The 141,883-nt window shown below is 39.0% G+C and overlaps 12 protein-coding genes, 2 long non-coding RNA genes and 1 other non-coding gene across 26 annotated transcripts in view; 10 read left to right on the forward strand and 5 right to left on the reverse strand.

Moving 5' to 3' along the window:
• Window positions 1–1,401: 1,401 nt before the first annotated feature.
• Window positions 1,402–17,305, reverse strand: LOC112563775 (sideroflexin-1-like). Of its 8 annotated transcripts, none has more exons than XM_025238096.1 (11): window positions 17,149–17,305; window positions 9,280–9,454; window positions 8,432–8,602; window positions 7,621–7,719; window positions 5,866–5,941; window positions 5,267–5,352; window positions 4,833–4,960; window positions 4,438–4,487; window positions 4,097–4,146; window positions 3,312–3,359; window positions 2,987–3,083 (listed from the first exon to the last, which is right to left on the reverse strand). In XM_025238096.1, the coding sequence occupies exons 2-11, from the start codon at window positions 9,444–9,446 to the stop codon at window positions 2,987–2,989; spliced, it is 972 nt and encodes a 323-aa protein (XP_025093881.1). In that variant the 5' UTR covers window positions 9,447–9,454; window positions 17,149–17,305. The 8 variants fall into 8 exon arrangements, with proteins under 8 accessions (XP_025093877.1, XP_025093881.1, XP_025093882.1 ...); XM_025238097.1 differs by lacking the exon at window positions 17,149–17,305 and adding an exon at window positions 11,279–11,652; XM_025238091.1 differs by lacking the exon at window positions 17,149–17,305 and adding an exon at window positions 10,095–10,224.
• Window positions 14,017–25,736, forward strand: LOC112563962. The gene is given in 8 exon segments (XM_025238442.1): window positions 14,017–15,022; window positions 19,230–19,891; window positions 20,467–20,615; window positions 22,339–22,398; window positions 23,280–23,524; window positions 23,783–24,159; window positions 24,162–24,443; window positions 24,975–25,736. Coding segments are annotated over 8 exon segments (2,208 nt in total). The 5' UTR covers window positions 14,017–14,772; the 3' UTR covers window positions 25,158–25,736.
• A 1,338-nt stretch (window positions 25,737–27,074) lies between these two features.
• LOC112564942 (protein SFI1 homolog) lies at window positions 27,075–32,096 on the forward strand. The gene is made up of 11 exons (XM_025240114.1): window positions 27,075–27,560; window positions 28,121–28,333; window positions 28,834–28,905; window positions 29,134–29,244; window positions 29,416–29,510; window positions 29,927–30,044; window positions 30,437–30,539; window positions 30,713–30,869; window positions 31,091–31,251; window positions 31,443–31,513; window positions 32,026–32,096. Exons 1-9 carry the CDS (start codon window positions 27,346–27,348, stop codon window positions 31,204–31,206), a joined length of 1,200 nt encoding a protein of 399 aa, XP_025095899.1. The 5' UTR covers window positions 27,075–27,345; the 3' UTR covers window positions 31,207–31,251; window positions 31,443–31,513; window positions 32,026–32,096.
• Window positions 32,097–34,355: 2,259 nt separating this feature from the next.
• LOC112564941 (protein SFI1 homolog) lies at window positions 34,356–43,381 on the forward strand. Its single transcript, XM_025240113.1, has 13 exons — window positions 34,356–34,441; window positions 34,947–35,021; window positions 35,360–35,532; window positions 36,121–36,223; window positions 36,527–36,623; window positions 37,390–37,550; window positions 37,755–37,904; window positions 38,212–38,388; window positions 38,630–38,952; window positions 39,399–39,506; window positions 39,897–40,697; window positions 41,746–41,842; window positions 42,118–43,381. Exons 2-13 carry the CDS (start codon window positions 35,004–35,006, stop codon window positions 42,229–42,231), a joined length of 2,322 nt encoding a protein of 773 aa, XP_025095898.1. The 5' UTR covers window positions 34,356–34,441; window positions 34,947–35,003; the 3' UTR covers window positions 42,232–43,381.
• A 1,641-nt stretch (window positions 43,382–45,022) lies between these two features.
• LOC112564472 lies at window positions 45,023–49,851 on the forward strand. The gene is made up of 4 exons (XR_003099220.1): window positions 45,023–45,590; window positions 45,938–46,049; window positions 49,000–49,124; window positions 49,775–49,851. It is a non-coding gene; the product is annotated as an uncharacterized LOC112564472 (long non-coding RNA).
• A 474-nt stretch (window positions 49,852–50,325) lies between these two features.
• LOC112564471 lies at window positions 50,326–55,641 on the forward strand. Its single transcript, XR_003099219.1, has 3 exons — window positions 50,326–50,414; window positions 51,157–51,284; window positions 52,204–55,641. It is a non-coding gene; the product is annotated as an uncharacterized LOC112564471 (long non-coding RNA).
• A 4,713-nt stretch (window positions 55,642–60,354) lies between these two features.
• Window positions 60,355–65,641, forward strand: LOC112564262 (calmodulin-A-like). Its single transcript, XM_025238961.1, has 3 exons — window positions 60,355–60,679; window positions 63,662–63,747; window positions 64,358–65,641. Exons 1-3 carry the CDS (start codon window positions 60,527–60,529, stop codon window positions 64,554–64,556), a joined length of 438 nt encoding a protein of 145 aa, XP_025094746.1. The 5' UTR covers window positions 60,355–60,526; the 3' UTR covers window positions 64,557–65,641.
• A 114-nt stretch (window positions 65,642–65,755) lies between these two features.
• On the reverse strand, window positions 65,756–81,371 carry LOC112564260 (neurogenic differentiation factor 1-like). The gene is made up of 2 exons (XM_025238960.1): window positions 80,577–81,371; window positions 65,756–69,873 (listed from the first exon to the last, which is right to left on the reverse strand). Exon 2 carries the CDS (start codon window positions 69,524–69,526, stop codon window positions 68,696–68,698), a length of 831 nt encoding a protein of 276 aa, XP_025094745.1. The 5' UTR covers window positions 69,527–69,873; window positions 80,577–81,371; the 3' UTR covers window positions 65,756–68,695.
• Window positions 81,372–93,918: 12,547 nt separating this feature from the next.
• Window positions 93,919–102,692, reverse strand: LOC112564329 (oxysterol-binding protein-related protein 1-like). The gene is made up of 8 exons (XM_025239057.1): window positions 102,561–102,692; window positions 101,561–101,639; window positions 101,300–101,353; window positions 99,412–99,482; window positions 98,846–98,904; window positions 98,085–98,196; window positions 96,568–96,615; window positions 93,919–96,347 (listed from the first exon to the last, which is right to left on the reverse strand). Exons 1-8 carry the CDS (start codon window positions 102,672–102,674, stop codon window positions 96,201–96,203), a joined length of 684 nt encoding a protein of 227 aa, XP_025094842.1. The 5' UTR covers window positions 102,675–102,692; the 3' UTR covers window positions 93,919–96,200.
• A 3,233-nt stretch (window positions 102,693–105,925) lies between these two features.
• LOC112564328 (phenazine biosynthesis-like domain-containing protein 1) lies at window positions 105,926–113,381 on the forward strand. The gene is made up of 9 exons (XM_025239056.1): window positions 105,926–107,387; window positions 109,314–109,413; window positions 109,765–109,863; window positions 110,231–110,340; window positions 110,636–110,665; window positions 110,957–111,045; window positions 111,385–111,572; window positions 111,991–112,053; window positions 112,341–113,381. Exons 1-9 carry the CDS (start codon window positions 107,280–107,282, stop codon window positions 112,448–112,450), a joined length of 897 nt encoding a protein of 298 aa, XP_025094841.1. The 5' UTR covers window positions 105,926–107,279; the 3' UTR covers window positions 112,451–113,381.
• On the reverse strand, window positions 113,148–119,421 carry LOC112564327 (nuclear hormone receptor HR96-like). 3 transcript variants are annotated; one of them, XM_025239052.1, is made up of 6 exons: window positions 119,338–119,421; window positions 118,933–119,081; window positions 116,562–116,906; window positions 116,285–116,399; window positions 115,035–115,357; window positions 113,148–114,877 (listed from the first exon to the last, which is right to left on the reverse strand). In XM_025239052.1, the coding sequence occupies exons 2-6, from the start codon at window positions 118,951–118,953 to the stop codon at window positions 114,233–114,235; spliced, it is 1,449 nt and encodes a 482-aa protein (XP_025094837.1). In that variant the 5' UTR covers window positions 118,954–119,081; window positions 119,338–119,421; the 3' UTR covers window positions 113,148–114,232. The 3 variants fall into 3 exon arrangements, with proteins under 3 accessions (XP_025094837.1, XP_025094839.1, XP_025094838.1); XM_025239054.1 differs by having other exon boundaries at window positions 118,481–119,081; XM_025239053.1 differs by having other exon boundaries at window positions 118,477–119,081.
• On the reverse strand, window positions 119,335–119,432 carry Trnar-ccu. Its single transcript has 2 exons — window positions 119,396–119,432; window positions 119,335–119,370 (listed from the first exon to the last, which is right to left on the reverse strand). It is a non-coding gene; the product is annotated as a tRNA-Arg (tRNA).
• A 72-nt stretch (window positions 119,433–119,504) lies between these two features.
• Window positions 119,505–127,877, forward strand: LOC112564657 (U4/U6.U5 small nuclear ribonucleoprotein 27 kDa protein-like). Its single transcript, XM_025239621.1, has 8 exons — window positions 119,505–119,594; window positions 120,254–120,292; window positions 123,140–123,236; window positions 123,710–123,742; window positions 125,114–125,178; window positions 126,141–126,220; window positions 126,648–126,709; window positions 127,030–127,877. Exons 1-8 carry the CDS (start codon window positions 119,552–119,554, stop codon window positions 127,082–127,084), a joined length of 474 nt encoding a protein of 157 aa, XP_025095406.1. The 5' UTR covers window positions 119,505–119,551; the 3' UTR covers window positions 127,085–127,877.
• A 729-nt stretch (window positions 127,878–128,606) lies between these two features.
• LOC112564653 overlaps window positions 128,607–141,883 on the forward strand; it is a 17,136-nt gene continuing 3,859 nt past the window's right edge. For 2 of the 3 annotated variants that reach the window (XM_025239610.1, XM_025239613.1), the window contains exons 1-6: window positions 128,607–129,633; window positions 130,362–130,435; window positions 132,762–132,844; window positions 135,348–135,406; window positions 136,103–136,344; window positions 141,450–141,523. In XM_025239610.1, the coding sequence (XP_025095395.1) occupies window positions 128,648–129,633; window positions 130,362–130,435; window positions 132,762–132,844; window positions 135,348–135,406; window positions 136,103–136,344; window positions 141,450–141,523 (1,518 nt within the window). In that variant the 5' untranslated portion in view covers window positions 128,607–128,647. The remainder of the gene's footprint in view (window positions 129,634–130,361; window positions 130,436–132,761; window positions 132,845–135,347; window positions 135,407–136,102; window positions 136,345–141,449; window positions 141,524–141,883) is intronic. The other variant, XM_025239612.1, reaches the window with a different exon arrangement.
• Window positions 131,423–132,747, forward strand: LOC112564655. The gene is made up of 2 exons (XM_025239620.1): window positions 131,423–131,947; window positions 132,346–132,747. Exons 1-2 carry the CDS (start codon window positions 131,456–131,458, stop codon window positions 132,490–132,492), a joined length of 639 nt encoding a protein of 212 aa, XP_025095405.1. The 5' UTR covers window positions 131,423–131,455; the 3' UTR covers window positions 132,493–132,747.

The following is a 141,883-nucleotide window of genomic DNA, read 5'->3' on the forward strand; positions in this document are numbered from 1 at the left end:
TATGTTCAGTTTTGTTTTTCATTTGTTCTCATCATAGGATGGCCATAGTTTGCCACTCAGCATAAAACACTGTACTCTCATAGTATCCACATGTCAAAAATGATACGATTAAAGTGGGTTTTCCCAATAGTAATCAAGGAATATTATTTGGAAGCTGCCTATTTTTCAATTGTGATCAAGTGTTGATCATCTAAGTGTAAACTTTAATGCCCGTTTTATTTAGAAATAGAAGACTTCAGACTCTCTTTTACTCTCACGTACATTTGTCTATCCAAGAAACAGGGAGGGGAATCCAGATATTCTTCAGTTACGTCGTTTCTACGACGCTCATTCTTGTCGAACTGTACGCGCGCCTCATTCGACGTGCGGCGGAAGTCATAAGGCAATCTGAGAAGGGGGAAACAGCAACAGAAATTGGCAGGTCATTAGGACTTAGTCGTTCGACTGTTATTATGGTACAGTACTGTATGAACGTAAGATCCGACTTAAGTCGAAATTCGGTTTACGACGCCGCGTAAGAACGGATCAACGTCGTAAGTCGAGGACTACCTGTACATGTAACTACATTTGCACACTGAGAACATCACTAACTTCTGGAGGTCTTCAGTTCCATTTTTCCAGAATCCCCACCAAATTTCAAGATCCCTAGTTGGTATAGTTAGCAATCCCTTCCAAATCCAGACTTTAACCAAAAACTTAAAATATTGTTACTTTTAAACAGTGGCGATGTGTGCATGCACCTGCATGTGCATGCATTCACAAAATAATAGGATATATGTCGGGGGTGGGGTAACTGGTAGCCTTTCAGTGATTGGTTTGGGCTTTTGATGCATTGCAAAGATTTTAGCCCCATGAGTGTTATGTAAGGGCAGAACTGAGGTGGGACAAAACTTGGTCTGTGACCCAGAGGGAAACATGCACAGCACTTTGTTGCCACTCACGAGGCAACACTTAAACTTGCTGTGGATGGAATGTAGCTGTCATTTGTTCAAGCCTATTCAGTATAGGCTAGTACATTTGATTTGTTGGATGTCTTTTTACCTTTGGTTGAGTGTGTGAAATTTGCACCCCTCAGCACTTGGTTACGTACTGGTTCCTAATGCCTTGCAATTTTCCTAGACACAAATGAATCAACAGGTAGAACTGAACTCATATTAGGGGAAGAAGTCGAAACAGGCATGTCATCTAAATTTATGAGCAATGTTAATTTTGGCTGAGGTAAGATGCAATAGTGTCAAATGCAACAAGGGAGACTACAACATTTAGACGACAGCATGTTTTAAAAAAGTGTTTAACTTCGGACATCTGACATTTAATAAAATGTCTCAGATATTAACAGACGAGCTAGTTCTAAACATTCCTGTAAATATCACGCAAAGTCATCAACTATATAAAGCCAACAAGATTTTTCATTTTTGTTTTCTTTGTTATATAATCATTTTTGAGAAGATCTTTAGCGAATTCCACACCATCTGTTGAAAATAGTCTTTGAGAATAAGAATTGCACAATAATACATTTTCCAGCATACATGACATATACATTAGGTTATTACTGAATAAGTATAATTTTTATAAACCTTGAAAAACTATACAGGTGCTACTGCTGAAGAATATTGAACAGGTCAACAAGATTGTAAAAGATTTGTGTTATATGTATACACATGTATTTGGCCATTAAAACCTGGTAAAGATTACACTTTATTGGTCACATGGATTTCTGAGTGACATACTGTACACTGGATCAAGACGGTGAAAGATCTTATTTGGAATTTCTAATGGTAAAGTTCAACCAGCAATACTTGCTTCAGCAAACTACTTTTTACAATTCAGTTATTGTCCTCCATTCTTGACAAACTGCTGGAAGCCAGGGAAAAATCTATTTGAGACTGCTACAAAGAAATTTAAAAGAATGCTACTCCTTTTTATTTCAACCCCCCCATCCCCACCCCCCAAAAAAACCTTTTCTATTTATTGCTACTTCTCTCTACTTGTCTTTGCTGAATCTCCACACTCTTTTTACCTGATTCCTGTTTGTGTTTTTCTATATTTGTCTTTTATTATAGTCATTAGTACTGTTGTTCACCTTTCCATTCATTCATGTTGTCCCTTGTCTCAAATGCTAAGAACGTGCTCCTTATGAGCATGAGTATGTGCTATACAAATCAAGCATTTATTATTTTAAAAATTTACTACCCATAAATCAACTGACTGGACAGTATGCTTAAGAGAAATTCTGCTGAGTATTTTTTTTTTTTGAATGATGGGGATGTGAATGGGAGAAACAATGAGCGCTAGGAGTAACCTTTCAAAGATGAAACTTTAATAAAATCATAATCCATAAATATATAAGAAATTATGATTTTTCTGACCATATTCAGCGTAAATGTATTAAGGTTTCTGTGGGAAAGTTCTTTCACCTTGTGAGTTTGTCGTAAATCTCGTTATCACATTGCCTGAAATACAGACGTTTTAATCCACAATGATTTTGCTTAAAACCTTATCTAGTTACATTTGTATTCATCAAAAATGTACCAAAAATTGTACTTCTGAAAGAGACATGCTTGTGAACCCAGTTCAACCTTAGAATCATTTGTAAACATGTGACCTACATGAGATGTTCACCCTCAAAAATTTTATAGCTAAGTACTAGAATACTTAAAAAAAAAAAAGACGTAAGAAAAACTTCATCAATAGAGATTATGGAGCACATGCTTGCAGTGTCTATAGGTTAAGTGATTATTAAGCTACTAATAATGACAATGATTCGCATTACACATCCAGAATTCTCTATAAATTTTTTTTACAAGGGATACTGATAATATAAAAGTTGACTTGTTAACCAGATAAAAGTAATATTCTGAATCTATCACTAAAAGGAATGAGTATGCGAATGTTGAGTAAATTTGCAGATGGTATGTATTACATTATGTTATTTACATTTACTTTGCCTGCACCAGGAATTTAACAAAAAAAAACACTGCAGTGATCACAAGCCTTTGTTAAAATAAACATTGTGAACAGGAGTGGGTAGTGCCAGCAGCTTTTCTTTCAGTTCAGGCTCAAGGTGGTTCACAGACATGGAGCTGAAAGAAAAAGTAAAATAAAGTCAGAAAAATTAAACAATTTCTTAATTTTTTTTAAATCAAGGACAACAATGAAACACTAAGCAAGAACAATTTTGAGTGCTTTGAAACAGTTTGATAAAGTTTTTATGAAACTGAAAACACTTAAATGGTTCAGCTATAAAAATTATGTGTTTTCAACATTAGCATATGAAAGGAAGATGAATTTTAAAACTGAAAACTGTTTACCTTCTTTGTGGGAAGAGTGCACAGCACAGAGGAGTGGCGAAAACAAGGCTGAGAACAGACAGACATACCAGGAGCTTAGAACAGATGCATCAACTACTCACTGCTCAGAATAGATATATTAACAGCTCAAAACATACAGTTGGTTTTCTAAGTACAGTGATACCTCGGTTCTCGAACATAATTCGTTCCGGAAGGACGGTCGAGAACCAAATTGTTCGAGAACCGAAGCAATGAAACCCAAAGGAAATAATGGAAACTGGATTAATTCGTTCCAAGCCCCAGAAAATGCCTATTTACTGGCCTAATTTGTATATAATATCTAGAAAAACATGAGTCTCAACAAGAAATAAGAAATAAACGTGTATTTATTAAAACAAAAAAAAAAAAAAACAAAAAAAAAAAAATGTACTGTACAGTACAGTACAGTAAATTGTGTTTCATTTACTGTACCTGTACCAAACTTTATGGCAGGAGGGAATGAATGTGGAGGGAGGAGGGAAGGGGGATGGTTATTGTCACTGATGACGCAAGCAAGGCGCGCTGGCTGAATGAACGCCATTCGGCTCAATTCGGCTCAACTCGGACGTTCGGATGTTCGAGTTCCAAATATTTGTTCGAATTCCAAGACAAAATTTTCTCAAATTTCCTGGTCGAATACCGATTTGGTCGAAAGTCAAGGCGTTCGAGAACCGAGGTATCACTGTATTTAAATAGACATTTCAAATTAAATGCTAAAGTATGCAAAAGTAATCACTAATACCATTACTAATGCCTTGTATACTTACAAAATGCCAATGATGCCTGTTTGAATGGGGGCATTTAGCCATGGCATTCGCTGAAAAAAAAATTTCAAATGTGAATATAATAACATCACAAAGTTAATCAGCTCACGTTTGTTGTGTTATTGGTTGGACGAACAAGTCTGGCTCCAAACACCATGATGCCAAACCAGTACTGTACAGTAATCCTTCATAATTTGATTCATTTCCTATATAACACTAGTGCGTAACATACAGCAAAAATGGTCAGTAGAAATATTAGAAACCCCACACTAATATTCAACGGTCTAATATTCGACTGCTCCATGACAAACTATAATTATAAACTGTTTAAAAATCCAGCTCACCTGTAGAAATGGCTTTCGGTCAAGGTAATTCATGATAAAAGGAACAATCACTGAAACACAGAATTAACAGAGAAGTCTGATAAAATAATAATAATTGAACAAGGGGATTCAAAAGAAGGTAATATAATCACAGATGAGATAGAAAAAGAATTAAGAAAATAATTCACAGGAAACTACTGAGAGAACATTACTAAGATAAAGGAAGAATGCAAATCAGGTTTGCAACAATCTTACACCAGTGATAACTACATCATGCAACGATATCACATCATACAATGTTTGCCTTTGTCAAACAATAATTCATTTTCAAATAGAAACTATTAGACAAAAGAAGTCAAAATAATATTATGCACAGAAAACTAAATTAATATGATGCAGTATGTGTATTTACTTACTCATTCCAGGCATTGCCATAACAATACGTGACACAACTACTTGTGTTATCGCACTGGCTGCAGCTCTTGATGATGTTCCCACCCGATTCCCATTCTCATCAAAAACGGGGATGCCATTGGTCAATTCTCTGCAATTATATATATACAACACACATTACCTTTACAAGTTATAGTTCGTAAACTTGTCTAGCTTATACTCAGCAAGCATAGGCTGGTTCTTCTAGTCATTTTGTGAAATAAAATCACCTACTGGACTGTATGCATACATGGACATTATGTATTTATACATAAATATAGTACACTCCCTACTACAGTAAAACAAGTTGGTTTGTGTAGCAGTGACCACTAGCATTTAGAATGGTTTTCATGAACCATTATATCAGAGCCACGAATGAATGAGGCAAATTGATCATTGAACACAAAAGAAACCTTACCGGCTTCTCATGCAAGGAATATTAATGCAGTTTGCAGCAGCAACGGCCACAAAAGGAACAAATCGTCCAATCAGTGGAGGGGATTTCTGAAACCAAAGAAGTAAAACTACAATAGTGATATATTCACTGGACATTGAGAACAGAATTTTCCTCCAAAATTGAACATCATGACTGTCTCCTCTATTATCATACACCAGGATTTTGCTTGCTTTCTAAGCTTTCAAACTAAGTATAAAACAGATCTTCCAATTCAGCTGCATATTAAAGAGATTTATATATATGAAAAATATGCACTCACTTATTTTAAAAATTAAATAAACCAAATACTACAAATTAAAAGCACAAAAAAACCACCAATGGGATTTTAATAAATCCCAATGTTTACCATAATAACTCTTATGAGAGGTAATTCCTATGGCAATAATGGTTAGTGCAAGTGTTTTTGAGTTTTTACCAGCAATTGCCATGGCTGAACGTTGAAATGTCTAAAGAATTATTCAATGGTTAAAAATTATTTTCTTCACATCATTTCAGTGTGTTTTAACTAACAATTTTTCAGGTAGGACTTTGCTGGAATAAATTTGAATATAACCCCTTACCTTGACCATGCTGTTTAGTGTCAATGCTGTTGTGATTGAGCCACCAGTCGCTAGTACATAAGACAGCCCCAGCTGCCTAGAATTTGTCAGAAATGACAATTACACAGCCAACAAAAACTGCAGGTAAAGTGTCTACGTGATGTATCATAAAGAAATATTCCACATTTTTAAATCACAAATATTAGAAAACAATAAGCTTTGTTTCTCTCCTTTGATGCTCTCTGATATGTATGCACACCAACTGCATTAGTTTCTTCTGATACCATTGTTAAAAGCACTGGTTCCCTACAAGGCTGTCATCTATCACCCCTGTTGTTTATCAAGTACACTGACAGCTGCAGAAGTACAGAGGAAAATAGCTACATCATTAAGTTGTCTGATGATACTGCATTGTTGACTCTTTTGCAGGAACATAAGATCATGGAATGCCTTAACATTTTTTTTTCAGTGGTGTTACAAGAACTTTCTGGAGTTAAATGTAGACAAAACAAATGAAATAAACACAGTAAACCTGTTGAAACTGTTAACTCTTTTTGATTGCCAGCTCAAATGGAATTTAAACGTGGCCAATAAAGAATGTACCTTCTGCCTACGCTAAATAGATTTTCAGTTAGTCAAGCAGTCTTAGGCCATTTCTACCAGTCTTTTGCTGAGTCTTTTTCATTTGTATGCAGATTTTGCAATCTCCCTGTTCATGATAGGAATAGTCTGAACAGTATTGTCCACATCTGTTCTGAGATAATTGGTATAAAACAAAGGGATTTAGCTTCTTTCTGTGACCAACAAATAGTAAGGAAAGCTTCACGCATTTTGTCAATACCTGAATATGTACTAACGAGAGAATTTGTATTATTAAGCACAGGTAAGCATTATTCCATGCCTATAGGCACCTGAAATCGTTTGTACCATCTGCAGTCCAGCTGCTCAACCTCAAATAAAGTGTCAGTGGTGTGTGTGATGTAGGTGCGCACAGGAATATGCTTGATGTCATGTTTTATATGTATATATAATTGTCACTTGCCCATTTTTTTTCATTGGCTATTTTTCACCATTGACATTTTATTTCTAACTTTTACTTTTGCAATTAGACCACTTTCCCATGTTCAAACTGTCCACTGGGACAAATAAAGTTGGTCATTGCCATTGTCCCATCTACCTTTTTATTTACATCCAGTCAAACCCAGCTTGGAGTTTCTTATCATGTTGTGACAAAGGTATAAAGACAAATCATTGATTTGGTTTTAGTTTAGCATCTTTTAATTCCTCATTTACTGTTTATGCACATTTTAAAAATATTATTCTTTAACAAATTACATATCTTTAGTTGTTTTCAAGGCTTTCACAGTCACAAAAGATAACCATAGTGCTCTATTAGCAGCCACTCTTTTAATCAACAATCAATCAACAGTGTAACTATCAATCAGTCAATAAAATGATGTTCTTTATTCCAGATATGCATGCATTTTATTTTGTGATGGCAAAAAATTGAGTAGACAAATATGAGAAGTTTGACAGTCATAATTATTTGCTAAGGACATTGTTCTAAAGGAAAAAATGTTGCGAAAAGAACAAGTCTTGGCTTTTAAACTTAATTATCCGTCCAAATCTAATTTGCTGTTTTTCTGTGCACTTAAATAAGTAAATGTAACAGAACTAAAAAAAAAAGCACTAACCCATTACTCTCCCCTGCACCACTAATATGCTGAAAGAAAGACATAGATCTGCTTACAGCTTTAGCTTTAGGCATATACTTACTTCAAAGGTATAGGCGAGTCTCCACTCCTGTTTGTGTAATTAACCACAGCATTGAATGACTGGTTAAACCACTGCCAAAATACTACAGCTGGAGTTGTTCTGAAATAAACAATATTTTTTTTTTTGTGTGGTCAAAGTAGGTGAATGGTTGAACAACACTATTTTTCACCAGCATAAAATCCGAACAACATGCATAATAGATCATCAAATCAAATATCACATTTACATTCAGATGAATATTTCACCAATTCACTAGTACATAGTAACATTATATGATTACCCTCATAAAAGCTTAAATCCTGAGGGAAAATATTCTATATTATTTGTTCTCAGTATAAGAGAACTTCTTAAATAAGAGAATGACAACCCAATCCAAAAAAAAAATGGAAATGGCTAGGGCATGTGTGCAGAATGGAACCAGAGGCACCACCCAAAATAGCCCTTGACTGGACAGCTGATGGCAAGAGGAAACATGGTGAGGTAAAAGAAACATGGCAAAGGTCAGTAGAGAGAGAACTAAAGGACCAGACTAGTCCTGGAACAATGTAGCTAAACTTGATGCTGACAGACAAAAATGGTCTCTAGTGGATGCCTTATATAAGATCTAAGTACAAAGAGGACTAAGTAAGAGAAAAGGTTATACATTTCTGCTACCTTTACATGTTTTCACAAGCAGTGGAAATTCCTCCCCTCCACCCTGCTTTATCATATTCCCACTAATATGAATGAAGAATGATGCATGTGTATGCACACACACACATTCAGAATATTAATTCTGAACGTTCAAATTTACCAGTAAAGTTACACTCACTTGTAGAAAGTCATCATGCAGCCTGTGATAATCATGTTCATAGGCACCTGTGCTGACATGCGACCTAGGATAAACATCTTCTCCTTTGTGTCTGGATGGAAGGCTGAGTCATAAAGCTGCTTTGCTCGCCAAAGTTCATCCACGGTCAGGTTTGGAACATTCTCTCCAGCCCTTATAACAGCAAAATTTCAATCTCACCTTATTATTAAGTTAGAGCTAAGTACAACCAACACAATAAACAAACCAGATCTAAATTTAAAATTGTAAGAAATCATGATAAGAGTAATGTATGCCACAAGCAAAGGCTCAGGTTCACAGAAATAATAATTTCCCTATCTTCTCTCTTTGCTGTTGCCAGTTCAATTCCCACAAGGGGCTCAGATTTAAGTTTAGACTTAAACTCAAGATACATCTTTTCAGAACGACTTCACTGTGACCCTCTCCTGACCCTGATCAAGCATGCATAACATGTCTGTAATTTACTTTGTGTATGAGTTAGCGTATGCTTGTAGAAGTGAGCATGTCTGTTATATGCGAATGTGGGTGCATGGTTTTTGATGATTTAGTCTATGTATGATTTAAGTAAAATGCTATGAGCTTTAAATCTTTGGAAAGGTGTTATATAAATCCTCATTATTATTATTTATTATTATTATCTAATTATGACATGAGTGATGGCCCTGACAAAAATTATCAGGTTTATACTACAGTCATCTCTATCATGGTTTCTCACAATTCAAAAGATTACAGCCCACTTAGCATTGTTCAGTTAAAAAAAAGGTTGTTTTGTTTTGTTTTGTTTTGAGGTAGTAGCTATGATCTCAGAAAGTTCAAATTAAAAGTCTCACCTATAGCGTTCAACAATAGCTTTGGCATGTTCCAGCTGCTTACTACTGGCAAAAATGTTGAGAGGATTGGTTGTAATGAAAAAATGTTTAGCTCTTCCGCTATACGTGGTTTGGTCATAGCGCGGTTGCTCGATGTCCACTTTACCAGGCAATGCTAGCTCCGACATTCTGAGTGCTGCCAAGCGAGAAAATCATACCACAAAGCATCTCTGAATCCATGCTTGCAAACAATAGTAAATACGAAGCATATGTTCGAACAGAATGATATTTGTAGTTTTTGTGGAACTGTAACAGTCGACTTCTGACGCCAGTAAAATCAAAAGATCAGAAAATAATTTTGAATAGTTCCATGTTTTAGTTTTATTAAATTCAAAGCCAGTGACACGGGACACTAAAAGACAGCATTTAGTTATCGATTTACTCAAGGACGATAGGACAGCTGACGGGAAACATCAACACACCAAGCAAAAAGCTACAGACAGATAAACACTAGCAGCAAATCTTGGAAAATGTAATTCCTACATTATTATTAAAGTGAACGAAGCAATAATATCATCTAATTTTTAAAAACCTTAAAAGCTCTGAAAGAAAACAGCAAACCCTATAAACTTTAACGACACTGCCACGCTTACACAACGGATTACGAAGGTCTCGTCTCTCGACTTAGTTAATAAGTGCTTGACATGCAAAACTATCTCAAAAGAAGAAGACATAAGATTTTCAAAGTTTTAAAGCAAAAAGTTCTTCTAAAGTTTTGGAATAGTGCCTTTTTAGTGGGCTAGACCAGTAGTTACGTGGTATGATTTTTTGTTAACCTCTCGAAAAAAATTTTGCCAGCAAAATTCGAACAAGCACCGAGGTCAAGATGAACCTGAACCGGAAGTAGTTTTTTCTAGGTCGGTGTCAAGTGAACGCGGCGGAGGTGTGTCAGAATGTTTAATCAATGATTGGATAACGCTTGATTGAACGTAGCTTCCGTCACAGTGAACGCTGAGCTTTTGTTTCAACTGATGTTTCATCAAACTCCGAACGCTTCACCCTCTCTTTACATTTTTTGGGGAAAAATTTGTTCTCCCTTAGCCGGTGCACAAGTCACGAGTGATTATAACAATTATAAGGAGCGCAAGTGCTATTTATAAACTGCACTTTATATCGACGAGCTGCAAACGATTTCTACGTAACACCAGAGCATCGCGATCGAGGAGATGGTAGTCGATAAGGATTCTGAAGCAATAAACTCTTCACTCTAATCACGTTTTGGAATCAAATGTATCGGCATAAGCATCAAACCTCGAAGTGCCATGTAAGTCGGATCATAGTTTACTGGCAAATGCACTGGCGACGTAGAGGCAAACAAATTAAGTTTAGTTTTGACGTGTTGATGAAGTTCCCTGTCCCGAACGTTCACCCACCAACCCCAACCATTGGTTTCTCGTTAACTTCGCACACAACTTTGCCAAACGTTTTAAACAGAGGTCGACCACTTTAACCCCGTTGCGGGTCATCGCATTTCCTATATCTGATCTCCCGTAAGAACATTTGGCGTGAAGTCAAGATACAGACCCATCAGATAACATACTCATCAACTGCATCGTCCCACTCAGTTCTTTACGAGCATCACACGCACTATATAACAGCTCCGCATCTAAGGTATACTCTACAACCTCTTGGATCTTATTGGAGAGCTCTGCTGTTTGTCACGGGTGCACAGGTAATAAATATGCCGTTCTATCGATTATTTTATATAGCGTTCACATGGGCATGATATAAAACAATTATAAACTATATTGTTGTGTCCCCCAACCCCTTACCTCCATCCACTTAACTGCACACTGTGCGTGTCTTTGGGCAGAGTGAGTTTCGAAGACTGAAGTATATTTCAGCTCTAGGACAGCTACAAAGACGGTTACATACGCTACTGCATGGAAGTCGTCAAACTAAGTGGTTATAGTAAGTGTTGGTCGTTTAATTGTTATTCTGTCTGAGGCATCTGACTTACGTGTTCCACTGTACTAGCTTGTAATTTCCTGGCAAAGCAGCAGGCAATAGTGAGATAAGAACAGACACAATGACACTGAATTTGCACGCGTGTAGATAGAGATATATACATCATCGTCATCACTATCGTCATCGTCGGTGTCATCATCAGATTTGTGAAGCACGTTTCTCCATGTGGACATGAGCTCAATGCGCTGCACATAAACGACAATAAACGGCAGTCGACCATGCAGACACAAGCATCAGCAAACAGTCCGCAAACACCATGATTGAAGGACTGAGGAGTGGGCAAAACTATACTGCTCAAGATTATGTAAGATATATTTTTTAACGTTTTAAGACCAGATTTAAAGACTTCAAAAGTAGGCACAGCTCCGAAAAGAGGGAGGAAGAGAATTCCAAATGCCTGATGCCGCCTGAAAAGGAAAAGGAGCTTCTTCCGAAGTTCTTGTTGGTGGCACAGAGAGGAGGGCACTATAGGCAGACTGAAGAGATCAACTCTGCTGGTGTAAGGCACCAGGAGCTCTGACAGGTATGACAGGGCAAGAAACAACGGTAGCAATGTGGGGCCATCTTGTAACCAATTCGAGCCCGGACTAACGTTAGTGAATCTCACTAAGTAGGGGTGTAGCACTGTCAACTTTCACCCTACATGTATACGCACACCACCCAGCACAAATATAGAGCACACCTACAAGCACCCCAACCCCTCCACACACACACACACAGAGTGAAATCACACATGCACACTCCCTTGTGGTGCACACGGCGTTTGCGCACTCTCGTGTACCCGAGGGTTGCCAATGCTGTTTGTCATTCCCCTGTGATGTGGACTCAAAGCATCCCACACTGCAGTCTGCCTAAGCATTTAAACGACTCAACAAAAGTCAGCATGCGTTAGTATTGAAGGCAAACCCCAAAGCTGCCTGCATTTTATGAGCGGTAAAGCCTGACAATGTTAAAAAAAAAATCAACGGATGTTTGTATGGGCTGAAAGTTTTCATTTCTAAACTCTGTCCAAAAAGTATCACCGATAATGAAAAACAAAACTATATTTTTGCCCGTGTCGATAGTTATTGCAAGATTTATTACACTTTACATGTCGATTTTTGCTTACGACTTGACACGTGGTGCGGGTGGCTGTACTGATAGCTATCAACTTGCCCACAGGTGACGGGTGTTTGAACGGTAACTTATTAGCGGCACACCTGAGAGGGAGCTCACCTTCCACGTGGCAGTTCGCGCGATCTCCCAAAGAGACTGGTAGAGGAGGGAATAGAAGAAAAGTTTCGACATTTTGTGCCGGCAACCACAGCTCGATCAGCGACAACTCTGATGTAAGTCGTTATATATGGTTTTCAAGGTGGAGCTTTTATGGTGTCGGTCTGACATTCTTTCTCATTTCAAGTTTAGGCTTGCTTTCTCTTTAGGGTCGCGATCTATCCCACGTGGAAAGGCCGACAGACCTGCGTTAAACGGTTGCAGCATTCCTCCCCCTCTCTCTCTCTGACCTCCTACCTTCCAAGGAACTGTCTTGCGCAACGTTCTCCTCCTGCTCGTCCTCTTCTTTCTTCCTTCCTCTCCGTCACCTGCATACTGCATATATGCAAAGTTCTCTTCTTTCACTCAATTTTCTTAGGGCTGAAAAGCGATACAAGGGAAAGCATAATCGACATCTTTCCTTCTTCAAACACAAGCTGTGGATCGGTTCTCGAGACAGAATCTATTGACACCTGTCAACTCACACTGCGAGCTCGACCTCAGCAGTATAGCGGCTCATTTCTCCGGATCGCTGCGTCTGTCTTTCTCTCTCTCTCTCTCAGGCAAAAACTCACCGTGTGTCTTCACAAGTGAATCACATCATTTACTGGATACTCCCCTGGGCTAGACTGTACGAATCATTATTCATGCACAGCTTTGTTCGTAAAGTTCAGAAAGAGACCAGGCCATGTGGACAGATGTATGCATGAAAATACACAAACCTTCATGCAACGACCCAGACTTCCCTTCATCATCTAGAGAGCTGTCATCTCTCTGGTGACTGCCTACAACATCGCCCTTCACTCCGCGGCAGTTTTCAGAACACCTTTTTGAATTTTTGGAGAGCTAGTCTGCAGTAGCATTTTCAAACAGACTCTCAGCCATGTTCCATGTAGCTCGTCATCAGTTTTGTAACAATGTATATAGTCTGTAACATCATTTACAGATACGCTAAATCTAATACGCTAAAGAGGTTAGGGATACTCAAGGCTTGTGGTAAGGCTGTGGCGACGGTCAAACGTTTTAAAAATATATTTAGTTACAATGACAGAGCACGAGAGCAATACAGGAGAAATAAAGGATTCGTAATTACCATTTATTAACACTATTTCGGTTGCCGATGTTTATACAAATTTTAAAAAATCCAGTGAAATCGACCCTTGTGTCCTTCCGCCGAGTAAGCGCGATAGCTTCCAGAGATGATCAAGCAGACGAGTCTGTTGTGACGTCAGTCTCCTTGTGACGTCACACGCACAGGAAGTGTCTGTGGTCATTGCAAAGATTTGTCGTCGTCTGTTTATTCGTATGACGCACTCTGTGTGTAAGGCTCTGTCTTTCGGAAACTGATGAAAAGAAAATTTTGAATCTTTTTCCATCTTTTCGTGGCAATCGGGTGCAGCACATTCTCGAGGCATGGTTCTCACTATGGAAACAATCTCTACCACACGTCATAGGGTCACGTGACGGAGAACGAGACTTCGTGGAAGCAAAAAAAGAGTCCCGTGTCATTTCTCTTATTAAACACAACATTCTACTAAAAACTTCAACGTTCTCCACATGAACATACATATAAATAGACGAGATTCAAATTGCTCCTACTCTTTACGTGATTCTAAGCAGTTTTATTTTGCCTTTAGAATCCCTTTCAGCGGTTTCCCGGGGTGGAAGGATGGCGTAAAGTTGACAGTTTTCTATCTTTTCCAGCGCCACAGAGACCATCAATGTTCAGTCGCTGCCATTCGTAGATGCTTCGAGACTTCTGTCGGTGGTGTCAACCATAAATAGAATTTTGCTGATGTCTTATTTTTCTGCCGTTGTAAAATCATTGCGTTCTCCGTGAGTTGTAGGCTTTTACCGTTGTACACCCGACGAACAGTTATTGACGAAACACATTGTTACTATATACTGTATCTATACTCCCTCCATTAAAAAGCAGAACAAATAAATGAGAATTAAATGTTGTAGTTTAAGAATTTGTTTTCTCTGTCTCTTGCCAGTAAGAGACACACATGGAAGACAACCCGCCAGGGATGGTTGTGTGTACTGAGGGACTCTTCAGTTGTTGACTGATATTCAGTTGCACACATTTCCATGCAAGGACTGAAGTCGATTCACGAAGTGAAGGCTCCGAGCGCGGGACTGTGCTTCTCCGCATTCACACACTGACGACCGCTGATGTGTCACCTGCAACCACCATCTGCTGTTGTTGCATCGTAGTGCTGTTTAGACCCTGTCATGTCAGTCAACTGGTTTTCAAGGAGTAACCTGCAGTTCCTGCTGGGACTGTCCATAGGCCTGGCGGTGTCGTTTGTCATGACGTCATACCGAGAATTGACGCACGTACAGACACGTCATCACGACTCCACTTCGCGCATGAGCATTGAGACTTTCCTGCATCACGACCACGAGGGCATTGAGGACGACCTTGCAGAAGGACCTGCCAACGGGAAGGCAGTCAACTTCCAGGACACCCACTCTCACCATGGTAATTTTAATACTCTTTATGTCGCAAAGATTTCTGTTGAAGGTAATTGGACATAGCAAGATTTTTAAGAAGATAATTTAATATAGTACATTTTTCTTTAGCAGGTAATGGGATGTAGTAAGGATCAATGGTAACACAGCCTTGAGGTCGTATAGGGGCAGTGGAAGTAAGGGGTTTACTGTGTCTAAAAAAGACTCGGGACACCCATCCCCCTCTTACCGCCGCCATTACCAGACTGATAAATCAGGTACCCATTTCTGGTACCCATTCAGGCACCCTTTACGGGTGAGCAGGGAATTTTTCCTGCCCGAATAGGCCTTGAACCTGCAACCGTCTGCTTCTGAGTGTAGCGTACGTTCCGCCAAGCGACGGATCTTCGTAAAGTGATAACGTTACACCAACCTCCATGTAACTGCTTGCTATTCAGGTTTTTATATATATACAAGTTAGAACTTAAAAAGAAAAGAAAATCTGTGGATCGTATTCTAAAATAAATCCTTCGACAAGCAAAGGCGAACTGCAGTGTTTACATTCCATCAGAACCTTGATTTTCTGGTTTGAAATGAAGTGCATTGGACGATCCAGCGCCACTTCAGGAAGGGTACGGAACAAACTAAAGAGAATAAACTTAAAGACGTTGATAATGACTAAATTAATGATGTAAATTATTTATTCATTACCGGTATGATCAAAGATGTACACGTGAAACGACAATAACAACTTAGCCACAGCCGATTGTTTGAAAGAAAACGTTTACTCGCGCGCGTGGAGGTAAACACGCGTTGACGGGCGATAAATGTAAACATTTCTTGTCAGTCCACGTTTTGCTGGCATAAAACAGGACATGTGAGGTACAAGCATGTGCATCGAGAATTCAGACTCCAGATATTGTCAGGAAAAAGATGCACTGATGTCCCCTTGCACAATACTTTTGCCGAACAAATGTAAGTGCAAAAAATATCTAAACAAAGTAGGACACTGTCTATTCAAAAGATACTGCGGACCTTCAGATCAAAAGGTGCAATAACACACAAGTGAAAGTAAATAATTAAACAGATCTTACTTTATCACTATAATAACTATCATGGGAGAATAAAATTTTTCAAAAAGGCTATATAGCTACATCTACAGCAATACAGGAAAAGTTGTCCACAATATCATTGGTAGTGCCCTGAACATATTTCTCGGATTTATTAGACAGAACTGTCTCCATCATAGATTTAACTTCAAAATTATTTCCTTTACAACCTAGAGTATTCAAATATTTTATATTAATATCAAGGGGGGAGAGAGAGGGAGAATCGCTGACACTGAAATAATCCAAGCAGATCCTTTGACGGTGACCTAGTAACTCAGCAAATAATTGCCCTAGAACCACTATTAGAAACTTTTATGGGTAGCTTGCTGCCATTTCATAATGTTTAACTGCTCTAATAATATATAATTACTGCTGAAGTAAGGACCACGTTTTACGTGCCAAGCTATTTTGTGTTCCAGGTCATTGTCACGCTGTAGTCTGATAGACAGTTTGTCTGCTTTCCATATGTACAAAAGTCAGAGTTCCCTTCCTCAACAAGAATCCCATTTTCTGATAAACAATGCTATTGTGCTAAAATTTTGTAAACAAAAACAACCAAATAATAACAAAAATCCAAATGCTGTTATGTAATAAAGGACCGATTAAGACTTGCCAATCGCGAACAAAAATCAAATCGAAATTCTATTCTATAAGAAACAAACCATAAATTTAGAGAAAATGTATATGTTAATCGTTTGAATGAACACTTTATAAAAATACAGTTGTCAAGCTACATGAACGGTACAAAATCTTGAACACATTTATGCATCTCGTAGTATCAAAGATGTCTATTTACATTGATTCGTGATAGTATCTCACGTATCTTACAGATCGACCTGTGATAGTATCTCACGTATCTTACAGATCGACCCGTGATAGTATCTCACAGGCTGATCGCACGAGAACAGACAGATGAGTTAGTCGCTCTCTCACACACACACATGCGCTCGCGCGCTCGCTCATTCATTATTCTCAATTCCGCGCACCGTCCTGCATTTGTCTCCCGAGTGCCTGGTGGCAATCAATGCACTCAATAAATGTTACTTACCAAACTCCACACAAGGTAGAACAAGAAGTGACACGCTTGCTGTGGGTCAGTCCGTGCAGAGACCCAGACCAAATGAAGGTACAGCAAAGCGATGCGTCATGCACGAGGTTTAAAAACATATAATGGCCTCCATTATAGTCAGTGCAAAAACAGATAAGGAACATCAAATCTTGAGCCGGTGGCAACAAAACCCTGAAAAAAAATCGGCTATAGAACTCATTTAAAATGAATCGTTGCAAAAGACCGTTCTCTATCTAACACACACACACGCACCGCGCGCATAAATAATAGTAATTTATTGAGCGCATTTCCCTTGCAGATGGGAATTCAATACGCTGCATATGAAAAAATTAGGAAAATAGAGAATAAACAGAAACAGAAGAGACAAGGGGAATCTGAAAGAGAGAAAGATCTAAGTGGGGGAAGGGGGAAGAGAGACCATTAGCTTGATATGGAAGGAGAGGGAGGAAGACAGACAGACGGACGGACGGACTGACAGACATACACACACACTAGGAGACATGCTGGCAAAATGTGCATCTGGCTGCCTGTCAGACCAGTAAACTGTATATTGAGTTTGCACACCTGACACGCCGCCAGCGGACAATAGTATGAAAGTTAATTTTCCATCGGTAACACAGGTGGAGCAGGTGGCCCACGCTCCAGACAGTCAGTCGAATTGATTTTTTAAAAAGTTGTTTCTCAAAACCGCTGTTGACCGTATGTTGTTAAGTGTGCAACAATTTTCAGATATCTATATCGTCCTCGTTATAATATGCAGAAAATGCAATCTGTTTACACATCAAGGGTGTTGACACGAGCATGTTGTCAACAACGTCACCTGAGATGGGACGCTGTCCCTTGAACGCATATTCCCTCTTGAATCATTGTAGTCCGCTGTGTGTGTGGACGTGTGTGTGAATGCGGTTGCGTCTGTGTGCATGCGTATGTGCGTGTGCATGAGTGCTTGTGAGAGTGCACGCATGCATGTGTGCGTGTATATGAGTGTCGTCTCTTCCCATCAAACTGCAAACCGATGTATCTTCACCTGTGTCGCGAAACAACTACTGCTAAACTACTGCCCGTAGTCTTTACCCATTGCCATATCATCTCACTCATTACACAAAACTAATTTATTTATTGCTTAGTATTCATTGTACCTGAGGTCGCTTTGCTTAGTGGTTTTCATGGAACTGTCTACTTGTCAGTAGAGTCCCAGCTTGTCATTTCTCATTGTAGCAATGATTCGCCGCGCCCGACATTAAATCCCGGTTACCATCTTAGAATTACAGGTCAGCACTGATAAAGTACTGTAAGCCACCAGAGCTTATGTGTGACAGAGACCCTTAGCCTTTGAGCGTCCACAGTTTATTAGATGAAGGTAGATGAGATCACGTACGTGTGCTATGGATGTGCTCATTTACAGTCTGTATAATATACTATATTATAGTTTACAAAGCACGACTTAAAATTTTTGCACACAAAAAGAAAATCCAGTGATTAGTCATAATGGTGTATAAAATGCCTTTTACTAGTTTGTAAGCATGAACCTGTGGTTAAGAAAGCTTTTAAGGTTGTGGCTGTGGGTTTGTTTGTTTGGTGTGTGTGTGTTTTAGTTATACTTATAGAATATACAATAGTATGGTGATGTGGGGCTACATCTGGAGCTTATTTATTAACTATGGTCGAATTTTCGCTTCAAGTGCTATTTTTTTTAAACCTTAAAGGTTTATAAATCGAGATGTTTTAGCAATAATCCCCCTCTTCTCACTCTCTCTGTCTCCGTCTTTCTCGGCATACCTGTCTGCCTTCACAAAGTTGTTTTCAAGCTGTCTATCATGTGTCTTTATAAATGATTAGTCGAGTATATGTACTGCACACAGATTAATGAGACAGACATATGCCATCAATGTCTGTGCAGAAGCTTACTAAGATCTTATGTCTAACTTCATGCGAGTTAACACCATATACAGGGACACCGTATGACAGATTAATTATCTGGTGAATACTCAATCAAAGTTTTCACACACATCACGTGCCATATTTCTGTTTCTTTATTTCCTCACGGTGTGCTGTGACAGATGACGACCTCGTGGCCAAGGACCTGACGAAGAAGCATCCAGTGCTGTGCTGGGTTATGACATCACCTACGACGTTGGACAAAAAAGCCGTGCACGTGCGCAACACGTGGGCCAAGCGCTGCAACACGGCTTTGTTCATGAGCTCGCAGTGGAACGCCAGCTTCCCTACCATCGGCCTCAATGTCTCCGAGGGCAGGCAGCACCTGACGGCCAAGACCATGAAAGCCTTCTACTACATCTACGAGAACCACTTCAACGACGCTGATTGGTTCCTCAAGGCTGACGACGACACCTACGTCATCGTTGAGAACCTGCGTTATTTCTTGTCCTCCTACAATTGCCAGGAGCCCATCTACTTTGGGCAGGTGTTCAAGGTTCTGGTCAAGCCGCAGGGCTACACCAGTGGGGGCGCTGGCTATGTCTTGAGCAAAGAGGCCTTACGGAGGGTCGCCACGCTCGGCAAAAACGCGTCGGTGTGTCGCCAAGACGGCGGTGCCGAAGATATGGAGATGGGGAAATGTCTGCAGAATCTGGGTGTGAAGCTTATGCCATCAGTGGACAACTTGGGCAGGTCCCGCTTCCACTGCTTTGGACCAGAAGGTCACGTGCACGGAGGATTTCCCAACTGGTATCATCACTACGATGCCAACGGGGCTAGAACGGTAAGTGGTTGACTGCACGTCTACTTTTTGGGGGAAATCTCATTCCTTCTGCTTTTAACTATAACATGACTCACCATCTCTGTGCCCGTCTCTTACTGCCTGTGTAAGAGAGAGAGAGAAAGAAAGAGAGCGGGTGGGCCTTCATTGTATCCACCAAATACCCTCGCATAAACTAGAGATTTGAGAATTATGAAAAATTCATTTTGTCCACACTTCTCATTTCATCCACATCTTGAAATACCGTAGGTCACTGTCTGTAAGACCTGTGCGGGCAAAGTAGCTCACTTTAGACGTACCGAGGATACACATCCTATGCGATACACTCTACCCTGTGCTAAGCACCTTTACTTCTCCAACCAAAAATCCGTATATTGACTAAATTGACAGAAATGGACTCTGCTGTGAAAAGACAAAATTGGGTGCCTACAAAGGTGACAGAAACAATACGGTGTAAGCGTCTAGTAAGAACTAAACTTAACTGGACTGGGAACTGTGGATGGGCATGGGATAAAGTTGTTAATAAAACAACTCATTTAATTTTTAGATATAAATAACGATTTTCGTTTTTCTTTCAGGGCATTGAAAATGTGAGTGATTACGCCATTTCGTTTCATTACATGGGCCCAGCAAAGATGTACACCATGGAGTATTTTGTCTACCACCTGAGACCTTATGGCATTATTTCACGGACTCAGACCCTTAACCTAGACAAAGGGAGGCAATAGCATTTGTCCACTCTGACTTATGACTTGAAGAGTTGTTCAGCATGACTATTATACGATACCAAGATGTATTCTTGGCAGAAACTGAATCAGTTTTATTCACCCTGCAATGTACTTACTTGTAAATTACTTCATTGTTTCATTATTCAATAATTTTAATTTCTTTGTTCGATTACTTTGTCTAGTTGTGCATCATGTTTGCATATGTTGTTTGTATTCGTGATGTCGTGGAAATAAAATTTCACGCGTTAGCTCATGCTTCAAAATGTGGACATTATAACATATATATATATAAAGCAAGGGATTTATTTTTATTCTTATTTTTTAAAATCTGGTGGGACATCATCACATATGAAAAATTATTTCATTTTGTATCATGTTTCCATTTTTGCTGTAGGTGATCAGTCTTTCACCTCTATCGTCCAGCTCTGCCTGAGCATATAAAGCATGAACATGTATGACGACGTGGAATACATTAGGGTAATATTTATGTGTCGAACATATCTTCTGCTTTTACTCTTATTTCAAATGATGCCTGCCACTGAATCTGAATACTACTGTGGAAAAGGTCTTCCAGAATTTTATGCAAATGTGTTTACATGCCCTCGGCCTTCCTTGTTCCGTACATAACGGTTACCCAAGGAACTTTAAGAAATCCTCTTAATAGTGTTTTGGTGCATCACGTGACTAACTTTGAAAAAATGGCATCGTCTTTAACAAAGAGGTGAGTGCAAAGGATTGGTGTAATCAACTTGATTACTGCAGGTGGATACCACAACACACAATTAAGTATTCACGCAAGGGATTGGTTGCGACGTGTTTACAACGGGCAACAGTTTGAAGTCACAGCTGTGAGGCAGACGATTATTGCGTGGCATCAAACGATTGTTTGCTAGCTCAGGTGCAAGATAAAATGTATTTCAGAGAGACACCCTGTTCGTTCAAGGAAAACAATCCCTGAAATAAGGGACATTTTGTGACGATAATGGTCTGAGTACCCTTCTCGAATAACATATTTAATTGTGTACAGTCTGAATTGTGTACAGTCTGAAATGTGTGCAGTCTGCAAGTGTGCTCGCTTCAATAATGTGTTACGTGCGTGCGATCATTTGAAAGAAAATAAAACACACAAGGAAACGATTTCATGTTCTGACTTTCTAATTCTTTTAACTTAATTTTGAAAAATACAACAGCCAAAAAAAAAACTTTAAACATTTTAAGCTGTTGCAGTGTGGACCTCAGGCCATTGCTTTTCTTATCAGCTGGATTGCTATGAAAAGTACAAACGATGTTTACTTTATCAATCAATATTATTGATAGAGTTGACAAAGAAAGATAGAGCTAAACTCTTGATTGTGTATTCTGCAGTGTTGGGCTGATGTCACAAATTTATAATACAAAGAATTAAAACACCGAAGTAAAAATGTTTCCTTGCTTTTTTCCACTTGTTACGACATATTTACCACATTTACTCTCCTTTTCCAAACTTATTTCCTAGTGCATGTCAGCGGGGTGTGCGGTGTGTCAAAATACGACTTTCTCCTTTTCGTTTATGGAGGAGTAGGGTTAAAGGGGAAAACTGCAAATCGACGGCTTGGCTTGTAACTTTGAACAGCTGCAGCATTCACAGCATCAATACCAAGCAGGCACGTGACACTTAAAGGTCCACTATAGTGCTGAACTATTTCTTTGTTTGTTAATACTTACCAGATTACAACATTTCAGTTCTCTCAGGCTGGTTGCGCAGAGTTTACTGATGAAACGTAAGCTTTTGCGGTGGCGTCGGTGGGTTAGGGTGGTTAGGATGGTTAGGATGGGGAATGTCCCTGGGTAGCAAGCTAAATGCAGAAGTTATGCTCACCATCCACGACAGGTGGATGAATGCTTGCACTCGTGCTCGAAAACTGATCAAGAAAAAAAAATCCAACGAACACGGATGTAATATAATGCATCAACAGCATCAAACATATGTGTGTGTGAGCTCTATCTCAGGATGCGGGGAAGGAAGGAATGGAACAATAAAAGTCATAAATTTATGTTTTGCATTTTGATTTTTCGCATTTCGCACATAAATTACACACAGAAAAATGCTTCTTTGCTATCCACTATGTCTTTAAGTGAGTTTCTTTTTTAATGATACGATCGATGGTAACTACTGGAGTGTGTGTGCATTAGCACGAATCTGCTTTCACTGATACTTGTCTTCTGTTAACTTTTTTTTTTTTGGTAAGCAGAAGGCGCCTTTCCTAAATGACTTAAATGGCTAGGACAACAGAAATATTCGGTTTGGACTAAAACGTGTTAAGAGATTAATATTCGTGGAACGGACATGCCTGCTCCCTCCCATCGATATTTTCTTCTCGAATAAGTGTCACTGATCTCTCGTTCTTTTCTGAGGTGAACGTCAAAAGGTTACATATACAGTACTAAACATTTAAAATATTTTATAGCATATTGTCTCTTCGCGTTCAACTTGCAAATACGTTAGGTTTTCAGAAGCTGTAATAATCTAATCAAGCTGGTAATTGGTTCGTGAAGTAGCAGCAGTTTTTGATGAAAAATTAAAAATTCACACTGGTGAGACTGAACACGTGAAACAGGTCTGTTGATGATTTCTAGTTGAAGTGAGCATCTCACCCTCACACAGCTGCACGGTGACAGTGAAGGCGGCGGCTGTTAGCAGCGATGTTTCCCAGACAAGTAAGTCTTCGCTTTTTGCTGGGCCTGGTCCTGGGACTCTCAGTCTCCCTCTTCCTGAGATCGTACGAGGAGTTGGTTCGGCCGCGGACAGACCACGCGAGGAACGTGAGGCTGAGGATGGACAACTTTCATGACTTGCCAGAGAACGACAAGAACCTGAGTGGACCTGCTGACGTCAGAGAGACCAGTTTTGACGACGCATCTCACCACGGTAAACCATAGTCTGATAATGTGAGTGAGAAATAATAACAACAACAACAACTATTTTATTTACAAGGCTTACTTTTTTAAAATCTAGTCCTCTCCCTATCCAGGAAATAATATAACAAGTTGCTACATTAATATAATAAGATATGAGATCAGAGGAGTGTGGAGGGAATTATGGAGATGAGGAAGGGAGGCTGTTGATCCGTTTATTATGAAAATCATGACTGATAAAGATCGTGTGCATGGTGTCTTCTTGTGGCAGACGATGATTCCATTGCAAAGAATCTGGCCAAGAAAACTCCAGTACTCTGCTGGGTTATGACATCACCTCAAACTCTGTTCACGAAGGCCGTGCACGTGCGCAACACGTGGGCCAAGCGCTGCAACACGGCTTTGTTCATGAGCTCGCAGTGGAACGCCAGCTTCCCTACCATCGGCCTCAATGTCTCCGAGGGCAGGCAGCACCTGACGGCCAAGACCATGAAAGCCTTCTACTACATCTACGAGAACCACTTCAACGACGCTGACTGGTTTCTCAAGGCTGACGACGACACCTACGTCGTCATGGAGAACCTCCACTACATGTTGTCGTCTTACGATGCGAAGGAGCCGCTCTACTTCGGACAGGAGTTCAGGACGAGTTCCGTGCCCACGGCTATGCCAGCGGGGGTGCCGGCTATGTCTTGAGCAGAGAGGCCTTGAGGAGACTGGCCACCGGAGGCAGGAACGAGTCAGTGTGTCATCAAGATGGCGGGGCGGAGGATATGGAGATTGGGAAGTGCTTGCGGAACTTGGGGGTCAAGATCGTCCCAACCGTAGACAAGCTCGGCAGATCCCGCTTTCACTGCTTCGAAATTCACGCCCACCTGGCAGGTAACTACCCGGACTGGTACTATGAGTACGACGCTAATGGAGCAAAATCAGTAAGTCCATCTTGTGTATTCCTTGTTTTATTTGTGATTAGTTTAACCTCTTTCGGGGAACTGCTTCCCAGCCCGGATAGAAGGACTAAATTATACCCCTGCCACTGCAGATTGGTCTATTGTATTCATATTGTTTCTAAGAAGCCATACGATGCTTATATACAGTATATTTTCTATAAATATTATCATTCACTGACTAAAAATTATAAGCTTGAATAGATAAAAATTTAGACAAAAATATTTTCACTTCTCTCTCTCTCTCTCTCTTTGCTTCTCTTCATCAAAAGTACTTTGATGGTAATTCATGATAAAACAGCTAATTAACGACTATTATTAAGTGCAGCTTACGGAGCACTTTGTTATATTTGTGCGAGTGCTTTTGTATCTTTCCGAGTTTCTTCGAAACTATTTTCTAATAAATACACTTCCGATGAATTTAAACTTGAAAAAGTTGCAAATACCAAGTCAATCAGATAAAATTCAGACATATCATCTGGAGAATAATGATCATTATTTTGTTTTAAATTTCAGGGAATAGAAAACATTAGTGACTACGCCATAACGTTTCATTACGTGAAAGGACGAGGGATGTACGCCATGGAGTATTTAATTTATCATCTCAGGCCGTATGGCATCATTTCTGGAAGTCAGTCTCTCAACATCGGGAAAGGGCAGAAAGTTGAAAACAAAACCAACACAAGGCTGGGAAGCTGACTGAGACTGTGTGTGTGTGAAGTCTGCATCGCAGAACACTAATTACTCTTGCCACGTGTTTCTCTTGACACCAGAGGAAAGTAGGGGATAGAGCAACAGGTTAGAATGACTGGGTTAGAAGGAGAAAGAAGATTTATACAGATTGTGTTGGCTGGTTGGTTATTGTGTGACTGTGCCGATCGACATGCTGTGACACGTGCGGGCACAAACAGACGGGAAAAGCAGGATTGGGTGTCCGAGAGGTGAAAAGACAGAAAAAGACACGCAGAGATACAGACAGATATATAAATCTCGCCATTTAGGGAAAAAATTTATTCCTATAGACCACGCTAACTGATCGAGAACGCCTGCAGTACCTCCCGCGCAGAGGCGCATCATCTCTTTTGTTTCACCCCTAGCAGATATAAACATTTAAATTAAGTTCAATGTTGATTTGCTGTGGACACTGAAACATATTTGCTTTTTAAAAAAAAAAGTTTTTCGTTAAGCGAAACAATATATCCTACTGCAAGTATCAGAAAAAGTATAATTTTGTGTTAGAAATTTAGTGTTAGACTGCATGAAATGACAAATAAAGTACATACAAAAAACTCAACAAACATATCGTAGTTTGTACGCACTTTATGCATAGTCTCGAGGAGGGTGCAAATATTATTATCAGGTAAACTCATAGCAAGGCACGATTTCCCTACATTTAGGTGAATATTCCCCGACCTTCTCTTCTCAAGATACATACCGGCAACAATTAGAAAGGGATAGGTTAAAATCGCGAGATCAAATTTGTACAGAGATAAGTCTAATGAACATATGTGCACAGCTCTTCCAGTTGAGACCTCCATAACTCACACAAATCCATTACGTACTCTGATGGTGACTTTGACCTATTTGTGTACATGCATGTTGTCTCTGTACATGGTGTAGTAAAATAGTGAAACCGTTGTACTCGATCTTGATGTCCTTTCCCTAGACTGACATATGTTATAACAGCTCATGTTCAGCAACGGGAACAAAAAGTTTCGAGTGGGAGGTTTGGGGACTGAGCCATTCGTCACGCAACTCAATCGCTTTAATTGCTCTTCATCCGACCTCTCTGTAGGCGTGGGTGCATGTACTGACGTGTGTGTGTGCGCGCGACGTATATACGTGTTTGCGTGTTCTGTATCTTTTAAAAATACGACGTTGTCTACAGCTGTTGTGCATGATAGACATAAATGTCAAAGTGTCTTCAGTGTAGCTGTCTGCAGCTGTTGTGCATGATAGACAGAAATGTCAAAGTTTCTTCAGTGTAGTTGTCTGCAGCTGTTGTGCATGATAGACATAAGTGTCGTATAGTTTCTTCAGTGTAGTAATATTTCATCTGAAGTCACCGTGCATAACAAACGGAGAAAATAAAAATATACATAAAAATATACTACTGCCACTTTGATGGGAATCCTACAAACGATCGATTTGACTAGTTTTCAACAATTAAAGCGCGCCTGCACACACTCTCATGTACAAACGAACGAATGAACATTTCTCCTCATTCTGATTTGCGTGTAAGATATGTTCGTAGATATAATTATCTTGTCTGAGACCTTTCTTTTTAAATCTCAACGGAGGGATCGCTTCAACAATTTTGCTATGGTGCAGCTTGCTAAAACTGTACATGGCACTATATATATATATGCCTAATATGTAGGTTCGGTCTTCGTTAAAGCTTTTTTTTTTTTAATTATTTTGGTGGGTTGTTTTTTTCTTCGTCCGTGTCGTGATGATAGAAGCACAAACTAGTATCTACGTCCAAGGAAAACCACGGTGACTAAACCGGAAGCGTTGTAGCAAGTAGCCTCGTTTTAATAGTAGACTGAAAAAAATTCGTCTCGCGAGTTTCTCTATGTACCCAAAGTGTTCAATCCTAGAACTGTTCAACTTATCTCCATTCTAGAATGGTCTGTGAAAACGGCGGACTGTTTAAGCAACTTGTCTGATCACGAATAAGGGATTACTGTTTACTACATTTTGCTTGTATTGGGATACGAAATATAGTGCATTTACATTGAAAGTGAGACATTTTCATTATCACGATGAAGATGAATATTGTGATCTGCCTACTATTTAAAAAAATCTCGAGTGCTTGTTTGTGTCGTGCTACAGTCGAGTGCAACACTTGTACACACTGATACAGTGTAATCCCAGCAGAGGCAAAATGAAAGACGAGAGATCGGAAGATGAACCTGCAGTGGGTGAAACAAGTCAAGATAAATCAAAGAAAAATGAAGGCGTTTTGGCAGAACTCTCATCTATTTTAGCTGTCAAGGCCGAACGAATACGTCTGAAACGGCGACAGGATGCCCAAATGACGCCCCAGCTACCCAGTGACGGTTCTGTCACCCACAGTAAATCACAGCCATTAAATACCTTGTGCGTCTCCAGATTTGGTCTTTTTGAAATTTTTTACCTGAATTTGGTTCGCGTAGGTTGTTATGGACACCATGACAAAACCAGAAAATCCTAATCCCTAAACCAGCCGCTACCCCTCTCACCCTAAATCTTGACCCCTTTCCTGATTTGTAAAAAGTGTTATGGCATCATGACCCCATCTAAAGTAATGTTCTGCCCTGATTTTTTTAAATAAATGATATATAAAGTTGAATATGAAGCAGCTATGCTATATTATGCTACACCTATATAATCTACGTTGTGCATATGCCGATAACACTGCTTTCCATATAATGAAAATGGTTGACATTCACCATTTGCTTGAGACACAACTGTGTAGTCATTGTCACTATTTCCAAAGAAGGGAAATAACATTTTCTTATGTTTAATACTAATAGAATATATAAGTATTTCAGAGTTCTTGTGATCAGTATTCTCATTAAAATATTGTGAAGAAACAAGCTTCAAACACAGTTATGAAAGACTGTGAGTATTAGATGGTGAGCATAAAAATTATATTTGTTACATGAACTGACATACAGCCAACTAGAAGAAAGCAGTCTACTATGGTCAAGAGCACTACCAATTCCAGCATCACAGATTCCAGTGTCAAGAGCTCGTCTTCGAAGGCACCAGCAACAAACCTCCAACAAGCCTTCAGATAGACCAGTTCAGAGACAGCATATTGACATTTATAAATACAGGCCAGACTATACATGGAATCGAGGAGGACGTGTGAAAGAACTAAGGATTAGGTTTGTTATCTTTATGAAATATTGCATTGCAAAAATCTGTTGTAACAGGTATGAAATGACAATAAACTTGTAAAGAAACTAGTAACTGGTGCATATATTATTGATGTAAAGTATATTCTTTTGAAAGTACTGTAAATATAAGCAAAAACTTCATTTGAAATTCATGTAAGTGAGTGTATAATTGACATTGTTTCTGAAGCAACAAAAGTAAGAACATGCCACTTCTTATAATAATCAGATGCTTGTATAGCATGGAATCCCAGCAAATAGCCAGGTTCTTTATGCTTCTTTTTTATTTTTGCGAGGCATGTAAATGATAGTTGTACAGTAGTTAAAGTAATAATGTGCTAACTTTGTCATGTAGACAGCAGAAGCAGTTTATCAGTAACAATAGTAAAAGTTTTTTTCGGCTTGAGAGCCTAATATTTTCACTTCATTTACTTTAGAAACAGTCCATGTTTCTTTGGGTGTACATGTCTTTTATATCTTGTTGCTTGTAGGAGGATCGCACGAAAGTATCTGCAGCTGTGGCTTTACAATGTCTTTGGCAGAGTGAGACCTTCAGCTGCACGGTAAGTTTTTTAAAAATACATTTTGTTTATGAAAAAATTGGGGACAAGCTCATGACCTCAATGCAAAAGAAAAGTGTAAGTGTAATCTTTTATTTGAATATAAAATGAATGAAACAGAAATGCTTAGACTGAGTGTCATGAAGGAATGTCTCACTTGTGCACATTTAATAAATTTGCTGGAATAATTTTTTTTTTTAAATTTTTCCCAATTTAACTGTCCAAATTCAGGAGGCATTATAACTTGGGACTGGTACGCAAATCATTTGCTGTTTGGCATCTATTTTGGTGGGAGATCCGACAAGAGTGGCGTCTGATGGTGAGAGCTGAGTGTCATTATAGGTAAGTCCATGTGGGAGACATCAATTTATGAGTGTGCAGCTAACCATGATTTTTTTCCCCCAAAGATGAGTCTTCGCCATCATGCGTTATAGATTTAAGAAATCAAAGGTGAGGATGGTTACAATTGTTCAAAAAATTTTGTCTTGCATTGCTCATTTTTGTCCCACCCAGATATGTGATGTGGCAAAAGGTGTTCAGTGCTTGGAAGGATTTCATCATACTACAGACAGTGAGGAAAGCTAAATCTGACCAGGCAGATAAGCATTGTAAGTCTGATTGCATCTATATTGCAGTCAGTATTATGTTTTTACTTGATAGTATAACTTACTGTCTGATGAGTGACTGATATTTGTTGTCTGATGAGTGGATGAGTAACTCAATAGTTATCATTTGTTGCCTTGAGGAGTGGATGGGTGATTGTAATATTTCTGTAGCTTTTATTATTGATGAGGTCTAGTGGTGTAAAATTTCTATGTGAAGATCAGTAAAATATTGTTATTGTGCAACTGTTACTCCATAATCTCTAAGATGTGTTATCAGTTTTGTTGCTGGTAAACACTGTTTTCTATACTTACATTGACAATAAATGCTTTGAATTTCATGGCCTGTACATTATTGGTCTTACTTTCAAGAATGGTTAACTATATATTTACTGAAAACATGTTTATGGTATATCCTTTAGATGAATCTCGCTTGTGCCACACAACCTTGCAGTCTTGGCTCAAATACTGGAAAGAGAGAAAGAGGAAATGTATACTTAAACAAAAGGCCAATGCTGTGTTTACTCACCACACTTTGAGGTGAGTTTGTTGTGACACATCTTTGGTAATTTTTTTAATTAAATGTTGCTAAATATATGTTGTTTATTCTTTCAATTCACATAACTTTAACCAGATTAAATTGTATAGTGCATATGCATACATGCTTTGTGTGAAGTGATGATAAATATAAAATAAATAGATGGTGTCTCTGAGAATAGGTAATTTTTTAACAGATCAGAAAAATAGGCATGAGTAAGCAGACACTAATGCATCAAGAATTTTTGTCTTTAATTGACTGAGTCAAAAGCTCAGTTAATTAATGAATATTAAGCCCCAGTATTTTTAGTATAGGATTGTCTGATACTTATTCTTTGTTTAAACCCTAGTAGAGTTAAACCGTAGCATTAATAAAATAAATTTGCTGCTAACAGATGGGTATGGCAACAGTGGAGTAATGAGAAGCAGAGACTGGAAGTCCATACAGAAATGGGTGTGGCTGCCTTGCAGTTTTGGGCATGCAGGCTACAAGCACAAGTAGGGCATTTTTGTACTTCTATGAGTATATCTCAGTGTGATACAACCTCTATATAATACTCCTCTGCAGTTTATGTCATTATGCATGAAGCTATTTTGATCTTTTTCTAGTTAAGATTATGAGTTTAGTTTTTATAATATTCTTTTCCCCTTCTTTTTTAATCCAAAAAAAGCACTGGCATATATGGAAGGTACATCTGGACTTGAGAAAGAAAGAGAAACAAAAGATGGTCAATGCTGCCCAATATTATAATACTGTCATCATTGGTCAGTGCCTACATGCATGGATGCAGTACTGGCAGTGTCAACAAGCCAAGAAACAACAGAAAAGTAAAAACTGATTTTGACATTCAAAGAATTTCCACCATTCATTATTTTTAACTGATGACTTGAAGTGTACCCTGTTTCAACAATGTTTATCACTCCATTTCACTTATATAGAAATATTTTAAAGAAATGTAACTCATGTCTTTATACCACATTCTAAGTTTTTCCTTGAAATAATATTCTACTGCTTTCAGTTCAGTCTTATTCTGTAATTCTGTTTCCAGACTATGCTGTGCGCGTTCATGAAGCTACCCTAAAACTACAAATGTTCAGACACTGGTTTCATCGATGGCATCTGTGTTCAGCAGTTGCTGAACATGAGGGTCGCATGAAAAATTAGCAGTTCATTTCCAGATCCGACACTATTTTCGCCGATGGCAGCTTTGTATCCTTTTTGTGGGAAAAAACTAATGTACTATCTTCCTTTTTATTCATAGCACCAGATTATTTAGCCTTCAAAAATGTTCTGTACCCTATCCAGTTATTGTTTTTGAACTATTGTCAGAAAATCATTTTCAAGGGGAAAAGAAAAACATAAAATGTATTAAGGTTTTATGATCTTAACTTAGACACCAGTTATTGATGATATCTATCAACAGAAAGCATTGACTTCCCTAGCTGAACATCATAACAGAAAGCACCTTTTGGTAAGTCTGTTGCCAAAAGACAAAACCAGATGTCTGGTTCATTATTGGACATACAACCAATGACTTAAATGTGTTGGTAAATAAATGACATTAACAAACTTGTAATAAATTTTGGGGTGAGAGGTTTGCTTATTTAAGATGCAGATTGTTTGGGAAAGAATGTTAACAAATATGGACTAAATCCTCTTTCTAGTTCTACCTGTGCAAAACAGTTCCCTGGAAGGGTTAGGGTTAGGGAAACCCTTTATGGAAAAACTAAAATATGTTGATTGTTTTGGAAGATATTCATCATTTGGAAGAAAGACACTCTGGTTTCATGTAGACTTAATTACAATTTATATTTTTAATGGACTGTATCTTGTTTTGTCTATTCTAGTGTTCCTTCATTTCTGTTTTTAGTAACTGTCAGAAACAATGTCTGATTAATGCAGTGCTTTTATTGATCTGGATTGGTGTTCTAGAAGAGTGAGAAATTTAATTGCTTCTAAGCTTCATTTTTTTCTGTGTGTCAGAGGCTAGGTCTCAGTGCATTTCGTCTGTCAGTGGTTCAACACCGTATCAAATTGATGAGACAAGCTTTGGCTGACCAGCTGAAACAAAGAAAGGTGATTTGTTTTCAACATGCAGACATTTACCTCACTAATATCTCCACCTATGAAAAATTTAAGTGTGTGATTAGCATAGACTGTTTTAACTAAATAATTTATGACAGTATTATTGTATATATGTTGCAGTTGATTTTGTTGTCAACCATCTGTCTTATACAACATGAGCATTAGCTGAATTAATGCAGGTGATTTGATTGAAAAATAAAGACATCTTTTTGTCAGATTGCTTTCATGTTAGTAACCAAGAATGATAAAAAACAGGAGGGCTGTCATAGTTGTCTGAAATATGATCAGAGACCAACTTAGCCTGTCAATATTGCCGTCCTCTGATGAAATGCAGGTGTGAGCACTAGTTTCAGTATCTGAGCAAATGTTTTTACCTACAGACACAGCAAAGAGCCTTCAAAGTGTGGCTGGAACGTTTTGATGGGCAGGAGGAGAAACACCTTCAACATCATTCACAAAAAGCTGCTAAACACTACAGGTTGGATCTGCTACTGTGCTGGAGCAATAACTTTATCACTTCTTAATTCTTGAAAAATACACATGCATTTACAAATTCACCTTGTTCCTTTAGCTGGTATTTTTATATTACACATAAGAAATGTCTCACAGTGTCTGCTGGGTTCTTTTTATTTATTTATTATTCTTTTTACTTGACAATTTCAGACTTTTGTTACTTCGCAAATCTTTTCACCAGCTATTGATGTACAAGAAATGGCGCCTGCATCGAAAGGTAGGTGTAACAAAATTGCAAACATTTCCGATATTGTTTCAAGTAAATTAAAAAAAAGTAAGGAGAAAGCTGATATTGGTGTGTATTGTACTTGAAAGTCATTATGTAAGCACTTGCAACAATTCATTCTCAGCAATCTGATTATGATGCTGAGAGTTTTTGTCAAGTATAGTTTTAACTGACTTGTGTGACATTATTTCATCTTTTTTTCTTTCTTAACAACAAATGTTTCTAGTAGAAGAGATAGCTTTTTTTAAAAAACTGACTTGAAAAAGGTTTGTTTGCAGGCACAGTACATTAGAGCAGACACATATTACTACCTTCACACTGCCCCTCACTACCTTTTCTGTATGCGAGTGTTTGCACAGATGATGAAGAAGCAACATAAAAATAAAGAAGAATGTGAGACATTTCGCAGGTAATATAATCATTGGAGTATCTTGTGAAGTAATGTTACGGTCTTTTACCCAAAAGTTAGGCATCAAAGGGTCTTCTTTGGGGGTTTTGTGGGCATCCAAAGGGGATAAAGAAAACTAGATTATGAATATCTTATTAAAGGATATTGCAAGATAAAAAGTAAATCCATGTATTTTGTGTGTGTGTGAAGAGAGAGCCTGTTACGTAGTATGTTCAGCACATGGAAACAGGCCTACTCCGACAGCATGGATTTCCGACTCCTCGAGCGCATGGTTAGTGAAATTTCACATTTTCCTTAAATCTTTAATTTCAGTTTTGACAGCATGCCAGTTCTAATCCTGTTTGCTGTTAACCTGAGCCAGATAATCATTAGTTATGTTTTTAAACATTTGATTTGAACAGGCCATTCTCCACCGAGAAGAAGTTCTGGTGCATTCATATTTTCAACACTGGAAAACAACTTTCACCTTTGTCACACAAATAAAGACCAAAGAGGTGAGTCCTGCTTGCATGTCACAAAGGATGTTTATGTTGTTTATATTGTCATCCACTCAGTGAAGGATAGATATGGTGTCCTCATCTTATTGACATAATCAAGAGCATACAAATATTTCCAAGCTTGCGATTTGCTGGCACATTGCAAAAGCAGCCTAATGTAGTTTTTTTGTTTAAATTGCTGCTTGGCTCACATAAGCTCAAATTCAGTTATAATCAATGCATCTGTTGAAGATTTATTGCTACGTAGATGTTTCTCTGTAGTTAATAGAGAATCCAATTTACCCTATGACTGTTCAAAGCTAAAGTTTTACATAAGTTCCTTAAGGTCTGATAGATTCATTGGCAAACGTAAGCCCTGACTATCAAACTGCTCTTAATTGTAAATATTTGTATTTTCTGTAAATGTATCATTTAGTTATAATAGAATTCAACAAATAAAATTAGGCAAGATAAAAACAATACTATGGCATCAGAAGTTGCAGCCTGGGATAATCATAAAAGTGTAACCTATTTTAAAAAAGAAGGGAGTTTCAGAGTTTGTGTGCACAATAACAATAAATATAATATTTGTGCATCTTTTCAGGCTGATGCAGAAAACTACTATAAAAGAAACTTGTGTCTCTCCCATCTACTGGCTTGGCATCACCATGTCCAACAGATCAGGAAAGGGTTAGTCACATTTATTGTTTTTATTTTGAAGTCTGCATGTAGCTGTTCAGATTTCAAAGGTATGTGTACTTTCTCAAACATAAACAATGCATGGTTTTTACATGCATTTATATATTTATTCAAATGCCTAAACATGCTTTTGCACATTCATATTCAATCTAGTTCAGGTGTTTTGTGGTTTTGAACATAAATACATGACACATTTTACTGCTTTATGCTTATAAGACATTAAGTGCGTGCATAATTTTAAACAGATATACATCATCTAATTAGGAATTTTCACACTAATTAAACCTCTGATAATTGTAACTTTTTGAAATAACTCATTGTGGTGTGCATGTTAACAAAAACCAATCCAGCTATGCAGATATTTGTTATATTTTTAAAAATAAATGACATTCCATTTCAGAAAAGGGTAAGTAGAATAAATGTGATAAACATAATCGTGCTGTGTTTTGTCTTTTAAAATGTTTTTTCCAAATGGTAATGCTAAATGTTTAATTAGGGAAAAAGATGAAGTGAAGGCAGTGAGACATCACTACTTGAAAGTTTTGAAGAAAGAATGGCTGCATTGAAGCAGGTATTAAATGATTTTGTAATTTTCTTCTGTGAGGAAATGCACTATACAAATCCTGTTATTATTATTTATTTGTATATGTTGGCATATGTACATGGGTGCGTGTGTGTGAGAAAGAGACAGAATGTGTGTGTTATGCGGTCCTATCAAAACTTTCTAAAAAATGTAACTAGACAATGGACTTGTTCTTATAACATTTTATTGTGGTAGAATCTTATGAATTATATGTAAAAAATTATTTTTAATGTTTTAAATAGATTCTCGTGATATGCATTTATAATATTTTTTATTTTGATGTCATGGACTTGAGGGACATATTTTATGTATTATTTCCAACCCAGTTTGTGAAACTACAAAAGGAAAAACGTGTGCTACACATTCGAGCTGAGAAACATTTCAATAAAAAACTTCACCGAATGGCATGGACAGGATGGAGAAAATACATGGAACAAGTTAAAAAGATCAAAGATTCTGCAGAAACAAAGTATAGAGCCAAATGTGCTCAAACTTTGAGGTCAGATGTGATTTTTGTCATGAAGTGTGGAGTGCTAATTTAGTTTTATTAAGTGAATTTTTAGTTTTAGTCAAGTAGTTTTGAATGCTAATTTTGGATTTATTTCTTTGGCACTAAATAGTTTACATTTTTTTAACATTTGGGGAAGACAATCAAGTTTTGTTTCATAAAAGCAGTATAGCTGTTGACTGTGACAAGCACAAAAAGGCAGGATGTTCCTATTCAAATGTTTTACAAATGTTTAATGACTAGATAGCTACAGAGACATATGCACCATTTTTAGTGAAGATATATTGTACACCTTTTTAAAAGCAACTGAAATGCACAAAGATTTGTAAGATTCTACTGGGGCAACTGAATATTACCTGCTTGCACTGTAAGAAGAAAAAGAGACTTTGACAGAAAGACATGTAAAAGGGGATATGAACAAATTAAGAGGACCTAATTTGTTTCTAAACACTGAAAAGTAGTTTGTCCCCTTCCTAAATGCATACACTTCCATACATGCATGCCCATACATGTATGCATTCACACATCACATTTATGCCCATGTATTTCATCACTTGGGAATGTTTTTGTATACTTTAGGTGGTGTTTTTTTATTTGGCGTGAGAACAGCAAAACTCTTTCAAGCGACAGACGACATAAACAAGAAGCAGTTGTCTATTTCAGCCGTCAGCTTCTTACAAAAGTAAGCCAGCAGGAAATAACCTTTATAGTCAGCTTTCACCTAGAACACTGTAAGACACTGTAACTGCTTGTTTTTTCACAAAACTACAGTTTGGCAGCTGCAAGGCTTTTAAATTACTGGAAGTGTATTAATATGTAAACATATGGTTTATTGCAAATCTTATAGTCTACATGTCAAGGGAAGTTTTTCTAAGAAATGATAATAGTATATAAAGGAGGTGTGTAAAAATCAATGTGTAAATTACTTAGGAAATAATTTAGGAAGAAATGACATGGCCACCAGCATAAATAATATTCATTTCAGATTATGCAGACATGGCACAGATATGCAGCTATACATGCCTACAAAAAGTCACAGACTCGAGAGATGGTTTCAGAAGCCAAGAAGAGTCTAAGAACATGTAAGAATAGTGTGTATGGCATTCAAATTTAAAATAAATTATAAACTTGTGATGAAGAATTTTTATAATGATATAATTGTATAATACACTAGTTAGGGAATACATTTGCTAGGGAGTATATACACTGCAGATCATCACATTTTACTAGTACAGGTGGTCCTCGACTTACGACATTCCGTTCCTACATCATGTCGTAAACTGATTTATCGCTGTAAGTCGGAACATACGTGCATACTGTACGCAAATCTTATCCTAACACCTATCCGAACACAGTAATTATCAAAAAACACATATAAATTACGTTTAATAATGAAATGAAACAGGAATAATAAACAGCAATAAAATAAACACGAAGTTTGCGTTACGACTTTTACGATGCAAAAACACTTAAGTGGAAACAAGGCTTTATACAGTAAATGGGAGATGTGTCGTAACCACGAAACATTAACTCGAGGCTGACTTAACCCGAGGACCGCCTGTAATTGTACTTCAGAGCACACTGCAGTTTTTACAAACTACATCAGTTTATGAACATATTTTTGCCTAAACCTATTAACTAAATGTGTGGACTATCCGGTTTCCATTCAGTGGAAGAGAAAAATAGAAGCATAGACATGCACAGTCTTTTTTTTTTTTTTTTTTTTTTTTTTTTTATTAAGTTAGAAACTATATGCTGAATGAAATAATATGTAACATTTGTGAAGAAGTTAGGATGTTGTTATTACTCCACTAGGTGACAATTATTGTTGCATCTGTTCCACTGCAGGCACCTTACGCATCTATCTAAAATGTTGGCTGCAAGCACGAGACAGAGCTATAACTGAAGGTGTTAAGACAAAACATGCCATTGTACACTACAACAGTAAACTGATGTTGGCAACATTTTGTCAGTGGCGAATCTGGCATTCTCAAAATATAAGAAAACATGTAAGTACTGATAGTTCTCTGTCCAGTGTCTTTCACTGTAAAAACTTTGTAGGATTTTATTGTAGAGATGTAATACAACTAGTTTAAGTCACGTTTTCCACTTGCCATTATTTAAGATTATGAGCCTTAAGCATACTGCTGTTAAGATTTTAGTGTTTATGATTTGAAATATCAGTTTACATGTCTTAATCTTTATGTTTTCAGCTACTTTGTCAACAAAGCATTAAATTTTTCTCTGTGAGAATAACAGCCAAGTATTTTTTTCTGTGGAGACGCCAACTGAACTCTGCAGAAAAAGAAAAACATAAGAATAATCTGGCTCTGTGGCACTGGAGCCTAGTCCTGCAGAAAAAGGTTGGCTATTTTATTAAATTTGTGTGATCACATTTGGACATGTAGATCTTTTTCTGACATCCTTTCCTTTCATTAACTTCTTATGCTGATGCAGTTTCAGTGCTTTCAGTGATGTATGAACTGTCAGATGAGCTTAATTTCAAGCCAGTTTTCTAGCTGCTGTGCCCAATAATTACAAGAACATGCAAACTTAAATCTTTATTTTGATTTATTCCCCATCAGATTTTTTTCCTTTAGTTTTTGGTTTCTCTTGTGTGACCCATTTCTTCCCCATGAAATGTTTGTGGAAATTTTTTTTATTCTGCAGGTGCTTATTGCCTGGTACAGCTACAAAAAGAAATGTTGTCATAAGCAACAGCGTTTTGTGATGGCCATGGAAAAGCGGAGGTTGCGTTTGTTACAAAATGGTGCATCTCAGTGGTTGAGAGTGGCTGGAGCAATGGCTGATATGAGAGCTCGCTTTGCATCACAGCAGCAAGTCCAAGTAATATTTGCATAGGTTTATTATTTATATCTGTAATTAGTGATATAATAATGCATAGAGACTTTATCTCCTAAAGATCTTCTCCTAGGTATTCAGTATCTTGCTTTTTCTCCCATCATTTGATAATATTTTTTCTTTTTTGCATTTCAGCTAGAATGTATCTTTATTCTGATTTAAGACTTATATTTCTGTGTTCCCAGATAAAATATTTTGTGTCTGTGTGTTCTTTTCTTTACACTAGAGTGCATCCAATCTTTTCCAAAGAGTGCATCACTTTGCCATACGCTGGAAGCTGTGGGCAGCAAAACAGGCCTCTCTGCGTAGGCAGCTACAGCAGAAGCACGAGTCTAGAAAAGCTCATTTTTCCTCTGCTGTTCCGCTTTCTGTTTTCACTGCCTCACCACGAGGTGTAAGCTATCAATCCTCAAAGCCGAGAATGGACTGCACCACTGCAGCAGATAGGAGCTTGTTTGAAGATTTATCACACCCAAAATCAATGGCGATATCACCAAGTCAGCTGATAAAGGTTCCAGGAACTTGTGACATATCAGCACCAGTTAGAGTGTTAGTATAATTATTACATCATGATAATGATGATGACTGATAATGTACCAAGCCATGTAAAAAATGTACACATTCATTGCTGCATTTAGCATCATATGTTTGCAATCTTACATCAGTGTGTGCCCATGCAGTTTAATGTTTTTATGACTGTTCTTTTCCTGTCTACAAAGCCACATGCATGCAGGAGATTGCTGCTTGCAGGTGTCGTTTACATATTGTGGTAACTTCTTATGTGGCATTCACTGAGAACTTCTTAGAGATGTTTATGAGACGGAAAGAGCATTCTACATTTCACATTTCTCTGTGAAAGCCAGCAGATGCTGCACTCACTCTGTCTCAAGCTTGATTCGCTTGCCAATGTTCTAATTCTAATAATTTATCACTAGCATACAATTGCTTTAAGGAATATCTTTGCCAGTTTGACCATGGAAGCATTTTTATGATAGCTACAAGACAGAAGCCATACCTGTGCGAGTAAGGCCTAAACCTCGTCGGCCTACTTTCCTGGTGGAGTCATTGAAGAAAGCAGGGCTATTGACCAGCATTAGGGAATTGTAAGTTTCTGGCAAGAGAAAGAGGCATTCTTTTCATTTTGTTGTGTTTGACCAAATGTTTGGTTACCTGGATTGCTGTCTACAATTTCAGTGATGAAATAATGGCATGGGCACCATAGAAGAGTTGCTGGTGCATGTCTTAGCCTATAAATAATAGTTAACATAATTCATTATTAGCCACATTTCTTTCATATTGTATATATCTTGTTGCAATTAAACCACTAAAGTTAGATAATGCCTTTACATATAGCTTGTGTATAGCTTGTTTCAATATTGGCTTCAGGCGAGTTATAAAAAATTTTCTTTGTATTTGTTCATGCTTAACATTGGTCAAAAGTTATTTCTCTAATATGCTTCTTTGTCATTGTATTTTTTCCTAAACACCCAAAGGACAAGTTTAGACGATGGTGAGCCCCAGTTTCATACCAACATTACAGAAAAGGATGTGGAGTACAAGATAAATCAACATCCCAAGAACAGTTTAGAGGACAGTGCTTCACAGCAGCCAGCTGACACCATTTCCACCAACACTCCACAATCACAGCCATGCAGAGATTCTCGTAGTCAGTCATCCTTTTTACATGCAGAGGACTCAAACAGGCAGTTAGCTGAAGACATCAGCATCAGTGCCAGAACAGCCTTTGGTTGGATGTCTTCAGACGAAGACATATTGTGTGGGAATCTTCTGCATAGAACAGACGACACTTCTCCTGCAAAGGTTAATGCTAGTTCATTGCTAACATCACCTGACGCAGCAGGTTTCTCCAGAGAGGTCCTTATGAAACCTGAAGATTTCTTAAAAAAGAAAGATGGCACATCCTTTCCTTTGGAGTTTCTAAAAACACCTGAAGCAGATCAGGTGACAAAGGGAGTAGAACCGGTTGCAAGCAACTCTTCTTTAGCACTAATTTTCCCATCTAGCTCTTCCAGCTGTGCGGAGCACAGGGATTGGGACAACAGGAATTGTATTAAGGATGCTCAAGTAAATGGACCTTTTGAGAAAGAACCACAAAAACTGCCAGGCATTTTTACGGCAAGAGGTAGGGATGGTGACACAGAAGATTCTCCATCACACACAGCAAGTGGAAAAAGTGCTGTCACTTTTGCCAGTTGCACACTAAATATTACTGATGAGCTTTGTCAGATTCGGGATCACCTTCGAAAGTTCAAACAGCAGAAAAAGAAACTTCGGTGAGTGCAGGAAATAAGTAACCAAGGGAGAGGCTGCTGTATGAGCCTATCTATTTACTTAAAACAGGGTTCCCAGGTCCTTGCAAGGTCCTTTTAAGTCCTTTTATATTGAATTTTTGCCGAAAGGCCTTTTAAGTCCTTTTATTTGCCATGCGGTCCTTTCAAATTCTCACACAGGTCCTTACATTTTCTCTATGACCCTTTTAAGTCCTTTTATCGATAAAATATTACCACAAATTTATTTCCGGAGTCGACTTTGGCGCAAAATACCGACGATTTTTTGCCGCATGTTTGGTCTACACATCTGTACAACACTAGTTGCCCTTCTGTATTCGCAAAAAACACTCTTTTTTCAAAGGTCTTTAGAACTTACTCTTTCTTGAACTTTGATCTTCTAGTACTACTGTGCATAGCTCTATTTCTCTCTCTCTCCGTTAGAGTGTGTGTGCGAGAGAGAGACACGTGAACTGACTTTTGTATTACACCAAAGAATGCTTTCGAACATTAACGGTGTATGTTATCAGCGCGCTAAGGACACTTTTTAAGTTATCTAATCTAAATATGGCAGACAGGCATAAATTAACTCTTTGATTATTTATTACTAGCATGTATTTGAGAACATAGAGAAGAGATTCATAAATAATACATCTTTCCGACCACACAAGAGAAAAACTTAAGCATTGATGACTGTCACTTAGGTCCTTACAAATGCATGAAAGGTCCTTTTAAGGTCCTTTTTTGGCACCATCCCTGATCCCTGGGAACCCTGTTAAAAAAATATTAATGCTTATAAGAGTATTACATTTAGGCAGGGTACCAAAAGAATGTAGCAAACTTTATTAAGGCCTCTGCAACACTCATTTCTAGATATAATTAAGCTTTGATGATTTTTAGTATTTAGCCAGTAGTAGTACTGAATGTGATCCTGGTCCTGTGACCAAGGCTTTTGAATGAAAGGGGTTTTAATGATGATCACTGAAGTGTAAATTTCTTGCTTCATTTCCCTGCCATTTCTGCTGTGACTAGAAGTGTATTTCATCTACTACAGGGAGCTTGAGCGACATCAGGAGCACTTAGCATCATGGCTAAATGGCAAGGATCTGTCAGATGCTGATAGGAAAGAAGTGTTTATGGAACTTGCCTCAGTGAGTTCACTCCTTTTTTTAAAAAAAAAGTCTAAAAATGTTTTGCATCAGGGTGAGTTGGCATGTCACTGGCAACTTTAGTATGTTATATGAAATGATTCTTGAGGGATTTTCTCCAGCTCTGATGTTTTCTTATTCTAGTTGTAGTAATTGTTGCAAGTCTTGTCTTACAGCAGATTTTGTACCCACATGACTTAATATATTATTTGTAGTAGATGTAAAAGTGTGTAATTTATATATTTTTACTATAAATACATGTTTCTTGTTACCAATAGATCCAAAAGGAAGTAGCAGACTTTCGTGTGGTTGTGTCCAGCCAGCGCACAGCATGTGAACAAATGGTGGCTCGAGCTAAGATCCTTGCTTATGAGCTGGGTTCAGATTTTTAGACATATATCCAGTAATCATTGGCAAGGATAAGTGTGAAGTTTAGTTGTATAAACTTTTAAGCTTTTTTTTTTGGGGGGGGGGGTGGTTTAGAAATAGAATTATTATTGAAGAAAATATTTGCAATAAACACCTTTTAGGGCTCAATTTATCAAGATGCAATGTACAGCATAGCTTATTCAGTTTTAATTTAGTTTCTTTTGATCATATAATTGAAGCAAACTAAACCAAAAATTAGACCCTGTGAGTTACACCGTACATATTAATATCAGTCTGACACACACAAGATGGTCATTGTTTTTAATGATGATGGTTATATGTAAATTACTTGCTGGTCCTTCTGAAGTAGGTAATTAGGAATGTAGCACTTTTATTAAATAAGTAATCTACCTTTTTTTCTGATCCACTTTTTAAAAGAAATTCCTTGTCACTGTTATATAATAAGGGTTCTTCCTAACAATCTCTCTACTGTCCTTGCATACTCCATACTTCTTAGTATGTCAACATGTGTATGAGATGAAAAGTGCCTTCAGATTTACATGGTCCCCAAAATTTATTTAAAACAATTCCCAGTCCCATGTTCTAACCTTTTTCCACCTCACCTTGACTGTGAGACCTTGCACCTATACCTTTATGCTATGTCATTGTCTCTGTGGCTGTTTATTTGGTAGTATGTTTTGGTCTAAGCATACCTTCTTTTTGAGTTTATATTTATATTTTATTTAAATTTTGTGTGGGGAAGTGAATTATAAAATTTCACTTATTTTTGTTATCATATGGATAGACTTGCACACATTTTTTTCATATCATTAGTTGTAAGGACTTTTTTTTAAAAACATGAGTGTACTATAATTGTTTTGAAGTTAACAAAATGATGTTTTAAAATAATCATGCCAATCTTTGTGAAAGTATTATTATGATTCATCCTTGACTTTGCCATCAGTATGGTATTGAAGCTATTGAAAACTTTTTATTCTGATTTTGCCTGTTTTCTTTCTGTGTGTGTCTCCCACTCTCTGTATATATATATACACTTTAAAATAAATTATTGTTGCAAGTACAGTTTTGCATGATGAAAATCTTACCAAATTTGTTGTAATTTGAAATTGTAATTCTAAAAATGTGTAGTTGCTAAAGAACTACTACTTGACATTGGTTGTGTTGAGTGCTCTTTGTTTTTGTAGAAGTTGAAAGCAAGCTTTGTGGGCATGTTTGTATAAGAGAACCTAGAGGTGAATGACTTTTGGAGTCAAATTTATGAAGTGGGACTATGCAATCAGTATTATGTCACAGATGAAAGATAGTAAAACATAAAGTACTAGTTACATTATGTTTCCCGTTGTCAATGTCAGAGAACGGAGAAAATGTGATGAGCCCACTTCATACCATACAGTTTCTAGTCAGCAACATTGTAAATTTGACCCCTGGATGAATCAGCATACCAGTACAGTGAGGATTGGATCCTGGGTTGAGATCTCATCTCAGGCACACTGTTCTTCCTCTGCATGTGGCATCTGTTTACATTGCCGGCTGCTTTGTTGTCATATAGCCTTAGGTGCTGGCTTAGAGTGAAACACCAATTCCCTCCCATACCCCAGAACGTAAATCTTTCTCTTCAAAAAGTACAACTTGGGAAAGACAAACAAACTACATATGAACTACAAAAGAAGAAACAGCAGTACTGATGATGAGAAAAAAACAAAAATACAGAAAATGCAAATAACAAGGACAGATTGAGCAGGGCAGCAGCAGTAAGAGGAAAAGTGTGAAAAAGGACGTGTTATAGGAGTAATGTTTAAGGAAGAGGTACGTTTTTATTGCATATTTGAAGGATTCAATAGCGGGTAGGTGGAAGATAAAGGGAGAGAGTTCCATTGTTTCGCTGCACAGTAACTAAAAATCCTGTGGCCATATGCTGTTCTGGTGACAGGAAGAGTAAGGAGACGGTCGTCAGATGAGTCGAGTTATCTAGTTGGGAAGTAAGGGAAGAGACGATCAGGGCAGGAGCCAGCAAAAAAATAAGACCACTGTTTGTACTAGATGCGAGAACGGATGGGTAGCACGTGCAGAAAACGGTGTGGCGTGGCCAGAAGTGCAGCAGATCAGTTTGTAAGCACTTTTTGGAGCAACAGGGAGCCGAAAAAGAGACTTGTACACGTTCAAAAGACCTATGTGGGAACAATAAAACAGTAATAACAAACGGGTATACTTGGCAATTAATGATTTGTAGATGCCGCCCCAAGTGTAGGACTATAGGGAACGACTTTAGACAGTAACTGTAGTTAGATCGACACACTCTCTCGTCACCTTGCTGTGTAAGCCACGTCTCAATGATGATGAAAATATTGAGGTAACTTTCTGTTACAAACTCTACAATTTCAACACTTTTCATTGTTGTGCTGACGATACAGACTGAGCGTTAAAAAAGCCAAACATATGGAAGTGAGTGTTGTCGTGTGGAGAAAACTAGACAGTCTCGTGTTCTCGTACAACCATGTTGATTTGGCCGGTCGTGTTTCCAGCTGGTGCATGTTACGCACAGGTGATGAGGTTATAACAAGTAACTCTCGTTTGCGTCAACAGTACATATAAAATCACTGGCGTGTATAGGTGGACTGCTGTCTGTCTGCCGAGACCAACGCTTCGCTTTTTGCAAATTTCTCCCCTCGCAAACCAGAAGCTCTTTACACACCTGCCTCGTTTCAAAAAATCGTCTGCAAGCAATCCAATAATACAAGTTTGTGGTAACAGCCAATCAGAGTTTAGCATCACCAAACATTGTTTTTCCTGGTAGAAGAGCGCAAGCAAGAGAAACACAGGATGAAGGAACGTTTGTCTTATTACTAATACCGTGGTACTTACAGTAATTATGACTGTTATGCCAACAATGGCAGAGGTCTGTCTGAGATTTGATACCTGTAAATGTAAAGCAGGATCTTTTACGGTGGATTTAACTCAACTTTTGGATGGCACAAATCCGAGGCATGCAGATTTACTTCATTCTACAAGTGTGATCTAGTCATATGACACATGTCCCGTGACAGTGTTGTACGCTGCAGTGTTTTGCAGCTTTATCAACTTTGTGTTGAAAGATAATTTTAAGTACTCTTGATTTGTGGAGGTGTATCTTGTCATCGCATATAATCGTAAAACTATCATTACATGCTATTGTCGCTGCTTATCAATTCTTCGCACCTCTTTGATGGCGTGTGTGTGGATGGGGTGCGCACTTGAGTGAACGTATTCAAACGTCTGTACGTGCATCAGTATGTGTGTATTGCGCGTCTAGCAAAAGAAATTGAACATCGCCATTAAGAAACAATTGCCTGTTTGATGGATTGGAAACAGTGTCTCAACCCATGTCTTTATTGCTTATTTTATTTAGGATTTTAAGAAATGTGCTATCAAGATTTGTGTAACGATTTTGCATATTTAATAGATGTGAGGTTTCAAGTCCTAATATCCATAAAATAAGAACTATTTTAGCATAGAAATGATTTTGATGGGAATATAAATGTGATTCCTAGCACGAGTTAGGAAAGGCTGTGAACAGTTTTTTAAATTTTATTTACAGGACTGTGCATGTTTCCAAAACTTTAATTGCTATGTTATAAATCAGTTGGTAAAATAATGTCATATAGCCTTATGATCATTATGATGGATGTCGACATGATGATTGAGACTTTTTTTTTTTTTTAACCAAAACAGGTTTGCCGTTCTGGACCCTAAGAGTGACAAACATCAGATGTTTTACTATATGCCTTGCCAGCCTTGACATCTCAAATTACTGTAAAACCCTTCATCTTCCATCAATGTGGCTGTAAGAACAATTTTTCTTTTATTGCTTTAATGAGACTAGAGTACAAGATTTTCCAGGTTATTGTGGAGTGCACGACAAATGACACTAAACCCAATTTACAATAGTGCAGTATATTGTGATCATTCATTTAGTATGCTATAAAATAATAAGATAAAATACTAGATTTCATGAAATGCTGCTTCTTATGAGCATCATAGTAACTGATAAAGAGAATGCAGTTAGATAACTTCATAATTGGTAGCAATCAATAACATACATTGATGGATAACAACAACTGGGTATGATGTCAGAGCTCCTATTTATTTAAAAGTGAGTTAAAAGTTTAAAAGCAACTTTTGTGGATACTTCTCATAATATCTGCACAAGTTGAGATAGGAAAATTTGTCTTAAGGCCACATGTACTGATAGATTATAAAGAGACTCCAAAACTTCATGACTGTAGATTCTATTGTTCCATTATCCAGCCTTCTCATTAAAAGAGTGAATTTTGTAAACATTAATAAAATGCATTATTTATTAAAATAAACACAAACACAAGTTTTTGTAAAAACCAAAACAAAAAAACTTACCTTAAAAAAACAAAAAAACAAATTAGAACAGTACGGAAAGTACAGTTGACTTCACAGATATGGATTCTTAGAACACGTTATAATTTACTAATAAAACTTCAAAGGCATATACAGGTAGTCCTCGGGTTACAACGGTCTTGAGTTACATCGTTTTGTGGTTACAACGCTTTATACGACGCTCTTTCCAACTTACGAGGTTTAGCGTTGTAAGTCGAACTGTACGTGCGCCTCATTCCACGTGCTGCGGAAGTCATAAGGCCATCTGAGAAGGGGGAAACAGCAACAGAAACTGGCAGGTCTGCACAATATTTTACTGTACTTATGTTTATTGATAATTATGTAGGGTACTGTGTTAGGATAGGTGTTTGGATAGGCTAAGTGTTTGCAGTACTGTACTGTTATTATGGTACAGTACTGTAAGAACGTATGATCCGACTTACGTCAAAATTCGGTTTACGACGCTGCGTAAGAACGGATCAACGTCGTAAGTCGAGGACTACCTGTAGTCCTCGGGTTACGACGGTCTCGAGTTACGTCGTTTCGTGGTTACGACGCTCATTCCGACTTACGGGGTTTAGCGAAAGGTCGACTCATCTGATAACAGTGCATCAAAGAAAAGGAAGGCCATCACCATGGAGGTGAAAGTGGATATCATAAGGCAATCTGAGAAGGGGGAAGCAGCAACAGAAATTGGCAGGTCATTATAGGACCTAGTCGTTCGACTGTCGCTACGATTATCAAGGATAAAGATCGCATCGTTGAACATGTGACAGGATCTGCTCCTATGAAAGCGACAGTGATAACAAAGCGTAGTGTACTGCACAATATTTTACTGTACTTATGTTTATTGATAATTATGTAGGTTGCTGTGTTAGGATAAGTGTTTGGATAGGCTAAGTGTTTGCAGTACTATACTGTTATTATGGTACAGTACTGTATGAACGTATGATCCGACTTACGTCGAAATTCGGTTTACGACGCCGCGTTAAGAACGGATCACCGTCGTAAGTCGAGGACTACCTGTATAAATATTAAATAATGACAGTGCTTTCCTTTATGTCAGTGCCTAAAACAAACAGCAATAGTGACAAAATATTCCTATGATTCACCAAAACAGTGACATGACTTTTCTGTGAATAATTTATCAGTTACCAGATTTATATAGTATACTTAATTTTCAACTGTTGAAACACTGCAAGCCACACAATAATACTAAAGCATGCACTAGGAGCTGTTTTTGGTGAATTTTTATTAATCATAGCTGTGTATATCAAATGTTGGGGAAGCACATAGCCCAGCAGTTAAAGTACTGGCATCTCAACCCAGAGGCTTGCAGAGAAAAGTGAGCTAAAGTTTAGGGGATGTCCTGTAAGCTTTTAAAATCAAATGTGGACTGTGTACCTGGGTTTCTAATCCATAAAATTTGAGAAATTTTCATATGAAATTGGTGGAAGTATTCAGACTTGATATTGTTAGGGGTTTTAGTTCCCCCTGACAAAAAAAATTGTCTTATTGACATTTAACACAAAATAGTGCAAAGCAATGGTCAGATGTTATTATGATCTTTATTTTTTACCTTTTCCTGGTTTCAATGCCAAATTGTGCATGCTTTCAGACACCTATAGGCACGTTTTCTCTCTCTCATCAGATTCTTTCAACAGTTAAATGTGATGGGAAATGCTGCTTATAGGGTAAATAATTAGGCATTGAAAGTATGAAAAATTGAGAGTTTATGCCAGACATCTCATAGCATAAGACATTTTTTAATAAATCAGCTATGAAAATTGATATGTTGTCATTAGTGGTTATTAAACATCAGTGAAACAGATTTACAATCTTAAAACACAACATTAATAAAGTAGTTTTTTTACATAAAAAATTAAGATGATATTAACACATGTACATGTGTGTATTTTTTGCAACTCATGAAAACCTCTCAAAATGTTCCTAAAAGAAGGAGGGGCTTAAAAACCCCAACAATTTTAGGTGGGTGGTCTTAAAACACTAGCATTTTATAGATACTAAACTCTGATATGATCAGTTCACTTTTGAAAAGTTTGAAATTAGGAAACAAAAAGAAAATTTTCTCAACAACGTAAAAATAAGTGACATTTTAAATTGCTGTTAAAGACTTATACATAATGTTTTATTGATTTCTTATAATTTTTTTTTTTTCATGTCATGAATGTTCTCAGCTGTAAATTTATCAGTTTCCTGCCATACTGTGCTAAAACATGCTTGTATGTGCATGTGTATATGTGGGTGTATTATGTTATACGACACACACATGTAAATGAAATTTTGCCTACTAACTATACGTGTGTGGGATGGGTGTGTGTGTGTGTGCATGCATGTGTGTTTCTGTGAATGCATGCACACAGGTTTGTCAGATGACAAATCCTCCGAATCCTGACTCCTTTGACCTAGGTGACATAAACACAGAAAAATTCTCTGGAGATCCAATGAATGGAACCCTCAGTATCACCTATCAAACACCAGACGAAAGGTGATACCTTGCACATATTTATTGATCAAATTGTAACATCATGAGATAATTCTTGCATTTTAAGTATTTTCTTACTAAAGATGTCTGAACACTTAATTTTCTTTTAATAAATAGATTACCAAATGGACTTAGATAATATTGTACACAAGTTTAAATGTTTTTTATTAAAAAATAGGGGTTTCTGAAGAATTAGATATTAATATATGATGTTTAATCTAATTAATATCTAAACATTAAAAGAAAGTGGATGCTGTCATTAATTGTTTGGAGAGATGTAATTATCCCGCTCTGTTTTCCATCATTAGATGTATTTTCAGTAATATTTATTCCATTCAGAAAGACAGTTAATTTAAAGATATTCTTTGTTCTTGCGATGACGTTAATCAGAAAGCTGCCATACCTGTGGTAACAAACAGTCAGTGAGCTTTATGCTGTCTGCCTGAGAAAGATGTCACAAAATAATTTTCTTTTTTAATATACTAGTTAAAAATATAAGTTTAGTGCCATCAACAAATGTGAATATTTTCTCAAATCCTTTTATAAGAAATTTACAGAATAATGAGGCTTTGAATATAAATCTGATTCAAAGTGTTTGAACAGAAATACATGACATTGATAGAGTTTGATTTCAAGATTTTTTTTTTCTCTAGATATACTAGCATCTTGTTACAGTGTGGTGATGACACCAGAATGGAATTCATCTCAGAATTCCCAACAAAAACATATGCAAGTTCATTAAATCATTTAACAGTAGTGAATACATTATATATTATTTAGGGTTGTTTGGTCTTTTTCCCCCTCATTTTCATATTAAATTGGGTAGTTTATAAAAATCTCTTATTTATGGTAAAAATATTGAGATCATTTCATATTTTTGCAATTGTTTTATGTTTGTCTCCCGTTTTTTCATTGTGCTAGCTCCTATATACATGTATAAGCAAGAAATGAAGTAATGACTAATAGATTTTATATTCCTGCTTCTTGTCACTTGCAAATATTTCTTTATTAATTCTATCCCAGCTTTAAAGTATAGATTCTTCAAAAATATCTTTGAGAACATTGGTGTTGAGACAAAATTTGTAATATTTTAAAATCTCTCCTCACTTTATCCACTTGTTTGCATTACCTTTGCAAGCATTGTCATGCAGTTTTCAATTAAATGGTACATAGTAATTAAAAGTGATGATGGTTGATGTCTTTTCAGAACTTCAAACTCTACACCCCACTTTTGTGTACTGGTACAGCTGCTTCTGCTGCTGGCCTTAGCGTAGGATCAGTCCTTGTCATCATGTATGCCATTGTCACTCATAATTTTCTTTGTGTTGTTGTTTTTGATTGGTAACACATTGATTTCGCTGTTGTTGTACAGGAATAAACTCTGGGTAAGAGCAATCAGAGATCTGTAGATCTACATATCTCTGAAGCAACAAATCAATCCATGTGATGAGGTGGACAAAGAGGAACTTCTCAAATGTGCTAGATTTTTTTTAAACATAATTTTTAAAAGTTCATAGTAGAGTGGAAACAGATGGTTGCAAGAATTTTATTTTTATGAAGGTGACTTCTGCAAAAGATCCTGATGAATATTGGCTGGCCTGCACTTGTCAAAAAAAAAATGGAAACCAAAACAATACACACACTATGATAAAGTATTTTTCAAAATGTATTTAATTTATTTTATGTGATTTCTTCACAAAATCATATGCATAGTCTAAACAGTCAACCATAAACAGTCTTTTAAAATATACTTAATTTTTTTTTCAACATGTAACTTTTGTGAAAAGTTGTAATAGAGCATAAGCTGTGGGTCATAATCAGATTGGGGAGTTAATTGTAACAGAGATGATGTTTATATAGTGAAATGCATCCATGAAAAATGTTGGGGTTGTAACTAAGAGAGAGTTGTAATCAAGATTTTACTGTATTAAAATAATCCGTCTTAAATGACATCTAGCTGAAGGAAATAATGTTTTACCACAAATGTGTCAGTGGTCCAAACATTTAAAGAAAATTTGTCTATATCTGTCCACAGATTCTTTGTAACCTTTTGCATTATACTGGATCTTTGGAATATTATTTATGAAATTTGTGCGGCGGGCACAGGGCACGGAAATGATTCCCAATCTTGAATTCTGGAAAGAACTACCGCTTGTGATTAGGGTGAGTACACAGATAAATCATAAGTATACAGTATGTTTTATGCCCAAAACGTCATTTTCTGTAGATGTATTTAACTAGGTAGCTAGCTGTAGTTTGAAGCAGGGGATGGAAGCGTAAGTGATAGCGTACCATTTTTATTTTCGACCTTATTAATTGGATGTATTTATGTGGACTATTAAGATAAACCATCTTATCTATATTGCACGTTTGAAATGAACATAGAGTACATTGTATTCTGTTCATGCTGTATCTTCCACTGTTCTTGACATCAGCAGTGGTTCTGTTGTCTTTCTTTTTAATAAGACCATAAAAGAGTAAACACACTACAAGGTGGGTGTCACCTGGACAGAAGGTTGTGCAGCTTAGTCACTGATCTCTTAAATAGCTCCAGGCTCAAATTTACGAAGCAAGTCAGTGACCAGGTGCTAGACTATGCACAAAAGTACAATGTTATTGATGGGACACCACACAATGTGAAGTGGGCATTGTTGTATTTTCTCTATTCTTGTGCATCGACAGCAAGGAAAATGGGGTGTCATTGGCTTTATATCTTACAGTTTTTGGTCAGTGATGTATTATTGTGCATGGTCTTAGACTTGGCCTTGTCCCCATTGATTCCACTCATACTACTGCCCCATAGACCCCAGATGTAATTTTCTCTGGCTATGTGTAATAAGCAGTCTGGAGCAGTTGATTCAAATGTATACACACCAGTTTACGTGCATCATGAGGTGTAGATTGCTGACCAGTTTGCTGCTGATAAATGTTTTCTTGTGGATATATAAGGGACTTCTTAACCAAACCCACAGAATCACATTTAAACACAAGCAAACGCATGCATGTCCATTGATTCATTTGTATGCATATGTTTATCTAGACATTAATCATTCTTAATACTGCATAATTTCTCCTCTGGCAGGATGGATTTGCCTTCACAGTCAGGGGCTGCAAAGGGGAGACAACGTATGAAAAAATTTAACTTTGTAATATTGGCAACTTGCACACTTAATAGAGAAGATCTCATATTTTTTTATGAAAGGTTGTGTGCCTTAAATTTGTATATGTGATGTTGCTAAACAGGAAATATGCATAATGGTTAAGAGATACCATAAAATGTTCGTAGACATGATTTTCAAGAGAGAAACTTACCTACTACATGGGTCACTTTCTACTAGATGGGTTACTGTCTTCGATATTTTTTATGCAGCAGTATGCTTCATCTTAACATTGAAAATTGTAAAATTTTTCACATGTGTCCTGATAACATTTGCTTATAAAGAAAAGAGCTTTTGAGTGCAGTGTAAGAGTAGATGGGTACCGAATTCTTGCAGTTTAAACAAGTGCCAGTTTTTTACACATGAAATACATTACTTAACCGATATAATTATCCATTTATCCATAAATACATTAAATATCTGGTGTTGAATTTTCACGAATATTTAATGTCCTTTTTTTTTCTGAGCATGATTTCCAGATTGTTTAGAAGAGGAAATTTGATAGGGAATTCCAAATGATTGGTATGAAGAATGCCATTCTTTCTGTGTTCATAACTGACATGGATGTTACTGTCATTTGAATGCTATGTCTGGAGTTTTAAGTGAAGTAAGAAATCTTTTGAAACATTTATGTATGAACACTGGACTGGTATGTAGTATTTGGACAAGATTAATGGCAACTTTATAAAAAAGTAATAAGGTTCTTTGTAAATGCGTAATAATTAAACTGCATGAAAATCACTTTGACAAATATATTTAGTGAAAATGTTATACAGGAATTTTTTTTAGCATATCATTATTCATTAAACATACTATTTATGACAAGAAATTCATTCAGTCATGACAACGCTTTGAAATGTATTTCTTGAGGTATTGAAATTGTACTCTCAGGTAACAATATGTAAATGGTTTACACTTTTTTGTTATTGATATAACAGAAAATATCTACAGCATGTACCAGTTAAACTGTTTATTATATACCATTTAAACTACTCATGCCTTGGTTGAGCATCAGTCTCAAACAAAAGGGTTGTTATTTCTAGGGCAGAGTGCTGTATATTTTCTAGAAAAAATGTTTTACTGTATTTACCACAGTATCCATGTGCATGGTTATGTAAGTGTTCATTATACTGTATGCTGCTGCTGCTTTTTAGTGTGTTTTGGCATTAGAGGAGTTCTCTATTTGGATCAAAACAGTGTTTTGTGAGATTTGTTTCCCAACAAAGTATGATTTTGAAGAAGCAATTGAAGGAAACTTGCAGATATTGCTCTTCAATATATTTGCAGTGATCATTAAGGTGCCAACAGGAATTATAATCAGTGGTATATCCACTGAACACCACAACACTGAACTTTAGACAATTTTAATGTTTTACAAATGTTCAGAAGTATTTTTCTCATGCCATAGCATTATGGTTATTACACTCTTCTTCAGAGCAGAAGAAGATTCAAGGCTTTCTTGGACTAATGATGTGAAAACTCCCCCATGCCTACCCAACAGCACTAGGTAACTGATTTATTAGGAAACAGAAGTCAGTGGAGAATGGGCTGGCTATGCCCTGGACTTTGTGAATCACTTATAGTTTACTGCCTCTGAGCCCACACGGCTATAGATCTGTTACATTACTGTTATCATTTCTACAAAATATGTTTGTTTATTTGATATCATGAATGTTGCAAAAATGTTTTTTGTGCCATGCACATTAAGATCTAATGGATACATTGTCTTTCTCAAGAACTGTTGTGTTACAAACTGTTTTCTTTATAATTTTTTTCTTAAGTTGTAAGTTATTACTATTAGCCTTTCTAAGCCTTACACTTCACATATTTATTCCTGATGATTAATGTAGGAGTGTTTTTGAATGTAAGTGGCTTATTGGGTAAGGTCAAAGATGGGAGTCGGAGGAAATGCTTCTCTCCCTCTTGTTAGCTTTGTGTTCATTCATTATGTTTATTTTGTATTGGTTGTGGTATCTTTATGGTATGCTGCCATTTCATCGGAATATTTTAATGTAGATTTAATGATATTGGCAACAACTGTATGGAAATAACAGATAGGTATTTCAGATTGTATTGACCAACTGCTGTTTAACCCAGAATGACTTGACCAGTTAAGGCTGAGCACCAGAAAACATTGTTTAAAACACTAGATAAATAAGGCTACCATCTGAGAAGATGAAATTCCAATTTTCTTTAGAACAATGAGCTCCTTACTAAATATATTTTGAATGGGTTTTATTACTAATAGCTTCATACAAGTGATGTGAGCTATTACTATGTGTTTGCATTTATCATTCCAATCTTCAGATGGTTTTTACATGTCACACTAATTTGATAAGTGGTCTGAGAGAGTTGTATATGTTGTGCAGTTCAGTTTTCTTGTCACATGTGATGGTGTCATACAGATTGTCATCTTATGGCAGAATCTTTACTGAGGCAGGTGTTCAGGACATTTGCAATGAGTGCATGTTTTATTGGGATGCTAAGCATTTCAGTAGAATATTCCTTCTCTTTAGAATTGTAACTTTCTCTTAGAGAAGAGTGCATTCACAGAACCTTTTACTGAGTTTTATGTTCCCAGTTTATCTTCAGTGCTGTGATTTGATCTTATCTGTGATTTCCGAGAACATAGTTTCATCATGTTTACTCCTACAGAACACCCAATTCTTTGGAAATGGATGTAACCCCCATCTTTTTTACACCTGATTACAACAGAAAAGTGAAGAAAAATATCCATTTGTTAAGGAACTGCACAACTCTGAGTGAATGACAGCAGATTACCCAGTGTGTTGTGCCTGATCACACAATAAGGCCTGCTACAGATCAGGTAATCGAAATAATTTCTTGTGTTGAATTCTAGAATTGACTTTAACAATAGACCGATACAAGTTAGGTGACCTGTAACTGAATATGTACATTAATCAAACCAGTCTTCATGTATGTCTGTCCATTTATTGTTACCATAGTTTGAAAAGTTCAGCCCTGTGCTCCACTGGGGGATGAAGAAGAAGAAGAGAGTGAAAAGTTATCTGAAATATCTAATGTTATCCTTTTAGTGACTTCAAGAGCCTTTTAAAGAAAAATCCCTTTTTCATCTCTTTGTATTGATCTGTAACCAGATACCTAAATTCCTCTGCAGACATTCCATGCTTTGCACATTTAGATTAAGAAAGATCTTGTGTTATATTTATCTGATTGTGCATGAGCAGGTCCTTGAAAATGTCAACATTTTCTTTACGACTTCTGATTTTTGTGGGAAGAGCTTGTTTTGCTGTATGCAGAAAAAGAGTTGTTTCTGTGGCACCACACATACTTCTACAGTCTTGTTACCTTCAATAAAATGGAGCATTGTACCTCTGTTAGATTTGGCATCTTTTCTACAGTATGATTTCCAACAAATTTTTCAGGGTGCATCCAGTTAGCTTGCTTAAGTAGTCTAGACCATTGGTGCCTTTCAATCGACAACGCTCAGCAAATAAGCAAGGTTAAGGAGAAGCAGGCATAAACCTATTTTAATCCAGTATTAAAAATGTTTCTAAAGCTCTTGTCGCCTCATTCTTCCACGACTTATAAATTGAAAACACACCATACCATAAAGCTTGTACTCCGTCAAACCAAGAGTTCGCGTCGACTGCTCTTCACACAGACTTTGCGGAAATCATAGAATTTTGTGGCCCTTCTTGATGTTGATAGTTAAACCGGAAGCGAACTTGTACTTCGGCCTCGTTCTGGAAGTTAACGCGGGAAAATTAACGAGTGCAAGCAGTCCCAGCTACAGGCCGTTCCTAACCAAATAATTATGAACGAACGTTTGGCCAAATTTGGAAAAGTTTTGATAAAACTGGTAAACACCTTTCCACATGTGCTCAAATGTTGGGCTATATTTGTCCGGAAACGAGAGATGAGGAGCACGAGCAGAGCAGCGAGAGACTGCACGATGGAGGGTAACTGGATAAGTCGTCAGTGTGAAACTCGCGTGTTCGTGGTGTTTCATGGTGTCAGGTGCAGTCTATGATCACAGTTTCAAAAAAACACATTTCAGTAGATAAGGAACCGCGGGAGCTACCGCCCTACAAAAAGAAAAAAAAAATACTATGGAGGCAAGAATGTGAACGGCGCTCACTGTCCCAAAGCCGAATACCTTTCGCTACTGCATCTCCGCTGTAGTTGCAGCCTAAATCACGCATTTTCGTTTTGCTATGAACGGGGTTTTTTTCTGATTCATCACAACATGCAAGTTCTGAATGAGGAAACATGATGGCTTGCTCAAGAAAGGATGGATGATGAGGAGTGGATTTCTAAGCTAGATCAGAGTGGAGGAAAAGAAAAGTTAAGTAGCTCTTCGTTATGCTATTCATTATTATTGTTGTACTGGATAACTCCTGTCTCCATTCCCTCCGTTCCCAACCCAAGAGATTTTTCCCCATGATAATAAATAAAGATAAAAGTCAAACCCTAACCTTTCGATCGTCGGGGGTGCAAGGTGTTTGTTAGAAACCTCAAACATGGGTCAACTGGGGGAAGTTCACAGTGAGAATTGTTGGTCACAATGGTACAGTGGCATCAAACACGCGATTGGTTGAATGGTCTGATAATTACAGGAAATTGTCTAACGACTGCGTACTTGAAAAGCTGAAAGTCTTTTTCAAGGTTTTATCAGACGGCAGACCCCATTTCACCCACCGCCCACAACTGTCAGTGTGCATCGACCATGAAGTGCCGCCAACAGAGCGGCGTTGACGGATGCGAGTGTCGTGACCTGTAACGGACTTTTTCTATATTGATTCTTACTGAAGAGGGTGTAGGAATGCTCGAAGATGATGACTACACTGAGTCGTTCAAAATAATATTGTATCTGAGTAAAGAATAAAATGAAAGACACCAAATGATCACGTGTCACCTACAGACAATGCACTGAAAGTAACGTCAGCAGCTACCCCGACCTTGTGACCTACGATGTTTGCGTTGTCATCAAACAAGATGAATGTTAATGCACATGAAAGTCTCCATATTAATGTACTGCTCTCGTGTGGGTGAGAGAAAGAGATGGACATGTCCCAGCAATGGTGCGGGATATCAAACACATGTTTTGTTTGCGTTTGCGGTGTTGATCTACCTAACCGTTGATCAAATTCTAGCTGTAAATACATTTTCCTTTCAGGTAAAATTTTCTCCTTAAACAAAAAATGAAAACAAAATGCATGTAAAATTTAGCTATATTGGTAGAACTAGCTATGGCACACAAACACACACACACGCATGCACGCAAGCACACCTCTACACGATATAAAGTGTGACCAGCTATCACGCACACACACCTCAGCATGCTCGATAATAGTGGGACTAGCTATTTAAACACACACACACACCTCTTTACACACACGTGATGTATATTAATGGACTAGCTATTACGCACACACACCTCTAAATGACATACGGGTCTATAGTTTCGCACTAAGGGCTTCACGAGGACTTCTGGGATGAAAAGCATAAAGGAAAGCGAGTGAGAGCCACCCATCCATGAACATTCGTGTTGTTCACAAAACTTGACTAAAAGCGCACACTGTAAGCTGTATACCTCCCTAGGCCATATCTTGTTCTTTCTGAAAATAGGCGCATGTGTACACAAGGAGCAGGCTGTGAACATTTTACAGTGACGGGTTGGGATTTCCACAACGTGGGTTAGCGAAAAAGAGGGAAAAGAATCGAAGAAGACATAAATTATTAGCTTTCCGAGACAATGATCTACGATGTTAATATAGAAAGGAAAACATGGCAGCAGGTCGTTAGAAGTGATGACTAGATGACACTTAACCGTCGTATTTCGTGGGTGGAAGGGCCACATGATCTAGACTCTAGAGAGATTACTAACCTGCCAAGTAAGTGTCGGGGAGAGGAAAGTGTACCCTGAACAGCGAGGCTACTTTCCCCAGCTCATTCTCAACCCTTCACCAACCAGGTAAATGGAGAAGTTGGCGGGGAGTTTGATAAGAACATTGGGGGTTCGATGACTTTCGAACGAGAGATACAAAATGTGAGGTGTACAGAACAACACTTTGAACTCCGCTGTTTTTGGCAGACATAGCCAGAAAGTATTTTTTTTTGGCATTGTTTCTTTCCTGCTCATTTTGAACACTTTAAAACAACGATTAACACGACACACACTCAAATATTCATGCTCGCGCACATTAACATGTAACATGTAACAGGTAATGTGCGCACATCGATTGCTTATCCTTCGATCCGTATTTCATATGTTGTTTGCTTGTTTTCTGTCCCTCACATGTTGCCCATGTCTCGTTCTTGTTCTTAAGCCCTGAGCATGCTCCTTAGGAGTGTGAGTATGCGCTACATAAATTTTCTCCTGACATACTTTATTGTACCGAACACAAACGACCTCTTAATAGTTCTTGTCCTGTCTCACGTGAAGCGCGGGTAGATTTGCCAGACTCACCAGCGCCGTGTGATTTTTTTTTTTTTTTTTTTGTTTAACAAACTCAAGCGACATGTGCTGCAATATGCGAAAAGGACAAAAGAAAAACACTTTTGTGTGAGCAGATCGACTTTCGAGTTGGAGCTCGCTGGCAGCGCCACCTTTCGGGTTAAAAAAAAAAATAAGAGCAATTTTTTAAACCGTCCTTGCCAAATGAGCTTGCAACGCTCCTCCACGCATCCTTGATTTTCCTTAAAAGAAGTTTGAAGTATCCGGCTTGTTCTGTTCCGCTTGTGTAGTACTGTACTGCTTTTCAAAATGCAAACACTTGTTCTGCAAACAGCTTTTTTAATTTTCAATAGTCATTAAAAATAACACTGTTCACATGAGAACCCGACTCATTGCATAACATCGATCAGCTAAGGACATGTGCAGCAGTGTGGTTGTGCTTATGAGAGTGACACATAGCTATTTCTGATCGTGCCCACACTTTTTCACACATATTTGCACCGACCAGCCACTCCCAACACAAGCCTACTCACAGCCACGACGCACACACACATGTGGCACAGCTGGCAAAATCGTAAAAAATGCAGTAACCTGTGAATAATTCCGGGCGCAGGTAAAAATGCAAACAAGAGGATGACAGGAGGAGATATTGATCTGACGTGCATCAACCGTCTATCGATGTAGATGCTGACTGAGCAGCAGATAACGATCATAACTGATGGACGGATATCGGACCAACTAGCACAGCCGATATTTGAATTTGGTCATTCTGAGCTTAATTCACATTCTGGAAACGTACCAACACTCAGGTCCATCCGTCCTGGGAGGGACCTTGCTAGTTCTATTTTTTCGCCCTAAAAATATTGGATTAAATAAGCGTTTGACGATAACATTGGTCAAAATTACTGACCTGAGAGGATTTTACGCTCGTAATTGATTGTACGTAACAGGAACTACTAGTCCAGTATCCACAGCAATAAAAGATGGGACCATTGCCAGTTGGAGCCACTGAAAGATTAATCTTCCTTTTGTGTTTCTTGTCTGCTTTTTCGTCATGCTATTGTATTATGTGTACATGTGTACGGGCGGACTAACATTTTAATTTTGACTTTTTATCTTCTTTCTTATGTTGGAGGATTAATTGGTCGTGTTACCCCTTCTCCTTTTTCTGTTGTCCCGTATCACTACTCTTCCCACAACTTGCTAGATGGAGTCTCATCCAAGGATTATACATCCGCTCGTGTGGGGGTGTGCGCGCGAGTATTGCGTGGGTGTTGGCTCGTCAGTGCAAGAGATATCTGGCAGCGGTCAGAATCACGTGACACGTTGGGTGACAATAGCACCTGACCACCAAGTCTGAGGCTTTTAACGCATTAAGCCGTCTGTCTGGATTACTGATGGCGAGATTTTAATCGCTCAAGAAAAAAAAAAGTTTACTTAAACGCCTACGACTTGTTGTCGATCCATCCATGGCACACATCGCCGACGATGTTCCTGTATTGCTGAACATAAAGAGGGCAATATTAGAGTAATACATCACTATACGTCCACACACTGCGCTGAGATGGTTTTCCCTTGGTCTTTTCTCGCTCGCTTGCTTAGCGCAAAACTTGGCCGGTTAGTCACATCTGCGTTTAAAAATCACACCAATCGCAACTGCCCAGACACACAGGGTCAAGGTCTACCATCAGCGCGCGCGACGACATTGCGACACAGGAGGATTTACCAGGTGGGCGACGGCGTGACACTTTTACCTGCACGGTGCTTGACGGCGGACGAACTTCGTGAACGACTCGATCGACGACATGGCGAGCAGCAAGAAAGGCGGAAAGACAGAAGACGTGTATTTGAATGCCTTCAAACAGTTCGACAAGAATGGTGACGGCTACATCAGCCTGCGGGAGATGAGGGAAGTGCTGACTGCGGCGAACAGCAAACTTACTGACGCACAGATATATGTAAGTAGAAAACATACGCGCGCGCACACACACACACACTCGATGTGAGCCTCGGACATGCATTAACAAATACCAAGGGGCAACAATACAAAGGAACCCTTCTATTAATATAAGTCTCTAACCTAGTTTTACTGAACTGTGATATCTTCTTAACGTATTTTTAATGTTTGTGTTTAAAACAATTTAAAAGCGAGGTGTGTGTCCGGGAAAGAAAACCTTGACACGATGAACCGTTGTATACAGTATTGCGAGCTACCACCAGACCCTCAGGGCACCATTTAACAGCTCGACCTGAGCGTCTCCACACACTGAAGGAAGAGAGGGGAAGGGATGGGGTGCCGGTGGAGAGGGGTTGAGCCGCGACATTCCTGTGTAGGCCAAGCAAGCAAGCGGCACGCACTGCGTCCAACTGCTGCGTGTAAGTTAACGGAGCGCTGAGGACAGTGCGACAGGCATGCACGCGCCACGCTGCAAGGATCATAGGGAATGCGTAGGGAGGGACAGTTGACAGGCTTCACCAAGGTCCGTGATCGCAAAAATCCCATCCAACCCACGCACACACACGCGCGCGCGCGTACAAAACAACAAAATAATAGGAACGGTTAGTCTATAAACAAAAGAAATTTTCTGTCTTGGACTTGCTCTGACAGACACTGAAGTTTGATTTGATTTGAACGCACATTCACATGCATCAATAATAGTGTGCATATTTAAGGGCTCGATAAAAATGGAATCGATGAGCACGTTTCAGTCAAATCGACGTTGTGGTGGTCGCGCGGAAGACGTCTGTTTGTCAAGACAATATGTCACCCACTTAAGTGACTTCAGATCGGAAAGATAGGATATCCTGCAGCATTCATAAAGCCGGCTGAACAGCAACAGCAACTCCCTTATTTCCCTCTTGAAGTTTGGGATTGTCAGCTGCACGGCATTAAACAATGGCCAGTTAAGTTACTCACAATGCGGCGAATCCAGTTTTTGCCTGAACACGAGTGAAGTTGAATTGAGAGCACCTACTTTTATGGTGGGATAGAAGCCTGTGAGTGAGAGGGTCTTACTTAGCAACTCCATGACGTCAGCAAATGGAGTCACACTACTGCGCATGACCTGGCAACTGCAAGGGAAGGAGGGGCAATGTATTTAAAATGCATTATTTCTTGCTGGAGGGGGAAAGAAAGTAATATTAAAACTGTGTGAAACTTTATTCATGACCTGTTGTTTTAGCTTCCCTGAGCCCTGTCGCACAAAATTTAGCTGCACACTTCAACAAAGAAGCAGACTGATTTCTTTTTTAATGCGAACATCATTTTGTTCTTGACAATTGTTGATATGTAACTACAGTATACAAATTTTGCGAGGACAGTTTGGTCATTAAATGCCATAGTCCGTTCTCTTCTTTCATTTTCTTTACCTCTGCTAATGTCAGGTGCCCATTGCTGGGTTCGCAAGGGGGGGGGGGGAGGGACTTTTTCAGCCACAACAGGCAACCTTCTGCTTCACAGTTGACTGCACAAATCACCATCCTGTTCAGATACTTATGCTTCTCGTCGGCTTCCCGCGGCCTGTATGGACGATTTGTTTGTGACACGCATGTGACCTTCCCCCAAGCCGAGATAAACCACTTTCGGTTTGATGTCGGCTATTGATACACGTAGCCGACCATGTCGGCTCATACAATAATATAAACAGAAGTGGTCGTCGATATTGCTGTTTACCTTGGTGTACAGTTCTGGCCCACAAGAGTCCTGCATTCTTCTTTCATGGATTTCCAAAGCATGAACACATAAAAGAGGTTTGGAAGGAAAAACAAATTCGTTTGGGTTTTGAGTTAGTTTGTTCATGTGCAAGCGTGTCTGTGCATGTATAGCTTGTGTGTAGACTTTGTAAATAAACTCTTACATCGAGAGGAGGCATTGTGTACGAAATAGTCATGATTATTAATGTACTTTAACTGCACAACTAAAAACAAAAAACTGTGCATTAGGAAAAATGGCTTTGTTACTACACACTTCATATTATACACAAATATAAGCAAGCTAATTTTTCAGTAGATAATTTTTATAATGCTCGCTAATGATCTTATAAATACTAAAATGGCCCTTAGAGGAAAAGGTTCCCCACCCCAGCTTTAGACAATACCCAGCTTCACGTTTACAGTTATGTTTATCTTTATGGCTGTCTTGGCTCCGCAGTGCAACAGCTGTTGGACACAAAATTATGCCAAGATTATTTTTCTTGTACCAGCTTGTATGCAATGGATCAATACAGTGTGTGTTAATAATAATAGATTAATTCGTGGTAAAGACTTTATAACCAGTAATTTACTTCTTTGTACAGCGCAGTACAAATTGATTAAAGTCTTTACATTGATGCTGATAACAAAGTTCTCACACCGATTGTGGGCTTGTTGCTCCTGTACGAACTGCGTCCTTTCTCATCGCTGCTTGACGACATTGTGTCTGGATTTCTCAATTTTACTTGCAACCCGTATTGTTATTTGATTCTCCAAACTATCAAATATATACTGCTGCTGATAGCATCTAGCTCTCTCTGGACTGCCTACTAGCACGGTGCTAGAGGGTCGTATCTTCAATTGGCGCAGAATTTCTTTAAGTACATACTACCCTTCGCCTTTGGTCGCCACAGCTTTAGAGGCACGTGGATGAAACGGTGACATCACCTGGGCTTACTGTACAAGATGACGTCACTAGTGTTACAGCTCTAACATTGAAGAACGCGCATGCGTAGTCTCTGAAGCGTGAACCACACCAGAAGCAACTTTTTGGTTTAGTCGGTGAGTCTTCTGACTAACGACTCAATGAACGATGGCAGAGGCAGTTATCGCCAGTCATCTCCGTCGTGAGACAGACAACATTGAAACATAATAACCACTCAGGTGAAAATAAGCACGTCATCATGTCGGGGCGATGACGTCACTATATAGTAACGTATTGCTGAAAATTTGTTTTTCTTTGCCCACAGGAGTTCTTTATGTACAACGACTCAGACAAAGACCAAAAAGTCTCCTTCGAAGAGTTTGTGGCTGGAGTCAAGAAGATCATTGAATTGTAAGTTGCTTTAAATATATCTGTAACCTTGTGAGAAGAAAACAATGTTCTATTGTACCTCGACTCTTGTAACAGGGCTCTTTGCATGTTCCTAGTATGTTGACTAGCGTGGGACGTAGGACTTGCACCCTCGTCTCCTAGATACACAGTCTGTTTTCTGAACTCAAGCAGGTTAAGCCCTAAATCAGGTGTGTGGGGGCGGGGGAGTATATTTGAGGGACAAGCAAGGAGTGTAAATTACGAGACAGACACGACACATACGAGTACACGACAAGGCAGAACATGATTGCTTCTCGTCGGCTTCCACAGTTTGGTCAAATATAGCAAGCTAATTTTTAAGTAGATTTTTTCCCCCCGCGAATGATATTATAAACATCAAAATATCCCTTGGAGGAATAAAGGTTCTCCACCCTGCCCTAAATAAGCACCTACTTCATTAGTTGTTGTTTTTTTTTTTTAATTTACAAGTCCCACAGCTTTTTCTCGAAAATAAATGTCTGTCTGTCTGTCTGTCTGTCTGTCTGTCTGTCTGTCTGTCTGTCTGTCTGTCTGTCTGTCTGTCTGTCTGCCTGCCTGTGCAACTCGTTTGATTTGAACGGTGTGTTCACAGCGTGGAGAATGCAAGGGAATTCTTCAAGCAGATGGATACAAGCGGTGACGGTTACCTGGACAAGAAGGAGTTACGGGAGCTGCTAAATCGCTGCGGCCAAAAGCTACCCGAAGAGGACCTGAACAAAATATTGCAAGAGGCTGACAAGAACCGCGACAACAAAATCTCATTTGACGAATTCATCGAAGCTTGCACGTAAGCGGAGCAAGGAGAATATCAAGAAGACTGGCAGCACCTTCCTTATTCTCAACGATAAAACAAATGTGTTTATAGCCTCAGACCAATTTTTGCCTATATATTTTTTAATACTGAATTTTATATACTTGTTGTTTTTTTTTTGTTGTTTTTTGCGTCTAGAAAATTCGGCAACCATCCTGGAACCTTTTAATTTCTAATGTTTTTTAAATGATATCGGGTCATTTTAAATATGATTGGGTTAGTAAGAGAATTTAGTTTGTTACGGACCGTTGTCAGCAAGCAACTTAGATGGGATTGATTGAACAGAACAATACAATGTCTTAAAACAAAATCGACAAACTACTGGCAAAACCATAGTAGGAGGTTGATGGGGGAGTCGCAAGATTCTATTCATCCATAATATTCAGCAGCCAGGGGTATATACTGGCAGCATCACCGTTTTCAGTATTGTAGCAAACAATTTTACGATTTGGGGCAAGGAGGGGGTAAAGAGCACAGACCTAGCATCACTTGAGACTGAGTTGCCGTAGTTGCAGGAGGGCCCAGTAGCTCGGAGGCAGGACAAACTTCTGCCTTAAGGGTACTGCCCTCGGTGTTGTAGAGTGTAGACATCTGTAGAGACAGAGCAAACCTGTATGTCAAATCGACAAATCGTGTCTACAACTGTTCATTTCTACCGCCAATGTCACAGCCGATAATTTTTTTTAAATATAATATCTTTTCTCTGTATTTTAATAGTAGTGGAGATCTTTTGCTACTCTTCTACGTTAGTCGTTGGCAGTCGCCGTTGATCTCTAATAGCCTCGTACTGCAACATTTTTCACTGTTGACATTTTCCCCCCGAAATAGCACTCTGCTTTTTACCTGAGCAATGTTTTTCAACTTTTTCATGTTTGTATGCTTAACAAAATATTTTTACCTTTACTTGAACTCAGATTTTTTTGGCGCCCTGTGAGGCCAACCTGTTAATTCATTTCATTTCTTTGTATTCATCGGGTCTTTGCGTACCGTTTGCTCTGCTTTAGCTGCATTTTCATGATGCTTAACATCATTTAATCTTTCAAAATTAAAAATTTTGCCTTTACTCCATGTGTTTTCAGTTTTTTCTTTTCTTTTCTTCCGAAGGGACGCGCTGGCCCTGGAGTGTAAGATTATCCTTTTAAAGCGTTTTGTTTTTGTTTTTGTTTTTGTTTGGTTTGTTTTTGTTTGTTTGTTGTTGTTTTTTTGTTTTTTTTGTTTTGTTTTTTTGTGGAGTAAGTGCGTCTGCCGATGAGCTCAAGATTTAAAAATATTTGTCTGCAGTCAGCAATCTCCACCCCTCCGCATACCCACACCCACATTCTGAAGTACATGACTTCTCTTCCTTTCTCTCTCATTCCCATAAAACACACATACGCGCGCACAATTCTTTTCCTGTCCTATAACAATTACTACAGGTCTCTTTAAACATATATGCATAATCATGAGTAAAAATACACATAAAAACTTGATAAAAGAGGTTGTTTTTGAAAACTGAAATGTTTAATTGCACTTTGAAGAATCAACATTTATTATTGCACAAAACGGTAAACGTTGATGCATGATCACCTTTTCACACCTGAAGACCTCAGATGAATGTAAAACGAACTTCATTCACCACAAGGGGGAGAAAAGGCATGTACATCTGATTAGTCGAACACAACCTGAACATTAACAGCGTTTTACAGAGTTATTGAAACCTTGAAGATTGATATTAACGGGACTAAACATATGTAATGTTTAATGCTCATACCATAACAAAACTATGATAGTGGTGAAAGTTCTGCGTCAAGACTTTCAGATATCTTCCGCTCGTGTTTCACAACCATTTCAACGATAGTTCCAACCATTAGCGGGCTATTAGCGGGCTGTGACCTTTCATAAGGCTCGGAACCCCTTTAATCATTACTGTATTGCACAGTATCAGCAGAAATTAAAGGGAAAAAAACTAAAAACACACCCATCCTCTACGACAGCTGTTGTTTAGAAATCCTAAACTAACCATAAGCGAGCCTGCACTTAAATGGTCAAGGCATCTGTTCTAAACAAGCCTGGCAGTACATGTTGTATTCAAGATATGTTTGTCGATTTATGTCCAACCTGTACATATTTGTTTACCTTAGTTCACACGTGAAAAAATGTAATGGATAAAGGAGCTGGATTTTCTTATTTCATGAATCGTTCCGTGTGCCCAATAAAAAAGAAAAGCGTGTCATACCCGGAGTGACTGGAATGGGAGTGTTCTGGGTGGATGAGGAGGGAAACAAGGACAGAGTGCCCTGTAAGTAGGACAAGGTGCAGGAAATGGGACTCGCGACATCGTGGACGTCCTCTCACAAAGGTAGAACATCTCGACCCGAAAAAAAGAGGGTTTGAGGAGTTCGCCAGGTCTCGGGCACACATATGGGCCCTTTATTCTTCTCTTGGTCTCAAGACTGCAAAATGTCTCATGTCCTTGATGACTCATACATTCAAGCAATGATTTTTACGAAATAATTTTGCCTGACCCCTGACATTTCAAGGCCACTGCGAGTGCACAGCAGAAGGTAAATGCTCAAAACTGTAGGAAGAGATGAAGAAGCAGGTAGGACATGTATGTAAGAATACTGAGTAATGGAACTCTTAGAGAAAGAAACCAAAAAAATATCCACCTCAACTTTGTGTCATAACCGGACTCAGTATAAAACATTTAACGCCACGCACTGTTTATTGCTAACAGAGGCTACACGAAATGTTGTCATGGTGACAGAGGAGACTAGCAGAACCCACAAAACAAACACAAATACTTTGTGTACTCTGAGTTCCGACATATTTGTGTACACGATAGCATCGCATGGTTAGCCACACGACTTTGAAGAACAGACGTGACAACAGCTCACTGGCCAAGCTGGAATGACTCTGATGAACTAAGATTAATGAAAGAGAATATGGTCTTCTAAAAAAATTAATAATGTAGCCAGTTACGTAACTGAACAACAGCAAGAATTAACTCTGTGTGCGCGCGCGTGCATGTAACAAGTCAAATAAAAGTAAAGCAACAGTGAAACTGCTACTGTCAATGAACCCTAAAATCCTATTTTGGATTAGTGAGCAGCTATGGCATTGCAATATTTATATCATTGCAACATTTATATCTGCCTCCTATAAGCAGTACTTAACTCAAAACCAGCACGACAGTACTGTGGCAGGGAACAAGCACACACAAGGAAGGACATTCTGACGGATGAATAAAAAGGAAGGGACGGGGCACAAAGATGGTGGATAAAATATCAAGGGTTGCAGGAAGGCAGGCTTGGAAGGTGTCGAGGCACAAAAATCACTGAAAATATAGGCGGTTAATACACTTTAAACAGTCAAATATGAAATGTAATACTTTTTTTTAAAAATAAGACAGCGTTTACAACAGAGACAGTTTCTGGTGTATTCTCTTATAGCAATATTAGGCAAATGGCACTTGTGGAATATATAACATGCAACATATCTACACTCATACAGAGCTGGGCACAGTTTGGGGGCAAATGACACGGAATGTAGTCAATGTTCAACAGTCACAGCTGTGTCCCCGTTAATCATTAACGAGAGAGATGCTCATCGTCTACCGGAAAGGTGACATGGAAATCTGTTTAGGCACTTGCATGTAACTGTTCATGGGAACAACTATAAAATGATCAACGCACAAACTCAAGAGAGCTGAGACCTCAGACTGTGTTCAGCTTGTTTTCTCTGGTTCTTGAAGTGTTCTGTCACTTCTGACTATAACGATTTTCACAAACCGACACAATCTGTTGTCTATGATCGAAAAACTCGAACTCACAGAATACCCTGCTGGCAACAGTCAGGTGCTTCATTTTCCTACATTTCAAATCTTTTGCAAAAATTTTAATTTTTTAAAAAAAAAAACTTTCTTTAGCTTTGCACAGAACTCATCCTCGTATTCTTGACTTCACCATCTGTGATTTAAGCTTGTCCCAAAGTCCAAAGTCTCAGCCTCAACGTGTGAGTTGAATGTGTGCCAGTCCGCAAGATGCATTGACATGGTGACGTCACAACGTGATGCCGTTGTCACGGAATCTCACGTGGTTAGGCGAGATACAATGTCGTAGCGAAATGTCGACGTTGTTATTACGACATGTTGACGTCGTAGATGCTGGTGGTGGACGTAATCATGCTGAGATCGTGCTCCAGGACTGGCTCGGGCTGGAAGTCGGCGAGGTCCTCCGGCAGCAAGTGGTACTGACCGCACACGTCCTGCGAGCTGTGCACGTGCGCTTCGCCTCCGAAGCTGTGGCCTCCAGGTGGCGCAAACGCTTCGCACGACGTTAATTCTGCGCAAGGCAGGTAGCTGCCCCCGGAGCAGGAGCTGGAAGTGGGCAGCGCGTGCCCCCGGCCTCCGGCTGCCGCATGCAGCATGCTAGGGCTGGGCCGGTGCGGCGCGGCGTGGGGATGGCCTACGGCCGGCGGGAACGTCACAGAACCCACGTGCGGCAGGTGCTGGAAAGGGGACAGCTGCGACGAGATGATGTGCCGCTGGGGACCGCACTGAGGCACCTCCATGCCCGCTGCGGGTCCGTAGGCGAAGATGTCGCTGGGGTGCGCCAGCGGGGGGAAGTCGGCCGTGGTGCCGTCGTAAAGAAGCTGGTAGGGCTTGAAGGGCATGCCTTCGGGCTGCAAAGTCCGCGGGTTGAGCTGCAGGCAGCTGGCCACCATGTTCATGGTGTTAGTGCTCAGGCCCTTGGACAGCGCCTTGGCGAAGGTAAAGGGGTCCGGGCGCACCCCGGATTGCAAGGTCTCGGCCATGACCCGGATGTAGTTGCGCGCCAGTCGCAGCGTCTCGATCTTGGACAGCTTTTGCGTCTTGGTCTGGCACGGCACGTGCTTGCGGAGCTCGTCCAGCGCCTCGTTCAGCCCGTGCATGCGGTTCCGCTCGCGCGCGTTGGCCTTGACCCTGCGCATGCGCAGCTTGGCGATCCTCGCCTTCGTCAGCTGCTTCTTCTTCGGTCCGCGCTTCTTGGGGTCTTGGCCTGTCCCCCATCTCCCGCCTCATCTTCGTTGCTGGCGGGGCCTACGCCCGAAATGGATTTGTCCCGTCGCTTGCTCGCCTTGCACTTGGAATTCTTAGGCAGCTTGGGTTTCTTCCGGTGGTCACAGCTGTCGCTGCCAGTGGTGGAGTCCGGTAGGTCATCGAGTTCTGAGTCGTCGTCTTCTTCATCGTCCTCATCGTCGTCGTCCAGCAGCTCAAACTCGTCGGATGTTTTGGACAAGTCGTCTTCTACGCTTTTGATCGGCATCTTGTCTGACACCTGCAACAGATGTACAGAGGATGAGTATCGCTGACGACATTATGTAACAGCGATTCAAATTAAATTTAATGTAGATGTTTTACTTTTTCCAGTTAAATCATTATTGTTGCTTTTTTCTTTTTGCTTCAACATTTATGATCCGGCGAGGACAGCCAACAAGACGAACAAAAATACGTATGAATGAACGGCAAAACATTATCAAGGATATTAAATATTTAACCAATCAGTTTACATGTTTAAAGTTGTTGCATGTCAGTTTTATTTAGCTCGTCAGCGCAGCTTGACGATGATGTCTGTAGAGTTTGTTTTTTTTTCAAAAGGGTGAGTTAAAGCATTATAAATTTGAGGAGCAATAATTATCTGAGAACTGTAATTATTGCAAATGGAAAGATCTAATATCACGATACTTGCAATTTTTTTTTTTCTCAGTAACTGTTGAAGATTTCATAGGGGATTTGGGATTTTTTTTCTAGCCACAGAAACAATCTCAAAACTACGGTAACGCTGTCAAGCAGCAGTAAAAACGGACATATTTATTCGCATTGTTGTTGATGGCATCAATAAACCGAGACATTGCTCGTAATTATAAAAGAGCGCACAGTTTCTATGTTCATATTACACCCTTAATCTGTCAATCAACGAGTTTTGTTGGCACTTGGCTAATGATAAGCTTTTTATGATCTGTGTCTGGGGTGTTGCAAGTCGGATTTCACATGTTCTGTCGATCCATCTAACCAAAATCCATTTTTGAAGTTTACTAACAATAATATCGACATTTGCAGACCTGGCAAACCCTTTTTTCATCCAAGTGATTCCACGTGGTCTTTAGGGGAAGGGGTAAAATGGTCACAAAGCTATAGACTGTTTGTAAACGAAGAAAAAACAGTAATTAGAATGACGCTAGCGACATCTATCTACCAACGATCACCTTAGCAACTGACCCTATCACGACAACTATGAACTATGAACACGATCGCCACAGCAACCGAGGACGATTATTTCTTCAACGGCAGTGTTTACTTTGCCGAGACACTGACAGCAAAGGAGAAACAGTTTCATTCTTCGATCCCAAGCCAAACGGCATCAGAGGAATGCGAAAATCCAGTGGGGACGGTGGTAGGGGCGGGGTGCAATGTGTGATCAAATGCCGCCTCTTGATGGCCGTCATGTTCGGAATATTAATCTGGCGAGAGGAAGTGGATCCAAGAGAAAGACGTCACGCACCGAGACGCCGAGACAACTGCGGCCCAGACTCGGGTGGCCTGGGCGCGGAGCGGGAAGAGGGACGGAGAGCAAGGTAAACACAATCTGCCACCGAGTGCAGCGCGCGCACGCTCGATAATGCACGTTGCGCGTGTCCGCACATGGCGAGCCGAGACGTTTGCAGCAGAGGGTCTCGCGCCATTCTCGGGCGGCTAACAATATAGCACGCTCGTGCGTTCGCTGCGCCGGTGTGCCTGAAGAGTTTGCGCCTCTTGATCCCCTGACTTCAATAACATGAGATGAAAGGTAATGAATTTCGTCTCCATTTTCTCGTGTAACGGTACTTAATTAGCTCAATCAAGGAAAGGTGTGGGCGTATCGATCTCCCTCCATCTGTCGCTGGCTGCAGTGAGTTCAGCGTTCAGTCAGAGTGGGTGGGTGGGTGGGAGTTTGGAGGGAGGAGGAAGGGGGAGTGGGGATCGAGTGGCGCGGTCGCGCGTGAAGGACAAGAAACGGGACGACAGAAGGCGGGCGACTCGCTGGTGTGACGTCACTGACAGGTCAAGAGAAAACTTTTATGATGTTGTCCACCAGCCACGTGGCCATCTATCACCCCTAGCCATACAAGGTTTGGAGAAAATGAACGTGGGTAACAATCGCTCCAATCAAACTTCTCCTTTTTTGGTTGTCTGCGGAATCGAAAAGTGCAAATTTTGTTTTGTTTTTCAAAGTCGTCCATGCTCATCTTCAGATCGTCTGGAAATGGTCAATTGCCTTTGCATTTTTCCAACATATATCGTCACAGTGTAATGCCAGTGCAGGTACTTGTGTTTTCAATGTGTGTGTGTGTGTGTGTGTGTGTGTGTGTGTGTGTGTGTGTGTGTGTGTGTGTGTGTGTGTGTGTGTGTGTGTGTGCGTGCGTGTGTGTGTGTGTGTGCGTGCGTGCGTGCGTCTCTCTCACTGCTTCTCTTCTCTACAGTCATTATCTGCCCATTAGTCAAAAACTTTTATACTCCAGCAGCTCATCTTCCACATGCGTCCTTTTTTAGACTGACAGGAAAACCTTGCTCTCACCACCACCACCTTGACTCTTGGTGCCCTCGACAGATGGCACCACTGGTTGCGTCCATTAACAGTGAGACACTAGAGACTCGCTTTTATTATCCTTTTTTTTTTTTAATTAGACGATATCTTCGCATGCAGTTTCTCGACGACAGACTGGCAACACAACCATTAATATTCCTTCCCTACACCCGCCCCAACCCCCCCCCAGACTCGGGTGGGGGTTAAAATCGAGATGAAGGCTGTGAACCACACCTTTTAGTACTACCATCGCACAGTCTCACGTAAAGCATGAGAAGAATTCTAAAGGTGTTGGAAGAGGGGTCAGCAAGAAAAAGCAACACCGCCGACCATGGGGCGACGCATGCGTGATCACATGCGTGACTGGCAAATACCAGATTTCCTCTGTTCATCGTTAATACTCTGAGACTAGTTTTCCGCTGGGTTATGGAAAACATGACAAATACTGCCAAACGGCACCCGCATCCCGGAACAAACGAAACAAGATGAATGGCTGGAAATCTGTGAGTGGCGAGGTGCGGCCGTGGAGTGTTGACCTCACGCGAAGCACACAGGAAACCAGTCGGCTTGTGCGATGCTGTTTGAGCAAGGCTATTTCCTGTCGAGGGAAAAAAGACCGGAGTTTGCCGCAAAATTCAACATTTCAGTTTATTCATTTTGTCGTCGGTATCGCGAATACAATGGCAATAATCTCTTTTAACAACAAAAAACCCAATAAACCTTTAGCTGTTTTCGTGAAAATAGAGAAAATCCAGGTAAGGCAGTGACGGTTCGTGATTAAAAAGTTAGATTACTTGACAGATGCGAAATCGATGTCCAAAACGACACCACGTGATGAAGACGAAACCGTCCTCTCAGTATATTTTGCATCAGCCATAGCAGAAAGATTGTCAAGAAAGACAACTCAGTAAGCAGTTCACGTTGCCCATAACTTGATTGTCTCCCGGTTGTTTCTTGGTCGTCTGCCTGTGGACTGGTAATAACACTCAACAGGAGAACTGAAGCAGGAGTCAAATCCGAAATACCCCTCTAACGCTAGAATCACACAGCTAGCGAACAAAATTAATGGACACACTTTTTTTTTAAATTTCAAGCAAAATGTGCCATGACAGAACTTATATAATTTCAAACCCGCATAGGAGGGAGTGATGTGAAAACGGCGACTTCTGACAGAAAGGTAAACTTTAACCTTAATGACTTAGTTATCAAAAAAAAAAATACTTATCTAATAAGTTGAAAAGTGTCTTTAAAAGGTAAGCACTGGGGTTTTATATTTTCCCTTATTCTTTGAATAATAATGATCAGTGACTGGACTTTGTATGTGTGCTTGGGTGCGAGCGCGCACGCCCACTCTCTCTCCCTTAACATGTCAAAGTTGTCAATAAGCGCTATCTTCTGGGATCAGAGCTTCACCTCACTTACTGATACTGGTGTTATCACACACGACCGTGCAGATACTAGTGTTATCGCACGTCCGGTGTGGCGGCCAAGCTGACCTCGCGCGCCGCTAAGAACTGGCCACGCGTTCAAAGGGACGCAACCTGGATGTCGTCAAAAGCAATCGAGGCGTTGCTAAAAACGCCGAGTGCAATCGACCAACCCCAGGTGATGGAGGCAATCGACGATGACAGATGACAGCCTAGGCTACAAGTGCAGCACAAACACTTGGGCTGACCTGTACAGGCCACCTTATTGCTGTTATGATCGTGCAAGCTATGGTCGTCCATTCTGTTCCTACGCGACACTGTTGAGCTGTGATAAGACGGGAGGCTTTCAGCGCGGCCTGCTCGGGTGGACGGACACAGTTGCTGGGTTGCCTGAGGGGTGGGGAGATAGTCCTGGTCGTGACTCTAGAGCGCGTGGATGAGACTGAACTGAGGAGAAAAGGTTGGGGTGGGGGGGAATCTATCAGTCAGTATAACTTCTGATGTCTAGAGCTACTACATCGTTTTGCTCCTGAGGTTAACCATTTTCCACGAACTTGTATTACTGGACTGCTGGCAGACGATTTTTTTCCAGTTAACTACTAAAACGAGGCATTAGACGACAAAGCTTCCGGTTTATTCACATTTCAGATCAACCACTAAAACGAGGCAGGTTTGTACAAAGCTTCCGGTTTAGTCACATTCTTTGTTACGGCTCGCCGAGACTAACAGCGGAGAACTGAGAACAAGAGGCTGAGCGTTTGTCTTGGCAGACAGACAGCAGTCCACCTATACACATTCAGGCATTTTCAGGATGAGACGGATCAGTAGAGTACAATAGTCTGAAGTCGGTATGTTACAAGAGTAGTAAGTACAACATCATGTTTAACGTTGCCACGTTATTTAACTACACTATTTTTAACGTTCCACGTCGCATGAGCGCGATACATTTAAGGTATTACTACATTACTTAAAACATGTTTAATATTGCCTGGGGGACGACAGCACAATACGTCGAATGTTGCTGCCTTATGCCAATCACATTAGCTGTCGCTGTCATGTCATGCAGCACTAATGAACTTCAGTTGACGATTCGAGTAAACGAACGAGGAACATAGCATAATTTTAATTTCAAATTAAATGATAGTGACAGAGTGATGAGTGGTAGAGACTGAGATACGGGCTAAAGTCTCCTTAAATTCCATCTTCGCGCTGCTCTTCCGGAAGTCTGGTGGTCAATGCTTGCCGAGACTAACAGCAGAAACTCGCAAGAGGCTAAGCGTTGGTCTCGGCGGACAGTCATCAGTCCACCTATCAGTCCTTGCCCCGACTCCCCTACAGCACACGTGATCGGCGCGTCACACCAGCACAGTAATGACTAGACGCATCAAATCAGCCGTGTTTATCGTCGTTGGAGCCGAGTGACCTGCCCCTCTTGATCGGAGGAGTCTTGTGGGGAAGGGGAGGGGCATTGGGGGAGATGGGGACAGAGGAGGCACCGACGCACGAAAGGCATGAAAAATGGCGGAGCTTGTCCTTCACCAGGCGGAGTGGTCCCTCGAGACCGCCAGGACTCCGTGCAGCTAATGGTTCGAGCCTCTGTGTAATTTTTCGATTCTGCCAAAATTAGTGATGCGCATGAGGAGGCGGAATTGGAAAATGACGGGTCCTGGAAATGGAAAGAACGTGCCTTGGTGTTTGTGTGTGTGAGAGAGAGAGAGAAGAGGGGGTGCGTGTGTGCGTGTGTGCTTGTGAAAAGGAAGGAAGCAGGGAAATAGAACCAGAACTTTCGCGTATGCGATTGACTTACAGAAAATGGCTACAAGCAAGAAAGGCCCAGCAGAGAGGAATAAGATTGGTGGCGGATGGGAGGTGAGACGAAGCACATGGAAATATTTGCTGTCATCGTTTTTCTCATCTTTGATGATGCAATTTTTAATATTTTTATATAAGAAAGAATAGGCAGGTGTTTGCTGTTTCCTTTCTCTTTGTAGGTTATGATGCTCGATTCCATGGGCATGGAACTGCGCTATAAAAGTCAGACATATTTTTGTCAAGTCCGGAGATGTACGTGAAACGACACCGCAGATGTGCGCCTCTGGAAAAATTATAACATACAATATTTATAGTTACAATTTAATATGACCATGTGGAATGCAGATTCATACATGCATTTTTTAAATAAGAAAGACCCCAGGAGATCGTGAACATAGCACAAGGACAGGTGTTTACTGCTTGAAATATACTAAGTGACGTTTTCCCCTTTGTTTCACCCCAAAACGTCACGTGATGTCTCGAACAGGTTTTAGCACGATGGCTGAGTGCCGAGCAAGTACCTGATCACCGAAACAAAGTTCTCTCGAAGATATTAGTCGAATATCGAAATGTTCGAGCATGGAGCAGATGGAGTACTGAGGTACTACTGGACCATTTTTGTTTTAAAATGAAGAAACAAACCACTGGGCATTTTGAATAATTATTTTTCAACTATCCTAAACTTCTATGAAAAGAAACAATTTGTTTATGTTTGTTAATGCGGGTCAGCAGTCTATATTGAGGATACAGGTCTCGGCAGATCGATAGAAATTTTGGTAGGAGGAGGCAAATATGCAATGTCGAGAAGGCGGCGCTGCAAATTAGTTGTGAGTCAGAAATGCAGGGGCAGACAACAAATGTTGATTACCGCCCTTGGTCGCTGGTGTTAGTCTTTCTCTTCCGCCTCCTCTGCCCCTCCCTTCCCTATCCTCCCACCCTGCCCTCAGTCTCTGCAGGCGGGACAGGACATGGGCGAATGTTGCCCATCTGTCAGCTTTTGAGCAACGGTACCCGACATGGAGATGTGTGTCATTTTAGTGAAACTTCTTGAAATTGAAATACTCTCTCCAGCTTGAAAGAAAAACAGTTTTTGTCCCTTCGTCATGAAAGTCCTGCATTGTATTGTTTATTTGTTAGTAATGACTGTTCTGATAAAATCGCTCGTTTCTTTCTTACTGTACTTTTTCTGACATACTAAAATGTATTCACTCTACCAGCTACAGACACTGTATACTGGCGTTTAGACCATGAGAACAGACATAAAGTGCTTTCTTTGTATGTGAATTCAGTTTCTTGACTGTGACGATTTAATTTTGCTCGTGCTTGAATTTTGTTATTACGAATGTGAACGAGAAGTAAAGCGAGCTATTATATTTAATGCGGGGAAATAGTTTTATATATCAAAGTACCATATGAATATAGTCTAGTTCGCAAACTGCTAACACGGGTAAAGTGTGTTTTCTGACCTCACTGGCAAGATCATTTGTCTACTTCTGTAAAGAAGAGACATACTGTTTTCTCGCTGGTCGATGTGGTCAGCAAGTGCTGATGAGTGACGACTGCCAAATGTCCGCGGCCCAGCAAGGTCTGGAGATTTGCTTGACCCTGATCTGTCTTGGGACAACTCTATTATTGACTTCCATCCTCCACGACGAAGGTTCCTGTGATTTTAACACGTAAATCAAGAGCCTTTTATATTTTGTGTACCCAGAGAATCTGCGAGCAGACGTGCTCGACCTGGGCTGTGTGCACAATGGTGCGAGCTGGGTACAGATGCCTAGGACAGACCTTCAGCTCGAGCGATCATGCCAAGATGTTAGCTCCACCTTCTAAATGGTCGTTGTGATTGTGGTCCCTAGAAAACGTGTCTTTACATATGAAAACTTTTATACCACGTGCTTTAAGCCCTGTTCACAAGTTCTAAATAGGTGAAGTGCTTGGCACGAGACCAAGAGGTTGTTTTTGTAATGTGCATGTACAGTGGCGAATGTCCACACGTTTTAGAGCTAAAAGTTTAAAAATTAAAATGAGAGTTAAATGTCTTATTTTCAACGGGTTATTTTTCAATCGTCCAAAAGAGAATGTATTACTAGCTACAGCAATAGTGTGATTTACATCAGCGTTGGACAGATCAGCCATAGTACACACGCAGTGAAAACAGACGAGGTTGATCTCTCGTCCCAGCGGAGGAGCTCGTTGGATCACGTGACCTGAATCAGCAGTCTTAGGAGTGTTCATGATTCACCACGTGCGCCCGCCGTCAGCAGGACAAGGGGAGAACGGAGCGATAGCTATAATGCTCTTGTGAAAATGTCGCAGATTCGCAGAAATGAGAGTAAGTTATCACGTGACATAAGGAGAAAGAATGCACCCATACGAATATAAAGTGATCTTTTCAAGAGTATATCTACGGCCTTTGCTAAGTGGGCGTCAATTGATTGTTTTGGTTTTTTTGGTTTTGTTTTGTTTTGGTTTTTTTTTGTTTTTGTTTTGTTTTGTTGTTGTTTGTTGTTGTTGTTGTTGTTTTGTTTTTTTGTGTGTGTGTTTTTGTTTTGTTTTTTTTTTTTTTTTTGGGGGGGGGGTACAAACGGCGCAAATCATCGACTCTCTTCTGTGTTAACTAAGGCAAGCTCAGTTGACGCCGTTACAAGCATCTGCTCTTAACAGCAACAACAAAAATCAACAATTACAATTAAAAACAAAATTACAAGCTGGAGGATCTGCACTAGTCTTATCGACTGAGTGTGTGTGCGTGTGAGAAATGTTTTAAGTTTTAAGTTAAATATTGAGTCTTTTATTGTAACAAAGATGATCTTTACAATGAGTGTTATTCTCAGCAGAAAAAAAAGTTGTTTTGAAGCAGCTTAATATTTCATCAAGGAAGATGTCCTGCTATTTTAAGAACGGGAGTTTTAAAACGGAACACGTTTTTTCAACTGACAACCATGCATACATACACTGAAGCAGATGGAGAGGAATCATGGTCAGTAAGTACATTCCCAACAGACGAAAGTTGTGTAAGCTAACGGTGATTTGTCACAGTGCAGTCTCATATTATTTTGAAACTATGAAACGGAAATTTAACAAAAGCAAGAGTAAACACTTAAACACTCATAAAACTACAATCTTCGTGCTGTCTTGTTTTATCAATAGCTTGTAGCTTATACTTGTTAAGTAAATAAAAGAGCTGATATTTTCGTGCAGACTCCTGGGTTCTTGGGTCCCCCCCCCGCCCCCTCCAACAAACTGACTAAATGAAAGAGTGTGTCCGTAAACTTCTCTTTGTTAGAGGTTCGCACCAAAACTTTGTTTGCTTTTGTTTGTTTTTTTTTTTAATTGCCGATTTAGGGAGAGGGAGTAAAAGCGAGACCGGAAATCAGTTCACACACCTATCCATTTGTTTGGATCATTAGAACAATGAGTGCATTAAACCATTTTAACCAATATTATGCGCTTTACTTTCTTGATGAAATTTCTTTTCTGACATCTGACACTACATTTATGATCTGTTTTTTTCCTATAGTAACAAGCATTACTTGAGAGGGATTGCAACGACTTTATGGTTATTGTCAAGCACAAATTCAATAAACTCCCATTATTAGGGAAAGATTTGGTTGATTAATAAAAGTTAGTTTCTCAATACGCTTTGGTTTCAATCTTTAGATTCGCTATTAATCAACATTATATTTGTTCACAGTTTTACTTTCCTGTGTGTCCCTTTGTGATACCGTCAGACAAATGTTTGGTTTGGGGGCTTTTAAAACAATTTTTGTGGAGTGATTAAAATATTACTTTATTGAACATTTTAAATGATATATTTTCTTTCTGATCACGGATCAGCATGATAAATATTTTGGAATGACTGGGAGTAAGCAATAAACAACAACAACAAATACACAACATATGTTGTGTCTATAAGAACAAATAAACACCGTTTGCTATGCTTCTGTCTTTGTTGTAAGAGACTGCATGCAAACAGTTTGACAGATAAGCAATGAATGAAAAAAATTGAAAAAAAAATCACAGAAATCGGAGGAGCGGGTTTGGGAGGTATAGTCTGCTGTAGAAAACCGCAGATTGTTTGATTTTCTCGCAGATATCAATAATGAAATTGCGACCACTATAAATGGACATTTGCCACCATGTCTCTGCAGAAGATTTGCGCTTGGACTCATGCGATGACTAATTGGTTGATTTTTTAATTTCTTAATTTTTGTTAGTTTTTTTTTTATTTTATTTTTTTATTTTTTGCGTTGCTTTATTTTCACTCTGGTCTGCGTGATAATTTCCATTTTCATTATGAGTGGGGCCACTAGTCTTCAGCAAATCATCAGTTTTTGGAATCAAGTTTATCCTTCAAATTCCTGATCTTTTAAGTTGTCATATATCTTAGAACTTTTAAAGGTCACACAAAATATATAAGATTTTATTTTAAAATATCCTTATTAAAATTAAAAAAAGGGGTAAGTCGTGTACTATTCATTAACTAAATGGTATATTCATGAAAGTTTTATTTACAAGTAAATTTAGGCACAGAGATTAGAAACAAAGGACAACGATTACAAACATATTTGCTTGAAATATTACTTTGTAAAGTTTATTTTTAATAGCTTAAATCATTGATCTTCCAATCCAAAATTTTCTTCTTTCTGTCTTGCATTGAGTGTTTCTGCGTGAATGCGTATGTTATTGGTACAGTTCCGGAATTTTTTCTAATGTGAAGCAAAAACAAGAGAAACTGACCGAGGGACAGGAACGAGGGAGAGAGAAAGGGGATAGAGAGAGAGAAAAATAAAGCAGACAGACGGCGAAGCATCACACGTTACTCAAAGAATTAATCAAAACAACTCGGTACCCGACGTCGGGAAAACCCACATCTAGCGAGTAAAATATTAATTAAGCTGCTGTCTAAACATGTTTCATTGTAAATACATTCTAGTCTTAACTAAATATGTTGCAGTCTACAGAAAGTACGCTATTGTCTGAATTAAACACACTACAGTCTAAACAAAATACATTATATTGTAAACTAAATACAGTTTTAAAACATTTTGTTTAACAATAATTTTCATCATAACCTCTTATCATCGTCGTCGTGAAATTTAGCAGTAGTAGCAATAGTAATAGTGTAAGGAGAAAGACGAGAATAAAATACGAAAAAAAGTAAACTCAACTCACCAGGTCACGGAGACCGCGCAAAGGTCAAAGAAAACCAAACATCCACAAACCAGCTTGTCCGACTGTGCTTCGTCTCAAAACAGTTCTGAATCCTTTGTAAAAAATCTGCTTTCACTTAAATCTTAAAAAAAACTGGCTTTTTTTAAAATTGGGAAAGTTGATTCCTTAGAAAATTATGAAATCAAGCATTGCACTTTGTTTTCGAAATTAGCGATTTAAAATCCCAAATAGAAAGATTTATCTTTTAGTGGAGATTTTTGGATGGTCCTTATGCAAGAGGCAGGACAGAGTGTGATGACTGCGTGGTGAGCAGCACGTCACAGGCCAAGTCCTTGCCACACGAGTGCGGTGCTGTCCAGACGAGAGAGTAAGACATTTACAGGCGCCATATGTCGCGGCAGCAGTTTTTTAGACGCGGGGTGGCCCGGCACTCGATTATTATGCAAATATATCTACCACTGCTTCCGAGCGGGCCGCCGGCTGCGTCAGCGCCGCTTGCCGCATCTGTCACTATTTCAGCCCCTTGCCCAGTGTGTGTGTCTCTCTCTCTCAAAGACCGGCCTTCACCACTGCTGCTGCAGGCTCCGCGCCCCGGCACCAGTCGCAGAGCAGGCGTGTAGCCACTGGCAGGAAGCTGAGTACGTCGTCGGAAACCGACGAATCACAGAACTCAAGCGACCGAACGAACACCTCGAGAAGAGTTGCATAGTTTGGGACTAAGAAAGACAATTTTCAAGACTGGGCTGATGCTAAACTTTTTTCTGGTTTCGATAATCGTAACTTGACCCCGCTGGACCCAAAAACTGAAACTATCTTTTATAATGTTTTGGGGTTGTTTTTTTAACTTGGAGGTTGCCTCGCACAAAACCTCCTCACCTAAAGGTGATAGTGGGTTTACTGATTCTTCTGCCTTGGGATGCACACACCCTACCCTCACCCCCGACGGTGTAGGACTATCGAATCCAGCTGATGCAAACAGTGTCGAGAAAACTACTCATACACCCCCTGCGTGCAAAAAAGCTTCTCGACGTTTTGGCGAGGGAGGGGGACTTAAAAGAGAAGCCGTTGAGTGTCAGAGAGGGGAAAGGGTAGGCGAGGGTTTGTGCTGTAATTCGTTTATGTCCATATCAGAATGGGCGTGGCCACTGACCACTCACGCGACGCGCACGCGAGCGACACGAGACGGAGGCTGCGCGAGTTTAGGAAAAACCTTCCGTCGGTCAGCTGCACGTCTGCATGTCAAAAAGAGCGTTTGGTGAGTGCGTCCAGCCCCGCCTTCTCGAGTCGGCCATAATTTACTACAGTTTCCTCCCTCTTACTTTTTTTTTTCTTCTTTTTTTTCTTTTCTGTTCTCCCGATCAAGCAGCTGCCAGACGCTCACGTACGAAACAGCACTTTAACGAGGTTTGAAAGGCGCAAGAGCACTCTTTCCCCTTGAACGGCAAACCCTCCCCTCCCCAGGCCGAGCGCGTGGTCCAGCCCGTTGTTGTGGCCATTGGATACGACACAAACAGCAAGTTGACCACACGACACATGCCAGCGTCGTAGTGCTGCAGGCCACCTAATCTCGTCCAGCACGACCACGCCCCTCGGGGGGCAGGCACCGGTTTGTAGGGCCCCGTGCGGCCAGCCCCCGGGCGCAACTGTTCTTTGACTACCTGTCTTGGCTACTTGGTCAGATGCATGGGCTGTATAATAAGCTTGGTTTTCGCTTCCCGCTGTTGTGAAGGAAGCTGCATTCGATAAGAGCACTCGACAGCGAGCTTCAGAAACTAAGGTCATGCAGGTGAGCCGGCGAGGGTGGGGTAGGGGGATGGGGGGTGAGAGAGAGAGAGGCTAAAATGCAGAGTAAAATAGAGTGTAAAGTGGAAGACATTATCAAAGTAACAACAGTCGGTAGCTGTGCATCGATGGGCTTCCACAAAAATTCCCCTTTGTGTAAGAGACAAGTTTTTTCCAAGTACTTTTATAAGGAATATCCATCAATATGACAATGATAATGAACAGCAATCTCTAGACCAGCAACCTTCCATAAAAAAGCAAAATGATTAGAAAGTTTCTTTCGTGTGCCTTTTGATGCAGGCTTTTAAATGGCCTTCTTAACTGCCCCAGTGCTACAATGCCATCTTTGAAATTACATAATAAATACATGGTTCTGTTTCAAAAACTGAAATTTACAGAATATATTTATGTTATCTATACCTATCAGAATCTATTTTTAACTAGGACCGATCGGTAGATCTTTTAAATATTGGGAGCCACCATCTCCAAGGGCGGCAACATTTGAGTCAGGATCCTAACAGCAACAGCGGCAATGGCGAGGTTGGGCAGGGTCTGGCGCAGTCATAACATTAGGTTTACTACAAGGATACGACCTGTACAAGTCTCTCATAGTACCAATCCTGTTTTATGGATGTGAAACGTGGACCATGCTTGCCGATGCAGAGAAGAGGATCTAGGCATTCCAGAACAAGTGCCGGAGGAGGCTACTCCGGTTCTCATTCAGAAACATAAAAATCACTGACTTTATACAAAGCAAGGTTGCCACACTCGTAGACACCAGGAAACCCTATTGCAACAGTCAAGCCTCGTAAGTTGGTCTGGTTTGGCCATGTATCCAGGCAAGATGCTTTGTCCAACAAGATACCGTGGATGGTAGAAGACGGAGATATGGACATACTATTCATTATGGAGGTGTGCTAAATGATGAAGCAAGCAAGAGATAAGCAGTCTTCACCACTGTACCACGGTGGATGCTTCCTTGCTGCTGTCACCACTACCTGAATGCATCAGCCACTGTTCGCCGCCTGTTCGCCCAGGGATCAGGCGTGGACATAGCAAAGTATCGAGACACATGAAATAGTTAAACAGAAAAAAATTAAACAGTAAATAATAATGAAAACAAGCTTGCAGAGCAAGAGAAAGCATCTGATTGTTTCAGATATAACTTACTCTCTTTAAAATGCCACAAAGAAACCCGCTTCGCCAATGTTCTTAACAACATCTACAACGGTTTCTCACAACAGCAGCAACAACAACAGCAACAACAACAACAACAGCAACAACAACAACGACAAAGTGCAAATGCTTAATCGTCAGCTTTCACCAATATTTGAATAGTTTTATTTTGTAATTAAGCCAAATATACGATCCTTAACAAACACGCCAATTAGAAATTTACAAAAGTAAACACACTACGACTTGTCTCGGTAAAACGCGAGCATTTTCCACAGTGATAACCTCTGGCTCAAAACATGTCGGGGCTCTTCAGTACCGCTCTAGTCACGTGTCATGCAATGCATTGTTTGCCATCTTCCAGGGCTGCCCAACGGTCGCTGTTACGCACTTGAGCATGCCCTTCATCTTGAAACGTGTGGTTGCACAAGAGTAACGCCTGCGCGAGAGGACCTCTGCGCACGCAGAACACATTTGCGCGCCCTCTCTGCACTTCACTAAGTGCCCTCGGCCGTCGGAAAAGAAACGAACACAAATTCTGCAGAAGCGACGATAGCTGGGAAATTACACCCAAGAGCTCCCAGTGCTGCCGTAAGGACATACGATACTAAAAAAAAAAAAAATTTTAAACAAAAGTTTTCTACAGACGTGGAGAAAAAGGAAAGTTCACCGCAGATTTCCGGAATGTGTAAAAAATGAGTAATGGTGGGAAACGCTGATTGCATGCTAACAATTTTGGAAACACTGGATTTATAGATATATTCTAAGAAAAAGTGTCGCACTTCTAAACACTTTTCTGTTACCAGAATCGGTACACTCTTTCTCATGTCTGAATGTGTTTTAATGTGTCTAATTACGTCCCTTTTAAAATCTTTTTTGTTAGTCAATGTTTGTTTAGTACAAATATAAAACAATCCATGCACCGACATCTATAGAGAAATTATATTAAAGGTTAACGCTTCTACAATTAGTTTTACGTATTTTCAAGATATTAATTCCCTAAAAATGAGGGTAAAACACTGTTGCCTTCCTGAGGAAGAAAATTTTAAGCATCACAGCTCTCACGTGGAATTCTGGAAAGAGGGAGTCCTCGTTTTCTACGTAAGCAAAGATTGGTTAGCTAGCTAGTAAAACTTATCCATCATGGCTCTAGAGTAGCCTTCAGTGAAGTTAGAAGTAACAGAAATTCTTTTATAGCTTTTATAATTTATAATGGAAAGTAATCTTGAGATTATCTTTGCCTTTCTTTAATAAACAAATGATAGCTTAATAACAGCTTGTAGCTTATTTTCAAATTTAATTGGAGTTAATCTTTATAGTTCTTAATCTCTCATTCACACATAAAACTCATGCCAAACATGTCCAGGAACAGATACCATTCTGGTGGAAGGAATGAGTGCAGAACTGTGCAAATATCACTGAAATTCTTTTTCTGGCAGTCCATGATAAACTATATTTTACTTCTCACTTAACGCACAACAAATAAATACCACTACCAGACTTTCAAAGATGTGCTTATTGTCAGCACCTGCGATACATATATTCTCGTATATACTTGCTGCTAAGCAACGAGACACGTAGCCAGGTGATTTGGTGTTGTCAACGCACTTTGTTACCGACTTTGATCAGGCTCAAGCACCAATTCAGCTTCCTGGCGTCACTCTCTCCACGACGCGGAAACGAGGTGTTGGAGTGTCCAAATGCTGCACTTCAAGAAGCCGTTTACTGCTAATTCTTTAAAGTGAAATACAGTTTCCCGGCAATGAATTCTTCTTCCCCCCGATAACTTAGTCCTGCGTCCCCACGGGACCAACGGCCGCAGCACGTGCAGGGACGTGAGAAAGTCAAACACGGGGCTCGGCATCCCGTGGACAGAAGCTCTCTCCGCCAATCGTGCTGCACGTCTGGCGATGGTGGAATTTTTTTTTTTAAACTCCAGTGATCGTCGGTGGGCAAAACAATTTACGGCTGCCATTACGGAGACTCCGCGGCGGCAAACAGAAGGGAGAGGCCGGATGGCATTTGACTTTCTGGAGGGCTGGCACCATGACAGCAGCGACGTGCAGGTGCCCGACATTAGCTGCTACCTGCAGAAGGTCACTGCCAGACCCAGGCTGACGTCTCCACGTTGCCTTATCTCGGCGCTGTTCCGCCTCGTCCAGCAACCAGACGAGAATCACTTTGTCACGTCGAGGAGGGCGCCCAGCGTGTTGACAAACGGTAATGCTTTTCGTCTCCGGGGTTCAACGCCTCTCAAACAAGCGATAACGAAGATGGTCAGCCTAGCTGCTACATTAAGAAATAAATAGCCAGTAGTGACTACAGCTCTATTCTGGTCCTTCGATCGTGCGCGTGAACGCATGCGCGAGTATTTGCTGGGATGAGGTAGAAAGGTTGATTGGTGAGGGTGCACGTTTTACCTTCAGGAGAGAGGCTTTAATTTGTCGGCAGACATGGCGACAGATTTGGCCGCCAACAAAGCAGTCGTAATTAAGTTATAGTCGAGAGCCTGGGTAATCAGTGTAATTGCCTCGCTTCTCTCACGCCTTCAGCCCCCACCCCCTTCCCTGCGTGAGGCCTCGTGCTGCGCGGTCAGCTATATGGAGGCCGGTCCATGAAAACGGCAATCTTCATGCAAAAAGAGCGATTTATGCCTGAGAAAAGTCAATAGAGACCTTTTCCCAGGAACCAGACGCCATTCTGTTTGTCACTTTTCATCGCAAAGCGTCGCCACTGACACGACGTGGAGCCGGACTGCACTCGGGTGCAGCAGCAGCAGCAGGGTCCAGAAAGACTTGCGTAGAAGCAGGGTGTTGTGTGCGATGGTTACTACAAAACTGTGTGGGTGGCCAAACGATTACCGCAGCAGGAGGCAAATCCGTTACATCAGTGTCATTCCTAGGGGTGGAGACGAACCGTAAATTTTTTTAATGCGCCTGGCCAATATCACATTTACAGAAATGAAATAATTCTGGTATGAGTTTTGTTTTATCTCGTGTTTTATTGCATTAAAAGACATTTCATTCTGTACCGTTTTTCTCTTTTGATTATTTCCATATAAAACAGTTCTCAAAACGGTTTTTTTAATTGTTAAAAAATCTAGCTGTGTAGTAATGAATATCAAACAGAAAATACATAGGACGCTGATAATGGAGAATTTATATCTAAATAGAATTTTTCAATTGTTCAGTATTGTTTTGTAAATAAAGTTATAAACCACTCTTACATATATTTAGCTGTATATTGTTTATATATTTAAGTGTAATGGGGTTTTCAGGACTTATTGGATACGTAATTTGTATCGTTTATTATATTTAATTTTTATTGATAGTGATGATAAAATGTTTAATGCAGTCGTAAAATAGTAGGTACAGCAATAGATTACCTTGAACCTTGCCTTACCGGGTCGAGGGGATTTCTCTGTCTTGTTGTCTCGCTCGTGAATCGGCGTCGACTCTGGTGCCTTCCGTTGCTGTTAGCTTCTGTCTGGATTGTTGTGTTGCTTTTTTTTTTTTTTTTTTTTTTTTTCACCTGTACCAGGTATGTTCCTGCCTATAAAACCACTTCTTCCACCAACGGTCTCTCCGTCTTGGTGATCTAAAAGTCACTTATCAGTCCAGCTTCGGGCGATTACAGTCGGTGTTTGTGCAGTCTCATCCATCTGATAGACTGCATTAGTAGCGAGTCCAAGAAAAGTCCAAGGGGAATATAGCGGAAACAACATCAACAAACTGCAGCCCTGCCCTACCCAAAACAGTGGCCGGCATTTGCCAGCTCCTTAGAGACAAAGACTGCGGGGCTGTCCGAAGCGGGACGGACATTAATGATAATGACTACTTGTAGCAATTAGAGCAGGGTAGCAATTAAAGCGCCTAAACTTTGAAATTCGATATTATCGAGGAATCTTGCCTGGGATGTTTCCAATGTCTGCTTCAGCACCAAACCCTTTGAGGGTGTCCCTCGAGAAAGCCAGCGGCCGCCCGTGGCAGGGCAGCCTCCGCGACAGTAATTAGATCCTGCCCTGTCACCCTACATGGCAAGTCTCGCGGGACGTCCACCGTCGTCTGTCATTTCAGAGATTTCACGCCTGCGTGAGCATCCAGTCTAAGATCTTTTAATTGGATTAGAAGTGCGGAACCAACGGAGACTGCATGACCTCAAGTAGTTCGATTATCCAATCAATTTGTTTAGTCGTTTCAGTCGTGAGGTGGTTAATAGTTAAAAATATATTAAGCTAAGCACAATCGAAGTTTTGTTTTTACCCTGGAGAATGAATACGGAATGTGATGTACAGAAAGGAGGTGCTTGGACTTAGTGTTTCTCGCCTTCAATTATTGCTGTCAAGGATTATATGCCGGTGTCCTCAAATGGCACCGGGACCAAGACTGAGACAGAGATTTAGACATTTACAATGTTGATTCTCTTTTGATATAATTTTTTTATTTTGCCAAATAATGAACATGGCTGACCGACTGTTTTTACGGCTCCCTTTTGAATATGTCAAATCACTACTATCTCTAGTTATTAAAGTTCATGGCAAGGTGTATCATGACGGCAAATTTATTATAAATAGTCGCCAAATGGCATTTCATGCTGTCTCGGCTACAGCACTCGTTAGTCTCGGCTACAGCGCAGGAAAATACTACAGAAGGTGAAACCTCTCTCCAGAGCAGCTTCCTATAGCCAACGCGGGAGGAGAAACTTCATCTGATCAACTGTTATGAAAAGACGTAACAATGATGGGATTCACTCCAAACACTCGTCTCTTCCATGAAACTCGTGTCTGACACTACACAAGCGACACTGACCATGCGATGGGGACAGACAGCTCTGGTCGCCAGACCAGTGCATGTGTCATTTAAACAAGTCCCATGGGCTCAAAGGACGCTTTCATGGCGGATTGCTGGGAGCTCTCGTCAAGATCTCTTGTCCCCGACGGAAAACTGCCAGAGTGAGCTCCTCTCAACGACATTCTGAGTTGAACATTTATTTTTTTTTTTAATTTCCACTTACACTCCCTTGTTTCGGTTGCTGTGATAAACGAATTGTGTTGGATGTCAATTCACAACAGCACAAATTAGTTGGGTTATACACAATTTTTACTGAAGCAATAAAAAAACAGTAAAATTACGATTTTACGTACGTCTACAATTGCTGTAAGATTCACCAAAGCTAAGAACCCTTTTCACAGTAAATATGATTATAAAATGATATATTCTCACTGTACTGGCTTTGACGGGACTTAGTGAATACAAAGAAATCTTAGAGAACATACATGAATTTTGTGTGATATTCAACGTTATTTGCTCATGCATTGTTTTGCTATTATTTTTATCCAAGACGGTAGTTTGTTCTGTTGTAAATCATCCCGTAACCATTTAATGTCCACATTTTCTCCTTTAATGATTAACATATCAAGACCAACTGCTTGATGATGAAGTAGTCACGAGGTCAACAGAAAGAAAATTATGTGTATATATGTGTGGTGTTGTTACGTCTCAACAGTGTATAGAAAATTAAGAACGCATGTTATCTCTACCAATTGTTTTTGTTTTAAAGCAACACTCTATCAAAGAAAGAAAATGGAGGTTCTTAAAGAAAGGCACACTTATTGATCTAGCCACACAAACACCCACCAACCTCAGCCCGACTCAGATCCCCGGCCTTGCGATAACGGACATGGCGACGATCCTGCATCAGTCAATTTGTAAATAGACAAAGCAAGGCGCAGGTTTGCTTGCTCAGGTTCTTTTCTTCGATTTCTTTACTTAATAGGAGTTGGGCTTCTCAGAAATAATTTTATTTTTTAGTTTGGCTGTCGTCCACAGAAACTTCCATCAAAACAATTTTGAGAATCTGACAGTAGTGATGCACATTTTTGGTATAGACAGAAATAAAGAAAACAATGTAGACATAAACTAGCTAAAACACTTCAATTACCGCCAGCTTTGTGATAGGGGAAGGTGACAGAGGGAAGGGGGCACAATGACAGCACAAGGGTGCACAGCCTCCGCAGGTTCCCCTTCAAAAAAACAAAAAATAAAAAAATACCAGAAACCTCCCCACCCCACCCCTAAAAAAATAACCACAAAAAACAAACAAAGCTGCACACAGTGACGACTGCACCTGACAAGCAGATACCCGGCTCATCCATGATCTCGCTATCACAACACCGGCGCTGTGTCATCGCGGCCCTGGCGACAAGCGCCTGCACGTGCAGCGTGGGACAGGCTGAAGTCTAAAAGCGTGTGAAGTGGTGTGCAGCCACGACTTTTACTGAATTACATCCATTAGGACACACCACGCGCACAGATTATTGTTATTCTTTTTTCACCCCGGAAGGCAATGTGTTCTAAGACTATCTACGTCCGGAAGATGGAAGCGAGCGAGCAAGGAACGTCAGGCTGCCTGACGCAGTGAGCTTGGATCTCGCGCTACGCTCGTGGGTTCCTGTCGCAGAGAAGTGTCAGCCAGTTATGCCTGGAAGTGCTATAACAGTTGCTGAGTTTACTTCAATAAATAGTATGTTGCTGCAGGATGTGAGCATGTAAGGTCAAAAGTGACAAAACGGTCTAGAATGCACGTTGTTCCACCTTTCCCTCCCCTGTGTTGCGTCTCAAAATTTTGTCTCGCAGTCAGCTACATTCACTCAGTATGTATGTGTGTGTGTCACTGTGTATGTCTCACAATTCCCAGGATGTCGTCGGGGGCTCACTCTATCATACCTATGTGCCGATGTGTTGCCTTTCATCATTTTCTGCTCACCGGAGAGACTCGATCCCTCATAATCACCGTGACATCCCGCAATCATTTGGTCACCCACATATTCGCATTACTAACCAAGTGATGTCAGCCGGAGCCGCAGGAACCATGAGGTCAACGGCAGCACGACATGCCACCCATCCGTCCGGTCACTTCGGCGCCGGGTACCGTCGGAGAATTTAGCCAGTCCGAAGTACGACTTAGCTGAGCGGCCAAAGTTTGAAAATCTGTTCACTTTTGATCAACGGATCGCTAATTATGTCCTGCCTCTCCGAGCGCAACCTTCTAATCGATGAAGTTCAAACTTTTGACCACAAGAAGCCACTGCCCTTATCGAGAATCGGGTGGAAACAACAGCCCTCTTTTGTGTCTTTTCAGCCGAAGAGTGCTTGGCCGGTAACCTTATCGCAGTGTTCGCTATCACGGCGAGCCGGGTAACACCCACACCTCGTCGCTGCTCGCGCTGCGCTGGCAGAAGGGTGTCCACAATGGCTGGCACTCGCAGGAGCACGTTTGAGGAAGCGAATCAAAACAATGGCACAGTTACTCGCCATCTGCGCCACTCGGAACAACCTGCCGATTCTACAGCTTCTCCATTATGCCTTGACGTTAGCGCGAAGCTAGCTTCACGGAAACTTACTATTCAATATTTTTTACACCATTGAACATTGACATTTTACAAAAATAAAATGAGCGTAAATAAATATTTGCATTTAGTTATTTAATTATAAAAGTATACATTTATCGATACACTTAATGTCACAAAATTCGGAAGTTAAAAGACTGGTCACCAACGAAATTAAAATGGTTTCAATATATTTGACTGGCTCGTGCAGCTCTGAATAAATAAATGACTAGAGTTTAACAAGTGAAAATAGTTATTACTCATTCAGAGGTACACCTCCACAACTGGATGGAAGAGACAAAGTGAAAGGGGTAACCTATAGTTTGAACGGAGGCGAAATTGTGGAACAGATGGCCAAAGCGAGACAGGAGGGCGAGGTATAAACAATCTGAACCCAGCGTAAAACAATTTCATCGCTCTTGTCTTTTTCATCCGTCCCCGTTACTTTTGGTCAAACCTCGACAGTTGTCCGTAATGGCTTGATTGGATTACTCCCAACTTAATCGCCTACCCGTTAAGATTGCTGAAGCTACCCGGAGATTGGCGCAGCAGTGACTGCGTATCTATCACCCAGGTTTCAGCCAAGGATCATGACTTTATTTTGTTCTTTTAATCCGTGCTTTTATGTGAACGCTTGAGTTACTAAGTTCTAGACCAACTTTTACTTTTGTAGTGGGGGCTGTGGTGGTAACCATCTGATAACAGGTAGACATGAATATTGTTTTAATGTTCCAGCAGAGAAGTAGTGTTCATAAGAAGTTCGCATTACATCTGGTTTCTATTGACGATAACGCCATGGCGAGTATGGATAAACCAGTAATAGAAGAAATTAAGATCTTCAGCCACTACTAATAACTGCAGGTAAACAATATTTATTGCCTGGTTGCCTCAAAAGCAAATTCACATAACCCGATAGACTTAATTTGTTCTGTAATACGATTGGTGACAGAATTCAAAAAGAGCTGCCATCGATAAACTTCGGGGATGAGGATCAAAGATAAAAACCAACCAAACCAACCAAACAAACCAAACGAAATAATAATGAACTTAAATGATAGAGAGAGAAAGAAAAAGATTCGTGGCTGGTGGAAAAGAATGCAAACAAACACAGTCAGCCAATATTTTTTACAGCTGACCTGTCAGCAACCACCAAAATCAGAACTGTCCACGCTTGAAATATGAATGACAAAGGGTGATGCTACCAGATGTCTGAATGTTGGCTGCAACGCTTGGTTTGGCCAAGTTTTATGCAACGAGCCTCGTTGGTTTGACTGGGTGCTGCGATGACCAGACAATTAGAGAAGCAGTTTTATCATCTCAGTTATCACGATGTCAACAATTATATGCTCAGATAAATGACCATAAAGCATTACAGCATTGTTAAATTTTTGCTTATGGTCTTCACTTTTTCTTATTTGTTTTAAAGTTGTCCAGCGAACAAATCTGACTGCAGATGAAATTTTGAGAGTAATTGTGCTCCTGTTCGTGTTTTTCCACATATTTCGCTGTTGTAGTGTTCACGCAGAGAGATTTGTCATTTTTACAGCTCAAATGTAAAATTTATAAAGTTTACTCCAGATTTTACGCGAAAATATTTTTTAAATATGGAGGTACAAATAAATATAATTGCAAACACCGATATGTGCTATTTTGTACGAGCAAAAATAGCAGATGCAATATGCATATGAGCTTCGGCACATTTGTGTAGTCATTGTTAGATAACTGATAAAGACTTCAGTCTGTAAAGCCTCTCTCAATTAAGCCAGCATGGTAAAAGATTTTTAATGTGACGCAGTTCCAGACCAAGCGATCCGCCAACGACGAATATTTCAAAGAAAACAACGTGTAAGCTATGATGGAGTTAATGTGTACAAGATGAGTCATAGCTCATTAATGCAAACTATTCGCGGTCAGGGTATTGTAGCTAGCTTCTAAAAATCACCATACCCGTGGCAGGTGGCAATGTGTCGCCTAAGATGTCTCCTACCATTGTCGTCTCCTGTTTTCAAGTCGGAATAGCAGACCGCACTACTGTCGCCAAGCTCGCGCGCGCCTCCTGGAGTACAATGAGACGGCGCGCGCACACCGCGGCCGCAGGGGCCAGAGATGCGCAGCCAATCACGGCGCTCCTTTTTTTGCGATGCCTCGATTAGCCACCACTTCACGCGATAATTAAATTTCATTTTCATCCATGCCATCACTTTAGGAAATGATGGGGTATGCACACACACAGCACTGGGCTCTATGCACGGGCTGCTTTCGTACTGAAACAATTATCTCTCTCTGAAGCCAGCATCGCGGCGCAGTTCTTAATTCAGATTAATCAAACAGAGTGTGGTCTGTGTGTGTGTGTGTGCGTGTGCTGGTTTTTTGTTGTTGTTTTTTTTTTAATCTCATGTGTAACTTACAACTTCTAGAACGCACATACAAAGATGATGTGTCATCTTGGGCAAATAATCCAGAAAGACTACACTTTTTTGTGTGTGTGTGTGTGCTATATTTTTTCGGAAGCATATAATAACAATAATATAATAAATGTGTTATTTATATTAGAGCCTAATCACGCTCACGAATGAGTATGTTTTCAGCGGAGACATGGACAGAACGCAAAGGAACGGGTGGAAAAACAACTATGCAAACAAGTAATGAAAGATAAACATAGACAACACAAAGAGAACACAAACAGAAAGGAGGGAGAGCGTCCTATTCATCTGCAGAGGAAGACATGCAGGCGGGGTAGTCAATTGACTATAATTACTACTGACAACTATGTTGATTGGTGTAAGGAGTAATGCTCGTGAATCAGATGTATAAGCAAAATTTTCAAATATTTGATGTCAATATGTTCACGTCATTTGTCTGCAAATAATGAACCTATAATAGTCGGATAGTATATGCAAGTCATTATAGCACAAAAAAAGGAATGCAAAATAAAGTTTCAAGTTTAATAAACAAAAGCGTACCACATCATTCGTGAATATTAAAAAGGCATCCCAAAAGTACAGAAACATTTTATTTTTATTAACGCACTTCGATAATCTTACAATTTTAGAAACATTCACTCCGGCGACACAGCAGATTTTATATATTGCTAGAATCTCACTTTCAAACCAAGAAAAATGATACATAATATTACAGTGTTTCGGTGTATCAGATAAGGTCAAGACTGGCTCAAGTGTACAGGTCAAGATGAAAATATGTACAAGACATTTACTATTGTACTACGACATCGTACCTCGAAATAGCCGTGTTACCCACTCTCTTATCATTTGTTTCCTGTTAAATGTCATTCATAGTTGAGTTACCAGAAAACAGTATGCGGCCCCATATTTGGTTTCTGAGTCTAACTTTAATGACACTGAGATGCGAGGTATGGCAGTTTTACAAACAGTAACGCAACATTCAGGCATGATAATATGTGCAAAAGACACGAATAGGCCCACGTGCGAACTCACGAACGTGCGCGCGAACACACACACATACACGCGCGCGCGCACGCAAGCATACACATACTTAGGCACTCACGCACGCACGAATGTACGCTTGTGACACAGATCATTTGAATAAAATCAGACAGACAACTATAATAAGTCCCCGGGGTAGGTCTGCTCATGTGCAACCCACACAGTCCTCTGTCAAAACTAATGTACACTATGAAACGAGTGGCTATCACGCAATTACGAAAGTACTGGTTCGTGAGAGAATTATCAAGGACAAACAAAAAAATTCCACCCGAGAAATAAACTTTTCCAAAATATAAAAAAAGGATCTCATATGCAGGGACACAAAGCCGAGCTTGGGCTAGCGTGCGCCCTAACAGGCAAGCTGCAAGAGTGAACACTTCACCGGGCGTAATCAGACGACACTATTAAACAAGCACTTAATCAAGAGCTTTCTATCAATAATTAGAAGGCAGAGCGATGCATTCTGGGGCTATCTTCTTGAATCATTTAGCTTCATGACAGCGACAAGAGACATTTCGCTTGTATTTGTGCTGTTTCTGTACATTTTTCTCATTTTCCCCTCCTTTTTTAAACTTATCCTACGAAATCTTTTTTTACTTAGTCATTTTAAAAATTCCGCTTTCGTATCTCAATCATTCACAAATTAGACAGATTTTTATCCAGTCAATATTTTATGTCTGCTGCAGAGAGTCTTTGTCGTGCTTCCAGAGACTTTAACAGTGAAGCCCAAACAACTGTCTAATTGGATTGCAGACCGATGATCGCAATCTGAAATCTCAATGTCACTGCAAAGCGTGAGTCGACCTCTCAAAGTTCGATGTCGAGTAAAACGTGATCGTTGTGTTGCTCTCACTGACTGATTTTGAAAACAAAATGTGCTGGAAGTAACGACCAAATATGCGTCAACCCTTTCTTTAAAGAGAAGACAACATTTCTCCACGACTCCTTTAAAAGGCTGTATTACAAAATGTTCATTCCAGATTGTTAAACGGTTGCTAATTTATCCGATTATCTCGATGTATCCGAATTGCGGCAGCTCAGTTTCATGAACAGGAGGACGGATTTTCTAGCGATACTTTGTCGGCCATATAACAGAACTCGAAATAGAACTGTAAGATACATTTGAGACGGAGTTGGATTGACATCTCAATTAAATTCGATATCGATATAAAATAGCTCTGACCTCACGTAATACTGAAAAATATGAGTAATTAATTGGGTACTGAGCCACAAATGATTTCAATCTGAATACAGAAACACACATAAAATACAAATCCAAGCAAGTCGTAAACTTAAAAAAGCAGTGTAATACTGTTTTGTTTTGCTAATATCGCGACGTTATGAATGTGATAATAGTAATTTTATTTACATTAATGGGAAGCAAACTTATGCGCCTTGAGGATGCTTGACAAATATATTTCAGTTAGTAATGCTGGATGGTACAAAAAAAGCCTCGACAAAACGATACACGTTAGTACCGTTCTTATAAAGCCCAGGTGAAAGAAGATTGGCAGTTGATAAACGAAAAAGCTAAATCGAATCCAAGATTCTGTGAACGATGCAAAGTGCAGTCGTCACAATCTCACAAAGAAACAAATTTCCCAAGTGGAAAAGCTAACCTTTTGATAGCACTTTCGTGCACTTACTGAAGTGTCTGAATGTTTGATGTGTTCGTAATGTAGGCATTTCTGGAGCAGAACTTTAGTAGTAACAAGCTTAATTCCTTAAGATGAATGAAGAAAATTACTTTCTCAACATAATATAAAGCTTGCCAATATATTTTTAAATCACACAATATATGGTCAGCAGTTAACCTGGTTAGTTCCAGAGCGAAAAGCGAGGCTGGTTAATTGTTCGACTCTGTCTGCTGTGATCTTGCTCATCAGCCAAAACATCACCCATCATGGCAGCTTGGACGAAGCTCTCTTGTTCACCAGACTTTTCGAGCTGACCTGAGTAGTCTGCCTGAGAAATTATGTTTAAATATCCAAGTTCATGATATTCAGGATCTACGAAAAGGAAAATCTGAGTCAATCAAGAAAAAAAAATGATGTAACAAAATTAGACATGCATACATTGGTTCCACCACCAACTATATTTTTCGGAAGAGAACTGTAAACGACTAAAAAAGTCTCTATAACGGATAGCTGCTTTTTGACTGATATCCATTACCAGAAGTACTCACCATTTTAATGCCATATCCTGTTGTTCTTGAAGAAGTCTGAGCTGATTCCTTCAAAAAATGAAACGTGCATTTTGCATTAAAAAAACGAGATATTAGGAAAATGTATTTTACAAAAGTTCCACAAAAGGGATATTAAAGGAAAATATCTTGGAATAAAACACGTTCCTATCTATAAACAAATGTCATTACTTACACATACTTTAGTTATTATTGGTACCTAAAGGTCAATATGGAATACAAGTATTTACATAGATATTGATATACATTAGTGAATCGATAAGCATTGAATAATGTACAGCTTACAAATACATGTGTTCAAGGAATCCTTATAGGCCCAATTAACCTCAGGAGTCTCTCTCTCTCACACACACACACTAGTCTCCCTGTTGCGTACATTTGTGACTGGTGAAAGTCCCATTTGAAACAGAAGAAACAGAAGGTTTAGGTGAAACCAACGACAGGGGCATAAGACTCCTAAAAGTTTGCACAAAGACGCCGACTCACCTTAGTCAATACTTTCTATCCACACAAAGAATCCAGGATCGTAATAATTATTCAGATGATTTCGTCTTTAACCATATCATCTTTTTGCCAAGGCGATTTAAATTCAGCATTACCAAGACCGTAACCAAGAACGGACGGAGACAACAGCTGAGAACTGAATCGAAGACTACTGGCAGCCCACAGAATAGGAAATGACAGGTGACAACAAAAAGGCAAACCAACTACTGAAGACCCTCAACAAGACCAATACGCCTGCAGACCTACCAGTCCTACGGGAAGAGGTCGCGAAAAAGGGAATGCAGTCTGAAAGCAGGAAAATCTCCTGCTCAAGTGTATTTCATGCGGAAACAACAAAGCTCTTACTGCACTGTACAAAGAATCTGGAAAGCAAAGAATGTCCCAAGAAACAGACGCATTCATTAGTCACACTCCTCCCCCCCCCCCAAATAAAACGGATATAGTAAACTGTCAGAACTACAGAACTATACGACTAATCATTCGATGACCAGTGGCTGAAGAGGATGCATCGGATATCGTGCAGGAAATATAAACCAATAACTTTGTACGACCAGTGCGTCTATACAATTGTTCGCCCCGACCAGCATAACCAATCAAGAGATGAATGAATGAACGAACAGACTGAGAAATAAACAGAGGGGGAGAGAAATAGAAGAGAGAAGAGAAGAGACGCGAGGACAAGATGAGTGTTTTAAATATTTACTAATGCTTTAAAATCACTATAATAATTATGTCACTTAAAGTTAGAGAACATTCTGACCTATGGTTGTAAAGTGCACGACACATTTTAGAAAAAAATAGACACGCATCCATAACTTAAATACCAAACTTTTAAATGTAAGACAGCCTCGATTACTAGATTTACAGTTTCACATTTGAAAACAGGTAATATGCTTATCTCTGTCATTCACTTTAAACTGTCCGAGGGTACTTAATCACAAGAATAAATATCTATCTGACTTTCATAATTCTTATTTGGGAGATTTTTAACACACCTTTCTTATGATTCTTTTTTCGATAAGTTCTGTTCTTGTTGTACGTTCCAAACCCATGGCAGCAAACAATGGCCAAATTTTGTCTGAAGCTGATGCAAAGTCCTTTGGTGTTCTTCAATGATGAGAAATAAGCACCAATTTAAGACATCTGTGTTAAAATTAAAAAGTCCCATAACCTTTTTGCCATTAGGGAGTGAGGTGGGACATCGCTTATTTTGAGATAAGCTGCCTTTTCTTCCCAAACCTCAAGAGTCAGGTACAAAATTGAACAGCTAGGTAACTAGGGAAACACACTGTGCCTCATGGATGGTGAACCAGCTAGTGTGTATGCCACCAGTATCCAATTCTATTGCTCTAACCACTACAGACTATCTGCTTCCCACGTATTAATGTAAGCTGATTTCTTACAAAACAAGAATAAATATTTACCTGTTTAAAAAGTTTATTTTGTGGAAAAATATAGACGTCTATGATTCCTTTAAGTTATAAGAGATATTGAGAATTCTTGTTAAATATAATAACTTATTTCAATCAGAACATTAACTAAAGAATGTCTTTTATAGAGATTCAAATACACATTTTTCATTTATAGTACAAGAATTCAGATAAAGGCTACCCTACAGAGTATGGATTTTTAATTTCGTTTTTGTTTGTTGAAATCAAATTACAAGCACTTACTCATTCATTAGTGGTGATAAACTTTTGTTGGGAAACATACTTGAGACAAATACAGATGCAATTAGAAAAATGAGAAAACCAACCGTCCTTCTGAATCTGGAAGTTCTGGCTGAGCCCCATATTCAAGAAGCAACATCACTGTCTGAAGGATAAAAATATTTGGCTTGCTTATCAAACACACATGTATAGTGATGACAATGCTTATGAGGATGTTTTCCTTAGCTAAGTTCTTTAGTTCCTTCTTGGAATATAAAACATTTGTTTTATAAACATTTAAAGGCAGACATACCGCATCATATTAGCTCTGTTTTAAACTATTGCAAACGTTGTACACTTTGCTTCAGATACGAGAATGTGACACCACAGATTTTGAAAATGCCAAAGTTAACACTCAGAATACACCTTAACTTTAAAAGTAAACAAACAAAAGCATTATAAATATGAACTCATTAAACCTTAGTTTCTTTTTGTGGCTAAAATTTTGTAACCATAAAATTCTAAAATCGAGACCTTCGTGCCTCAATAATAGAAAAACATTTCTGTAAAAAGATATTTTTACAGAGAGTTTATGTAGCAGTTATAGTCAATATATAAAAAATGTGGATTATACTACTACAGTTCCTGAATAATAAACAGTTCATAAACAAACCGGCCCATGTTCCTGAAACGTAGCTGCATGGAGTGGAGTCCACAATGATCCCTTGTTTTGCTTACTGGGGTCTGAAAATGTTGAGATCTATCAAAGTTGGCATACATTATATGGTTTAAACGTGTTTATTATTCATCATACATTAGAAAATAATTTGTAACAAGGACATCTGAGGTACCACGAAATGGCATGTTTCTTTGAAAGTAAATGTATATTTGTATTAATACTATGTTTTCAAGAAAATAAGTCCTAGACTGATTTTTTAGAATGCCCTACCCTAAATATAAACCAGACAGATGTCAGTCAGTCGGTCATCCCTTGACCGGCAACTGTCGTTGGGGGGAGCACATGGATAGACGCGGTAGCAGACAGGGCCCGCCACTCTTGCCTATCGTGGCGATAGTCAGCAGATCCTGTACAGGACGACCAGTCCAGTCTTTGACGTTTGTAAACCAGTTCTTTCTTTGGCCACCGCAGGGTCGGCTACCGTCGCGAAGTGTCACATGGCCAAAGAAGACCAGCTTGCGTCGTTTGACTGTTGAAAGTAGAGGTTCCTTGAGTCCTTGTTTCCTATAAAGTCGATGGTTCCGTGTTCATCGTAGGCCTTTTTTCCTGTCATCTCGTGTCATTCATCCTCTATGTCCCAGCATTGGCTCTCCCTAGCTGCCTATGTGCCTTTCTTGATGGCACAGTGCACCCCTTTTTATTTTGTAGTCGCTTCGGGTTTGCTTTTCTTCTCTCGCTTCAAGGTCATCCTTTGCTTACAAACATCTAAAATGTCATTCGTGACACATGGCTGTTTCTTATTTCTATGTTTCTTATTTCTAACCTCCTGGGTTATTGATATTAGCATCTCTTTGTTGTTTCCAGCAAGGATGTCTACATCACATTACATGAGGTTCAGCCCGGCAAATTTTCGTGCAACTTTGGGTCTTGAAGCTTCTCAAAATCAAAGCGAATTCGTGTGTGTGAGAGAGAGAGAGAAGAGAGAGTTGCTTCGCTTTCAGCTTCAGCTTCAGGTTCGTAAAAACAAGGTCATGGTCGCGACCTATGTCTGCGACTGGGTACTTCCTTGTCTTGGCCTTATTGGTGCTGGATTTGAAGCGTCTCAGCAGCAGGATATAGTCGATTTGATTATGGATTTATCCCTTAGGTGAGTGCCACGTGGCCGTCCTTGATTTCTTGTGGGGATGTAAGGTGTTAGCTAAGGGTAGTCTCTGGCTCTGCGCAAATCCTAGCAGTCTGATATCCATGTCGTTGATTCCGCCGATGTCAAATTTGCCCACCATCTATAGGCGTCTGGGCCGAGCTTGGCGTTCCAGTCATCGAGTACAACGAGGATGTCTTTTTTCGGAACTGCATTCACAACCTTATCTAGTTCTTGGTAGAACTCTTCCAGTTCCACAATGTCCAACTGGTACCGTTTTAGGTCGTAAGTGAGCTGTTGAACTTTGCAACACTAGTAACATAACATAACTTGTAACTTGTAACGCGTACGTTCCACATGCCAATGGATGTTACCTCTCTCAGCTTGATTTCTGCTTTGGATTCTAATTTGGCTCCAGTAGCACACTTCCGATACATGTATTTGTATGTGTGTAGATGAGTGTATGTATGTACTCATTAATGTATGTTTGAATGTGCCAGGCAAGTTTGCATAGATGGAAGCAAAGACAGTATCATCAAGGATGTTTATTGATACAGAGGAGTTTCAGCTTAAATAATGAAGACCAAGAGGTATGCAGCAGTGAAAGACTATTCAACAAGCCAACTATTAGACGATGCAGATATGAATAGCTTTCTAAAATATTCTGAAAACAGTATAATATAAACAGTTTCCTTCCTAACAAAATTGGCACTCAAATAATGCGCTTTTCAGTTACAGTACCTGCTCCAGTGAGAAGAAGCTGTTCAGCAATCTCTCTGATACCCCAGAAACAAGCTGTAAATTAAAAATAAAATTATAATTAACACCAGCAAAGACTTTAACGTTCCTTTTTCACTGTCTGCCACGAAAATATATTGTTCATTTAAGAAAGTTATGAAAAATTGTAAGCGCGCGTGTACTCACACACAAAATATTAATACTGAGATGAGACAAGAATAAGAAAGAGTTCTCTTCTATAAGTCTAAAAAGTTTGAAACTCACCAATATAAAGCTGACTTTGCCTTGCCTGAAGTCCTGAGCCTTCAATATTAATATTCTCAGTAAGAAATTTCTGCACCAGCTGAAATATTTTAAGTTTTCTGTTTGTTATTGAAAATAACACATGTCTAATACAAATAGGGAAAATATTTTGTGTGCATGGGAGTGGGTGGTTGGGTGGGTGTGTGAGTGAGTGAAAGATGGTTGAATATTGTGAGAGTAGTCTGGAAAAGGAAACTGTGTCTGGGCATGCATATGTGAATGAGTGTGTACATGTATTGAGATTTTTAGCAAAGAACAGAAGGACAAAGAAAAACAAAACAGCAAAACACTCTGTCTCTCTCTTCTTTCCTCTCTTCCTTTGGTTTCTTTCTCTTCCCTCCCCTCTGAAGATGTTTTTACACTTCCCTCTAGCTTCATCCAAGATATGTGCATTCTCTCCCTTTTTCCCTTTCCCATCTACTCACCCTCTAAGACAAAATAAGTCTCTGTATCTCCTCCATCTGCCCATAAGACACCTGCACTCTCTCATTCACCCTTTTCCTCACATATGGATCAAGCTGCATAAATGTAAAGATAAACTACTACAGTAAATGTTGCTTTTTAAACCAATCATCAAATTTTAAGTGACTTTTTTAGTTTAAAGGAATGTAGTTGTAGCATTATTCTTGCAAAAATCGCAAAATTTTGGGCAGTACAGCTGTATTTCTGAAAATTATGAGTTCTTATATCGAAGGCACAGTTTAATGACTGATGGCACTCATGTTATATATACACAACAATTCTCCAGTAACATCTTCCAATTTTGACTTTGATCGAAATATTTATGTTGTTGTTTATGCTAGTTTTGTTAGGTTGTGAGCTACTTTTATTGGCTTTCTTTGTCGACTTTTTTTTTTTTAAGTCTGCATGTTTTGCGCTCAACAACAAAGTTAAATGGCATAACTTAATATAAAAAGCAATGTGTTTATGACATAAAGCAAAGGTAATACAGATCTATCACCTCTTCCGCTCCTTGCCTTGCTAATGTAGACAGACTTTCGATCGGTATTCTTGCCGTGACAAGATGTGACTTTAGATCTCTTAGAATTACATCGTCAAATCCAGCCGCAGCCATTTTTGGCGTCTATGCCAACAGCACCATATACTTCCGGTTTCAGTACGTATGTGAATGGTAACTTCATTCGCGTAAAATTAATGTAGGTTCTTGCTTGGAATAAGCCACAGTTTGTTAAGTTAATTAATACAAATACTTATCATTATCTTCTATTGGCAATATTTTCTCATTTTCATTCAATGTGCGAAACGTTAGTCTTTTCAGTACCTTTTTTTAATTCGTGAGAAAAAAGGATTTGTCTCCCCTGGGCAATCTAAAACAGATTGTTTCCGCTGTCTCCAAGCACGCTACATATTTTAATTCTAGTTTATCGAGGTAAGATTTTTGAAGTTTATGATTAAAAAGCATAAATCAATTTTAGGCCCTGTTGGGTCCCTGTGCTCCTCAAGGAGTAACAAGGAAAAAACAGTATTGTGTTAATTAATTTTTTTCATTCCACGTTCAAATCAGCTGTAATACCAGCGCTTTTATATTGGTAAATGAATATTATACCATCAAAAAACTGCAAATGACTACTGAGCTCTTAATCGTCGCGATTGCTGATAAAGTTTGGGAAATAATGATTCCTACAGAACATGGCTTGAATAGTGATTTAAAACCCCTAAGTTATGACCTAAGTTACATATTTCCTAAATAAAAAACAAAAAGCACACACATTTATAACTATAGATTACGCGCTCGACGGTCTCCTTTTTGATACGTGTGTGCATGACATCTTAACCCAGTAGCGTGGAAATGGGCTAGAAGATTAACATGCGTCCACTTCCCAGTAAACATTAGTTCAAAATACTTGTTTAGTAGAAGATAAAAGAGATTTCAAGGATTAAGTTGTTATTATCTTAAAATATGGTGAGATAAAAAGTAGGGAGTTACTATGAAAGTATAATATCAGAGAATGATTAAATATTAAATAATAGAAATAATGTTGAATGTTATTAAGCATCACCACACTCTTTGTGGATGCCACTTATAAACCATCTGTTATTTTGTATGAAATATGTAAAAAGAAGATATAAACACCAGTACAAAACATCTAAGTGCTGCAGTTCATTGATGTTGATTTTCCAATACTTGTGTATGTACATATATTTATGAATAAATGTTGGGTGTTTATATGCTGGATTACTGACACAGACACAGGAATGCATAGCTGACATGAAGCCCTGGATCCTCCAAAACATGCTGCAACTGAATGATGATAAGACTAAATTGTTACTTACTTGTCCAAAGAAATTTCTAAGTCATTTTTCTCTCCTTAAGTCTCTGTCTATAAACAACTCAACCACTCCTTTCTCCAATTCTGTCCACAGCTTGGGCATCATTCTTGATCAGAGTTTGACTTCGCATCAACATATTTCTCATATCTACAGAACTGTTTACATAGAACTTCTTAGGATTAGTACCATTCATCATTATCTCACCACTGATGCAACTAAAACTTCTAATCTGTGTCTTTGTGCTCGTGAGGATGGACTGTTGTAATTCTCCTTTAGCTGGAATTCCCAAGTATCTTCTTTACAAACTTCAATGCTGCTTGCCTCATCTGCAGACCATCTAGATGTGAACATATATCACCTATCATCTGGCTTCTTTACTAGCTGCCATTCATGAATTATGTAGCCTACAAGCATTCCACTTTGACTTGCTCTGCTGTTTCTGGCACTGGTCCTCAGTACCTCACTGAACTTACTCCAATCTATACGCCCACACGACTTGGCTCATCTTCTGACACCAAGCTTCTGTGAGTCCCACTTGCTAAGACAAAGACACATGGACAGAGGTCTTTCTCCTACCAATCCCCATTAACTTAGAACAGATTACCTATCAGCCTTTGACACTCTGATTCTTTTACCACCTTTAAGTCTAAACTTAAGACACATCTTTTCAGAACGACAACTTCACTGTGACCTTGTCCTGACCATGAGTGTGCTTGACGTGTATCTGTAATTTACTTTGTGTATGAGCGGGTGTGTGTTGTAGAAGTGTGTCTGTTATATGCAAATATGGGTGCATGGTTGTTGATTCAGTCTGTGTATTATTTATGTGAAGCGCTCTGAGAAAATCATTCGAAAAGCTATAACCTCAACATCATCATCATTATTATTATTAATACACACAAATAGGTAGGGTAGGGAAGTCGAATTCATGGGCTGCATACAACCCATGAAATCATTTGGTCTGGCCTAGCTAAGGAAGCGACAAATATGGCTTGAGCAATTATATAGCAGGCTAATTTTTAAATTGATGATTTTGCATAGTCAGTGAATGATGTTCCCTACCACTGCTGTACACTGATACAGAACACTATCATGCTGGAGAGATCTTAGAGATGAGCAGGACAAATAGGAAAGCCAGTTTTGAGAAACATAAAATATCTTGGAGTGCTGTTAGCTAGTTAATAATTTTTATATTTATGATTATTTGGAAAAGACACAAACAGTAGAATAATAAAAAATATTATATTAACATAGGTATGATTCAAAAGTTATTCATATCATTTATTTAAATGTAAAGAATATAATGCATTCCTATGCTTGGTGAAGTATAAAATGCCTTATGATTTTTTAATTATTTTATTTTAGTAGACATAATAACTTGGGCAGAATATTAATTAGTGTTTGTTATTTCACACTTTATCAGAAGTATTAGTACATATTCTTATCTCATTTTATTTTTACTGTGACAGATACAAAATCATATCTGTGTTATGGGACACATTCTTGCACAATGTGAATAAGAAGAACCTACAATCAACATCTTATGGTGCTGTCTACCAATTTTTTTAAAGTCATCATAGCATCAGCTGATCAACTTTTTAGTAATTATAATTCAAAGTAATTTCTTTAAGCAGTAACTATAAAATATTCTACAATTGTGGTATAATCACTAGCACTTTGTTACTACTCTTAGTACTAAAATCTGAAATTCACATTTTGTGATACTTGGTAAAGTCCTAACCTGCATGACAATTGATGTGCCTATCCAGCTAAATTATTCACAGCAAAGAGCTAGTTTCCAAATGTCTGCAGAAGAAGCAAGAATGGACTTTAAAGAAGTGCTGCCAAAGCAGGGAATGGTGTATCAGGAAGATATGCCAACTGTGGTTCTTTGTAAGCCTAAGCTGCTGCCTTTGAAGTCAGTGACACTTGAGAAGATGGAAAAGATGCAGAAGGATGCTATGGAGCAAGTCAAACAACAAGAGCTTAATCAACTGGGGCCTGAATCTGACCTGTACAAAGGATTTTAATTCCTGCTCTTCTGGTCACTTTTGTGTAGCTTATTGACATGACTGTTTAAATGGAAGCGACGCTCTTAACATTACCAAATGTGTAAATAATTAGTAAGGTAAAAGAAAAAATGCTAAAGAGAAAAATAGTGAAAGATTTGATTTTGAGAGGGAAGAAAATTAAAGCATAGACTGTAAAGTTGAAGGTAGTATTTTCTGTTTTGTTTGTAGAGTTACCAATGAAGATGCTATTGAAGATGTCTTTTTAGATGTATACAGTAGTATTTTCAATAACGCATATTTTTGTTGTTTCTTTTGACTGAGCTTTGTTTTCATTCTGAATCATACTGATCATACTGAGAGTGAGAGAAAGGGGAAAAGTCAGAATTGGAAATGCAGTTTAGATCATGTGCTTATATGATTGAATACCTAGTGTCTTAATTTTCATGTACAGACTTTCCAGCAGTTCACAGTTATAAATGTTCTGATACCAGTTACTTCCTGTGCTCATTTTTTTAAAAAGCCACTAGTGATTAACAGTATCAGCACATTATTTACAGCAACATGAAACTGAATGGTATAATTATTTATCACTAACTGTTATAATATGCAAGTTCAGCACTACCATTTTCAGTCAGGTTCTTTAACTTATTTGGTTCACACAATGCATGTGATAGCAAAAACGAAAAATGTAGTGCACAGTGTCATCAATGAATAGAATTTGATTAGGAGAAATCGATGTGGTGGTTTTCATTTTCTTGTAGAAGATTGTAAATTTTGTCCGTGTGTGTGTGTGCTTAGAATTAATTGTTTCTAGTTACCTAAACTTACATGAGAGTGCTGCACGGGAGACAACTATTACGATTTTTTTTTTTTTTTTAATTTACGAATGTAAATTAGTACATCGACATATTGTTTCAAATGTATTCACTCACTAAAGGCCATGAATAAACTTGAATAAACGGCATCTTCTGTGTGTGTGTGTGTGTGGTGAAAGAGAGAGGGTCATGTACATAAATATATTCGCGATAAAACTTTAAGTGAAGATGTCCGTTTGAATATTGGGAAAATGTGTACGAATAATATTGATGTCTGATGTCTACTATTCTCTTTTAGAAAGAGTACTGATTGGATTGCTCAATCACCATGTTGCGAAAACGCAGGTACACACCCAGTCCATTGAGAGAGAGAAACAAAAAACAAAAAAAAACCTTTAACTAAGCCGGCAAACCAGAAGTGGTTCGACCTATTAGAAAACCAGCCTGACACTAGTCTTGAAGTAGCGCCATGAAACATTTTGATTCGCCTAGCTGTCGAGACAGACTGCTCCCTGGCGTCCTTCAGCTGACACAGTATACTCGACTGACGGTCTACTGACTATGGCGGCTAATAACCAGACCCAGCTCAAGCTCTACACTGTGGATGCCTTTAGCAGCATTCCTTTCTCTGGCAATCCTGCTGCTGTGTGTCTTTTGCCCTTGGATCGGGTATGTTTTCATCAGTTAACAATCCGTAAATAAGCGATATTTAGTTTAAGCATCTTATAAAATGCAAGTACTGGTGGAGAAATGATGACGAAGCATGCATGTGCTGGCAAAACAAAACGGTCTCAGCTGGATGTGATGGAGCATAGGTCTCATACCTTGATGGACTGGAGCCGTATGGCAGAAACAGACACGCGAGACAATTAGAACGCACGACCTGAATATGCAGCGCGTGCATTCGGTCTTCACACATCAATTCCTTGCTAAGAGTCGTAATATCTTGTCAGGATGTGGATACACAGTTGTTTAGAATTTCAGCGCGAGACAAATAAAATCCATTCCTCAATTGCAGCTGTGACTAACAAGAGTTGTGATGTGGCTTTCGATGTTTTCTTATTGTCTGTGTCTATATGTCATGCAAATAATACAGCCGTGCAGATTTCGTGGTACTCTGCTTACATTTATTTTTTATTTGTACTTTTCGGTGACCGTGAGATAGGCCACGTAGCAGCATAAAGAATCTCCTCATACGACCAGCTATCTGCCACGAGGCTGAAACCCAGTCCTTACTCGGCCTCACTAGTGTTGCTGCCAAGCTACCATACTATTACACGTAGTTTTTTAGCACAACAAGCAGGTCAGAGTAACAACATAGGCAAACTGGGTTACAGTATGCACACATCAAATCAGATAGGCTAGGACAAAAAGAAAACTAGGTCATAATTTTCTCTTTTTTTTTTGAAGATGTTCGGTTGAGGGTTGGACAAGCTAGAACATATCCATATATATATTTCAGATACTTGAACTTCGCAGAGAACTTTAGTATATCCATATATTTCATGTATGGGGCTTTGCAAAGGCATGTCTCGCTAACAATCATTCGCTGAGAGGACCAAGGGAGTTGTGTCGAATGATGCTGTTTGGGACACATGTGGTTGTTGAGATGTGCTAATCTTGATAGTCAAAAGACTATAAGCCATTGCTCTAATCCCAGTAATCCATAGCCTGGAATTCAGAAAAGGTGTTTCATGCGTGCATGCTAAAATATTTTCTAAAAGATTTAGAATGTGATTCATGTGCTTTGTAAGCACTAACAAACGGGCGCACATATGCACACACGTGACGCGCATATGGCTGTTGGCTTGTATAGTGGGATACTGTTTTCTAAGCACTGTGTAAAGCTCAGTGTAAGATATTATTTTCACAAATAATGTTTGTGGCAAGCTCAAGGCTCTTCACAAAAACAAATTTTTACAGCACAGACTAGTTCACATATTTCTTCAGGGGCAGAGTACTGACGGGTCTTAACTGAACAAAATGTTGCAAATGTAAAAGTTCCAGTAACATATATAATGCACGCACAATGACAGTCAATGCTTTAAGAAGGAACTCCGCAGGCTCTGGGACATTTGAGAAAGCAGGAGGGTCTTGATTAGATACTGTGGTAGAGTGAATATCCTTTTTTTTTCGTTCTCGAGATTAACGCTGTAGCCGGACAGTATATCACTTATAATCTACATAAACATAAATCTTTCTGAGCAAATCAACGTTTCTAGGCCTTTCGAGAACGGAAAGCGGGTATTCACTCAGATTTGAGAGAATAGTATTCTTTGCATTGAGCTTTCTTCAGTCATTGAAAAATTTGCGCCTTACAGCAACAATAAAAGTAAAGCAGCCCGCAATTCGCCACGCCAACAAAGCGTTGATTTGGAGTTGTGGATACGTTCTTACAACGTTGTGACGATCTTTCTTTAAGCAGTTATAAGGCTACATCATTTCTCATATAAAAATTTAATTTATTCATAGCCAAGGTACACGTCCGAAAGGCTAAAACTACCGTTGAAATAACAATTAGCATCGTCTTTTTGTTAGTGTATTTCCTGAGCTTTTAGCCATTACTTTTAGTAAACGTCATGCTGTCTTTTTCAGGTAATCTCTGATAAAACACTGCAGGACATCGCTGCAGAAATGAACTTATCAGAGACGGCCTACATCCGCCTGTTGTCAGACAGTGAAAGCTTCCAGACTAGTCAGTTGGTACAAGTACAAATTGTATTCGCACAAAGGCGATTTAAAAATGAAAGCGATTGTTAGTGATTATTTAAATGTTAATAATACCTTACTTAATTTCGAATGAAGAAACTATACAGGCAACAGATGTGGAAACCGAACGCAGAAAATGTGCTCATGCATCGAAGTCAACGGGATGAAATGAGAAGAAAAGTGTTGCACAATATAGCTCTTCGTGTGGACTCTTAATATTTTGGTGCACTAAGCATTTTGATAGAGTTAACTATTGAAAAAAATCGTGTTACGTGCAATCATGTCCCATTGACAATAAATTCATTGGCATAGAGACCTATCTTTGACATGTGTGCAGGCAGTCGGTTCGGTTTACGTTGGTTTACCCCGGTGGCAGAAATCAAACTTTGTGGGCACGCCACCCTTGCTTCCGCACACGTCCTTTTCAATATTCTGGGTGAGTCTGCTTCAGCCAGCGGTGCAGCTTCGCTGCGGTGCGGCTTAGCAAACACCCGTTCCCCAATGACATTATTTTGCATACTTATGTGTCACATGAGCAGGTGCTTGTTAGTCCGTGTTAACAATACTTTCTAGCTTAAGTATCAATATCACCTTTAAAAAGTTAAATTTTTTGATTGGCCGAAACATGGCTCTTTCTTGGGTGTCACAATTGTACACGACAGAGTTAGGCATTAGACGTGGAGATTATAGTCTCATTTACTGTTGTAGTGTAAGCCAAGCAGCACAAACTACGGTATATTTTTGTGAAAAGGTAACGTGGACATCTGAAAACGCGAAAGGATTTTTTAAACAATGACTTGCAGGCAACACTAGTTCCAGCATTGCCTTCGAGACGTTGAGCGGTGACCTGATTGTCAAGCGCAAAGGTAACAGCATCTCTATGGACTTCCCTGTGGGCAAAATCGAGAAGAAGGTAAATTTTTTTCTGTATGCTAAAAAGAATTTTGCGTTGGACAAAAAAATCGTCATTATCATCATGTTATCAAGCTTGTGCTTAGGGTGTAGCATATGTGATAGAACATACTTTTACCAATGACACCTAAATCAACTTCATGTTACTATTTCCTTTTTTGTGTAGATGTACAGTTCTTGAGTTTCTATGTTTATGAGGCTTTAATTTTATGTCATGCTTTCTTAAATACAATCTCCAGAAACAGATATTGAAGTGATAAAATGTTACAGATGCGATTGCCTGTTTTTCCTTTCAGAGCGAAGAAAACTATGCTCCTCTTATCAAGGTAATTTTCATGTTGTTTACAACTTGTGACGCTAAATTATTCTGCATAACCTTCATAGGGCATAAAGTGTTGGATATATAGACACCAGTGCAGGATTCATTCTAAACAGGAATCAATGCTATTGTCACTTAACACTATTCACTCAGCGTAGTCACGCAGCCCACTGCATCTACACTGCGAGACACTTTAATCAGCCCAGTGCCCCCATCATTATCAGAAGTTTTGGAATACCCATGATAAATAGTCACTTCGTTGCTAAGGTGATGATAATGGTTTGTTTGCTATTTTTAGGCACTGGGGAATACTCCAGAAATTGTTGACGTTCAGTACTGCTGCGATTTGAGGTATTTACTCATTCGCTTCAAAGAAGGTTGGACAAGGTGAGTATATGTAAATCCATTGGTGTGTATATATATATAATTTATATAGATAATTTAAACACATAATATAAACAAAGAACTGTCATTAAATGCTATTATTTTTTTCTTCTGATGACGGCAGTCATCATGAGTGATGGAGACTCGGTTTTTTTGTTTTTCGTTCATTAAGTTCAGGAAGCCAGAAGCTGAGAGATACACTAATAGCAAAAATAATTGAAGTGGTTGGTTTGGGAAGCATGCATAATCCTTGGTAATTATTTATGGCGGGTCGTTGGGGTTCAAACGTTAACTGTTGAGGACGACATGACGACGACGATGCATCATCATCATGATCATCAGGAAGGAATTCGAGCAGTGGAAACTAGACATGATTATGCTGGAGAGGTCGATAAAAGAGCTGGTTGTACTGATTGTAACTATAAGAGGCAAAGAAGAAGATGGCTTCGTCGACGAAAAGGGCAACCCATACGATTTTGTGTCTCGTTGCTTCGCACCGTGGACTGGTGTACCCGAAGACCCTGTCACAGGTAAGAAATTTTGATTTTGCTTTATTTTACCATATGAATCACCAGGAAAAAAGGACTGTCGTTAGATTATCTACCCTATATTCTAACCTTTCAAAAGTTCTTGGGGAAATTCGAGTGCCTGGCTAAATTCAGTAGGACAAAAAGCGTAGTCCTCTTAGTATGTTAGTGACAAATTATTTTTAGAGCCCATAATAATAGAAAGGTCACTAATCACTATAGCCTAGAAAGAAGATGCATTAGTCAATAGCACGTGCCAGCTCCATCTTGATGCTGGTTAGCGAGATTGAGTAGGTGGAGGTAGTAATTCTGAATTATTATTGCGAGACTTAAAAGTCAGTAATTGGAAAAGTGTGAAAAAATGGTGAGATGATTACATGTTGCCTCGAATAAAGCTTTCTGGGTACTGTGGGTCATACAGGGTCTGCGCAGACCATCCTAGCTAACTACTGGAGTCTAATACTTGGGAAAAAGCAGTTTAAAAGTAAGTTTTCATTTGATTTAAATTACATTTAAAGTATTTATTCGCAAGTCGCAATATTATTTTCACAATGCACCTACTTTATTGTATCACACCAAATACTAACGACTTGTATCCTTGTCTGGACAGCATCGATTTTACTTTGGGTTATTATGTCTGCGTGTTCACGCAAGAATTACAAAAGTTTAGGCAAACAAGTTTGCGTATGAAACAATGTTTTCCTAGCAATTGTCGTTTACTCACACTTTGTTGCCAGACATGAGTTTGTCAGATTGTTCTCTCTGATTTAGCTCGCCAGTGTTCCAAGCGGGGCGGCGATATTCATCTGGAGCTTGACGGCTCCAGAGTTCATATAGTCGGCCAGGCGACATGTGTCATGGAGGCCACGCTGCTTCTCTGAGTATGGACAAAAAATCTGTGGTCTGACCACTGCTGACGGTCGACTCGTACTTCTCATTTATGCATGGAAATGCTGTAATCTACCAGCGTCAGAGGCAGAATTAGTTACTTTCTTCGGTAGCAACTTTAATGCAGTTTTGTGCTTACAGGACTCGTTCAATCTATCAAGTGACATTTTCACAAACACGCTTAGACCCTAACAAAGTAACGATTAAATTTTTAGGCTAAATTTCGCCAGGCCGGCATATCTTGGGTTGTCAGCAGAGCAAAGGGTTGCCACCATGAAGTGTGTTGGGAAAATGGAGCAGGGACACATCGCACGTGATGCTGATGTTGTGTTGCTGTGTTAACTATTTTATTTTGGGTAATTTTAGAATGTGTGGTGTGGTGTTATACGATAAAATAAAAATGTTCACACTACTTCGAAAATATTATATGCCTCGTATCACATTTTAATTCTGGAGCTCCGAACGCGCATGCTCTTTAATACATTTAACATGCGTCACAGCGGTCACACGTGTGCCTAACATGGTGAAGGTGATTATATTTTTATGCAAGAAGATGCTTAAACCAGGTTTTATATAAGCCAGAACAATACCTCTTAAGCCAGATGATAAATGCCAGAAAGTTGTTTTATTTAGTATGAACCTGTCCACTGTGAATGTAGTAATTGCATATGGGTGTGTGCGATGTGATGCTTAGTTTATTATGAGAACTCGATCGATCCAACAAAAGAAATGTTCTATCTCTGTTGTAAACAGAAGCAGACAATTAGGATGTACTGTAGATTAAAAGATCAGCATAAATTTAAATTGCAGCTGAATATTTTATTTAGTGTATAAAGCCTGAACCTGTCAAAACAAAATGCCTTAAATTTATTTTAATCAGAGAATTTATTTTTGTGACCAAATAAATTCAACTTTTCTATTTCAGTCTTTAAGGTTTTTGTCGTTTTTTAAAAAAAAAAACCCTGTACAATACAGACACAGTAGTTGTTTCTTCGGTGCAGTTTCCCTTAATCTGATGTAGTCAGAAACTATGTTTTCTTCTTCTTTGATTGCTTCTGAATTTATTGAATTTGTTAACTCTAGCTGTTACTGGTAGGCAACAATAAATAAGCAAACATGACCAGGAAGAAAAAGCACAAAAAAATAATAATAATAAAAATAAAACCCCACACATTGGTCTCAAAGAGAGCTTGATTGATAACTTTAAACTAATTTATCAATCAAGCTATTAAACATATACAGATAAATTTAAATAATTAATGACAAAAGACTAGTTGCTATGAAAATAGACTATCTGATTAACATTTTATAATAAGTGAAAGGCATCTGCCATAATATGTAAAATGCATAAATTCTGTTTGGTTTATGATCTGGCCAAGTATGAGCACGCACACCACAAACCTATAATAATTGTAGCTTAAGATTATGAGTAGTGCAAAATAAGAATTAGAATGTTAAACAATATATATAAATAAAACAAACATTATAACACAGACATGATTTGCATAGACTATTATATGCACATTTGTGTGAAAATAAAAACAATAATTAAATATTTAGTGGAATTTTTTTCCATAGGCAATAAGTATGCTTTTATCACAAATGACTTTGCTGAAGACTGTAGATTTATACCTTTATGGTACATTGTCTGAATACATTCAACCTTCTTCATTCATGTCACACAATCAACAGGTTCCTAAATTTTAAAGGAGACCATAGACCATCAAATATTTCAGAAAAATAGATCACAGTCCTTATAACAATTTCAGAGTGATCTATTTCAAGTTAAAAACCTCAAGAAGCAATGGCTCAATTTCTGTAGGGTTCACACTATAGATCACAGTGGTGTATGCCTCACCAAGAGTTTTCAGGTCCCTCAGCATGTCTTGTATAGCTACTAGGTAGTCCTGTGCATAGGTGAATGAGAACTCAGACTCAAGGTAATGCTTTAACAGGATGATGTACTTGTCTTGGAGGGAAGATAACAACTCTCGATCCAAAATGATAGCGCCACATGGATTAAAAAGTGCAAGGATCTGTGCCAGGGCCCACAGTGTATAATTATTAAGGAAGATGGATTTGATTGAACGACAAAAGTTTACATGTGCACCATATAAAGTAGTATTGTTGATGGCACGTTCTAGTATGATGGTGGGTACTTCCCCCTTAGGGCTAAGGAAAACATCTTTCTCAAGAATATAGACACAGGCTGACCTCAATAGGACTGACTGCATAACACTGTTCTTCAAACAGGAGATCTGGTCATCTTTGTGCATGCTCTGGAAGTCATTTACTTTTCCTACAAAACGAATAAGCTGGCGCACTGTTTCATTTGTAGAATTGATGAGTTCATTTAGAGTGGGTTGAGACTTTGAAGGTTCAGATTCTGACTCACAAAAATGAAGCATGGCTATGGTTGCCTGAAGAAAAGATGAATTAAAAATTTAAGCTATGCACGTCTTTTTAAAAAAAAGTATCTGCAAAGAATTTTTTGTTTTAATAACTAAGAGAAAGCTACATCTAATTACAAAAACTGGCATGATATGCAGTTATCATTACTCACAAAAATATACAAACCTGATAAGCTGTGGAGACATCATTCAATATCCACTTCTCTTCTTCATTAAGTCGACGATAAAATTGAGGGTCAGATGGCAGGAGTTCTTGAGGTGGGTGTTTGAACATACAGCCCTGCATTTGTTTTGGAAGACCATACTGTTGACCAGGAAGTTCACTCTCACCTTTACTTGACAATGTCAACGAATCAGTCAAGAATGAGGTCACCTTACATTCTTTGATTTTCATATTGATAACATGTGGTTCAGGAATATCCTTTCCGTTTTGGCGCCTGGAACGGTTTTCTACAACTTTTTCCATTCGGGCTTTCCTTTCTGTGTCATCTGTCAATTATACACATGGGTTCAATGTTTTAATTCAAAAATAGAAAAAAATGATTTAAAACTAAAGAGAATCAGAGCACATTGGACACTGCGTGTGAGAAGAAGAGAGAATGAGAGAGTTATGATTTAAATGATAGTAAATAAACTACATTTGATAGCATCTTTTCATGAGACTTCATATACATGTATGTAAAGCCAGCCTTCAGTAGCGTGGAAGAAAAGGCACTCTATAATTATTACTATTAAGCATGGCCTACAACCAGAAGTATACAAAGGAATGACAATAAAGGAGAATAAAACTGTCTTGTTTTAAAAGCATAAGTGGCAACCTATTTTATATAATTTTTTATATAATTAGTCTTATTTAACAGTTTTTCAAATCTTTGCATGATTTTTTTCTTTTTTTTTTTTAACTTGTATTCTGCAAATTACCACCCATCTGGTGCTTAAAGCTAGGAAATTGGACCATGTCACTCCTCTCCTTTGTTTTTTTCTGCACTGGCTACCCATCCATTCTTGCATTCAGTACATGTTTTCGTCTTTTTGTAGACTACTGCCCCAACTATTTCTCTTAACTTGTCTTCCCTTTCATCCCAGTCAGACAACTCCATTCTTCATCTGATATCCCTGTCACCAGAACTACCACATAGTCACCAGATTTTTAGTTAATGTGCTGCAAACCAGTGGAACTGTAAATGGTTCACTGTGACTCTGTCAAATCATGTGGGAGGCTGAGCCAAGCCCTTCTACCACAATTCACCTTCTATAATAAATAAGGTACCCACACCTGCTGGTTGGGCAAAGAAAGTTTCCATTACAGGAATAGGTTGAAACTGCTCTTGAAATCAACCAGAGTAATTATATGGTAAAGGCCAGCCCAACTAAAATAAACCTAAACCCTATTTGCATTTGTTACCTGTAACTTACCTAAAATCATATCTGCTTTCATGCCAATAGCAAAACATTTGGCAATGCGGCAAGCAGGACAAAATCGGCGTGTTCTAACGTCTACCACGCAGTTTCCTTGGAAAAGACATGATGGCTATAAGCAGAACATAGAATAAATAATATAAATTACAAGAACAAACACTTTTAAGAGCAAGTTTTAAATAAATGAATTTCGTTCACATATTGATACCCAACAGCACTTTCAAAAGACAACTGCAAACACTACGAAAAATATAAGGAAAAAAACTTGTCAAACCTTTGGTTTGAGAGCATTGCGTCTGAAGAAAGCTTTGCATGACTCGCATGTTACTGCATTAAAATTGTATCCTAGTGCTTTATCATGACATACTCCACAAATTTTCTCATCTTTTAACCGATGACGTTTACGAGGTGTCTCATCAAGTGACTCTGTGGAAGAGGTTAATGCTATGTCACTGGTGGTGCAACTACTGGTATCAAGAACAACTTCTTGAAGACATGGTGACATATATGGAGAAGACAAAGATGTATCTCCATGATCAAATAAAGGTTTGATGGCAGCCATGCTGGTTAAAACGTGTGCCAGATCTGTCCCATCTAGACAACATGCTTCTTCCATTTCCTGCAACAAAATCAGAAATGCACGACAGTCTTTCTGTGCCATAGCAGCAATGTCGAGCATAATCTTTTTCCTTTAATTCATAAAAACAAACTTACTGTTCTGTTTCTCACATTTACTGATTTATTTAATTGTGGAGTACCATTATTTTTCTGTTATGTGCTAACTTTCCTATCTGAAGTCTAACACATTTACCATTTTGCCACTGTAAATTCAGCAACATGCAGGTTGCATCTGGGCCAGCTACCTCAATATTAATAAAGCTAGATGGTAGTAGATTATATAGTTGATTTTTGCCTGAAGTAATGTTGAGAATAAATAAGTGGGCATTCCAGCTACCATAATGTCAATTTAAATAATTAAATCATACAGTCTCTGGTTGATCTGCATCAGTCACTCTAGCACAATTATTTTGTAACCAATGCTATGGATAACAGATTAACTGTAAAATTTTCTTGTGGAAATAGGTGCTAAACTGGACCTTAATACAATTGTATCCAGTAACACAGTAATTTATAATTAATTAATTAATATCTTAATGTATATTGATGTGATTGCTGGTAAATAACTTTGTTAAGATGTATGAAGTTTTCTGATCGGTTCTTATTAGCACTAAACATCTGCTACTGTAGCTGCCATAGAGCAGTAGTATATCTCTGGAAGTGGAACATGCTTGCATGTTATCAAAATAGTTAAAAATTAATGACCATCATCATTCTAAGCTCCACATATTCTAATAAAAATTGGTACCAAAACAGATGTCCAGTATAAAAATAATAATTTAGTTGTTACACCTATATATTTTGATTACAGCACATTTTGATTGGTTCATTTTTTTCATCCACTTACTTGATGTGAAAATATTTTTGAAAAGAAATATTTATTTTTCAATGTGTTCTGTTTGGTGGTGGTGGTGGTGGTGGTTGGGTGGGGGGGGAAATGGGGTTGCATTCTTCAGCCTTTCACAAAGTTATTTTTACTCTTATTGGTGATCATTAATTTTCAAGTAATTTAGTTATACATGTATCTAGCTTTAGCTCCAGTATTACATGTCTGATATTTAAAAAATGAATTTTATTTCTAAAATGTAAGTAAAGAATTAGCTGCAAGGTATTATCATTTGATGTGCATGCCCCTGCTAAAAAAATGTTTTTACAATTTAATTAATGATAATAATAAGTGCAAAATTTGTAATGCGCATACTGTCACACTCCTAAGGAGTATGCTCTTATAGCGCCTAAGAATAATAACAAAACATGGACAGCATACGTGGGTCAGGAAAACAAATAACATATGAGCTATAAAAGAATAAACAACCATACTAATAAAATACTAATAAAATAAAATCAAATACAGAAAATTCAAAGAGGAAAATTGTCTGTAGATCAGCTCTTAAGTCATCTTTTTAATGTTTAACTTTCAAATTAACGTTTCTGGGTGCCGCATCGATCTATTTTAATAACATGGTAAGTGATCACTGAACTGATATGAACGACTGCGCCGTTGTTATAAACACTCTAAAGCTGACTATCACTATTCAAGCACTGATTCGCACTGTCACAGGTGACCATACCTACGTTTTGTGGCCACCAGAAGCGACTGGTGTTATTCTGATTTTGAAGCTATATGTACATTAAAACGCCGTTGATCTATTGTCTATAAGACAGAATATTTCACTCGTCTGGAGGAAGCTTTGAAGGCAGTCAGTTGAAACATAGCAAAGCTTGTTTTCCTTTAGATGGTTTTTTTTTTTCAGAAATATAAACATCTCGACATGTTTATACAGTCTCGCACTGCTCACACGACAGAAGGTGGAGGTTGCAGTAGGCGTATGAGTGCATGTGTCCGTAGTTGTCGGTAGAAAAACTAGACCCAAGTGCACACAGACTGCTTAGCTGCTGTCCGCGACCTATCACAGTCTGAAACTGATTTATACTTCTCAAAAACTTTAGGAGGAAAGTTACTGAGAACTGTTGAAAAGAAATCAAATCAAGACAGAACAAGAATAAGAGCTGCGCGTCCTACTTACATCAGACGATTTGTCACCCATTCCAGGAGCACGCAAACTGCTACACTGGGTCAACCTAAGGTAAAGGCCGCTTGCTAAAGGTGCACACAGTCGACACACATGCTATGATGACGCGGGACAGACGATATTTTGAATGATGTATGGATTACCTGCAAAAGAGGATACGATCGCTTTCAGATCAGTTAGAGTAGAAGATAATACTTGAAAATGTTTCACGATAATAGAAACACGAAACGTTCGACATTCTTTCATTTCTAATATTATAGATTTTAAAATATAGAACAAAACTCGATGATGCATAAAACAATTTTGTACCAATCGGTTTCTTCCATTATGTATACATGTAAACTTTTAAACTTTAAAAATCACAATCATCGGTTCACCACACACACAAAAAAAAAACACCTCCGACGGGACTCGAACCCGCAATCCCCGGCTTACACCCCTTCAGCACATGAACAATTAGGAGGCCGATGCCTTATCCATTAGGCCACAGAGGCAGATGAAAACTTGACCTCTTTTGGCTATATAATCTTTAAAAACAGCTAGAGGGCGCGATGTCTCATCGTTTTGAAGGGAGGTAATTTTCAATCTGTAACATTACGCCGAAGAGCTAAGAATGGCACGTAGTCGAAGTAGGTCCAGGTCTCCAAAACGATCAGGTAGTGTTCTCAAAACACTTTGTCGCTTACGTGCAGTGCTAAGATCAATGTGATTAATCATATTATCAAAAATATACTGTTTCAGCATCTTTTTTAATTCACTCGTACTGAGACTGTAGTGCGGAACAAGACACCTGACAGTCAACAGAAGCGAAAAAACATTATCTGACAAAGATATCAGTCGCTATAGTATTTTTGCTTTTTCAAACTAGCTGTGAACATATTCATGAATAAATAATTAAACTGCTTGGGACAGAGACACCCTTTAATGTGTGTGCAGAAGAATATACCTGGTGAAAAGAAAAATACTGTCAACGAGACTCGATATAGTAGTTTCATATTGTTAATACAGTATTAGTAATATTATTACTGTAATGTTTTGAAAGGGGGGGGGGGGATTTGGAGGCAGCAGTTTTGTTGTCTTCATCTGTTTTCTTCCTTTTTTCTTTCTTTGACCAAGAGCATATAACTGACAACAACTGCATTATAGCCAACAAGGGTGTGGAATTTTAATTACAGCTAGCTCCAGGTGTTAGAAAAGACATGTTATCCCATGACGATAGAATTATGTACAGAAGAAAAAAATTATTTACCTTCATTTTAAGACTATTTTGGTTTTCTTTGAATGGCACATGTGATATTTACTTTTCTCTCAACAGACCGCAGGCGATCAAGATCACGCTCAAGAGAGCGAAAATGTGAGTACAGAGGTATTTGTATGAATGTTTTTAAGAATCATGTACAATTTTATAACAAAAGCTGCAAGAAGAGACATACTTAAAAATCAGTGGCAATATCAAGAATGAAAATATCTGGTAACAAATTTTGTGCTCCTGTACAGTAGGCAGAGAAGCTTTCCAGGCTGGATATCAGTTTGTTCTACACAAAAAGGTTTCGGTACCTTGGGATAGTTTTCAGTAAGTTATATCATCTAAACTCAGCTGGTGGAATGGAGCAGTACAGTTGTGTGTCATCAGCATATGACAGACTGAATGCAAGATGAAAGTGGTTCATGTACAGAATGAACAGAACTGGGCCAAGTACTGAACCTTGGGGACTTCACAAGAAAGTGGAGCAGGGCAAGATGTTTGACCATCAACAAACACAGTTTGCATCCTATTATTGAGATGGGAGTTATACCATGCTAATACAGGTCCAGAAATTCCATAGAAGGTGGGGAGTCTGTGAAGGAGCAGAGAGTGGTCAATAGTGTCAAATGCAGCAGACAGGGGCCAAAATTACATCGCGTCGCGAGGGCACTTAGAGCCATCAAAGGTTCGCCCAGCCTTTATGTGCAGCAAAGGTCGAGTCCCGTGTCAAGTTGCGGGTGCTCTAGCGGGTGATTTCACCTGTAAGCGTAGAGGCGGCCCTCCTCACCTCTAACTTGCATGAGGCTCACTAAAGATGGCTGCGGCATACTTGATGCTGTATGAAGCGGAAAGAAATCTTTGCAGAAACAGATTATTTCACCATGAAACTAATCCTTTCGATTCATGGGATGATTTAATACTCTATCGACGATTAAGATTTCAATGTAATGACATCCTGGAGATCGTCGATGACATACAAATGGACTTAGTAATTACAAATCGGGGGGAGCAGTGTCACACCTACATTGCCAATAAGTCTTGCCCTTCCTTTTTATGCAACGGGTGCCTTTCAGAATGTCTCGGTGTGTGTGTGTGTGCTGATCTAGCAGGCGCCTCCGAGTCATGAGAAATTGAAAAAAAATACAAACCCTCCAGTGACAGTTTTGACACAAGTTACACTATCACTAGCGACAGTCTTTGAAGGCATATCTGCACAAATAATAAAAGGTAGGAAGTACCTGTACACAAATGTTTGATGTAAGAAGGAGCAGTATACACTGATGCTGCTTCTAATACATGTTGTACAATGCATTATTCGAGTCAACATGTATCAGGCTAGTTAGTATATTTGTCCAGTTCGCCATTCTTGGCTTTTTATATGGTGGTATATTATCTTCGTCTCTCTTCCCTTCGATTGCTAACAATGACATAAAAATAGAAATGAGTGGCCTATTTCAGCTGAATTGTAATGGTACAAATTAACAAAGGTATGCACTACCAATGTTGTCATTTTATCTACAGACTAAGGACTTCATACACTATACTGATGAGCGTTTCTCACAAACTCTTGGTTCTTTTCAGTCAATTTAAGACGCTTGCTGGTCACTGTCATTGACACTGATTTTGATGCCGTCTCAAATACTATTTGCCAAAAAAACTTAAAATCACAGAAACATATCAAATGGATTTTAATAGAACATAATACTTTATAATACCATACACACAAAATGCAGTGAATCTCAGGTTTTTCGTCAAGAGCGCGATGTGAAAACTCTTTGTTGAGATAGAAGTCTGAAACTAGACTCTCCGCCAGCAAGTGAGGTTGCTCTAGGTTTCTCCAGATGTTTGTACAGAGTATTTAGTATAAACAGCTTAGCATCATTGACAACTCGTCCAACTCTGTAGGCAAACTGCAGCGTGTCAATATGTGGATCAACAGCAGTCATAACCTCACTTCTTACAATTTTCTCAAGTGATTTCATGATGATTGACATAAGTCTGAAGTCGTTGGGTTGAGTGGGCCTAGTGATTTTAGGGACAGGCACAATGTGCGGAAGTTTCCAAATATCAGGAATGTGACCTAGAATCCACAGTCAGCTTGAATAGATGTTGTAAAACTCCACTAAGTTGTTCAGCACAGTGATGAAGGGTGCGTCCACAGATCCTGTCTGGACCTTGAGCCTTGTTTACATTTACTCACCTCAAGAGATCTTTGACAGACGACTGGGCAATCACTAACCCATGCTCAGGGACTAGAGACTGTTTTAGTTTGGAAACCTCATGAGAGAAGGCATGTTTCTCGAAGCAGGCATAGAAAGAACATATGCCTCCGCTGGTGGAGTTGTTAGTGGTAGTTGGACATCTGTCCATGCAAATGAGATGGCAAAACCCACTGGCATATAAATCACTGTCACTGTCGGACTCTTTCAGCCAAGTCTCGGTGAAAGCAAGGACACGTGTTTCTTTGAACTCCTGCAGGTATCTGACGTGTGCCTTCAGCTCATCGACTTTGTTCCGAATGGACTGAACATTAGAAAGCAGAACAGAAGGTAGAGGTGGAGATTTATGCCTATTTCCTCAACCGGTGCTGAACTCCTCTCCTTCCTCTCTTTCGCTTCTTCTTCTTCTGATGGACAGCCAAGTCATTGAGGTAAGATATCAGTTGGAAAATTGGAAATGTCAAGGTGGAGAGTAGCCGAAGACGGGAAAAGTTCGAGAAGGTGCTCACGACTGTACCACATAACAGAGGCCACATAATATGTGTGTGCTGACACTTGTGATTTTTGTATCTGTTGGTTCATTGTAGTCTTTTGTGCACAGTACGTTTAGCTTGCCTCTTTTTGTTATTTTTATATATTGAGGTTGAGAAAGTCAATAGAGTTAAGAAGCTTTAATGATATCAAACATATCTGTTTTTTAAATATATCCATGTTTTTTTACTTTTAAAATTTGCAGACAGACACAGAAGAAGTAGGTCTCGTTCTCCGGTTATTAGACACAGATCAAGATCACCTGTTCACAGACGATCTCGTTCTCATTCTCCACGACGCAGGTGAAAGATATTTTGCTCTTTTATATGTTTTTGCACCCTAGTAATTTCTGGTGGTCTAGTATAACCTACATAGCTGATACCAACTGCAAAAAGTATTGTGGCAATATTATTTACAAAGAGCAGTTTTTGTCACTCCTCCTCAGGTCACTCCAAGCAGTCTTCTTTGTCAGACATGAACAAGATGCATTGATTTTGATAATGATGCAAAATTCAGTAGGTTAATTAAATGAAAAATTGCCTAAGGATTTAAAAGTACTTCCCTAATGCATAATAATAGGAAGTTTGGAGTCTGATGTAAACCATCATGAGGTGGGTGGTCTCTATCTGCCAGAGAGCGTATGATTTTCTTCCCGCCAAAAGTTTAGACATATTTCCACAATCAAGCAGGTGACCAAATTTTTCTTTTATTGTTAAATTAAAAGTTCTTTTTCTTACCAATGAGTTTTTCTCATCAAGTTTTTCTTTGCACACAGGTCACAGTCTCCACGGAGAAGGTCACGGGAAAGGTTAGTAAGGGATCTAGAAATGTTATTATATGCATTGTTTTGAAGTGGTAATGAGTGCTGCTCCATTGCATAGGGGAAAGATCAGAAATTTATGGCCTTCAGTTAATTATAGTCTATTTAAAACTAGCAGTTGTACACAGATTGCCATGATGATGTCCTTTACACTGATATGTTGGTGCATGGTGCTCTCAAGGACTAGTTCATACTGCACTGGGTGTAGGTACTCGAACTTGACTTAAGACCATTTCAGCCATTGTCCTTTTTACAGGGTGACTATTTAAAAAAGCCATCCTCTCACTCATCCAATCACCTATCCATTCATGCACCTCTCATCTCAATCTATATCCACCCATTGTGTAGCTGTCCTCTCACTCATCCTATTACCTATCCATTTATACCTCTCATCCCTATCCTAGATATGTACATATATACTGTCTGTATGCCCACGCTATGACTGCTCCCTAATACTGATATGATTCAAAACACATTTCACATGCAGAGTAACATCAGCATACATAGACAGGGGGTATCAATCATACTTCACATAAAATATGTTTACTTGTCTCCCTTCTTACCTTTGTAGATAAACCATGCTAGTTGTCTTGTTCTTCTTACTTCTACAGTATTCTTCCTACAGGGTCTAGGTAAAGATGATGTGCTCTATTTCTTGTAAGAGGAAGATAAAGGTTTTGATGATGTCAGCTGCTATAATACTTCTCTTTCTCTCATACTCTGTCATTGTGTCCTTGAATTACTTCTGAATTATTGCAATATTGTCTGTCATGTGCACCATTATGTAACTACTCCATCTCCACATTGTTTACAGTCCCTATATCCCTTTACATCTTTATCCATTGCATTAAGTTCTACTCTTGTACTCCATCCTTTTTATCCTTTTTTATATTTATGTACTGTGCTTATACATATTTCACCATCCATTGTCTGTTATCTAATGTTCAGATGTTCCTTTTTATCAATACTGGTCAGCACAGAAAGTGCGACCTATCTTGGTTGCGATGCTGTGCGATACAAATGCACAAATTATTATTATCATCATAAGGTACAGTTGAAAATTATGTATTAAAATTTGAACAAGAAAGTATCATTTTAAAAAGTTCAAACCTTGAGTAACATCTTATAAGAGGCAAACTAAAGTATAAATTAAAAATGGGGAGCAGAATATGCAAACCAAACATAATGTACAGTCCTTCCTCAGACAAAAGGAAGTTTCCTGCAAAATATGTTCATGATTGGACAATTATGATAGATTTCAAAGCTACCAGCCAGAACCATACACACCCAGTGTATTCTTCTTTTTTTAAACGATAAAATATTTCATTGAAAATTTTGTTAAATGTATTTCTGTCACAGAGAAGTAGGAAAGCCTAGTCAAGTGGAAAAGAAACCCCCAGCAATAGAAAAACCAAAAATAGATGGTAAGCAATCGCAATTTTTTATTGCTTTTTAATAAGGCAACAGAAACTGTTCATAGTTGAAAAATAGCTTTACATTTTGTTGGTAGGTTCAGGTTTATTGGATACTTGTTAGGTACCGTCAGGTATATTTATTATTTGCTTCCCCCCATCCCCACCCCCACACACACACACTTTTTTTTTTTTTTAAGTTTATGTTATGACTTTGTGACTCAAATTATTTTAAGCACAAATCTAATTGTGTGACACCCCTCCTCCATGAGCTGCATTTATTACCTGTACATGCACACACCTAGATAGCCTCATTCTGCTGCTGTTGTCTCCACAGCCTTGTTCCAGGATATCTAAGTTGCAAACACCAAATCAAGCCAGTCAGTCTCTCCATTTATGCGGACCTCCTGCATGTGCCATATACAAGATAGAATAAATTTAGCTGCTTCTCTTTCTGTGGGCCCAGTGTCTGGAATTCTTTGCCACCTTCACTTTGTACAAGTATCATGTTAGGTACTTTTAAATCTGGCCTTAAGAGCCCTGAATACTTCAAGTAGTGGCTTTCTCGTCGTACTTGCCACTCCTTGTGTGCATGTGTGTCTGTTTTGTGTTAAGTTCATTGAGCTTGCTGGTGGTAGGGAAATGCACAGTAAAAGTGCTTTTATTATTAAACAAAAACACAGACCTGAACAGTTTGTTTTTGTTTGTTTGTAGGTTGTTGTTTTTGGTTTTTTTTTCAAATGTCGCCACATAAATATGTACTCAAATACACATTTAGCCAGTGCAATGATGATATTATAAAGTGTATTTCCTCACCATGCAACAGTCTTGATGGGCTGTACAATGCAAAAGTAATAACCACTGTAATACACAAGTTCGCTCATATTTTTAGTAGTACAATCTTAGATGTAGAACAGTGCAAAAAAAAAAAAAAAAAGCAGAATATTCTAATAATGATGCCTTTACACTTTCAGAATCACAGTTAGTGGGACTGAGTGAGGAAGACCGAGAAATGATAACATTGATGGGTTTTGCCAATTTTGAGACAACGAAGGTAAAGAGCACATTTTTTTCATACATTAGCTAATAGTCGTAATATTGTCTCCACTAGTCAGTCACAACATTGCTTTGATTTTGGGTTGAGCTGACAAAATGTATTGCCTGTTCAGTGCGGGGAGGTGGGGAGGGAATAGTACTTAGATTTGGAGATAGCTATTGAAATGAGGTGATACTTTCCTGTGTATTTAACAAAGGTGCTATGTTGGCCACCTTTCATCAGCATCATCAATATCCATAAGTTGTGCTGCTTTCAATCTCAACATTGTGAGCCTTATAACCTACAAAATGTTGTTCCCCAATCACATTTCTATATTATTCTCTCTTTCTCTCTCTAATATTTCAACTAATATATATTTGGTGGATAAATATTGTGGACAGTTGAAGCATTCCAGTATTTATAGTCTGAAATGTTGGTATTTTAGGGGAAGAAGGTTGATGGGAATGATATGTATGCTGCAAACATTCAGCGCAAAAGACGGTACAGGTGAGTGGCACAAGTTTTCAGATGAAATGTATCTTTGAAATGATAAAGGAGAAGTTTTCCTTATGCATGGTCGACCACTTAAAAGTAGCCTGCATTGTCTGACCATATCATAGGAGATGTGATGCTTTTAAGTGGCGTACACTATGTAATAACAATTATTAAGATGTTTGTCATTTTAGAAGCCTTTTAGACCACAACATAACATTGTAAATATTACTTATATGCATTAAGATTTTAGTAAACGCTGAAGGGTTGCACATAATTGTATGAAAACAACCTGTGTGAACTGCTTATAATGAACACAAAATTTTTGTCTGCAGACAGTATATGAACAGGCGAGGAGGCTTCAACAGACCACTGGATTTCATTGCTTGATCTCTTGTAATAAATTTCCTATGACTGTTCAATTTCAAATGCTTTTTGGTTACCATCTGAATTTTCGTAGGTTTTCAGAATACATTTTAACATCATAAATGTAATAATGTGAAGCATTGAGTGATACCAATAAATTTTGATTTACTTTATGACATTGTGTTTTATAACCCAGATATTTTTATTTAAAAGTCTGAGCTTCATTTTTACTTCTAGACGCATTATACTGTAAGATCATCTGCCTCAAAACCTCACTGGTGTCAACATCATATTCAATATTTGTCTCATCTGAGCATGACCACACTCCAGAGCCAAGCAGATGGTGCTAGTATTTTACTAGTAAAGTTTACTCTTTAAGTAATAATAATAGGTTTGTATGCATGTTTTATTGCATGAATTCATGTTAGTCTGATTCTGTTTGTCACATAACTGTTCCACAAAATCAATTCTTAAATGCTGAGTATATTATTCCATTCGATCATGAACTTGTATTACTGGACTGCTGGCAGACGATTTTCTTTCCAGTTAACTACTATAACAAGGCAGATTTGTACAAAGCTTCGGGTTTATTTACATACATGATTAAGGCTCGCCGAGACCAACAGCGGAGAACTTCGCAAGAGGCTAAGCGTTGGTCTCGGCAGACAGCAATCCACCTATACACGTCCGTGATTCGATACAAGAGCTACACACTGTCAGATGCGATGTGCTACATGAAGAAAAAAAAAAAAAAGCAGGCAGATAATTGTTACCATGGATGATCCATTGTTCCCAATAAACATGTGCTCCCAGCTTTCATATTGGCTATAGCTTTCAAGCAGATGAAAGAACTATGACAAATGATAAAAGTATGGCATAAAAAGAAATTCAGTTTTACGTTTGACCCTCACTACATAATGCAGTCGAAGCAGTTTTCGCAACAAGCTAGTGATAGGAAGTAAATTTTAATAACTTGTGAGTAATTTTGTGCTTGATCATTTTTCAAACAATTTCTTATTTGAGGTCCGTGCATGAAATGTGTTTATTTGCATATAAAATTCAAGAAATTGGTTAAGACCTGTACAAACATATAACAGAGTCTGAAATACGAAACAATAGCAATAAAGTTGAGGAGGTTAGAACAAAAATGAGGATTGAATCATCGAAAAATGAAGCTTATGTTAACTGATACATAAAAAAATCTGCTAATCACATATATTAAAAAATAAAATGAAATTCATACAGTCCACATTATATAAATGATTTTGTGAAGACATTTTCGCCAGGAAGAATACATGTGAATTAAGAGTGGGTGTGGTGCATTTTAGAGATTAAAGCGTCTGCTTTTTCGCCTGTTTGCGTACTGGGTTCGGCTGTAGCCGAAAATAAACAAGACGAAAGTTAAATAAAAGATCAGTGTATCGTGCACATATGAAACGCATAAATTAAAATATTTTCCATTTCTGCTTAGCTTCTTGAAAACAGCATTTTTTTTCCGCCTCTGCTAAAGGTCATCTCCAAGAACGCCGTCGAGCGATTACCTCCCCTACCGGAAAAAATAGTATCGGTTATTGTGTAAAAAAGAAAATGGCAAATTTCTCAGCAGGCAGCATGATGAACCAATATTACCAGTCAGCGGGGACATTAAGTAACATGTACGATACAAGCCATGGAACATGGCAACAAGGAGTGGGAACACCAACAACGAACACACAAAGTCAACAAAATCAATCGTCGCAAAGTCAGTTAGACCTCTACACTGCAGGTAGTGGAGGAAACGCTGGAAGCAGTGCCAGTGGATACGGTTACACGACCCAAACGTCCTACGGTCAGCAGGACTATGTCAGTGGTGCCTTCGACAGTAATATTAGCATGGGCATGGGTAGCACCACTTTGAATACAAATCATTCAAACAATCCTATAAACTTCGGGAATACTGTGGGAGGAAGCGGAAATTTTAGTAACGTTGGAAATAATACAGGACAGGCAGGTGGAAACTTCAATAACAACACGAGTGGAGGTTTTGCAGGTAGTAATAGTGCGAGTGGACACTACGGTAGCTTTGGCAACAATAGTAACATGGGGCATTTTTTTCAAGGAGATATGTGTGGTAATTATGGTACAGCCCTTGGAAACAGTATGCTGGGACTTGTTGGTCAGAATCTCTATCAGGGAAGTGTGAATTGGGATGGAGATGGTGGATACTATGCTGCACCCATGGACAACTTTCAGGCATTTGAGAAGAAAGAGCCAGGATTTAGAGGGAAAAAATGGGTTGGAAAAGATAGGCAAGACTTTTATGGAGAAAGGTTTTCACATCAGAACTATTTAGGATACACGTGGGGTGGTACAGAAGATGGAGATGGAAAAAGAGGAAAAAACAGAAAAACAGCAGGACTGCAGTCTGGAGTGAGATTCAATGTAAATAATGAGAAGGTGGTGGATGTGGAGATACCATTACAAACTTTTAGCAGGTGGGGACATCTGAGGAAATATTTCCACAAGAGGGATACAGACGTGGCACGGCATATTATGGAAATTCATGATATGTTTTGTGAAGAATGCTATGACAGGTAATTGTGTGTGAGAAAGAGAAAGAAAGAAGCTTTTTCCCTCTGTAACATGCAAGAAAACACTAGTAAAAATTAAACAATCTTTTTAGGTGAAGACAAACAGGTCACTTAGATTACAAAGAAGTAACATGCCATGATCAGCATTGTGCACATAGAAAATATTAAAAGTGCAAGAATGTTCTGAGTGCTTCTCAAAACAGACACTGCATATAAGGAGTTTCAGTTGGCTAACGAAGAAAATATAAATGGAAGTATCTTGTTTCATGTGAAATCAACTGTTGAGAAAGATTTGAATTGAACTGCTAGCCTTAAAAGATGAAAGTTGAGCTAAGCTAGTTTTTAAAAAAAAAGAAAAAAAACAACCTCCAAAACCCCCAAAATCTTTAATTTGAATTCACCCATTAAGCATCAAAGCCTACCACTTTGGTCATCATATTTATATCAAACTTAAAAATTAAAAAAAATTATGCATCATATTTTAAACTTTAGGATTGTTTTTTTTTACATTTGAAGCAGATAACATTTGTTGTCTTTGTATTGAAGACAAACTCAAAACCACATCATTTCATAACAGTGCTTGTTTGGGGAGTGGGTGGGATGGGTGGGGATTAGGAGAATGGGGTTGAAATAGTCTCACATTAACCATACATTAATTCACAATCAATACGATAGCATAAACACATTTCTTCATTTTTTTTTTATATGTACTAAAAATAATAATTTTGCAGAGATGAAAAGAAAAAGCAACAAAAAGAAGAAAAGAAACAGGTACAAGAAAAAGGAGAAAATAGTGAGGAAACAGGTATGAGTTGTGCCTGGATTTGCAGTGTGCATTTGTGCTTTTACATTTGGAGGATCGTAGTTTATTGCATTACAGATACTAGATGTGGTAGGTCACACTATTTACCTCATGAATTTAGCCAAATCACTGTGATACTAAGCTATGTCCCCAGTCCAGACTTCAACCTCGCAGCTGAGCACATTGCGGACACATATAATTGAGTGGCAACTAGATTAGTAGACCAGTCACTATTTTTGCTGAGTGATTTCAACCGCTGTGATGTCAGTAAGCTGCTTCCTTGTTTCCATCAATACTTGACATGCCCCACCTGCCTCGACAGAACCCTTGACAGGTTTTTTGGTAATGTGCTGGATTCTTATGTTTCAAAGTGCTGCCTAGCGCTTGGCAGATCACACCACAACATTGTTCATCTGCAACCCATATATAGACAGCTCCTTAAGCTCGAAAAGCCAACAACACACTGTATTAGGACCTGGACATCCGCAGCAGCTGAGATGCTTAGAGGCTGCCTTGAGGCCACCAACTGGGATTTGTTCTTCACTAGCTGTGGAGCCAACCTGGACTGTCTGGCAGACACAATCGCCTGTTACATCACCTCCTGTGAAGAGTCTGTCATCTCTACTTAGCAGATCTACAGCTACCCAAATAATAAACTATGGCTGGGTAAAGAGCTGAAACACTGTCTCAATGAAAAGAAGATAGCTTTTATACAGGGAGACAAACAGAAAGTGAAAGAAAAAGGGAAGGAGTTCAGGGTTAAGGCAAAAAACCATTTAAGATAGAATAAAGACAGAAGGTAGAAAACACTTAATGAGGGCAACGCAAGGGAGGCATGGAAGGGACTGAACAGCATGATGGGTAGAGAACAAAAGAAATAAAGAGTAAAGTGTGCTGACCCACTCACGTTTGCTAATGAGCTCAACACTTTCTATGCGCAGTTTAATGTGAGAGACTTCAGCAAGGAAGTATATAATGTCTGCTCTTCACTGTCGGCAGCCACTGTCATAATCTGTGAGGGACATGTCACCAGAACTCTCTCTTGTTCATCTGCGTAAACCTCCTGGATTTGACAACGTGAGAAGCAAGGTACTCGAAGAGTGTGCTAGTCAGCTAGGTGGTGTCTTTACCAGACTTTTCCAGCTTTCCCTGGACTCTCACATTGTCCCCCGTTTATGGTGCAAGTCAGCAATAATGCCATTGCCAAAGAAGCCTAATTCTACGAACATGAAAGATTTTCACCATGTGGCTGTCATGTCTGTTGTGGCCAAGTGTTTGGAGAAGGTTGTGGGTACTTTGATAATCTCCACTGTGGCTGATCGGGTGGATCCTCTGCAGTTTGCCTACAAGCCACCTAGTGGGGTGTCTGATGCTAATTTCATTCTTTTAGATGCTATCCTACAACACTTGGATGCCTCAGGCACCTATGTTTGGGTCCTGTTTATGGATTTTTCAAGTACCTTAAACACAGTCCAGCCACACCTTCTTGTAAAGCGCCTACTAGACATGGATGTAAACACCAGTCTAGTTTTATGTATATGATCATTCCTGAAAGACCGACCACAGAGAGTGGGTCTCAGAGTTCCACCAACAGGTACTGTAAGGTTGGGCTCATCTGAAAAGATGAATTTGTCAATGAATGGAATGATTCTGTCAAATGGGCTGATCCTCAACACAGGTACTCCTCAGGTGTTTTTCCCCGTCCTATTCTCTGCTACGTTTAAGTACCTTGGTACAGTGATAGACAGAAGGCTCTCCTTTAGTGATGACGTTTACCAAGTGTACAAAGAGGTCCAACAAAGTCTACACCTTTTGAAAAAAATCTGCAGCTTAAACATCAGCTCTGGAGTACTGGAGAATCTTTACAGGTCCCTTGTTGAAAGCATCTTCATATTTAACATCGCTGCCTCGTATGGTCACCTCCATGTCAAAGACCAAACACACTCTCTCCATCCCAACTTTCAGCTGTTGTCCTTAGGCAGGGAATACCGAGTGTCATGTGCGCAGAAAATCGCCTGCCAGGGGTCCTTCTTGCTAGCAGCAATCACCATCCTAGATAAAAGGCACAAGCAGTCATAGGCCTATGACCTTTTTAGGACAAATTACATCATCTAGTTCAGGAAATTTTCTTCGCAGTGAAGCCAGCAGATATTAGTTATTACACTACCTTTAGTTAAAACCTGAGGTAGGGTGAAAATGTATGCTACATCATAAGTATAATAGGAAACCAAAGTAAAACGTAATTTGCCAGCTGTTGCTAGTACACTTGTGCATTTTACTTTCTTGTTTTTATGGATTTCTAATTTTTTTATGTTGTCCTCATTTCTAGCAGAAGAAAAGACAGAAGAGACGACTGAAGAGGAAGTAGAAATTCGAAGAATAATGGGTTTCAGCAGTTTCAATACAACCAAGGTATATAAATGTTTATAATTAATTTAGTGTGTGTGTGTGTGCAATTGCACATACTTGTATGCAGGTGTGATTCAGAAGGTTTATGAGGGATTGAGCAGAGATCTGTTTCACATTTTGGTTTATAGATTACATTTTCTGATTGTCATAAAGTCTTGCAACCTGATTGAATATTTTTTAAACATACTGGATAAAAATCTGCTACCCTTCACAAAAATATATTTATTTGCAGAGTTGATTAAATTAGTATTGCATCATCAGTATCATATTTCAGATAATAATTATTGTCATAGTTATAGAAATTTGAAAGATTTGCAAGTTTACCTTTTTATCTTTGAATTGGGAATTAAGATTGTCACTTTTTATATCACAATTTAAGGTTAACAAAATTTTGTAATGTCTTATTCCATTAAGAATGTAAAGTGTCACTTTAAAGTTATAGTATCTGTTCATATCTTAAGAGTAGAAATCTGAATAACCAGCAGCTCTACTTCTTAAGAAAGAGTAAGAGAGAATTTCTTACAAGGAACACAAAACAAAATAATTCAAATGAAATGTGGTTGCCACACTGGTGGGTCCCCACGAAACTTTTCTTGCCACTCTCAAGTGGCAAAAACTGGTTTGGTTTGGTCATGTGGCTTGGCATAACAGCTTTCCAAAAGCAGCCCTATAAGGGTATGTGGAAAGAGGACGACTTCATGGTAAATAAAGAAAAAATTGACTTGGAAACATCAGAGTGGTCAGGCTGTCAGACCGGAGACCTACTTAAATGATGCCAAAATTGGCTTGTTTTTTGCTTGTCAACTTTGCTAGCCAGCCTACATCTCATCAGTCCAGTTCTCTTCTCCCCGATGACTTGTACTTATTGGTTTCCAACCCCATCCCCGGCCGACTTGCAATTACACGTGTCTAGGGACACATTTGAAAGAGTTGATGATGATGACTGCTATTAACAGCTTGCTGTAGACTTCAGTGCTGCCAATGCTGAAAAAATCACCGTTGATGCTATTGTTTGAAGACCATGTTTCAGGGATTGGTCACTCGAAAGGTCGATGAGCTGCTCTTCTTCTTGCGTGGACAACCCGCTTGTGCTAGGATCAGCCAGAAATGGATTACGAATCCAATCGTATTTAGTCACATCAATTTCAGCGAAATAATGCTGAAACCTTTCTTGCAGTCCGTTTAGATGGGCAATAATTACATTCTTCACCTGATCAAGATTCAAGTTGTCAGCACTTGAAGCGGAGCGAGAGAGATGGTAGAGGAGGGAGATTTGAGAAGTCACTGCATGCCGAGACACAGTGAGCCCCCGCACCACTCGGTTACACACATGTATACCAGTTAAAAACTTTTTTAAAAAATGACCACCACGACCCCTTGTAGGCACGTCGCGACCCCCAGGGGGTCGCGACCCACAGGTTGAGAACCGCTGCCCTAGACTTTTAATCCCCAGACACTTCATCCCCGACACTCAAGAACAATTTTCATATCATATTGTTGAAGAACATTAAATTTACTAGCTTATATGAACTTTAACTAATGTTGTAGATGTTCAAATGACATTAAAGTTAATAGCATGATTTGAATTTGAATTTCAATTAAATTTTTCGCTGACTTCATAATTTTTATAGTTAAGGATTTAGTTTAGGGATTAAGTGTCTGGGGATGAAGTGTCTGGGGATTAAAAGTCTAGGGGATGAAGTGTCGGGGATGAAGTGTCGGGGATGAAGTGTCTGGGGATTAAGTGACTGGGAACCGTTGCTGTTATGATCCTTTTTTTGTGCAGCTGCCAGCTTTAGAAAGGGTGATGCACAAGTATTTAAAGCTGTTCACCTCAAGCTATACTCCATGCAGATCTTTGCTCTGCTATGGCTGCTAGTGTTGACCATGACTTTTTCAGCACTGGTCTCCATCCCATATGTACTTGAATTGTCCATCAGCTTGTATTGAGAACTTGCAATTTTCTATTGCTGCCTGCAATCATGTCAACCCTAAGGGTCTTCCACCCCTTCAGTACAGCTGTCTCAGTCTATCCTCCTAGGACTGGGACACTCAATGAACTTTTTGCTTTGAGACCAGCTTCCATTGTTATTATTATGTATTCTTTTGTTTTGTAGAGCACTTTGAGCAAAATTTTTGATGGTGAGGTAAAGTGCTATATAAATCAACTTTATTTTTATTTGCCAGCTTGGCATGAGGTATTACATATATTTATATCTTATCGATTGGTACAACCCTCACAGCCAGATAGTTCTCTTTGCTAAATCCATTTTCTTAATGTTACGTACAGATAAGCTTATGGCTTTAATTGCAATGATGGGTGCACCCATCTCCTAAAATGATTTCATTTTTGACTTCTTAATGTGCAGCAGTAAAGATGTATATGTTTGAAGGTTTGTCTCAAATTGAAAGTAGCTTGTGAGCTAGGATTTTTGGCATTGATATCCAGTCATTCTAAGCACTAAATAGATGTTCATATATATATATTCAGTATTTTTCTCTGCAGGGTGCAATGGTGGAAGGAAGTAAAATAGAAGGTCATGATGCAGAACTGCAGCTTAATGAGTAGGTTTCGGGTCAATAATTTTATTATGTAACTGTTTCCATAATTGTGGCTTCTCTACTGTTAAGAACACATACACATGAAAGAAAAGTAATGTATGCTATATTCCAATTTACTGTTACAGTTATAAGTAGTTTGTTGACAATTTTTGGTTTTTAAACCCTTTGATAATTTCCAAAATAATGTGAAGTCAACAATAAGAATAATAAATATTATAAGAACAGCATTTATTTGTAAATCACCTTCCCCTTCACCAAAGGTAGGTTAAAGACACTTTTAATACATATATAAAAATACACAAAAACACATGAACACACACTATCGATTGGTTTTAAGTGTGCCTTACAAGTCAACACATGCACTCACAAACATGCACGCACACACGTGTCATGGCAACAGGCGCTTTACTCGCTGCACCACCAATTGCCCCATTCATTCCTTTATCATAAAGTTCAAAGTGATCTAATGTTTAACACTTTTGGAACATTTTTTAATCTTTTGTAGAATAACATTCTAAACCTGAGGATTTTGTTGCTATTGTGTCAAAAGAAAGTGAACAAAGGCTGCATGTTGATCCTAGTTCATAGCTAGACTCAGCTTGACAAAGATGATGCCATTGATAGTTTTAACCTTTAAGTAATCAAAAGTTGAACAAATTTCATAGTGAAACCAATCATCAACTCTACAATATATTTCAGATTAAATACAGGGAGAGCTAATACAGCTGTGCATGTACAGGAAATGGCAGATGCTTTGCTATCAGGAGCAACGCAGTTAGAGAAAGAATCAGAGAAGCCATTTATAGGCCCCATGCAGCCTGTCAATTTTTCTGACATTTCCAAGACTGACTGTGCAGAGGCAGTTGCAAGTTCGGGAGATTCAGAAATGCATCATGAAACGCAAGTAGAGAGTCAAACAGTGCAACCAGGGAAAGAGTCAGGTTTGTGTTCATATTTTGAGCTGATAGTCAAGAATTGTGATTTGCCAGGGCTGTATTTATGCCTTTCCTAGTTTACAAAAATAAAACACTACTATACTATCCCAGTTTGTAGTGGTTGTATGCGATCTTTGCTTTGACCTGGACATTCTTTTTTTGTTTTTCATGGATATTTACAGAGCATATAGCTGTCAAAATCTCTTGACTGGATTTAAAACTAATCCCTTAGAATTAGACATTTAGTTATCATACAAGATTTTATGATGTACAGATATTTTGAAGCACATGTCAGGTTTTGTGCAATTCACTATCCTGATTTCAAATATAAAAAAGATCTTGCTCTGCAATAAGCAGAACACCTTATTACCACAAGAAATGTCTTTCTCAAAAATTTTGATCTCTTGTGTTTACTTAAAATACTTCATTGTTGTAGATATTTATTAATGATATGATACTATACTATTAGGATTCAGCTCAGCGCATTAGCGACAGAATTAATAATAAGTAACGTCAACAATGAGCGAGCAACTACAGCTGTTGGTCTGAAGACGTCTCTGTATAAACAAGATTAGAAATCATTATGCCATTGCTGTGTCAGCCTAGATGGTTGTATAATGTTTGTGCTACATCTAATTTCTTCTGGAACATTCTACTTATCTGTGCACATAATATATAAGCACATCTTCTGGGGTTGTATTAGTGATACAGTCATGTTAGGGAATAGGGATACAGTCGCACTGGTGAATAGTGATAGTCATACTAGTGAATAGTGATGCAGTGAGATATCAACTAACTGAATAAGACAGTGAGATACACCTATAATGGACAAATAGAACAATAATAAAACTGTTAAGTAGTTGTACAACAATATAATGAGTAGCCTAAAGAAAAGGTCGGCTTCTATCCATAGTATCTTTGGTCATCCATTGTCAGAACTTCCCCTGACTGAACTTCCAACTTGTTTGGAAGTTGGATCTCATTTTCTGTCTCTAAAGGACAGCAAGTACACCAGCAGCAAGGACAGTGTTTTCCAAGTTTCTCAGACACTGATAGACCTGTGGACTTCCATCGCAACCACTCAAGAATGTCAAACTCCAAGTGTGCCAGTTAAGGGATGAAGCAGCACAAGCAGCAAATCAAGGCAAGGATACTGTAAAGACAGTGAATTTTATGGGAGCTCTGCATCAGTTGTTTGACATTGCTGCCTGCCAATGTGAGGATCTTGGTACATGCAAATGTGACAGAGACATGAAAGTACTACAGCGAGAGTGTCAGTTTTTCATGGACCAGACAACCACTCGAAAAATGCATCTTGGCAGCAATTGTGAAAAGAAAACAAGCAACGGAATACTGGATAAAACAAAGAGAAGGTAAAGAAAGCAGCAGGAAGAAGGCAAATGGGGACATTTTCACCTTCGCAAGTGTTTGCAGTAGTGCAAGCAAGAGTCAGAGTCGGCTTCATGCAGTAATATTGTGAAAGAGGCTGATGCTGCTACTGATGATGACTGGACAGGAATATGGTACTTTGGATATGGAGTGCCAAACTGGGCAGCTGCAGCCATCAGCACAACACTGGGGGACTATGGCATTAATAGCTTGGAAGACCATATCAATATTGTCGATTATCACAAAGTATGGAGGGCTTGAAGTCAGTTGAGAAGGGCTAGCTATCCTATAAACCAGTGATGCCCAACCTTTTTCGGCCTGCGGGCCATATCCATTTCGGACAGCCGTGTCGCGGGCCATATCCATTTCGGACAGCCGTTTCGCGGGCCACTTCACCGCAAAAATACAAAAAAGGAAAAAAAATAGAGCAGATACTATTTTTTATTAGAAACAAGTTGTACTTACCATTAATTATATAGTAATTAGTGGGATATTTGAAGTTGTTTTCCTGAAACCAACTTCTGAATGTCCGGCCTCATCGTAGAGACACCAAGTCGGAGCACTGAATCGAAATGTTCGTCCATCGAAAAAAAGATTGGGAAACGCCCCTAAGTGGGGATAAATACTTCTTCCTTTTTTTTTTTTTTTTTTTGTTTAAGGTCTTTTATTAATAACATGCCGATTTCCTGCACTGTGGGCAGAAGTTTCGCGGGCCGTAGGTTGTGCATCCCTGCTATAAACAATGACGAGGAAATTATTGCAATATTTTTTTGATGGGCAAAAAGATGTGATGTAAGAGAGAAAAGGGGAAACAAGTGGTATAGTATAAAGAAAACAAAATGATTCGTGAACCTAGAACTTTCTATCTGTGCCATTTAACACTGGAACGAGGCACAGGTTCTACTATTGCTGATAGCATTCACAGTGCAATGGAATAAAGGGGAATTATAAACAAGATCATGGCAGTTAGAGCTAATACCATGGCTGTGAACACTGGGCTCCATGACAGGGCCAATACATCTATTAGAGCTTCACATTGGTCGCCCTTTTCAGTGGTTCATTTGCTCTTTACACTTGAATGAGCTTCCATTCTGCCAGCTCTGCAAAACACTCATTGGTCTAGCTGAAGGACCCACACTGTGGAAAGGACCAACTGGAAATGCATTGGCTAATTGTGTATCATTGCCATTTTCTGCAGAAAGATTTCAACTTACAGTGGAACCTCGGTTAGCGAACGCCTCGGATAGCGAATATTTCGGTTAACGAACAAAAATTTCGTTCAAAGTTTGTCTCGGATAACGAACAAAATTTCGGATAGCGAACAGCCACGTGAACCACACGTGACCGACCAGCATGTCATCATTCGCGCTCGAGACACAGTTACGATCGGTAGTTCCTTATTTATGCGCATCCTTCTTATTTAGTGATTTTTGTGCTTTATTTTAATAAGACAATCCTCAATCATGGCTCCAAAGAAGATTAAGAGCAATTAATAGTAGTGAGGTAATGACAAGGAAGCGGCCAACAAATGAATTGAAAAAGGAAATGATTTCAAAGTATGAAGGTGGCATGCGTCTGTCGGATATGTGATGTATTATTAGCGGAGATTTTTACAAAAGGCAGGAGCAGACACTGGACAAGTTTTTACCTTTAACCTCAAAGCTACAGAAAAGGGAAGTCACCCCCGATGTTATAATGTCACGTGTGCTCATGGAGGGGGAATCCAAGCAGCATAATTCCACCCCTTCCTCCCCACACCTGCTTCCAACCACGCCGTCAAAACGGGAAGTTTTCTGATGTTTAAATGCTTTCGTTAATGTTTTTATATTTAACTCCATTTACATTGCATTATAACAGTTCTCATTAAAACAAAAACCTATATAGCCTGTAACTTTCAACTATTAGCGAGTTATCAGGGGCTGGGAACCAATTAAATCTATTTCCTTTATTTCTTATGGAAAAAATTGTTTCGGATAACGAACATTTCGGATAACGAACAGCTTGCCAGAACGGATTAAGTTCGTTAACCGAGGTTACACTGTATTACCGACAGTGATCCTCATCCAGAAGTCAACATCATTGAGCTTAGTAATGACCAAGCCTACCTGTACAAATTGATCACAGCTATTAGAAATGGAAGCATCAGTGATGATTTATTGTAGGAAAAGCCTGGGCCCTTGTTGATGGCCATATGGCTCACAACTGCTAGCAGGATATATCAGCTGTATCTGGCATCAGTGCAACCAATTAACAAATTGTATTCCCTGACACACTTTATTGTCTGCTATGGACCTACATGGTTTAGCATCAAGTGTCACCCAAGATGGACTGACCGACCAAAGCACTTGCTTCTACAGAGCTTGCAGGAATACAACATGGCCCATAGTGCAATGGAATTTATGCTGGGCCTATCAGGAAAATGTTCTGTGGATACTTGGAGATGAAGTCAGTAGGAAGGCAGCAACATAATAAAGACCACTCGCCAAACAGCTGGTGGGTCTCAACAGCAAATCAGAGAATTTCGACCACCCAAACTAAAGGAGAATGCTCAAATGTTGGAAGACTTACAGTCATCAATGGAGAAACTCACATTGGAATTACATCTCACAAAACATCTCTCAGATGAAGAACTCCAGCAGCTTGTCACTCAGCCTTCATCAGTCAGATATCTAGCTACTCTCAGGGAGTTGAATGCTGTGTCAGGACAGTGAGGCATCAAAATCAATCTATGAGATGGATGCAAGGGATGGTTACATTTGACTTGTCATTAAGTCAAGAGACCTTATGCTGTCATCATAAATGCAACTACTAAGCAAGATTTTCATTTACGGAGTGACTAGAAATGAAAACCGGTGCTTGTACTGTTTATAGTTATTGTCTGACAGTGCAAATGATATCAGAAACTTATCTTTTCTTGCAGTTATTAAATATAGAACTTTTGACAAAAAAGGAAACATTTAGTTTTAAAAAAACATGATTTTACATGATTTTGGGCAGAAAAAATTGCAGATTTCATTGCAGATTTCTTTGCTATACATTTTTTAACTCAGCTGGTTGTACAAAACCCCATAATGCACCTGTTGGTCTGTTACACTTCATTGGATGATGCTACACCCTAATATTCAACCAAATGAAATAGAAGGTATATTTATGAAAAGTTGTAAGAAAAAATACCAGGGGAGTTGTTGACTTAGTAGACAGCTTAGAAAAGTAGTTTGGTGTGTTGGCACATGAAAGAAGATGATAAGATTTTAAAGTTTGCTTGAATTGATAAATAAATGAGTTTGTGAGAGAGCTGAGGTAGGCTTGGTGTTTGGTCATTCCTGTCACTCCTACCACATTTCCACTTTTGTCCTGTTGAATACAGAGCGGTCCGGTGGCGCAACGGTTAGCGCCTGTCACCAATACAGTGAAGGTTGGCTGCCCTGAGTTCATTTCTCGTCTCGGGCACGCTGTTCTTTCTCTGTTTACAGGGCTGGCTGCCTTGCTGTAATATAGCCTCAGTTGCTGGCACGGCGTAAAACACCAATTTCCCCCCCCCCCTCCTGTTGAATACAGCTGTTTCTAGGCTTTCATTACAGTTCTTTGAAATGCCAGCAAGTTTGTTCTGTTGAAAGCTAGTTTTGTTTTTTAAGGGAGTAAGTCTTTATTAGTTATCAAACATTAGTTTTGTTAATTTGAGGTATCAAAAGCAAAATGTATGCCATTTGATGTTATGACAGAAGAAACCAAAGGACTAACTGAAGAAGAAAAAGCAGTCATGAAGAAGTTAGGATGGTCTGTTTTTAACAATAAGGTAAGCAAAAAAGTAAGTAGAAGAAAGAAATAAGATATGACTGACTGGCTGTGTGCTATGACATGGTGTTTTTTCCCCAGTTGGTTTCAGGTATGATAGGAAATGATCTTTTTACTCTGTATGGTAGACAAAGATTTCATAAAAAATGACCAAAAAGTTTAAAATGAAGTTATAAAATAATTTTATGGTTTATGGCATGAAATAAAGAAGTAAAATCTACTTTTAAAAGGATGTTCAGAACTTTAGCTTGTGTGTCATAAAATATGCCCGGGTGGCTCTGGAGAAGGAATGATATCACTATACATGTACATGAAAGAAATATAAATGTACTGTACTACCATTTCATATATTTTGTTTCTT

Source organism: Pomacea canaliculata, linkage group LG5 (assembly GCF_003073045.1).
Source record: "Pomacea canaliculata isolate SZHN2017 linkage group LG5, ASM307304v1, whole genome shotgun sequence".
In the NCBI taxonomy this organism is placed as follows: Eukaryota; Metazoa; Mollusca; class Gastropoda; order Architaenioglossa; family Ampullariidae; genus Pomacea; species Pomacea canaliculata.

What these genes read in the sequence shown, in the direction of transcription:
- LOC112563775 (XM_025238092.1), bottom strand. Translation starts at nt 9,446, where the DNA reads ATGTCGGAGCTAGCATTGCCTGGTAAAGTGGACATCGAGCAACCGCGC. An exon ending in TATGGCAATGCCTGGAATGA is followed by an intron (nt 4,488 to 4,832) that starts GTAAGTAAATAC and finishes TCTGTGTTTCAG; the next exon opens with TGATTGTTCCTTTTATCATG. An exon ending in GCACTCTTCCCACAAAGAAG is followed by an intron (nt 3,084 to 3,311) that starts GTAAACAGTTTT and finishes TTTTTCTTTCAG; the next exon opens with CTCCATGTCTGTGAACCACC.
- LOC112564942 (XM_025240114.1), top strand. Translation starts at nt 27,346, where the DNA reads ATGAAAGACGAGAGATCGGAAGATGAACCTGCAGTGGGTGAAACAAGT. An exon ending in AGAGCTGAGTGTCATTATAG is followed by an intron (nt 29,245 to 29,415) that starts GTAAGTCCATGT and finishes TGTCCCACCCAG; the next exon opens with ATATGTGATGTGGCAAAAGG. An exon ending in AGCCAAGAAACAACAGAAAA is followed by an intron (nt 30,870 to 31,090) that starts GTAAAAACTGAT and finishes TTCTGTTTCCAG; the next exon opens with ACTATGCTGTGCGCGTTCAT.
- LOC112564941 (XM_025240113.1), top strand. An exon ending in GCCTAGTCCTGCAGAAAAAG is followed by an intron (nt 37,905 to 38,211) that starts GTTGGCTATTTT and finishes TTTATTCTGCAG; the next exon opens with GTGCTTATTGCCTGGTACAG. An exon ending in TTGACCAGCATTAGGGAATT is followed by an intron (nt 39,507 to 39,896) that starts GTAAGTTTCTGG and finishes AAACACCCAAAG; the next exon opens with GACAAGTTTAGACGATGGTG.
- LOC112564262 (XM_025238961.1), top strand. Translation starts at nt 60,527, where the DNA reads ATGGCGAGCAGCAAGAAAGGCGGAAAGACAGAAGACGTGTATTTGAAT. An exon ending in TTACTGACGCACAGATATAT is followed by an intron (nt 60,680 to 63,661) that starts GTAAGTAGAAAA and finishes CTTTGCCCACAG; the next exon opens with GAGTTCTTTATGTACAACGA. An exon ending in GTCAAGAAGATCATTGAATT is followed by an intron (nt 63,748 to 64,357) that starts GTAAGTTGCTTT and finishes GTGTGTTCACAG; the next exon opens with CGTGGAGAATGCAAGGGAAT.
- LOC112564260 (XM_025238960.1), bottom strand. Translation starts at nt 69,526, where the DNA reads ATGCGCAGGGTCAAGGCCAACGCGCGCGAGCGGAACCGCATGCACGGG.
- LOC112564329 (XM_025239057.1), bottom strand. Translation starts at nt 102,674, where the DNA reads ATGGCTGCGGCTGGATTTGACGATGTAATTCTAAGAGATCTAAAGTCA. An exon ending in AAAAAAGAATCATAAGAAAG is followed by an intron (nt 96,616 to 98,084) that starts GTGTGTTAAAAA and finishes CATTTTTTGAAG; the next exon opens with GAATCAGCTCAGACTTCTTC. An exon ending in CAGGATATGGCATTAAAATG is followed by an intron (nt 96,348 to 96,567) that starts GTGAGTACTTCT and finishes ATAATTTCTCAG; the next exon opens with GCAGACTACTCAGGTCAGCT.
- LOC112564328 (XM_025239056.1), top strand. Translation starts at nt 107,280, where the DNA reads ATGGCGGCTAATAACCAGACCCAGCTCAAGCTCTACACTGTGGATGCC. An exon ending in GTCTTTTGCCCTTGGATCGG is followed by an intron (nt 107,388 to 109,313) that starts GTATGTTTTCAT and finishes TGTCTTTTTCAG; the next exon opens with GTAATCTCTGATAAAACACT. An exon ending in ACCCGAAGACCCTGTCACAG is followed by an intron (nt 111,573 to 111,990) that starts GTAAGAAATTTT and finishes TGGGTCATACAG; the next exon opens with GGTCTGCGCAGACCATCCTA.
- LOC112564327 (XM_025239052.1), bottom strand. Translation starts at nt 118,953, where the DNA reads ATGGGTGACAAATCGTCTGAT. An exon ending in TGGGTGACAAATCGTCTGAT is followed by an intron (nt 116,907 to 118,932) that starts GTAAGTAGGACG and finishes ATTTTGTTGCAG; the next exon opens with GAAATGGAAGAAGCATGTTG. An exon ending in ATGTCTCCACAGCTTATCAG is followed by an intron (nt 114,878 to 115,034) that starts GTTTGTATATTT and finishes TCTTTTCTTCAG; the next exon opens with GCAACCATAGCCATGCTTCA.
- LOC112564657 (XM_025239621.1), top strand. Translation starts at nt 119,552, where the DNA reads ATGGCACGTAGTCGAAGTAGGTCCAGGTCTCCAAAACGATCAG. An exon ending in CAGGTCTCCAAAACGATCAG is followed by an intron (nt 119,595 to 120,253) that starts GTAGTGTTCTCA and finishes TTCTCTCAACAG; the next exon opens with ACCGCAGGCGATCAAGATCA. An exon ending in CAGCGCAAAAGACGGTACAG is followed by an intron (nt 126,710 to 127,029) that starts GTGAGTGGCACA and finishes TTTTGTCTGCAG; the next exon opens with ACAGTATATGAACAGGCGAG.
- LOC112564655 (XM_025239620.1), top strand. Translation starts at nt 131,456, where the DNA reads ATGTCACCAGAACTCTCTCTTGTTCATCTGCGTAAACCTCCTGGATTT. An exon ending in GCCTACTAGACATGGATGTA is followed by an intron (nt 131,948 to 132,345) that starts AACACCAGTCTA and finishes CGCTGCCTCGTA; the next exon opens with TGGTCACCTCCATGTCAAAG.